At 35.6% G+C, this 102547-nt stretch overlaps 3 protein-coding genes and 1 non-coding gene across 4 annotated transcripts; 2 read left to right on the top strand and 2 right to left on the bottom strand.

Moving 5' to 3' along the window:
- Positions 1-222: 222 nt before the first annotated feature.
- Positions 223-76262, top strand: LOC111504133 (uncharacterized). The gene is made up of 7 exons (XM_023158628.2): positions 223-548; positions 32751-33762; positions 65701-65884; positions 69943-70137; positions 70935-71369; positions 71683-72127; positions 75833-76262. Exons 2-7 carry the CDS (start codon positions 32767-32769, stop codon positions 76182-76184), a joined length of 2607 nt encoding a protein of 868 aa, XP_023014396.2. The 5' UTR covers positions 223-548; positions 32751-32766; the 3' UTR covers positions 76185-76262.
- Positions 52499-54150, bottom strand: LOC111504134 (uncharacterized). The gene is made up of 3 exons (XM_074186640.1): positions 53617-54150; positions 53435-53558; positions 52499-53278 (listed from the first exon to the last, which is right to left on the bottom strand). The coding sequence occupies exons 1-3, from the start codon at positions 53785-53787 to the stop codon at positions 53163-53165; spliced, it is 411 nt and encodes a 136-aa protein (XP_074042741.1). The 5' UTR covers positions 53788-54150; the 3' UTR covers positions 52499-53162.
- Positions 61467-61538, top strand: TRNAT-UGU (transfer RNA threonine (anticodon UGU)). The gene has a single exon. It is a non-coding gene; the product is annotated as a tRNA-Thr (tRNA).
- A 6013-nt stretch (positions 76263-82275) lies between the features above and the next one.
- LOC111504132 (cytosolic 10-formyltetrahydrofolate dehydrogenase) lies at positions 82276-98828 on the bottom strand. Its single transcript, XM_023158627.2, has 15 exons — positions 98671-98828; positions 96201-96354; positions 93120-93354; positions 92342-92612; positions 92009-92276; positions 90489-90669; positions 90052-90328; positions 89656-89771; positions 86937-87158; positions 86639-86832; positions 84935-85128; positions 84263-84473; positions 84014-84173; positions 82519-82718; positions 82276-82429 (listed from the first exon to the last, which is right to left on the bottom strand). The coding sequence occupies exons 1-15, from the start codon at positions 98680-98682 to the stop codon at positions 82374-82376; spliced, it is 2751 nt and encodes a 916-aa protein (XP_023014395.2). The 5' UTR covers positions 98683-98828; the 3' UTR covers positions 82276-82373.
- Positions 98829-102547: the final 3719 nt, after the last annotated feature.

The raw sequence follows: 102547 nt of genomic DNA, 5'->3' as shown, positions 1-102547 counted from the left end.
AAACTCAAACTCCTTCTTTTTTACAAAAAGGCAAATTGTGTTAGTGAACTCATTATCACTAAATGATTTACAGAATTGCAGAAGCGCCACTGCGTTCAATTATTTAGAAACCATATCTGTGCTCAACACTTTCATCTTCTATTTCCATCACAATTCTTTTCGACGGACGCCTCTGCCAACAAGCTAGAAACCATCACTTCTGCGGCTTCGGCTTCTCTGAAACGTAACCTACATTTAGCAACAACATTCAGAGTGCACTGGATCGAGTATTGTTGAAAAACAATCGAGCGTGTTTCATTCGCGACTCACCGTTGTTGAGAGAGATAGGTGATGTGAGTCCGCTTTTGAAAATGTGATCGCGTTTTTCGAAAAGTGACTTTTTCGCTTTCCGCGGTGATGTGAATGTACTGAAGCGATTTTCCAACAGTTACCAATGACGATTTCCGAAATTAGTGGTCAATCTCTTGAAGGCGACCGTAATTAGTGAGAGTTGTGGTTTTGGAGGTTCGATGTTTTTTGGATTATTCTTATTTTTGCGAATTCCATAGGTAAGCAGCAATTTTATTGAATGTTTGATTCGATATCACATAATTTTTTCACGAATACAATGTTGAATCAGCAAGAGTCAGCTTTTTGAAAAATCAAATTATGGAGGGGATTCTTACAAAAATACAAATTTTTACAAAATTATACAGAAACGAATTTGAAAATTTGGGTCACTGACATATGTTCAAATTCAGCAATATCCCTGAAATGTCACACTTTGCAAATATTCATTATTTTCAGAAAATTATGCATGAACTGAAAAACATGTTCGAAATTCTGAAATTTCTAATTATTTATGATATGCAAAGTGGCTTCAATTTTTTTCCTCGAAAACGAAGGAAAGACAAGCAACGAAAAAGTTGTATTTTCAGTTGATTATGCTAAAAAATACTTTTTTCCAATATTGTTGTCTGTAATGCCCTCTGAGCAAAGTGGCTTTAATTTTTTTTCTTCGAAAACGAAACTAGATATGAAGGAAATACAAGCAACGCAAAAGTTGTATTTTCAGTTGATTATGCTAAAAAATACTTTTTTTTCAATATTTTTGGCTGTAATGCCCTCTGAGACACCACTGTACCTAATAATTTCACTATTGATAGGGCCAAATAAGCGTCTTATAACTGTAGCAAATTTCAGCCAGATCGGTGTTAGGATATTTATGATATTTTATGAACACTCTTTTTTTTTAAACTTGAATACCCTGTATCTCAGAAACGACGAAACTCCGGGCATATATTGAAAAGGATAGGTCCTGAGACTGTTTTCTGCGGTACTCCAATTTCAAATGATTCTGGATCATTCACTATGTCGTCTATGCAAATACATCAACATTTACAATTGTACATGTTTATATATAGAAAAAATTCAACACATCATCATCACGCACAAGCTGCACCCAATTCAGCTTCATATTTTATTTTTCATATTTCAAAACTCCTTTGACATCTGCCGAAGAAGTAAAGAAATAAATAATCAAAAAGGAATAACTGCCAATATTTTGAATTTTTTTTTCCATTTCTGAAGAGGAGGCAGATTTTGGAATCCGAAACTTTAAGATTGTGGAAGGTAACAAATACCGAAAAAATGTCAATAAAAAACTGATTTTCTTCCAAAAAAAATGACTTTCGTTGAATTACATATTGCTTTCTATTTTGGAGAGAACCCTTTCTTAGAGTATGAGTAGATCTACGAATCCCTAGATCAAGCAGAAACTGACAACTGTGTGACATTGTTGTTGACATTGTTTGAGGCATAACTTGGTTATTCAGCAAAGTGAAGTATCCCTTACTATTTTAAGTTAACTTTCAAAAATAATGGTCCTGTAACATGTTTTCCCAAAATTCCTTCCGAATCTTTCAGTTTTTGGAGCTATTGAAAGTGAATTTGGCGTGACATTTGAATCACTCTGTGGAAGGCGATTTTGACGATTTACTCGTCCATTTCTTCTTGTTCAACCTATTCTCAAATAGGGCAAGAAAAATCTTCCAAATAACTATAAACCAGTCGTTTTGCTAGCAGTGATATTAAAAATCATGGAAAAAGTCGTAAACCACCATATCCTCAAATATTTGGAAGGCTTCAACGTCTTGAGCGACCATCAATTTGGCTTCCGGAAACAAACATCAACAGGCGACCTTCTTCCGTATGTCACCCATATTTGGAATAAAGCTATAGAGAATCATGAAGAGTCAAGACCTGTTGCTGTTGATATTTCTAAGGCCTTTGACCGTGTGTGGCGTGAGGGTTGGCTGGCCAAACTTCGGTGGTGTGGCTTGCCGGATCATTTTTGTATATGATTCTCCAGCTTCCTGGAGGAAGGTTCCCTGCAACTAGCCGTCGATGGATATGTCTCGAATACTATCACCATCAACGCTGGTGTTCCCCAGGGATCCATATTGCCTCCAACCCTCTTTTAATTGTATATCAACGACTTATTGGAAAAAAACAAGAATCCAATATATTGCTTTGCTGACGACAGTATACTTGTCTCGTCATTCCATTTGGATTCCAGGACATCGGCGGAGGCACATCTTCACCGGCAGCAGGAGGTTGCATATCTTAATGAGGATCTAGAAGCTATTTAGAATTGGGGTGAAAGTAACCAGGTTCGATTCAATGCCACAAAAACTCAGACATCGGTTTTCTCCAGGAAGGTAGATGTCTCCAAACCGGATATAATGATGTCAGGTCAGACCATCTCGCTTTCTGCTTCAATAAGTTTATTGGGGGTTAAAATGGACACCAGTATGTCTTGACACAATCATGTTGCTGGAATTGCAAAGGCTGCTTCTCAAAAGCTTGGTACACTGATCCGAACCAGAAACCGGTACACACCTCAGCAACTTTTGATGCTTTATAAAGCTCAGATCAGACCTCATTTGAAGTATTGCTCTAATGTATGGAGCTCTGCCTCCATACATACCCTGAAGTTGCTGGATTCTATCCAGAAAAGAGCCATCCGCTTGATTGGAGACAGGAACATGACATGCAACCTTGATAGCCTGGAATATTGTCTCTCTTCTATAGATACTTTCACGGAAAGTGTTCAAGTGACTTGGCACATTTGATTCCACCAAGAGCGGTACATATCAGAAATTCGAAATTCGACTGTGGCTGCTCATCAGTTTAAGGTTCAACTCAGTACACCTCGAAGTTCACTGTTTGAGAACTCTTCCATCTGAAAAACTGTGTTTATGTGGAATAAACTTCCTGGAATCATTTTTCCAAATGGATTTAGTCTCCAGCGATTCAAATCCAATGTAAATCGGTACTTTCGCACAGGCACGGCTCTGAGGGTGCCTTAAGGATTTTCCTGTAGTGCTTGTGTTTTGTTTGAAAAAATATCTGTGTTAAAATCTGTTTTTCCGTAAATCAGCTGTCGCCCTCATACGAACGACAACTCTCAGACGTTGAGAAACTTGTACGAGCTAAGGACTAACGAGGTCTTACCTTTTAACGTGGGATACCTAACACGACCTTGAAAAAAAGATAAATTTATCCGAAAAACATGTTGTTACTTGATTACAGTTGATATATTCTAATCCATGATTCATTTTATTGTTGTTAACATTAAATTGTGTCGATGAAGAATCTGAAAAACGTTTGAACGACACATTCCCGAGGCTCTGGACAACTCAGTAAAAGACTGTGTATTTTCTATCCAAAATAATATGGCCTAGAAATGCAGCATTAATGCCTTTGTGAGTTCAAGCACTACGAAAATGAAAACTGAGCTGAGAGTGACTATTTCAAAATAATTTTTATATAAACATCAACTTCAGCAGTCACTTGCTGGTGCAATTCAAAACCATATTGAACATTTCAAATAGTGGAATTGTGTATTCTAGTTTTGAATTAGGTAAAAAATCAAAAGACAATTTTTTTAACATTGCTCATTATTGTAATTTCAAAAATGTTACAGAGCTGGATACAGAATTGAAAGACCTTTCGATTAAGGTGTCATTTGACCATTATTTCCGTTCAAAAATTTTTGACATGAGGGTCTTCGTGGTTGACAAAGGTTTGATTATTAAGTAGATGTGTGTCCTATTGAAATCTAGGGTTACTGTGTGTTTGAAAATTAGGTTTCAAAATCAAATGACTAATTCAGGGACGCTTATTTCAATTGAAATAAACAATGTATGCCACCGTTATTTCAAGAACAATAAAAGAATTAGATTTAGTTATTCAACGAAATCACCAGAATTTGTGAGTGAATTAAAATGATAGAAGAATGTAGGTATCTCTATTTCGAAATGTGACATTCCGAGAGGTCAAGGTCAAAGTGATTGAGAAATAATTGACAAGTTCAGATAATTGTTCTAACAGTACAGGTTTCAAACACTGAACAACGATGTTAGCACCACTTCTGTGTTGATTATCGAATGACAAATTTCAGTTTTGATTCTAACGTTATTATATCCGGATCGGAGACATTTATCTTTTTGTAGAAAACCGATACTTGGGTTTTCGTTGCATTGATTCAAACCTGGTTACTTTCACACCAATTGAAAGTCACCTCTAGATCCTCATTAAGATATGCAACCTCCTGCTGCCGTGAAGATGTGCCTCCTCAGCCGATGTCCTGGAATCCGAATGGTATGACGAGACAAGTGTGCTATCATCAGAAAAGCAAGATATTGGATTCTTGGTTTTTTCCAATAAGTCGTTGATATAAAATAAGAGGGTTGGAGACCATATGGATCTCTGTGAGGAACACCAGCGTTGACTTCGAAAGATATCCATTGACAGCCACTTGCAGGGAACGTTTTTTCAGGAAGCTGGAGAGCCATACACAAACATGATTCGACAAGTCATAGCATCAAAGTTTTGCCTAGCAAACGCTATGCTTTAGATATATCAAGCGCAACAGATCTTGACTCTCCATGTTTCTCGATTGCCGTATTCCAATTGTGGGTGACATACGATAGAAGGTCGCCTGTTGATCTTTGTTAACGAAAGCCATAATATTGATGATCACCCAAGATGTTAAAGCCTTCCAAATGATAAGGTGGTTTTGATATCATTTTGACATCATTTATCATGATTTTGATATCACTGATAGCAAAATGACTGGTCTGTTATTTGTTAGATTTTTTACAGCTGTTGCGTGCATTAACAAACCTAGTTCGGTTTTCGGCACTGCCGAAAACGAGACGAGATTTCTGGAGGTTCCAGCTTGCTCGCAATCTCTGTTAAATCAACGTTTGCCATTAGAAGTTCGTTTTATTGAAAAAGGAATATATACATCCATGGATGAAACTGTACAGAGAACTACCCATATTCCTTATTTAGCAATATGGCATTACCATATATCTTCGGATTGTTCTCATAGGATGATTGTTTGTTTCTTTAGTGATAAATTATTCAGTTTCATTGCCGAAAGTATTCAACGAAAATCAAATTATATTCAAGAACTACTAATTCAGCGTGACGTTCAACATAGCTAATCAAACGTTAATCATAAATCAAAGGTCCATGATCCATAGCTTGAATTACAGTTCATCCAAATTCCTACCCGTGGCAATTCAAACGTAACGTCGAATGTTACATCGTTAACTTAGCCCGATCGTCTTCAATCGACCAAGAAAAATCCTCAATCGAACGAATTTAATGGGATTAAATAGACGAAGATGATTCCGAGTTATGCCATTCTTTAGGTCAAAGACCTTTCACTAGATGTTGCCCGCAGTATTTGTGTAGGACCAAAATTAAATTCCATCAATTACCATTTATATGGAAATTTCATGACAGGTTATTTATAAGCGACCCAAATTTAGGTGCATAGATTAATATACAGTGTGGTCCAACGAAAACTTAACACCTCGAGTTTCCGGCGTTAACATGAAAATGTGGAAAATCGCTCGAACCCGTCAATTTCTGATTCGAGGGGGAACAACTGTTCCACTGTTTTCATCCCCGTGACTTCAACCCCCTAACGGGGGTGAGCACAACCCCTTGATTTTGAATAGGGATGAGGGGTGTTGAGATACCTCATTTTGAAGATCTTATCGTGTACTATCTGACCGTAAAATTTCGCTTCAAAATATCCATCGATAACGACATGACAGGTAAAAGAGTGGAAGAGTACGTACTTTTGTGATTACTTTATTAAATGTTCGAAATGGGCACCATCCACTTCCATGCAGTAATATAAGTTTTGCTGAAAACGTTCACGTACATTACTCAAGATGTCTGGTGTAATTTGACGGCATTCATTAATGATCCGAGTTCGCAAATCATCCAGTGACTCAGGCTGGGTAGCGTAAATCTTGGATTTCAGGTGACCCCATAGAAAAAAGTCCAGTGGAGCCAGATCCGGTGATCTGGGTGGCCACTCAATATGTCCCCTTCTTCCAATCCAGGCGTGAGGAAAATTGTCATCTAAAAACTGACGCACCGGTTGAACAAAGTGAGGTGGTGCGCCATCTTGTTGGAAAATGATCGTTTGATGGTCTTCTGCATTCTCCAATACTTGCACGAGGGCTGGATAAATAGCGTTCTCCAATAGATCGAGATAAAGTTGGCCTGTGAGATTACCGGGTAGAAAAAAAGGGCCGATTATGTGATTTCCATAAATACCCGCCCAAACATTTAATTTTTGGGGGCGCTGTGTATACACCTCACGAAATAATCGTGGATTTTCATCTGACCAATACCGACAGTTATGCCGGTTTACAATGCCGTTAAGGTAAAATGAACACTCGTCCGAAAAACAGATATCGAACATGTAGTTTTGATTGCAGTTAATTATTTCACTGATCACTTCACAGAACTGGAGTCGGCGATCGGGATCATCCTCATTCAGTTCCTGAACCAATCGTATCTTATACGGATGGAATTTATGTTGTTTCAGGATTCTCATGATTGTTGTGCGTGAAACACCAGATACCTCGGACAATTTCCTAGTACTAACGGTCGGATCCATTGCTATATGACCTAAGACAGCCACGTCCCTCGCTTCGTCTCTTTCATGCACCCTCTTTTTGTTTCCAACTGACCCAGTAGCGTCAAATTTGGCAACCAGTTGCACAACGTAAGCAGCGGATACATTTTTTCCAGGATGTCGTTCGTTAAATAAAGCCGCTGTTGTGCGCGCAGAGTCGTTATTTCGGAAAAATAATTTTATCATTTCCACCCTTTCTTCTACGGAATACACCATTTTAATTCCACTACAAATTTACAATCGCTTGTACACACTTGTACCGTTCTTAACAATTCACGATAGACTAAGGTACAAAAACAAGGTCCGTCTACTTTTTTGGACAAAAAATTAACCACTCAATACCTTTGAAATGCGTCGGATACGAATAATATTCTCGAGATAAATTCCATATTGCCTCTCTCACTATTTTCGCTGTTATTTCATTATCGATGGATATTTTGAAGTGAAATTTTACGGGCAGATAGTACACGATAAGATCTTCAAAATGAGGTATCTCAACACCCCTCATCCCTATTCAAAATCAAGGGGTTGTGCTCACCCCCGTTAGGGGGTTGAAGTCACGGGGATGAAAACAGCGGAAAAGTTGTTCCCCCTCGAATCAGCAATTGACGGGTTCGAGCGATTTTCCACATTTTCATGTTAACGCCGGAAAATCGAGGTGTTAAGTTTTCGTTGGACCACACTGTATAAGTGAAAGATTATGCGCTTGAGAAAAAATTAACCCAGAATTTGTTTTTTCAAGATATCGTAGCTCGCATAAAAACGGAATAGTTTCTGTTGATCAAATAAGTGGAATGTGGTGATGAAAGTGGTAGAAAATTACGGTTGAAATTTATATTTGAGGTCGCGACCGAAATTTCAGCTGAAAAATGTAAGAAAATACACAATTAAACCGCATAAAACTTTAAGAAACTGGAGGAATTTATAGTATATTGAAAATTGTGACGAAGAGTCTAATGAATACTAAAAAACATCATTAGCTCATTGTTGAAGAACCACAATAACGATTAAAGTATATCTCAAAGTTCGGTGTTAGGTGTTATCTTCTTTTAGTGTTTAGTTTATAGCTTGTTGTTCAGTAACTTTCACTAGAAACTCAATAAAAGAAAAAATAAATTCACTAGATATCAAGAAGGCAGCTAGTCTTGATGGTTACCCCTCATATACTGTGTGCAAATCATCTCTCAGTCTTTGTTATCAACTTTGCATCATATTCAACAGATCCAAGAGGACCGGAACTTTTCCAAACGACTGGAAAATTTCTCTTTGTCACCAATTCATGAAGAGACTAGAAAATTACCGGGGTATTAGAAAATTATCCGACTTTTAGCAAACTACCAGAAGTCTCAATATATGATATGTTATTTTCTATGTTTTTACCACTTTTATTTGTAACTAACGTTACTGCAGTTTCGTCCTATATGGACATTCTCAGACTTATACAATAAACTTATACAAAAATAAATAATGTCCATATAGGACGAAACTGCAGTAACGTTAGTTACAAATAAAAGTGGTAAAAAAATAGATATTTTCATTTCTGTTTTCATTATGATCCCCTACCACGTAGTAACAGCTTCATCCATCAATTTATTGATATGTTATTTCATTATCTCAGTTTATCAAAGTCCCAACACGATTTTTCCTCAAAACAAGATATTGAGATGAACCTAGTAATATATTCTGAAAACAACTGCACTGACTTGGATAACCAGTAGCATGAAGTTTCGGTTGTTCCACAGGGACAGCACCTGAGTCCGTTGTTGTTTTAGTTTCCATAAATGATTCGGAAAAAGCTGGTTTGAATATTCAAACACTTTTCAAAACATCCTTTTATATGCTGATGACCGAAAATCATCTAGATTCAATGCCATGATGAACTATTTGTTTACGGTGTTCTTAATATGACTTCAGCCAGTTCGAACTCCTGTTTCTGACACCAAAGCACAATGATGAATGATAATATTATTATTTCTATAAAAACAGCATAAATGTTCAAAAACGAGGTGGCAATAACAACCTTTGACATTTTGATTACCTAGTTTCACAAACGAAATAATCTTATGGGTGTGAAATTCTTATTAATGTAATTCATGGTCTCCTAATCGACAGATGAAATGCATGGAAAAAGATCTCGGATAGATCCATAGAAAAACTTCGTTTTCTCCGCAAGAAATATGAAATATTACTTGTAAACCACTCAGACCAAATTTGTCCTTAACCAATATTTTCACTCACCATAAAAAATTTAAATATTCATCAGCCTTCTCCATAGAACTGATAGATAATTGAAAATGTACTTTCTGTACGCAAGAGAAATAACAGCAGCTACTGTAACATTTTGTTATGTAATACTCACTGGGGTCACCTTTGCTGTATGTAATACGGAGGTCTTTGTCATTAGTTGTTTGATGTGTCTTGTTTTAAAACAGAGTGAAACGAGTCTGGGTTGAATAACATTCAAAACAATTTGAATTTGCCAAACAACAAAGTGCATTAACCATGACCTGAGTAGGCATGTGGCAACAGCCTTTCCAATGTCTTTTTCTGACGCCATTACAATGTGATTCATAAGGCGTGGTTTCTATCCCAATTAGGACGGACATTCAAAAAATAACTCTGGATCTATTTCAAATAAAATCATTTTCGAGTAGGTGAAGCTGTGAGTGCTTGGAAATCATTATTATTATTGTTAGGCATGAAGTATTTGATATTAAAAAGCAGGCGGAAGGAAACAATAAAAACACTCCGACTTGTTCAACTATCAGCAAGAAACTGCTTTATTAGAAAAGGAACGGGAATACAAAGTAACTGCTACATATGCTACTAGAGGGCGCGACAACTAACATCTTTTATTTTTAAGCTAATATCAACACCCCCACTAGGTTAAACAATAAAAATCATTCTATTCCAAGAGTCTTCAGAAACTTATAATGCTTAACAGAAGGTAAAGCCTTAGTCAAGATGTCAGCCACCATTTCATTTGTTTGAATGTACACAACATTTATAAATTTGTTAGTAACAACATCTCTGATGTAATGGTGTCGTACATCTATATGCTTTGTTCTTTTGTGATATACAGGATTATTACATAATTTAATTGCGCTTTGATTGTCACAGTATAGCTGAACACAATTAAATGAGCCTTTAATTTCACCTAACAAGTTCCTCAGATAAACGGCTTCTTTCGATGCCTCAGACAAGGCCATATATTCGGCTTCCGTCGTTGAGAGTGCTACAGTTTTTTGTTTGGTGCTTTCCCAGGAAATAACACACTCGGAATATTTAAAACAGAAACCAGTATAAGACCTCCTGTCAACTGTGCTGCTACCCCAGTCAGAGTCTACAAAACCCAGTAATTGACCAGAACCCTTTTTATACTTAAGACAAAAATTTCTGGTTTTCTGCAAATATTTTAAAACTCTTTTTGCGGATTTCCAATGACTAACATCAAAGCAACTATTGTACTGACTAAGATAGCTGACTGAGTAAGAAATATCAGGTCTCGTCATTACGGCGAGATACATTAATCCACCAATGAGCTGCCTATATGGTAACAATGAATTACAGTTTTTGTCACCCTTATTTAAGCTTAAACCATTTTCCATAGGAGTATCAATAGGTTTACAGTCAATCATGTTGAATCGAGTCAATAGTGAATCAATGTATTTACTTTGATCTAGGGTTATAACTTCGTTTTTCTTATCAATGCACACACTTACTCCCAAAATATGTTTGGCCTGACCTAAGTCTTTTAGTTTAAAATGGTCTGCCAATTTCTCTTTCAAATCCGTACTTTCGGCTATGTTGTTTGAGAAAATTAAAAAATCGTCAACGTATAGTGCAATCACAGTAAGAAAACTATTGACATGCTTTATAAAAACGCAAGGTTCAAGAGCTGATTCACTATAGCCTAGACACAACAATATATCCTCGACTTTTTTATACCAGACACGTGACGCTTGTTTTAAGCCATAAAGGGCACGTTTTAACCTTAAAACTTTGCCTTCATATCCTGATTTGATAAAACCCTCAGGTTGTCTCATATATACAACTTCGTCTAAGTGTCCGTGTAAAAAGGCCGTAGTTACATCTAAGTGACTTACGTCTAGACCTAAATCTACAGACAATGCCATTAGTAACCTAAGTGTAGAATACCTAACTACCGGTGAGAAGGTTTCACCATAGTCCACTCCTTCTCTTTGAGTAAAACCTTTCGCCACTAATCTAGCACGATAGCTTTTATTATTTTCAGTATCACATTTTATTTTATATACCCACTTGCACTCAACCAATGTACCGTTCGATGGTAGGTCGACAACTTCCCACGATTCATTTTCCACCAGGTTGTTCATCTCTTCCTGCATGGCCTTTTGCCACTCGTCTTTGTCGTTTCTACCCATAGCCTGTGAGTATGTGGTTGGGAACTCCTCAAAACAGATGTTGCTATCTGCAGCGCTCAGATAAGTAACATAATCCTCAAATTTCTTTTCTTTTCTTTCTCTTCCAGATCTTCTTACTTCTGTTCGAGTTTCAACATCATCAGCATTGTTTGGAATATAGTCTGGATCTAAATCGTCCAAGTCAGTGAACGAACTGCCTTCACTAATATTCTCAACAGCTGGATTGTAATCTAAATCCCCCACTGCTTCTGACATTCCAACAACTTCTTCATAGTTTACTACTTCTGATGTATTTTCAAATCTTTTACTTGTATAGTCTTCATAAACTATGACATCTCTACTGGTTGTTATGTCATCAATGTCTGGGTTATAGACTCTATAACCTTTGATATTCTCTGAATAGCCAACAAGTATGTGTCTTTTTGCCTTTTTTTCAAATTTTGTACGCTTGTCCTTAGGTATATGCACCATACAGGAACTTCCAAAAATTTTGAGCTTTGACAGGTCTGGTTTTTGTCCTACCCAAATTTCATATGGTGTTTTTCCATCAATACCACTTGCTACACAACGATTTCTTAGATAACTAGCAGTGTTGACTGCTTCTGCCCAGAAACGTTTTTCTAAGCCAGCATCAAACAGTAGGCATCTTGCTTTTTCTATAAGGGTTCGATTATGGCGCTCAGCAACCCCATTTTGTTCTGGCGTGTAGGCATTGGTCATTTGGTGTATTATTCCTTCGGTTTTTAAAAATGTCTTAAACTCATTTGAACAAAATTCACCACCTTGATCTGTGCGGAATACTTTTATTTTTTTGCTTTTCTGTTTTTCTGCCATAGCTTTAAATTCTTTAAACTTAGAAAAAGCTTGACTTTTAGACTTTAAGAAATACACAAATGACATGCGACTACAGTCATCGACTAAAAGTAGAAAATACCTAGAGCCGCCAATGGACACATTTTCCATGGGACCACAGATGTCACCATGTATTATGTCTAATAAGTTCAGACTAAGCTTACTTGTATTTGAAAAAGGTAATCTTGTTTGTTTGCCCTCACAGCAAACTATGCAGTTAGATTTATCTATGTTTACCTTCTCTTTTAGTGATAATCCATTCACACAATCCTTCATTTTGTACATATCTTGGCTGTTGATGTGAGCTAATCGTCTGTGCCACGTTTCAGGGGATATGGCCAATAAGCATTGTTCTATCTTCAAGTTTAGTTTATAAACGCCGTCTACTAAGCTTGCTGTAGCTATCTGTACACCAGAGCTATTAACAATCGAACATCCTTCGTGGGTGAATATAACTCTGTTACCTTTAGCAATAATCTCACTTACTGATATGAGGTTTGTGGTTAGTTTTGGTATGCACAAAACTTCTTCAACTTCTATTTCATGAGATTTTCCATTACAATCTGTGACAATATTCAAACTCCCAGAGAATTTTACTGGTAAAATTTCTTCGTTTGCCACTAAAATTTCTTTTACAGTTGCTTCTGAACAGTCATGCAGCCAACTTTCATTAGGAGTCATATGTTTACTGGCTCCGGAGTCTAGGTAAAAATCGTTTTTATTATATTTGCCACTAAGAAATACTGCACTAAAGGCATTTCTTTGTGATGAATTTGATTTTTCCGGACAATGAGACATGTAATGCCCAGTTTTCTTGCACTTAAAACAAATAATTTCGGTTAAATCCTTTTGTTTTTGTTTTTGATATTTGTCGTTTTGACTTTGACAACTGTCTGACGATTTTCTGTTAAATGTCTTTGCCTTGCCATCTCTTGGTTGTGTCGTAAAGTTTCGCTTAGCTACGAAAGCGTTTCCACTTTTGCCTCTGGTGGTGCCATCTGTGCACATGTCTAATAACTTTGTTTTAATTGAATCGGTAGTAATCTTCATACCTGAATGCTCCACTGCCATGATCATGGGTGCAAACCTTTCTGGGAGACCGGCCAAAAGCAGAGAACCGATCCATTCCTCGTCGATGTTGAAACCTGTCCTTTTCAATTTCTGAGACGTTTCAACGACTTGGTTGACGTAGCTTTCCATGTTTTCACAGCTTTCCAAACGAAGGGATATTAACGTACGCAGGAGCCCGATTTTTCTGACAAAACCAGTGTCTTCATAGAGGTTTTTAATTTTTAACCAGACGTCCTTTGCGGTAGCGGCATCTTTAACGTGCATATATAAAGAGGGATCAATGGTAAGGATGAGTTTTGCCTTCGCTTTCGCGATTAAAACTGTGTCCGTCTCGGTCCCATCAATACATTTGGTCAAGCCCTCCAAGACAAAGATGTTTTCCAGTGCAAAACTCCACTCGTCGAAGTTCTCGCGACCGAGTAGTTTTGGACAACTGTTTAAATAGTTGATCGACATTTCACTTTACTGAATGAACAAACTGCGGTAACACTTGTTTCAATGTTTTTATTTACACGTGGTGTTCTGGGCACATAACCTATTAAAAAGCAGGCGGAAGGAAACAATAAAAACACTCCGACTTGTTCAACTATCAGCAAGAAACTGCTTTATTAGAAAAGGAACGGGAATACAAAGTAACTGCTACATATGCTACTAGAGGGCGCGACAACTAACATCTTTTATTTTTAAGCTAATATCAACATTTGAGATGCCACAAGACTGAAACTGCTTGATTTTCAGTATAAACCATGTGAAGACAATCAATGAGATATAGTATTGCGGAGACCAAATAATGCAGATGCAGTTTTTGAGTCTAGTTTTTTCAAAAAAAGTGTAATATCTAAGTGAACTGTTGATTTTTTTTATGTAATAATAATAATTCATAAATAGCGAAAAGATACAGAAAGTCAATTGATACAAAATCAAATAAAACAAAAAAACTCAATAATATGATATAGCTTGATTATAAAAAAACAGTAGCCCAAAGTTGAAACAAAAATGGCTTGAGAAAACAGTCAACAAAATAACTTCTTTCAAGGTAGTAATACTAAATAGTAATATACAATAGCAAACATTTAATAAAAATCAAATTACTTTTCAAGATATTATAACAATAAGATTGGGAGTATTCAGGAAGATATACGAATTATCGTCGTTAGGCTTTACTTAATTAGTATCATAATATGTATTTTCTATATCAATTAATCGATGTGTGAAAATTCTTGATCTTGAAATCAGCCATAATTTCAGCTTCTTCTTGAACAGAGACAATGAATTCAGTGGTTTCAATTCAATTAGCAGATCGTTACATATATTTGGCCCAAGAAAAATGCTAGAACTCTTGGCTATAGTTTTAGTTATATGTGGAACCAATTTATAGTCATTAGTTTGAAATTGAGTCAGTCAATGATTGTTTCAAAGTCATTTTTTGCTTTAGTCCTGAGGGAGTTCCAACTTCCAGCTTCGTAGAAAACTGCTGTGTCGTCTGCATAGCTTATAATTGTCCTTTTAATGTGGATATCGAACAGGTTATTGAGATATACTGTGAAAAGAATTGGATCAAATATTGTGCCTTGAGGTACCCTGAACTTCATCATCTCATATATACTCAAACTGTCTTCATGAGAGTAGTTAGTATTTTATTGATGATCAGTGTTAGTGGCTCTTTAAGATATTCTTTAACATATTGAAACACTTCTACCGATGTATCATCTATTCCTGCTACTTTATGTTTTTTTAAGTGGTTAATGCTTTTTTCAACTTCACCTATATTTGCTTCAGTTGAATATATTCAACTTTGGTTAACATTTCTGAGCTCTTTATAATTTCGAGGAGTTTCTATTTTGAGTGTAGGTCCTCACCGATTTTAGTATAATGGTCAAAAAAAAATTTCGCAATCACTATAGGGTCAGTTGTGGTTTTGTTATCCCCATTTTCAATTTCTGTTACTTACGTTCTTTTGGATGGTTTAGAACAAGCAGCATTCACTGTTTTCCATAGTAGTTTTGCACTGTTTTTCTTTTCATCTATTTCTTTCTTATAATAACCAGCCTTAGATTTCTACAACAATGTATTCAATTCATTTCTATACGTTATGAATTGTCTCAAGAGAGAATGATTCTCTTTATCAAGTTTCCATTGATTAAATAACATATTCCTTCTGTTGACAAACTTTACTAGAGCTGAGGTTATCCAAGGTTTTCTCTTTTTTTGAATTTTATTCAGTACCCCTTTTGTAGAAGTATATTTCTTTTATTTTTTATGAATAAATCAGTTGCTGATTCCTCATCCTCGATTGCATGAAAATTTTCCCAATTTTTTGTTTTCTATTGTCAAGTGATTTGAATACTTCAAATTGTTTCTTACACTAATATTTATATACTAAAGGTAACCGTAATTGAGACTACCTTCAAAAAATTACCTGAACCTCTACCTAAGGTAGGTTCCTGGATTCGATTCCTAAATGTTATGCCAGTTTGACCAATATATACCTTAAGGCACGTTCCACACTTTAATTTATATACTCCTGCCCAATTTCTCAAATTTTGTTTGTTTTTTTATTATTTTTAACTGACTTTCCCAACGTATTACTTGTTCTATATGCAATTTTAATATCTCGACAATTGTTCATTTGGTTGTCCAAAAAACGTTATCTACCTTATCAATAGGAAAAACGTCTCGAATCGCTTTTGCGTAGACTTTTTTGGCAAGTATTTTGTTTATTTTAATTCGGCTTGAAAAGTATTTAATTGCCTCTTAGTACCTGTAAAACATACCAAAACGTCATCCACATATCTATGCCATTACAAGAACCTCTTAATCAATCAATCAGAAAATATAGGAAATGTTTCATGAATATGAGTCAAAATCATCTCGGAAATTCAAAACCATCATTAAAGAATATATCTCTGATTTCTATGTTTCTGTTCGGATATGAATCAAATATTTGTAATGAATCAACCTAACCAAGTTAGCATCATCAGGATATGATACTTATCAAGTTTTTCTGAAATGTTTGAGTGATTCCTGATAACGGCTCTGTTTCGTTTTTATTTGACCATCCTGTATATTGTTCCTGTTTTATTTCAAGAATACTCGACTAGAAATCCAGTTTTGAATACTATGTTATAAATATAAATGATTTGTAGGAAACCTGATGTAATATCTTCGACGTAGAAACATTTTTTCAGAATATCTGAATATTATTATAACAGATTGTGGCTTTGTCATGAAAAAAGATTGCAATAAAAATATATGTACTGTATGTAAGGTGAAAAAGATGTAGGTTAAACCAATACCAAGATAAATCCAAAAACTGGAAACATTTCAAAGTTACTAAATTACAACCATCAATCGGATACATCAAGCGTAAAATTGTTTACGTAAGCAATTGTCGAAGGTGCAACCAGAAATGGATGTTTTTTGCAAAGTATTTCTATCATTAAAACTGATCACGTCCACTGTTGAATTGTTATTGAAAACCACATAATGATCGATTATTGATTCCGGTAGCTGATAACTGGGTGGCAATACATTATAATTTTTGTGCAATCATCAGACAAAATACTGCAGATATTTTGAATACGAAAAATGTAATGACATTGGTAGCAATTAGTCAATTTTGGTAGGAGACGAAAAATTTGTTGATGATTTCAAGACTATTTCAGTTGTCTCTCCATTGTATAGAAGGGATTTGTATCTAATTCACATGTTGGCAACAGCGCCTATATCAAGTTGAAATAATTTATACGTACCTAGATATTCTACTTTAAAAAAGGAAAAGTATCTTTATAAATCAACAATTAAGGCAAAATATAAATTATAGTTCAATACCACCTCCACAAGCCACATAAACAACAGTTATTTTGTGTTTTATTTATATAGAGGAAGATATGTTAGGTGCACAAAATGTCATATGTCACAGAATGTCTCGGAACTCGGAACATAAGTAAACAGAACAGCACGCCTTTGAAATATGTCATCTTTGTTTGTCTCATACAGGTAACAGATTCATTGTCCTTTATTAGCTATAACCGATGTTGCTAAACGGTGAAATAGAAAGGAATCCCTTTAAACGTTGAATGCATTACCTATTTCATTCCTCTTTTTTAGGTATTCAAATATTTTTTAAAGAAAAAGGTTGGAATGATAAGTTTGAAATGCGTTGTTTTACAGCTCTTTTATGAAAACTACTTGATTTTTGTCAGGAGGAACATTCCACATTCACAAATGTAATTAATGCACCAGCTATACTGAAAATTAGCATTACTAGTTGAGTAAGAATCAGTTCAAATCATTTACCAGCATTTTATGATACTCAGTTGACGTTCGTTTTAACTTCAAAATTTCAATTTCCATCATGGAAAACTTGAAAAGGAATGACGAAACGTTCCTCATAGAAATATTTTACAGATCATGTAGTCATAAATTCCGCAACATATGAACCGGTTTTTATTGCGTAGGTATAGTATAATACTTATTAACCTTAGACCTCTCAAAGAGCTCAATATCGCCTGATCAGTGTTCCAGTGTTTGGGAACGAAATACCAAATTTTTAAAGAATTAGATATTTTTTTCCTGACATTTCGCCAGCCGTGGCTGCCCTCTTCATATATTTTGGGTGATATTAGCTGGATATGCCTTAATTATAGAACTCTTCTAATATTTATGTGGTTCAGAACATAAACCCCCAAAAATTTGTTAATCAATGGGAAAGATAATTTATGAATCTCTAACTAAATTTTCGAAATGAAGATTTTCAGTAGGTGTTCCAATTTTCCAAGATTTTTTGGAGCTCCACCATGACTATATCATGAAGCTGCCAAATTGCATTAAATCAAACAACGATTTTTTTGACCCAAGCTCATTTCTTGTAGTGCTTGTGTTCTGTTCTTGAAAAAATACTTGTGAAGAACATTTTTCTTTATAAAACGTCATTCTTGTGGAATTAAATTTCAGAAAGCTTTTTTCAGGTTCCGCTCTTGGAATGCTCATCATATCTCCAACCACTCCAATGCAAAAAATACTTCTACATTTTTTATCTCCGAGACAAGAAATAAGGTGAAGACGATATCAGATTGAGAGCTCATTGTTCACTGTAAACTCATTGTTCATTGTAAAAGCCAGATGAAATTCCAAATCTCTTGACATTAACTGAATCAAATCTGAAACAGAACTTCGAATACTGATAGTATCGAAAAAATTCCGCTTCAGTGAAAGTCGATAACCAAACTCTCTACATTTTTGATATCCTTCCGGTACTATAGAAAACAAACAACAATATCTAAATAATTGTGTTGACTTCGTCCACAGAAACAAAGAGAATGCAACGGTGATGATATAATCAGAGACAGGGGGAGGGACAGAAATACTTTTTTAGAAGTCACTATATTATTATTGAAATATCATGCGGAAATGAAATAGTGAAATGGAATCAAATCAGAAAAAAGACATTGTTTTATATCTGCTTTCTCAACTAATAACTTCTTCTTATGACTTTCTTGTCAGTTACATTGAAGCAGGAGAGTGCCCTGCTGGATTGTACTAAGTAGAGTCTTCTATTGTATCAATTATAATATTCTTTCAGAAGAGATTGTTGCACAATATGATCTTTCATGATAAATAGGATATAGAGTGTCACCGTCATGGAGAAATACGATCAGTCACTTCTGAAATTCAGGTTATTGAAACAGCCGTACCACAAGGCTCGGCTCTAGGACCTGTAGTCGTTTGATTGTATGTTGATGAACTGAAATCATCAACTTCTAGTGCACTTTTTTATTCACGCAGATGATAATTAATTCAGACAAATCAGAAATGTCCTAGAGGAAATATGAAATATCAGACCTCAGCAGATGGCTTCTACAAAATTAGCTTCACTTCAAATTATCAACAAGTTCAATGAGATGAGAACAATAAAATGTGTTGTGGTGATTTGAGTGTAGCTATCGATGAAAATTTCATCATTTCAATACCCGACGAGGTAGAAATTTCTATATATCATTCTCTCGATTAAAATATGGAAATGACTGTCCAGAATACTACAGATGCTGTCCAAAAAATATTTGAAGCAAGCATCTGATATATGAATTCCTGAATAGGTTAGGTTTTTTTCAACCTCGCAAATGGCGAGCGATCTATTTTGGCTCCGCTGACGGAGGTGGTTCTGCCAAACGCTGATACCTCCGGCGACAGGCCTAAATTACATTGTGAAGAATAATCCAACAAGGTTTTCATATGAATGGTCAGCTATACCTGGCGATACTGGTTTGGGTAAATCATCATTTGAGTTCAAGCTTTTGCTGTGTTTAGGTGAAGTTCGTTTCTTTCCCTGGTGCAGATTTGGCTTCTGCTACTCAATACTTTACTGCAAACAGGTTCATGTGATATCTACTCTTGAGGAGGCAACTTAGTCACTTCCTGGATCAAATGTTTAGGAACCGAGATGCTCATGTTATTGATCCGGGAGTTATTCAGTCGATGTCCATCTCCTCTGTAGACAGTGATTCAGATACTTGGTTACTTCATGAGCGATAACGGGCCCCAATTTATGGTGATAACGCTTTCTAGATGAGAGGAATTTCGAAAGTGTCGATAGTGTATGACTCAGGGACATACATCCTTTTTGGTACCACCCCCCATGCCCCCTCACGGGTTGAGTGCTCTGAGTTGAAATCTTCTCCACACGGTTACTGTGTGCAGAACATCCCATGCTGTCCATCCACCTCCGTCCATTCTCCGGAGCGGTCCTCTACTTATATACTGATAGGCACTTCAGCAAGATTGACATCTGACCTCTTTCAGTTGAATTTCAGCCTTTTGGTGCTTTTACTTTCCAGTCTAATGTTTCCTTTAATCATGGCTTTCTTAACTGAACTTTTGCATGGGGTCTCCAAAAACTAACCGGAGACGAGCGTCTTTATGTGGCGAGCAAGTTTTGTTTCTCAGTGAATCTGAAAATGAGATGAATTTCAAGTCTGGTTAAAAAAAAATTTATACTTACCGGAGCAGCCTGATAGCGACTCTCAGGGGTGGTCTCTGGTTCTGCTTCGTTGGTCTCCTGTGTTTGTCCCTCTCTCGAATTTTGGTACCCCTGCCATATAAATGTCTCCACGAGTGATATTTATATGGCAGGGGTATTCTAAAGCTCCCAGCTTCAGGACGTTCATTGAAACCTTCACTTTGCCTACGTTGGTGGTTCCATTAGAGGTTTATATTGAATCCATTACTTGTTATTTCGCTAATCGTTGAATAAAATATATTTCGAAGATAGTAATGTTGTATACATTATCGTACCCGACTGTAGGAAGAGTTTATTTTTTCGTTCCTTCAATATAAGAAATATCATAATGGTACTAAAAAACATGCTCATAGTAATAACCGTACATTTCATGAAATACTTTACAGATATATCTCCACCTTCCAATTTGAGAAAGTATATTGAATTTTAGATGACAGCTGTTGTCTAGTAATGAAAAAAGTGAAAATTTCAGTTGTTATAACATTGGTAGTAGTGAAAAATTGATTCATTTGAACAAAATACTTCATTTTATACACTGGTTCATAATACCAGACAAGTGTTTTCTTCAAAAAGTGTGTATCGAAAAAAAATTACATTGGAAGTAGAAATCATAAACCTTTCTTTCTAAAAACTCATCTTTTCGAATATACCATTTTCAATTTGAACAAGATTCACCTGAAGAAGTATTGCGTAGTGAAACACGTTGCGTGTAGTAAAAATCTCACAGTAAAACGTTATTTTAATATTTCGTGGATTTTCATGAATTATCTATTACTAATTGAAAACTTCCAAAAATCTATCGTCTCTCTTGTTGGTGATGTTTTGGTAATGGATTGTATATTCCAGAAATTTGAACTTTTCGACCGCTCTAAAAATTCACAGGATGAAGACGTAATCTTAAACAATAACGAATGTAGAACAGCCCTCCATCCTTCCCGAAGATCCGACCATGGATATTATTGTGGTTTAGTTATCGTTATTGTACTCTATCACACTCTACTGGTGTATGAATCCTGTTGGCAATTGTTTGGCTCTGCGGAACGAAGTCAAGTCAACCTTGAAATTATGCCAAATTTATTGGCAAGTACCGATTTCCGAATTGGCTATCGCAGCTGGTCCAGATGTTGGCGATGAGATGGTTCAGGATTTGAGAATAAGTTCGATTTATGTTGATGTTACGAGATTTTTTCAATAGATATTGGGTCAGATAACGATCTAGTGAGGCTCAAAAAAAAGGTGTAAGCTGGATTTACGGCGAGAAGTTAGTGAGATTCTGAAGATTCAACAAATAAATCAAATATACTGAATTTATTTTGAGTTTTTGGGAATTTCATCAATAATATATTCATCATATTTTTCTGAGCTGATTAACTATTGTTGAAAGTTCCACTTTGAGTAATGTTTATTCAAATTGGACACTTTTAAACGCAGCCAGTTTTAAATCTTAGATTTCCTTGAGGCTGTAGTTAAATTTTTTCTATTTTCCTGTAATGATACGGGACATTGTCTAATACAACAATACAATTATCATTAAGTTCCGGTGAAATGTTTCGAACCACTTTTCAAAAGACTTTCCATCCATTTCCTCTTGGTAATCTCCGGTTTTTTAGAGATTCTACAGCGCCTCTGGAACAAATCCTTCATAACTTTCAATGTGCGGCAAACTGTCAGCCTTTTTTCTTTCCCCGAAATCAAAAAACATTTTTTATGCTGTAGTACATACCCAGATGAATAAACTAGCTCAAGAAGGCACCCATCTTAATAATGCCGTGCAATGAAAAGCCTGAATATCAACCGTTTCAAATGTCCTGATACAATATACTCCCATTTAAGTAGTTTTTAAGTTATATTAAATCAGTTATATTAACACAGCCATAACCTTCCCGCGGATTTATCAAATCTGAATCAAATAAACTCCCACTTCACAAATATTATTTATCCTGCAAAATCTGATCATCATAATGGACCTAAAATGGACCTATAATGGACGTACTTTGAATTTTCGCAGAGTGACACGACTCCAGACTCAACAATACATCAGTGGTATGAAAAGTAACTGTGCTGGATCTGACAGCATTCTCTAATTATGTTGAAGTATATTGAAAATTATCTTATCAACCACATAACACACATATTCAATTCCTCTATAGAAACAAATCATTTTTCTTCTGCATGAAAACATGCAATTGTACTCCCTTTGCCAAAATGTGATAATCCAACTGAATTATCTCATTTGGGCGTTCGAGCGGAAAGATCAAATTGATTCTTTTGTATACAATAATAATTTAATGACAAATGTTCAATCTGGATTCCGTACATTCTGTAGTACCACCCACCACCGCTCTTGTCAACATCACCTAAGATTTATTCAAGCATTCGGTACATTAGACCACAATATTCTGTGTAGGAAAATGTAATTTCTCGGATTTAGTGAAATGACTGTTGATCTATTGAAAAGTTACCTCAGAAATCCGACTCAGTCAGTATGTCTGGATGGAAAGTGTTGTAGTGCTTTACCTGTTGACTATGGAGTACCTCAGGGTTCTATCCTTGGCCCCATTCTGTTCTCTTTATATATATCTAACTTTCATAAAGTAATTGATCATTGCATAGGTCATCATTATGTAGATGACACTCAGTTATATTATCGATTTCCTCCAAGTAACCGGCAGACGGCAATGGAAAAAATTACCGGCGATCTACAAAAGTTACTGGATCTATCTATAGCCCATAACCTGAAATTGAATTCAAAAAAATCTCACCTGATACTTTTTGGTCCAAAACACGAAAGGTGGGAAATTGAAGGAAAAATTTAAATGAAACTTGAACAAGACTTACTACAAATAATTACAGAAAGCGAGAACTTGGGTTTGAGGCTAGATGCTGATCTGAGATTTCACAAACATATAAATTCACTTTGTCGTAGCTCGTACAGTATCTTACGTCAACTAGTAGAGACGAACAAAGTAGAGATATTATGACTTCCAAATTGAAGTTGAAACTTTGTGAAACCCTCATATTGTCTAGATTAGCATATTGTGATATAATCTGCGAGCCTGCTTTGATACAAATTGACGTTCATTGCTTACAAAAAATATAAAACAATTGTATTCGTCTTTCTTATGGTGTGAGAAAATTCGACCATATATCCCCTAAGTTCGAGGAGTCAGGTTGGTTACCGATTACTGAAACCTGTCAGTTCCACCTACTCGTCAATATACATAAATTCCTCATTTACAAAAATCCAAATTATATTTATGAAAGATATTAAGCTTTCAAATCTTAGAATAATTCGAGGACACGAAACCGTTACACTCTTATTCACAATGTATAACCTTTGTTTTTTTCTTAGTTTTACAAAGATTCTGAACTACTCACTTACCAATGTATACTAGGTAATCATTTTTATATTTCTATATAATACATGCTATCCCCTAAGTTAAGTTGTAACACAGCCTCGGCTAAACTTCGTTCTTTCATTGATTTTTGAATAGATATCAAAATACATATAATGAAAGTAAATAAATTTTAATAATAAAACGATTATAATTTACCGGATGGCTTTTTTAATTCTGTTGAAAGTCAATAAAAAATGCTCATCTTGAGAAATTGACATAATAATCAACCGAAAATTTTGATTTGGTACATCTAGCATTAACCCAGGTCTCGTCTACAAAATGAATCTTTCTGTTTTCATTCCTGAAGGAATACATTTTTTATCACTCTTTTCTCCATAGCACAAGTTCGTTCTAAAGAAATATTGATGCACCAGTCTATAAAAATCATCCACCGAATCTAGGTACAAGTGAATGCGTTCTGTTGGTACCACTGTGAAGTCGTTTTGAATTTTTTCAAATTTGCCGCATATAGGATTATTTTATACAAAAATATAAATGAAAGTTTCTGTCAATTTATACTATTAAAATATATCGTACTAGCTGTAAGGATCGGTAATAATTTCACCCAAAGAGTATCTGTTCAAAAAAATCTGTTTTTCCGGTAATCAGCTGTCGCCCCCATACGAACGACAACTCTCAGAAGTTGAGAAACTTGTGCGAGCTAAGGACTAACGAGGTCTTACCTTTCAACGTGTGATTCCTAACACGGACCTATTATGAAATATATTCATTTAGATTACTGGATATAAAATCAAAACTAGGTTAATCTGTCTACAAAAGTTCAGTCAAATATAACGAGGCTTGTGTCTGAAAATGCATATGCGAATTCTTCAAATGTTTGGTAACCGGCCAGAAAAAATCGTATACGAGTTGCCTCTACTGCCAAATCTCAATTAACACATGGCAGTCGTGCTAAAACAAATGGGGTGAATCCCATTAAAATTTCTGTTATATCTCAATATATGTTTGGCAATGTTCAAAGATCTCTCAACGTTGATCGTTCTCTATATTATTTGTATTTTTTCGTATCTGTCAGTAGCGACAGTGACATACACAGATGATTTTTTTCTTCTCAAGTAATAAGTTGTTTTGAGGAAAAGTGAATTTGAAAAGTTTTACACTATATATTTATATGATGAATGAAAAAAGCATGTGTGCTTCAAGATCACACGACGGAATATATGAATATATTTTAATAGTAATATTTGTTTACAAAAAGGATCAAAAAGGATTCGAAGCTCTAATAACTTCTACTTTTTATATGCGAGCGCTTTCGATATCTGGCTGTACTATCATCTTCATGGCTCTACTCAAACTGAACGTTTTATCTTCTTGTTTGTTCTTTTATACGGTTAGAACGCCTTAATGCAGGTATTTGTCCTCTCCTTCCATCCGGATCTCTTCTTGAATTTGCTTGTACTTGGGTTACATCAGGTAATACCCTTTGTGTTGGTGTTTCTCTAGGTTCTCTGTTTCTAGGAATGTGTATTGTATTGTGTATAGCATTGAATATTAGGTGTTGTTGTGTTTTGATTTGTATTTGTTCCTCGATAAGTGAATTACAAAAAGATCATGTATTCCTAATTCTTCAGAGTCTACTCGGCCATAAATGTGAGCTCGCACCTCTCCCTCTTGCTCCTTCAGTAATATACAATTCGAAACTTTCTCTCTTTCTATCTACACTAACTTTTACCTCCCTCTTAACTTCCATTAGCCTCGCCCTATCACATTTTCCGTAACGCTCTCATCATGCATTCACCAGCTTACTCCCCAAGTCAAGCGCACGTAAAGAAGTTTTAGTTCAAAAACCACAGCCCTCATTAAATCCATAAGTACTTTTTACGAAACTTCAAACTACTACTTGAATATTACTGGAAATTTTTCCCAACACCAAACCGTTATTTTAACACCTCGACACATGTTTCGATCACCAAGTGATCATCTTCAAGAGGAAGATCAAACTGATTTTCAAGATCAAACTGATCCTCTTGAAGATCAGTTTGATCTTCCTCTTGAAGATGATTACTTAGTGATATGAACACGTGTAGAGGTGTTGAAATAACGGTTTGATGTTGGGAAGAAACTCCAGTAATATTCATTACTCCACCAAAAGTTCCAAACAATGTATCACAAGTACTACTTGAAGTTGATTGTATTTTGGTGCATAAAGGATGAACATGTTGAGTAACAATTTAGTAGGAGCAGCAATGAATATTCAGAAATGAATATTTCATTTCGTGAAGGTCATTACATTCCATCGAAATACAGTCCATCCGATTGTTTCGAACAGGCTCCTTCTTCCAGTGTCTGTCTGAAAGTTAGTTATTTGCATGACCTACACATTTTGGTAAAGAATTTCTTTCGAAAATAATTTCTTTCTTCCTTTATTTGGTACATTTTCACTTGAAATAACATCTAGAATCCACATGTTTCTAGAAATGATATGAAATCTAGAAAGGTTAATGTAGTCAAGCTGCTGGAAAATAATTCCATTAAAATCAAAAAATGAATAGATAAGTACTTTTTGATCATTCCCATATTGATTTCAATTTAAGAGCTACCGGTATACAGCTGTTTCAGCCTATTGGGCATCGTCAGTACCGGGCAGGCGGTTCTCGATTGAAGACAAAGTGAGAAAAACCAAGAAAGTACCTGATAAAAATAGCTGCGTAAACGCAAGCGAAACATAAGTGGAACCACCTATTGGTGTGACACCCAAGTCAACTTGCCAAGTTTTTATGTCAGTGTTGGTGGTTTGACCAATTTTGTCGGTCACACCTTTGACATAAGGTAGTGTCACAGATTGTCTGTCGTGTGAAGAGTCTTCTGTCGATCTAGTGGATGTTTTTTTGGTTCTTCTTTGTCTGTCGATGGCCTTTTGAATGATCTTTGGTCCGTAGCCATTTTGTCGCAGAACCTTTGTTGTCTCCCTCAATTCTGTTGTCCTGTTTGTTGGTTCTATTAGGCGGAAACTGCGGGATATTAACGTATTGGCTACGGATTGTAGCCAAGTTGCCAAGTTGGTTTTCGTGTTATAAGTAGGTCTAGGAAAGGTAGCTGCCTGTTCTCCTCTCTTTCGGTAGTGAACTGGATGCGGGGATGGATGTTGTTCAGGTAGGTTACAAACCGGTCTAGTTCTTGTTTTCCGTGGGGCCAGATGATGAATATGTCGTCTACATATCTTTTCCACAGGGCTGGTTTAAGGCGGGCGTTGTTAAGTGCTTCTTTCTCGAAGTGCATCATGAACAGGTTTGCGATCACGGCCGATAGGGAGGAACCCATCGGAACTCCCTCTACCTGTTTATAGATCTGGTTGTCAAATATGAAATAGGTGTTTTTAAGGCAGCCTAGACATAAAATCCCTCTACCCGGGGAATACCCATAAACGAAGCCCTAGCCACCATTAGAACTGTTCATAGCTTTCCGCAACATGTCACGGATCTAGCAGAGCACTGCCTGACTAAATTTTTGCATTAGGCAATGGAAACATAGTCGGACTCGCAGATGACACTGCTATCTTTTACAAAGCAGATAACTGGAATTCCTTGAAAATGAAAGTTGAATCAGAATTCTCACTCATAAAATATTGGCTATATAAGAAACTACTGACGGTGAATATTGACAAAACGCATTGCCTACTATTCTATTGTAATGCAGCTGGAGCACCCCCGTTCGACACACCAATTTGAAATGGAACCTCCATATTGAATATACCGTCAATAAATTGAGGACCATTCTATTCAAATTCAGGAAACTTAAAGAATACCTACCTCTAAAATATCTCAAAACTTTATACTACTCGCTTGTGGAAAGTCATGTCGGCTATGGAATAGTAATTTGGGGAGGAGCAATAAATAGTCATATTTCTCAAATTGAAATTATGCAAAGACGTTTTCCTAAGTTATTATTCTCTAAAAATGGTAGATATCCCTCTGTTAGATTATACATCGAAACTCGTCTGTTAGACATACAACAGTTGTATTTTTCATGCTCTAGCACCAAATATCATACAAATAGACACACGGCATCGCTTCCTTCACATCAGTATTACACCCGCCAAAGAGATCAGCATACCCTACCCCTAATGGTCAGGGTGTTACTCAAAGATCGTTTACTTACTTTGCGCCTAAACTCTACAACCGAATTCCTGAAAATATAAAATCTATCTCAAATATCAATCGCTTAACGAGTTTAAAGAGCATATTCTTCAAAGTCAGAGACTTGAACTTCTACGTCTATTTGAGTAGATGGGAAAAACCATACGTACCTTTGCTATATTGTCCAATTACAATTCTGTGATGCATAAGTATGTATATATGGGTACTATCGTTTCGTTAATATATATCACATCCATTTTCAACTACATCCATATCGATTTCAACATGTTTTTATATAATATTACTAGTACGCTTATTTTACAATTGTGATTTTATACTTAATTTCAATTTCAATTTAGTTTTATGTTTGTATTATTTTATATTTAAATATTATTATGTGTCAAAATTGACAACTTTTTATATTCATACTTATATTTGTGATTTTATATTATCTTATGTGTTTTTAATTTCATATATTAAGTAGTTTATTCTCATATGCATCATATATTCATTTTTACCTTTGGATCTCCTTTTTAACACATACAAGCAACATATGATGCTTCTGTGGTTTCTACGATGTTTATTCAACTGTATGTATTATTTTACTTATTTATTTTTGTAATTTGAATCTGAATAAACATTATTATCATATCGAGAATATTTAAAATAATAATCTTCAAACTCTGTTATTTTTGATCAATTGAAATGGACTTCCATTTTTGAGGTTTTGTCAACCAAACAAAATGTTTGTGTTGCGAAATATTCATTTGCATTTGACTTTTTCGGGGTCTCAGTGCATTTTAATGATATAAAAGTGAGATTATTCATTATCGAGATACTTCAACATAACTGGAATGTTATATTCATAGGAAAACATCTGTTTTGAACAAATATAACTGAAAGTTACCTACTTTTCATTAGATAGAAATCAGAGTATTTCTCTTTCAAGTTAAACAATATACAGATATTCGAAGCAGTTACAAAAAAACCTACTTGAAAATATGTGTCTACCATATGGAATCGTTCAGGTGAAATTGTCAGTTGTTGACATGATAAACGCTGAGTTGTCACATCATTGAATTTTCCATTTCATCAAAATATCAGTTAGTAGGGATACTTTCACCCAATATGGGAAGGTTTTACGTTATCGTTACTCCAGTAATCATAGCAATAAACTCATCTGCCAGTAATAATAATCAACAATGCATTCTGTCTAATACTCGTATACTACGCCGTGATTGTCTAGAATTATATGAAAGTGCAGCTCCTAATAGACTTAGCGTAATTATTTGCATCAATAATTATTTCACATCGATTATAATTGAAGAACGTAAATCTGAGGTCAATAACTAGTTGCTGATTCCAATTGTGGTTATGATAGTTGTTTGCATCAGACGAAAAGTGTGGAAATTTCCCATCGTAATTAGAACGATCTATGGGGAATAATGAATGCTTTGGATACGTTTCAGAGACGTTAATCACTAGAAAACAGCAAAACAAACAAAGAACTTCTGAAAAACTAACTGGAGGAATGAAACTAAATCAACTGAACAGAAAAAGAGATATCGGGTTGACAATATTTTCATGAAAAACATCAGTTTGTTGGGTCTGGTTGGGTTTTGTTCATACATTTGAACATCTCATCTCGACTCAAGGAGAAACTCATCTCTGGAGTGCATAACAATTCATTTGAATTCTAATGCAATTCGTTTATCAATGGTTTCAATTTCAAATATTCTGAATTTCCAAAATCTAAAAGGCCCTTCCAACATGTTTATAATCTCCATTTTAGAAAAAATTCGCCATTGTATATCATTGAAATAACAGTAATAAGTCAGTACGAGTAGTCTCAAAGAAAACCTACCAATTATAGTTCATGCATAAAGAAAATGATCCAAGAGAAACATCCTACCATCGAACTTTTACGTAGAAATATAAAAGTCACAATTAACCGTTGGGCAGATTTGATTGATTGGTAAACATTAATAATTTTCATGATGACTGGCAAATTGCTCTGGAAGCAGAGACAAAAAATCAAGAAGATGAAGAAGAAATAATTTCATTCCATCCAAACATGTTGAGAAAATTCTGTATGTTTTAAATCTAATTAAAAATGTGATGCACTTTAAAAAAACGTATTGCTGTTACCATTGAAATGATCTTTTCGGAAAAAAGCAACTGAGTGAGGCAAAAAATGCCAATATGTCCACAGTTCAAAATAGCAAACTTGATTGAGAAACAAAGAATACTCACCACATTTCTTCTAATTTTTTTGTTTTTGTTTTTTATCTTTTTGAATAAAAGACGATTTTTCGTTAACTTTGTCAAAAACTGATAGAATTCCTACAACTTAACTCACCTATTACTGCACATCTTTTATATTCAGGTGGACACGAAACCTGTTGGTACTGTTCCGTTCTCTCCCACTGCTTGAGATTCCCGTCTTCAATCATGATTTTTATTGAAAGATGACGAAAACTGGAATATACACAAGGTGTGATATATCAATCTATTCGCTCAGAAGTTTTCTATAAGACTATGACGTAATGTAAAAATAATAATTACTGATACGTTCCCAGTGAGCAGCATACTTAGGGTAGGTTTCTCAGTAAAGTATCAACAATTTTAGCTATGCAATAAGTCCAGCCCTTGACTCTGACGTTATCTTCTAGTTAAAGTTTAGCTGGTGATCTATTGCCAGCCCTCAATAAGATAACAGCTCGTTCAGAGATGAAACTCTTCTAAGTACTTCCATACCAGTCAACAACTAAAATTATTTCACTAGACTGCCCTCAGATATTTCTACCGTTCCTTCGTGAATGAAGTGACGTTATACATGACTTCCTGATTCCTCATCATGTCTAGCTCCAGTCGTGGCAGTACAGTACAGTACGGAAACAATCTTATGTCATTTGGAGAAATAGTCTGTTAAGTGACATCGGGTATACGTGTCCATTGTCAGTCGCGAAAAACTTTCCAAGCGTGTCTACTACAATTTTATCTAAGACGAATCTGAACCCATACAGTGTCGGTTTTTACTCTTTCCCTCATAACAGGACTTTATTTCTATTTACATAAATTGCATCGTTTGCATTTACATCTCTGTGCTGGTTGATACGGTAGTATCTCTTAAACAGTTATCAAGAGACTTTGGATGCCAATGGTTCTTCTGTTCGACTTCTCTCCAGAGTTGTTTCAGCACTTCTTTGACTTTTACTCTTGGTGAAAACAAATATGTACGCTGGGTTCTTCCACTTATAATACAATCAAGGTAGGCGTAAGGAATCCTTCTCAACCAAGTGATCCTTAACAGCTGCACTATGTGTTTAGTAACTTATTGGTCGATCTATATCCTTGAGCCAGCTTGTAACCAAATTAAAATCGATACAATTCACCATTTATCATATTCACATTGTTAAGAAAGAACAAAATCAGGGCTGGTAGGTGGTGGTCGAATGGAACTAGTAGTACCAAACGTTCGCCTGCTGCTGCGGCAAGACATCTCCAGTGGTATATGCGTTAGCTGCAAAGACGAAGAAACGACTGACTGATGAGCTCCATGTTCACTCTTATTCAAAATTTGAGGAGGTGCTACTTGGAGTTATGTTTCAGACCATTTTTGGTCTTCTTGAGTAATGGAGACCACGTTTCATTGACCCGCATACCTTCTTCTTTTCTGTTGAAATTGTTGGAATGCTTTTAGATCTCAATGGCCTTCCTATGAAGTCGTTAATGGTATGTATTAGAGTCAACAGCAGCGAATTTTCCGCGGATATAACGCGGCAGCTACGCTTGTCTTATCGTATCCTGGTGTTGATGTGTATGGTAGTTCCCACGTAAAATGTGCCACAGGAAGAGGGAATCCTGTAAACCCTAGCAAGTGACATAGGTTATCTTTTGTCCTTGGCCGATCTGATAGTGATGCATAGTTGACTTGTAAACGGTCTTAATGTTGTGACGTTTGAATAGTTATACAATGCGAAATTGTTTATGTGGGGTAAATACAACTGGCGACTGGATCGTAGCCAACCTTGAAGATTTTTTTTATGAATCCATTGACTAGTACAGCTTGGTTTGGATAAAGTTCCTCTTCAATAAAATGTAATTCTCAAGTCCTGGTGTTACGTTCAACAAGTGTTTTCATCATAGCCCTGGATGGTGTTTGAGTTCTCAATGAGATACCGATCATATTTGCGATGAGCTGTGTGACTTCATTTTCCATCAGTTTTCATATTGTACATCAAAAAATGTACATCCATAAATATGTCTTCAACTAGTGCGGTGTACTACATGAAAGTTGTACTACTTGAGTCATTCAGTCTCTCCCTTTCTTCTAATTCATCATCAACTGAAGAGGCAGTCTCAACAGTTATCACAATGAAAAAACGTACCAATGTTTTGGTGTGGAGTGTTCAGTTGAACATGTCTTCTTCTTCCTGTAGATAGGCTATAAATACAGGTGGCCTCTTTTTCAATTCACAAAATATTTGCTGGCATTCAGGACTCAAATCGAGATCACAATCAACGTGGTTCTGGAATATCCAACAGTATTTCAGTTCAGTTACAGCCGAACATTTTTAATTCTTGTGCATATTGCCTGAGATTTTTCAGGTGACAATCAAATATGTTTCCATTACGATTTTGTCATCCAGGAAGATGTGGCAGGTCTTCAACGAGAATCCCCTCACAACTAGTTCCATGAACCACTCGAAAGTGGCTGGAGCATTCAACACTCCAAAGAAAAAATGAAGCCTAATATTTTCCAGAGAAAAAACCTTGTTATTAGACAAATACTTGAATTACTCGTAATATAGAAATGAAGTTTCCACTTTCACTTCATAAAATATCATTTGCTGAGTTGCTTATTCTGTTTACTGCGGTAAATTATATCAGATTTCTAACTAGCTTCTTTTGTTTCAGGAACAAGGAACTTGAAATGATTCGATATTCCAACGAACAACTAGCGACAATAATAGCGTTACCAACAATCACAATTCTCCTCATATGGACAATCGCCATTTTCCACAAGAATAGAGAAAAATGGGGCCCTTACGACATCCCAATAGTTTCGGTCTTGGTTCTTTCCGTCCTCAGAAATATAACCGTCATTTCTTACCTGCTAATCAATACACTGGGAAACCCTGAGAGTTTCAGTTTAGAGTACTGCAGTGTGGTGGTGTGGGTTTTCAATTCGATTCACACCTTCCAGGCCAGCTCTCTAACAACAATTGCTGTCATAGGGTTGTTTTCCGTTAGATTGCACCGAAAACAACAGAATCTAAAGCATTTCCTCACCCCTACTCACATTATTTACCACTTATTTTGTTTGACCACTCTATGCGCTTGTGTAGGCGTGGCTGCTATTTTGGGCCAAAACGAGTCTGACATCGCTTTTGCAAATGTATCATCTTATTTCCAATGCAAGTTTATGCCGTTCAATTTGGACATAAAATTCAACGTCTTCATATTAGTTTTACACTTGTTCCTGGCTGTGATATCGTTTTCTAGCTTCTTAATTATCTGCTTCAATTTCTTCAAAGCGAAGAGAAGGAATTTTGAGTATCTCAAAAAGTCCAACTCTGACTTGAGCGATCTGAGCGTAGGCAATACTCTAAACAATGATCAGACTAAAAATTATTACGACACTTACACCATACAGCGTGTTAACCATAACATCGACAATAATTTCTATGATGCTAACCAACCCCAGCACCACACTCAAAATGGTTTTTGCCGCAATAGGGACATCAACTGGAATTCGGATCTGTCCAATTTGTCAACCACGGTGAGTTCTACCAATTCCAGGAGGCCGTGTTTGATACAGAATATACAAATGCAAGGAAAGGAGAAACCAGAAGAAAACAGAACTGGATTGGAGACCATACACCCGGTTCTCATTGTTTGCTATCTCTTCTACCATCTACCTTTGATCGTGAGTAAAGTTAATGTTGTTTTATAGGTACTTCAACCCTATGCTTCTGCTATTTACAATTTGATAGATAGATAGATAGTTTATTTGACTACGTATATGTATAAAACATTTGTAGCAAGTCAGGTGATAAATCAAACATTTGAAATTGAATAATACCTAAATAAAATAGAAACATTAACACTACAGTTCAACGAAAACACAAGGCACCCAAAAGTGGTACAATAATCTTTAAAATACATTATTACAAGCAGCACTGTATAACAAAATGAAATAAAATGTTTGAAAGATATTATTACACGCACTTTCGTTTAACAGATAAATCTGGGCATTATCAAGGAAGCAGCCATATATTCATCTATACTATAAATGCCTTCATCAACGAGAAATTTTTTATGCCCTTTTTAAAACGTGTCTGTAATGAGTTCTTGGCTGTAGTTGGCAAGATATTGTATAGGTTAACATCTAAGGCAGTGGTCGCCAACCTCTCAATCGCGAGCTACCGGTAGCTCGCGGAGGCAATTCTGGTAGCTCTTACAACGATTTTAATTTAAAAAATACAAACTGCAAAAATCAGAGAAGCTTCCGATTAATTCCACAAAAAATCTAATTGTCATAATATTAAACATAAACATCGGCAATGTTGCGGTGAGCAATCTGCCGCTGACGCCATCAAGCTAGAATCGGCTAGAACCGACCAGCCGGACCAGCGCGTTAGTGTTCGAGAACGATCTGGATTGCTTTGAACGGGATAAATACGCACGGTGCGGCGACATTGCGCTTAGTTTAAAACTGAACGCGTAACCAACGTCCAGCGGTTGGGTTAGTAGAGAACAACAAAAATAATATTATGGTAAGCAGTTGTAAGTTGTAAAGACATACCACTTTCATTCGGAATGGGAAGAACAATACTTTTTTACAGAAGTTAAAGATAAAAATGTGTGTTTGTTATGTAATACTTCGGTCTCCGTTGCTAAAAAAGGAAATATTGAGAGACATCATAAAACTGTTCATTCTAATTTTGAAAAATCATTCCCACTACATTCTGCCGCCAGAAAGGAGAAATTGAAACAGTTAAAGAAGCAGTTAATTGGACAACAATCAATATTTTTAAGAACAGTCGACAAAAATAAGGCTGCAACTGAAGCATCGTACCGTGTGTCCCAGATAATTGCACAAAAAAAGAAACCTTATGAAGACAGGGAAATGATAAAACAGGCATTTTTAGAAGCTGATGATTCGTTATTTGCCAACTTTAGAAATAAAGACGAGATAGTTTCAGCTATAAAATCTATGCAACTTTCTGCTAATACAGTGATGAGACGTGTAGAAGTAATGAGCAATGATATTTTTTACAGTTAAGAACTGATTTAGATAACTGTGTTTATTTTTCACTTCAACTGGATGAATCAACAGATGTCGTGGACACTGCCCAGATGGCCGTGTTCGTCAGGATGATTTTTAGTGATTTTACGATTAAAGAAGATCTTTTGAAGTGCATTCCACTGAAAGGACACACTACTGGACATGAGTTGTTTTCTCATTCAAAAAATATTATTTCTTCCGCGAAAATTCCAATATCGAAAATGGTAGGCTTGACAACCGATGGCGCTCCAACTATGGTGGGTTGTGATAAGGGTCTGGTGGCGTTATGTCGTAAATTTTCTGATTGATTCGGCCGTTACTTGATGAAGATCCATAGTAATTTCACAAACTACACTTAAACGATTTGATCTCCACTAACTTTATTGAAAATAATCATAACATGTTTCGCTAAAACATTAGCTTTTTCAAATGATTAATCAATTAATCAAATGATTAATCATTTGAAAAAGCTAATGTTTTAGCGAAACATGTTATGATTATTTTCAATAAAGTTAGTGGAGATCAAATCGTTTAAGTGTAGTTTGTGAAATTATGTCGTAAAGATGAAACTTTTCCGCAATTTCTCTGTTACCACAGCTTTATCCATCAGAAAGCATTATGTGGAAATTTCTTGAAACTAAACAACGTTATGAAACTGTTGGTAAAAATTGTGAACAAGATTAGAGTTCAAGCGTTACAAAGAAGATTATTCAGAACCTTGGCCGATGAAGTTGACTGTTAATACGGGGACCTACTCCATCAATCTGAAGTCCGATGGTTGAGTAGAGGACGGGTGCTGAAACGTTTTAATGATGTCCTATCTGGCATAGTTCAATTTTTCAAACAACGCGATGAGCGGACTCCGGAACTAGAAAATTCAATCTGGCTTAGAGATTTGGGTTTTCTCGTGGACATTACAGAGAAATCAAACGAACTTAATTTGCAGCTTCAGGGTAGAGACAAAGAACTAGCGGAAATGATTTCTGATATAAAAGCATTTATCAAAAAGCTGGAGTTTTGGGAACAAAACCTAATTAACAGCGATGCCAAGCATTTTCCTATTCTTTCAGAAAAAATATCTCAAAATCCATCAGAACCTTATGACAACAAATATCATGTTGAAATAATTTCTACCCTGAAGAATAACTTCAAAAATCGTTTTAAGGATTTCAATGAAATGGCTTTAGTAGCGCAGTTTGTTGTTTCACCCTTTATGGAAATTGATGTCCAACAGTTTGCAACTTGTGTTATGCAGAACTTTGGCGAAGACATCGCTGCAACAGAAATGGAAGTCATTGAGTTTGAAAATGATTTAGCCTTAAAATCGTTAGTCTCAAGTACTGAATGTATCTGACCTATTGTAAGTACAGACAAATATTCAGTTCTATGCCGTGGTGCCTTGAAAGTGAAAGCATTATTCAGTTCAACCTATTTGTGTGAATCTTCTTTTTCCAATATGGAGTTTATTAAGAACAAATATAGCAATCGACTTACAAATGAACATTTGGATAATTGTATTCGAATGGCTGCATCAAATTATACTGCAAACATTAAAAACATTATCGATGAGTCTGAGTGTCAGCCTTCTCATTGAGGGTGCTTTTTTATTTTTCAATGTTTATGTTCATGATAGTGCATTACTTTTTTGTTGTTATTATCAACTATTTTTAAATCATACGTGACATGCCGTTATGGCTGGATAAAAGTTTGTGTTTATTTTTCAAACACCTCCGTTTGATAGGTAGGAATGTAGCTATGAACAAGTACGTACTAGTAATATTAGTTATTTTGTTATTAGTTTATTATTAGTACCTATGTATTATTTATTACCAGTTAAATAGTAAAATAAATAAATATAATGATAAATTAACTGTGGATTATTTCATTTACGTTGCGTTACGTGGCTTCCGTGTGGGTAGCTCGCTGTTTATTCCAAAATTAACAAAGTAGCTCAACACATTGAAGAGGTTGGCGACCACTGATCTAAGAAATTCTTGGAAGATTTCTGTAGATTAAATTTAGTAGGTCGTATAAGATTAGCTACACGTGTTTCATAGTTATGAAAGTGGGAGTTAGTCAAAAGAGTGCCCTTAATTTTATTTACCTCCAGCAGTGACTGAAAAATGAAAATCGATGGAAGAGTCATGATTCCCAATTTTTTGAACAATGGACGACATGTGTCCCGATATTCCGCATTAGAAATTTTCCTTATTGCTTTTTTTTGTGTTACAAATATCTTTCCAGCAGAAGTAGAATTACCCCAAAGATGTGTCCCGTAGCTAATGAACGAGTGGAAAAAGGGAGCGAGAAGAGTGTCATTAGAAACAAATTTTCTGAATTGCCTCAATAGAAACAGATATTTGGATAATTTCGTATTTAAGTCATCAATATGACATGTCCAATTAAGGGAGTCATCCAAAGTTATACCAAGTAATTGGGCTGTTTTTCCTTCCAAAATCATATTATTGGGAGAAAATATCAGTCTCTGGGTTTTTCCCACATTAAGTTTGAGAAGATTCGCATTGAACCATTTTTCAGCTTGGATTTCAGCAAGTTCAGAGATTTTCAATAAATGTTTGCAATTTTTGTCTGAGCAGACAATAGATGTGTCATCTATTGTCTGCTCCACACATTTATGGGGCAGAACTTTGAAGAAAAGGTCATTTATAAATATTATAAATAGGAAAGGTCCCAGCACAGATCCTTGCGGAATACCGTTTACTATAGGCTCTAAAGTAGACGTACTATTGTCTCCTAGGTCGACATATTGCTTTCGATTTTGTAAATACGATGTGAGAAGGGAGAGAGCCACACCTCTAACCCCATATAAAATACAAGTATTTGCAGTTGAGAGCACATGAAGATCTTCACTTGTATCACGAGCCTAACATATACAGCGATTATTGTAATAACAACGGTGCAGAGTGCAACGTGTAAAGCTACACGAGCTGTAGTTACAATAAATAAAACTTGTGAATAAATGATAATTCGGGAGTTTGAATTTGAATAACTGTACAGTATTTTTTTTAATTACCATATTTTAATATTATAGGGGTCGATAAAGTTTTTTTTTGATTAATGGTGTAGTAACGGAGTCTAAGTATTGTTTCATTAATGAACTTTTCCAGAATTCTAAAGGGCTTTCTGCTGGGTGATTGCTTCGATGACATTGTTTCCCAACAATGGGCGGCATTAATGTGATGTCCTCCTTCAGTTCGACTTTTTCCACAGCACAGTGTTTCTTCTAGTCAATCCTAGAAATTTCACAGAGATGTTTCGGTTTATGTCTACATCGTCAAGTTTCAAAGATATTTGATTGTTTGTCGTCCTTTGTCTAGTATGAAAGATTACGTATTCTGTTTTTTCGGTCTTGAGATACAGTTTATTGGCAGAGAGCCATTCCCTAAGTTGCCCTAGTAACAGATTGCAGTCGTCCTCGTTAGTCAGAATGCCTTCGCGGGCTACTAGAAAAGCTTAATCATCTGCATACAACGTTATATTGTGTGAACAGTACTGGAGCTAGTACACTATCTTGGTGATCGCCTACTTCCAGCTTTACGGTTTCTGAACGATGCCTACTCACTGATCCTTCTGGCTCCTTTTGAGATATTTAAACAAATTGAGTTCTGTCCAACAAGTAGGATGAAATTAGTTTTGCAGCTGTGCCCCTTATTCCACCTAGCCAGAGCTTCTTGAGCCGTGCCTCATGGGGTACCCAATCAAAAGCTCTACTTAAATCGCAAAAAAGTCCTATGGATTATCGGCTATTGTCAATTCCTTCAAGGATATTATTGTAAAATCAAGTGAAGCTGTTATAGTAGATTTTCCTTTCCTGAAACCATGTTTTTCTTTTGGTATCAGGCAGAGAATAGCGATGTTTTAGCAGATTTTTTATTAATTGCGCTTTGTTTATTTTCCAGATTGTGGAAGGTTATATATCCAAAAACAGTAAGAAGTATTGAGTCCCCCACGAAAAAAGTTTTTCAAATTAAGTTTTGATCTATTAACTTCTTTCTAGGTGTGTTTCATCAACTTGTATTTCAATGATTCACCAATGACAAATATCTCTGACAGATATCTCTTTTTCTATTTTTTCAGCAGTGAGTTAGTCTCGATGTATGCCAATAATTATTATTTTAAAAGTGAGTGAAACAATTTTTTTTACGCTGATAATGGAATCCTGTTGCCAATTTACTAGACTATTTCTCATACATTTTCTTTTTTGTATCGTCTTGACTTTATTCAATTACGTGATTGAGGAAGAAGGATGTTCACAATTTGCACATGGCCTAGTAACTGTTGCCGTGCCGTAGAAAACGAGCTTACAAAGACGGTAAATTATTTTTCGTGTTTAACAGGTGGAAGGTTTTATCCGATACCAACTATCGATTCTTTCCCGAATCGAATTGGTTCAAGTAATTACAATATTGTTTAGCCTTGGCGCTTTTTCGTTAGATACGGTGACTATCACCGAGTAAATCCGGTATAGCAATAATAATAATATTTATTTTCTCACAAGACATATAAAATGTATAGGAATGGTCAGTATATAATGCAAGAGCACTAAAACAGAGTACAATTTTATCTTTCTCTTGAAGTTGATCACTTGGTGATCGAAACACGTGTCGAGGTGTAAAAATAACGAGTTGGTGTTGGGAAAAAACTCCAGTAATATTCATTCATATTTAGAATAAAGATATATAAAAGTCAACATACATACACTTACACTCATATACATATATGATATAACTGGCCATTAAAATATTCTTCCAAAGAGTAGAAACATTTTTCAGTCAGAAATTGTTTGAGGAAGCTACTGATTTTTTTTTAAATATTTGGCTTCTTTTATATTTTTAGATAAATGATTGAAAATAGACAGACCCATAATTGTAGGTGCATTCTCAGAGACCTTATATTTTGTGAATGGAATGTGGTAATTTTTTCTTTGGCGTATATTTACGGAGTGAAAATCTCCCGTCTATTTTTGAAAATATAGACGGATAATCTATAAATATAGACAGACATGAGGGTCAAAATTGTAAAATATTTAAAAAGATCCCTACAGGAATGTGTACTAGAACCTCTAGCTATTATTCTTACTATTCGTTTTTGTATAGAAAAAACATTTTTTGCCAAAGTGGAATTTCCCCACAAACCTAATTCGTGACACAACCTGTGCAAGGTAAAGAGCCACTAGCTGAGTTATTTCCAGTATATGTTGGAACATACAGAATTCAATCTTTTCATTAGGTTTGTACAGTGACCTTTCCAGCTCACATTTTCATCAACAAAGAGTCCAAAAAAATTCGTTTTATTTGTACTGTCAATAAATACATCAACACTCATCTTGATTTGGGTTTGATGAGCGTTCAAATTCACAAAATTTGTATTGCACCAGTTCTGCATCAGTTCTAGAGCTTTTTCTGTATCTTTTTGCATATTAAATTAGTTTTTTTATGAAATTATCAATGCCGTGTCGTCTGCATACATTGTTACATGAACGCCTTTCAACAATTTATACAGATCGTACAATGTGAATAAAATAGGTCTCAGGATCGTTCCTTGTGGTACACCAATATTAATGGCTTTACTCTTTGAATTGACGAAACCAACCCTTTTAGATTGGATATTTGGAATACATTGATGACATAGCCGTTACTATGTGGTAGGAAATAATAATGAAAAGAGATATGAAAATTTCTATGTTTTTTACCACTTTTAATAAAAGTGGTAAAAAACATAGATATTTTCATTTCTCTTTCCATCATCAAATTTGGAATACGACGACGGTGTTTCAAAAAAGAGGAATTCCATTCTAATGTTACACCTCGTAATCCGTAATTACACAATAATAAAAATAATGATGGACGAAACATTCAAGAAATATGCAAACCGCAGATACGTGTTTCTAGCTCATTACCCGTCATCAGTATGGTATACTTGGTTGCAGAAACAACAAAAATTTCACACAGGTAGCTAGAGCTGCCTCGTGGTGACTTTACTAATATCTCTAACCCGTGATGACCTGACCGAAACTACAAAGTGCGTTGATGACTACTTGCATTTGTGTTGTTTCTGCAACCAACCTTGCACTTGGCTATACTGTATTGATGACAGCTAATGAGCTAGATACACGTGTTTGCAGTTTGCATATTTTTTTAGTGTTTTGTCCACGAATATTTTCTGCTTTTGCTAGCTGAGTATACATTAAACTTATGGTTACTTATCTAGGTTAACTAAAATTGTTACAACTATTTGAACATTTTCTTTGCAATTATTCATTTTTACAGATTGTCAAAGGTGAAAATTCCCAATATAAACTAATTTCAATATAATCTTCCACTGACGTTTCACTTTGACAACACGAATCTTATTCATTTTCACTGATTGAACAATTTGGAAGAATCGAAGCTTTACTTCTTTCAAAAGCACTGTGAACTTAGATAAAGCTTTAAAAAATGAATCAAACTGGTGATCGGTGTTTAACATGTCGAATACTTCACCTCATCTATTCCAATCAGTATTAATTTTGTTGAGATACCATTTTGCCTGCCATTTTTTTATGATGGTGGAACTTAAAAACTGACAAGTATTAGGTGAGCTGAAAAGTTTGTAGGTTAACACACAGATGGCGCCACTAGCATCAAATCCATATATTTTACTTATTTCTAACCTTCAACAGACACGTGTGCAAATTTCACAGCTGTCGGACTATTAGTTTGTGAGATAGAACATTTACAGTGACCCAACTTCTGTCAGTTTGAAAGAAATGGATAAAAAGCAATTTCGTGTGTTATTGAAGCATTGCTTTTTGGCGTAAACAATACCAGTGAAGCCAAGGCTTGGCTTGATAAACATCATTTGGACTTCGCACCAACCGTTGAGAAATGGTTTGCTAAGTTTAAACGGGGTGAAATGAGCACCGATGACGATGTACGCAGTGCTGCAAGGAGGTTGTTACCGACGAAAACATCAAGAAAGTCCACAAAATAATTGTGGATGACCGTAAAGTAAAGTTGATCGAGATAACCGAGGCTCTAAAAATATCAAAGAAACGTGTTGGACACGTCGTGCATAAATGTTTGGGTGTGCAAAAGTTCTGTTCAGAGAGGGTGCCGCGCAAAATCACAATGGACCAAAAATAACAACGAATGGATTATTTTGAGCAGTGTTTGAAGCTGTTCCACCGCGAAAACCCCATTTTATGCGTCGATATTTGACAATGGATCATTTCACACCAGAATCAAAACGATCGTCATCTTAGTGAACCGATTTCAAAGCGTGCAGAGACACTGACAGTCGACTGGCAAGGTTATGATATCAGTATTTTGGGATGCTAAGAAACTCATCAGCAAATCTGAACACATTACTGATCAGTTCAGTACCTGGTGCCAAAGAAATAAGCTCATTCTAAATACTTCAACATCGATCAGTGTTAACTTAGCTGACCAATTAGTCAATGCTCTAGCTATAATATTCAAACTTCTGAAGAAATAACATTTTTAGGGACCTACTTAGACGCCAATCTGAATTGGGATAGGCAGGCGGACTATATATGTGCTGAGCTAAATAAAGCTTATTATGCCATAAAACAGCTGAAATCCTGTTTGGATGAAACTGGCTTACTCAGTATATATTATGCCATGGCCTACCCTCATATAAGTTTGAAAATCATGGCTTGGGGCAGAGCATGGGATTTTTCCAGAGTCGTTATAGCACGAAAACGCACAAAAAAATATTGACAGCCCCCTCAATCTAGGGAAAACCATAAATTATATGATATTTCTGCTTTAGAATACAGTCATAATACAAGAAATGACGATCTTCTAAAAATCCCACAGCATTTCATGACAAGCTATTAAAAATCCCCTCAGCATAATGCCATTACGTGCTTCAATAAGCTGCCAAATGTAGTTAAACAATCACAAGTGACAAAGTATTTCATGATTGTTTTAAAACTATGCTTTTAGAAAGATGCTATTACCGTTACCAAGATTTTTTAATTGACAATCTCACAATCAAATTCAGATTATTAATTTTATTTTAGGTTAAATTTTATTTAGATTAAATTGTGTGAATGGTGTAAAATGTTCACTAAATTTGTGGGCATATATGCTTATTTTTATATGTGTGTATATGTGTATGTGTATATATGTGTATATGTATATATATATATATATATATATATATATATATATATATAGATGTGAATCTGTGCTCAATCTCTTTTTCTCTTTAGTAGCTTATAGTACAACTGACATACCTTATATACCCAAGTGTATCAAAAATGGTGAATACACATTATTATTATCATTATTATTATAATATTCATGAACTATCTTGAAAAGAGAAAAACCATCAACAGCGAATAATACATAGACTTATTGGAGCGTTTAAATTACGAAATCGTGGAAAAACAGCCCCATTTGAAGAAAAAAGTGCAAGACATTGTATTGTGTCACAAATCAATGAAAAAGATGGTAAAATTGCATGAAGTGGGCTTCGAATCACCTTTGCATCCACCGTATTTTCCAGATCTGGTCCCCAACGACTTTTTTCTGTTCTCGGACCTCAAGAGAATGCTCGCTAGAAAGAAATTTAGCTTCGATATACTCACACTCCCTACTCTACAGAGCTTCGATGAAAAAGTAATCTTCGAAATTGTGGCATATTTTGAGGCTTAAGACAACCCGTATTATAAAAATAGTATCGAAAAAAAATTTATTACCGATATAATCGTTGTTACCACATTATCGTTATTATATTTTTTGCTGTTAATAAGTTCAACTTTGATTCCCCTGTATACGTACATGAAAGCTATACATAGATTGCAATTAATAATTACTAGTTTCCTTCTTCGACTCGCAATAATAATAATATTTTCCGTGAAATCGATACAGGCAACGCTAGATTAAAGATATAATTAAAAAATGAATCTTATTTCCGCATAAAAAGTGTTACACAACTGGTATGGATCCAATCCTTCGACTCGGATGGGTTTCTGTTATTTATGGCCCCGTTCTCCTCGTGTTCATGTTTTGCTCCAGATAATTCTATTGAAATCATAAGAACGCATACTTTTTTCTGTTTTTATACATATGCAACATAGTATTTGATATCGAGCATTTCAATGTGGCATTGTGAAATGTACAACAATGAAATGAATAAATTCCCTTCACTGAACTTGCATTTGGGATAAAGAGTCAGTGGCGGATGCAGCCAGGGGGCGAGGGGGCACGCACTCCCCGCCCCCCTTGTTCTACAATTGAGAAATATACAAGAACTGAATAATTCGAGTATTAATATGGATTTGCAAAGCGTGAAGAGAATTACCAGAATTGCCATATTAATAATTATTATTATTAATGATCGTTCGCATTTATTTTTCATAGATCATTCGTCTATCTTCCCAGCATAAGTTTATACAAATACTAGCAATTCGACCTGCATAGCCTGCCTACGTTTTTTTTTCTGTCAGTTTCACATCAGCTTGAAACTAATAATAATGGCCTAGCTAAAGAATGATCACTTATGGTGCAATTGCCAATTGCCATTCAAACAAATAGAAGACTTGTTTATGAAATGTGATGAATATTTAATTCAACATGATTGGGAACAAGATTCTGCTCTGCGTATCGACGTATGAATTTATTGTAGAACTTGTTCAGTTATTTTGAATGTACTTGATTATATACTTTTGCTACTTTGTCAAAAGTTTCGTTAACATATTAGTTTCTCTAAGAATGCAAAAGTGTATAATTAGAGAAACTATCTCACTCTCATCATTTGGCAAACTGCCCTTTTCAAAATACTGATATGCAAGTCACGAAGACCATCGATTCATTTTCATTCCGAAGCTTTCACTACGACATTTCAATTCAGAGTCGTAAATTTGTCACGATGTTAACAGTAACAAGAACAGTTTTCACGCCAACAAATTCCAAAAACGTATTTTTTTTCACCTGGTCAGAAGAAGTAAACTTCTGTGGGAAAATTATCACTTGGTGTAAGAAACAATTGTGAATAGGACTGCAACAGCTTTTAACTACTCTTTCACCGGAGCGTGATTATGAAAACAATGAAATTGTCTGCTTAGTTTCAAACGGTTTAATTAAACATCTCGCGTTGCCGTGAAAAATAAACTAATTTACACAATAACTGGCATTCCTAGAACATAGTGATGCGCATTGAGAACGTTGTAAATATCACCTTCAGCATTCTTTTGTATAAAGAAATCTGATTCTGAAATCTTTTTGCGAACGAATTTTAAGGGAGTTGCACTCTATCAATCAAAAAATATATAATTGATGAGAAAGGTTGATATTAGATCGAATGATTTGTATGGGCTGTTCTCAAAAAAATTTGAAGAGGCAAAGAAAGGAAGGAAGTAATTATTTTAAAGAATTTTCAGACATTCCATATATTTGAAATGGAATCCAATCAGATATCAATCTCAGGAGTCCTACACAATATAGTAAATGAAAGGAGTCAAATTCAACTTACATGGAACATTGTCATTCTCACTGGTAGACGTCCGATGTTTCGTCGTAAGACACTTGCCTTATCGACTCTTCAGTACCAAATACGGATAACATTATAAAAAAACACTCAATTCGTTCATAAAATTACGACTTTTTGTCACGGAATGAGTTGAATCCACCCATGTCATCGATGACAGTACGTAAATAACATTCATTCGCTTATTTGATTCAATCCCAGCCAAAGGAATCTACACATCTTTGTATAGAGTTGATTTTTGAAATTGATCGCTTCCCTCCTTTCTTTAGAAGATATCCACATTTTTTGGTATGAAGATGGAGCAGTAGAAAGCCAAAAACTTTCCCAAAAATTTCATTCAAAATTTTTCAGACCAGAGAACCTTGTTGGAACACTTATGATTTCAACACTTTCGTGAGTTTTCTTCTTCAACAACATCCAGTAACGATATCTATGTATCTATAGAGTAGGGAGGGTGAGTGTAGGCCCATAGCACTTAGGTCACATGTGACCCATTGCAATCTTCTCTAGGAGATGTCCTCTAAGGTCATCGTCCATCCTGTCCTTTCCATGGAGGTGAACAGGTCACTAAGAGGCATCTCCTTTATATCAACAGGTATAGGCCAAGACTCGCCGAACACACACTCTCTTATTGACGATCTTCCTGTTCCCACATCCTGCATAGAGGTGTGTGCACTAGCCCTATAATATGAAGGTGTATCCTTAGTTGACTGTGGCCAGTCAGACATCCTACTGTCAAGCGTAGGTTTTTCCTGGTCATCGCCAGATATTTCTTCGGCGCCAGCTTCCCACCGTCGCCCAGGGTGATCCTGGCAAGACTGCATCCTTTGATTCCATCCCATTTCTTTAGGGATTGAGCTTGGGTGTGACGTTTGGCTGGTTCCGCAATTATTGAAGACATCAGGCCGTAGGTGCCACTGGGCCATAAAATTCTTAGTCCAGTCGCTTCCTTGGCTAAAGAGTCGGGAATGCGATTACCTTTACTCCTGTCGTGCCCTTCAACCCACCTCAGAATAATTTTGTTATCTACCGAGGCTTTGGCTAAATCTTATTGGCACTCTAGTATTAGTCTTGAAGTAACACGTTGTCTGTTCAAGACTAATAGGGCTGGTCTATTATCAGTGCAGGTTTTTATGTTTTTTCCAGAAATTCCGTTCCTGGTTATTTTTTTTGTGGCGATAGGGATACCAGCAAGTTCTGTTTGTACCACGCTGGTATTTTTTCTCATTCCTCACCTAATCCTTAGGCTTTGTGATCTGGAGTAAACTCCACACCCTGAGCCGTCTTTGGTTTTGAGCCGTCTGTATATATGCTTATTGCATTTATAGCATCTGACTCTATGTTCTATTTTATTTGTATTTTGTAGGGTTTATCAAAAACGAACCTGGGTTCAATTGCATCACTGGCTGCCTGCAGCAGAGGTTACGCAGTAAGCGCTTTTCACTATAGGCCTAACCTCAATTGACCCATTCCTGCTTCGAGGTTTAAACCAGCCGTGCGCAATCGTAACATGGCCATTAACGCAACCTCCTTAACATACAGGTCCAGAGGGGACAGACCAGCAATCAATTCCATTTTCCCGAATGGTTTTGTCCTCATGGCTCCTGTGATGTTTAAACAAGCCAGTCGGTGTATTTGATATACTTTTTGGATGGCTGTTGCTTGTAGAACTTTCGGTTCCCATGCAATGGCTCCATACGTTAACATAGGTCTTATTATTGCAGTGTAGATTCAGGTGACCACACGGGGTGAAAGACCCCATGCGCATCTCACTGTTCTCCGACATTGCTCATAAGCCACATATGCTCTTTTTGCTCTACTCTGTAGGTGACAGTTCCATGTTAGCTTCCTGTTGAGGGTAGTACCAAGGTATTTCACCGCTTCAGAGAAGTTTAGTTTACTTTTGAAGATTTCGGGAGGTTTTAAGCCCGATAAACTTCTTTTCCTGGTGAAAAGGACGATCTCAGTCTTATTGGGACTGATCCTGTGCTCTACATACATTCTACTATATATCTCAGGTTAGGTGGGAACCATTTTTTGGGCCATAGATTTCCAGGACTACTCGAAGTAGAAAATGAAATGATATCTAAAATTTGATATGATCAAGAGTTTGTGCCTCTTCAATTTTCTGACTAAGAACGATAATAATCAATAATCTCTGTCAGAAACTTTTCCATTCATTTAGAACAGTCCAGTCATTCAATATTCGTCTCTAGATCATTCAGGTTAGCGTGTATAAAGGTCACAGGTCTGGAATTCATAATGTTTTCATATCCTGTATCTCCCTCACTTTTTGGTGAACTATACATATGAATCTAACCAAAAATGGGATAAGATAGCACTTCGTCTAGCACCTATTTGAAGAAAAGGTTTTTCTCGTTATCTTTCAAGTGACAACTCATTCAATCTTCCAACTAGTCTTATGAAAAATTCTGGAGCATAAAATCTACTTGAACCCGAGAATCCTTATTGATGATCATGATAGTTTTAGGAATTTGGAACTTCTATCTTATTTTCACTTCACCATCACCATCATCATCACCAGAAAATAGATTCAATATCTTCTGTCTGTACCATACAACAAACTCCAAATGTGAATAATTGAGATCACTTTATTAGCTAGATGAGAACTGAAAATATTTCAAAACAAGGAAGAGAAGAATGAATAACGGAAACGAAAACAAGACATTCGAGTGAGAAGTAGATTGACAGCAAAAACTGAAAGACTCATTACTATATACTAAGCTTCCGGAAAGCCCACAAAGCTCAAAGCAAAGTTCAAGAATCATGTGATGAAGTTTAGGATATTTGATTTGATAGAGTACACCTCCCATGAAGTTCGCAAAAAGATTTCAGAAACATATAAAGAGAATTATATAGATTGAATTACCAAATTTCACATTTCACATCAAAAAGTAGGGATACACAGGAAAGCCTCGAAGAAATTTTTTCAATCTTAGACATAACGTTTAACATGAGTTAAATGTACAGGTAAAAACATCAAAACCTCCAAGATGAAATAGATACTTCTTATTCTTCAGTCCATTTGTCAAACTTCGGATATCCTACAGAATATACACACATCGGAAAAGTCTAGGGATATTTTTAAAAATGGCAATATTTTTTTTTTAGATCGCTTTAGGGAAAAAAAAGTTGACGGGGGATTATTGAACGAATGTAACGTACAACAAAATTTATTAAATGGTCAAAAATACTGAGTGCGCATATAAGCAAAACTAAAAAAAATATGGCTCCTCTTTGGCACCCCGAAAAAAAATCATAATACAAAAAAAATTGGAATCAGTACAAAGTATGGCCTCCACGCTGGTTTATTACGGCCCTACATCTATCGTGCATCGACAAAATGAGATTGTCAATGTCTTGTTGAGGTACATTTGCTCATTCAGCGATTAAAAGCTCTCTCAATTGAAACGTTGTGTGAATGTTCCCCATATGCGGAGTAATTCTTCGTTGAAGCATGTCCCACACATGCTCGATGGGATTCAGATCCGGTGATTGTGCTGGCCATGACAATACATCAACTCCTTCGTTGGTGAGCCAGTCAGTCACTAGACGCGCGACATGTGGACGAGCATTATCGTACATTAGGTGGACGTTTTCACCAACAGCACCAGCAAACGGACGGACGATAGGTAGAAGAATGGTGTCGAGGTACTGTCGAGCTGTTAGGGAGCGATTTGAAAAAACGAGATCGGTTCTGCCGCCGATCATGATTCCGCCCCATAGCATTACTGTACCACCTCTGTATGTGTGGACTTCCTGGACGTGTCTCAAACGTTCATTATTTCCAGGTCGTCTCCACAGTCTTACTCGACGAGAATCTGGGTGAAATCCAAATCTGGATTCGTCTGTAAACAAAACTGTGGCCCAATCATTCGCATCCCAGTTTTGATGTTCTTGACACCACTATAATCTTCTACCGCGATTGCCTCTCGACAAAGGTGGACATCTAAGTGGCCTTCTGTTGTGGAGATCTGCTTCATGCAGTCGATTTCTGACAGTATCACGACAAATGGTTACCTGGTGCGTCTGCTGCAACACGTTAACCAACTCAGGTGCTGTGATAGTCGGTTGTCTTCTTGCGGTTAAGACCAAAAATCGGTCTTGAACTGCAGTTGTAGCGCGTCCTCGCCCTGGATGTTGTTCGGCTGGACTGCCAGTTTCACGGAAACGCTGCCACAATCGACTGATAACACTTTGGGAGACCCCCAAACGAAGAGCTACATCATTTTGTCGCATGCCACCTTGAAGAAGCCCTACAGCTCTATTCATCTCAGCCAATGGTAAGTGATGGCGTTCCATGTTAAAGCACAATATTTCCAGTTTAATTGCTGAGCAAGAACTGCATAGAATGTACAAACTCGACACTTTCAGATTATTCATTTTAGCCGAAAACCTACAGTTTGTAAAAAACTTGATAAAAGATTAGTTACCGTTTTTGCAGGCTTTGTTCAACCCATAGAAATCTACAGGGTGGTCGAGTGTACCAATTTAATCGAAATTAAACGACCTCATGCATTTATTTTTATGATATTTAGTATGTTATAAAAATATCCCTAGACTTTTCCGATGTGTGTATAATGGTATAAATGAGAATCCTAAATACTTTCAGAATCAGATATGGGCGGAAATCCTAAACAGGTCTACTCGAGTCAACTTGAGAACTAATTCCAATCATTAATATATTCATAACATGTAGAATCTCAAGTTATTGTGATCAATATTTTCAAGGTGACATGACAGATAAGGTTAGTTGTTTACAGGTTTTCTGCTGCTAATGGTTATTTTCAAAAAGTTCTATATTCTGAGATAAAGTGGAAAGAAATTTCAATATGGGGTAACAGTTACAGTAACGAATAACCAAATAAAATTAATTATAATATGTGTACAATATTGTTGCTATTTCTGAAATTTCTAATGTTTCGGGAAGCTTTCTCAAATTAAGAACATAGACACACATTTTCAACGCTATTTTCGAACAGGGACGACTTTTAGATCTTCTTAAGAATTTTTTTAAATTTCTCTTCTTCGATTGACGACTTGTTTATTTTGTGGAAATTCATGTTCACTGAGGATACACTACAAAAACACACTTTTGTCTATTTTCCACTATATTTCTTTATTGAAATATAGTGGAAATATAGTGGAAAATAGACAAAAGTGTGTTTTTGTAGTGTATCCTCAGATTTTTTTAAATACTTCACCAGAAGTCTTCAACTAGCAGGTCTAGAGTAATTTGAGTTTATGTAAAAAAGAAGTACTATCAGGTATCTATAATACAAATGATTCTGTGCCAAGTTTGTTTGAACTAAACTGACAGGACTATAGAAACTGTGGTTATCCGTGTGATCGACACCAGGAAAAACGACATACTGATTGTATTGTCTTCTGAATTAGGCATGAGGAGAATGTTTGAATTCTTCCGGGTTTGGAAAGGTATGGCACCGCTCATTCTACATTCTTTGATGAACTGCTTGAGTGAAACTGTGCGTTAATGTATATTTCATCGCGACCATCGTGTCTCTGATTTCGTTACAGAAATAACAGAATAGAACGGGAACTTGATACGTGAATTCAACAACGAAAGATTTTCCAGTAATAACTAATAGAAATAGATATTTTCACGACTCGTATAAATGCCTAAATCACAATTGAAAGTAATGGGAAACGTTTTACTTTCTTAATTACTGAAAACGGCATAAACCAGAAGTAGAACTTAATGAGATAACGGACGAAATGACTGATGTGAAAAAGAGAATGTTGTTGCAACATTTTCATTTTGGATATTATTCTTAATAATGTGAACTTTTACCAGCTTATTGCATAATTGATACGATTTTACATGAATTTCTACTTATTAACAGAAATGTTATAATAACGAGTGAATTTCTTTTTGTTACAGTGGTGAACGTTTAATTTCTCTTACGTAACAATAATAATATTGGCAAAATGGTGAAAAATAGAATTTGTGAAAACAAAATGACCACGAAACAATTCTCATGGTTACTTTTCAGGAAATTCCAACCATTATCTGTATATTTCCATTACTATATATCAATTCAAGGTTATGTGGGTAATGTATACATATTTATGATTATTATTAGAGAAGTATCTTTGAATATAAAGAGAAAATCGATTCAGAACTTCGAGACATTTTGATTCACTACCACTACCATGGATTACCTTTCAAAAAATTAATTTTCTGGAGAGCTGAAAAGCAATGAAGAAAAGTCAACTGTTTATTTTTCATTTGGAGAAACCATATTTATGATCGATTGGTATGATGTTTCCAAATATTTGACAGAATGTGAGACAGTTTTTTCAGTGATACCAATGATAGCAATTTCAACTCTTTTCTGATATAGGGTGAACTCATCAACTAAAATATCGAAACTATTATTTTTGTAGCGAATTAGGAAGCTCAACCCAATTGTACAATTGTGAAAAATTCATATGGCTAGAGCTTGTGGTTGATACCTATGAAATGAAGCATTCAATTATGTTGGAATCAAAATCATGAAAAAATGGCAGAAACTACATTGTTGAAAGCAGTAAAAATCCTTGATATTTCATTATATTTCCATATCCAAAATCAAATTTTCTGGTATACTTTCCACCGGTGTTATACATTGATGAAAAAACGATTATTAGAAATCACCAACTGATATAAATATGAATTACTGAATTTAATTTTCACATACGATGGATTTTTGCGATGATTTTGAATGTTTGTTAACTACGGGTCATGAGAATAACTTTCTCGTCAGTGGTTCACATTTTAAAAATCTACAGGAGATGTTGACTGTTACCAAAATAATTTTATTTCTGACCGGGATATTATAAGCTTATATCATCATAGTTACGCTATCAATAAAGAGGGTCATAACTCCCTTGGGACATTATAGATTTTATAATTCCCTCTACCTTTCACAAGTAAAAATAAATAGAAATGAAAACTGAACCATATTTTATTTATTCACGTCATTACAAATAATAAATGTACAATTTTGAAATGTTCCCTGAAAATAACTTCCGCCACTGGAAACAATTTCTTCTTTTGTATGGCTGGAGCTTCTGTTCACTACAGTCGAGGTACCTGCCTCTTCTGATGACAAAGTAGACAACATACGCGCCGTTTTATTTCTCAATTCGATGCTATCCTCCAAATACCCCTCCGCCACCGTGGAACTTTTCCAACCTCCGTGTCTTTTTAAGTTAGTCATAGTTGCTCCTGCATTGGCTAGAGCAGTAGCAGAAGTGCGACGAAGGCAATGTCCCGTATAGGAAGATGAGTTTGGCAATCCTAAATACATTGCGATTTTGCTGGGGATTTTCCCAAACATGTTTTTTCCAATTGGCTGAGATGTACATTTATTTTGTCGGAAGCTCAAAAAAAATCGTTCAATACCTTTAGGACGCAAAGAATATAAAGTCTTAATAAAGGCAAAGCGGAGAACTCTTTTTCATCCACAACTGTAAATTTCTTCGATACACAAGTTTTACTTTCCGGTACGTTCACTACCATAACGGAATCCCGGTCCTCTATATCCGATATCTTCATATTCAAAAGTTCCTGACTTCTGCATCCTCCAAAATAACCCATAATCAAAACAACCTATAACAAAAAAAAAGGAAATAAATACACACAAAAAGGAAGATAAGAAAAAAATTACCTTATGCAATAAATGAATATCATTAGGAGCGTCCTTTAGGAATCTGATAACATCTTTAGGAGATAAAACAGCAGACTTTTTCGGCTTATAACTCTAACTCTTCCGTTTCAAAAAAGCCTGTAGTTCATTGAACTTGGTGATATCTCGTTTCTCATGTATAGTCACCATCGATTTTAGCATTGACCATTTAGTCCATAAAGAATTCGGACTATACGTTTCTGACTGAAACGAATAAACACAATTACTACCAAATACTACCGAAAAACAGAAAATTCCTTACCAGTTCTTGAAAATATGCCAGAAATACAGTTTCAGTGACATCTTTTGGCATAACATTTTTCCGTGTCAGCCAGTCCAGATATATCTTGTATTCTTTTTGGTATACGGCTTCACTTTTCGATGGAATTAATGATTCTCTTGCTTGTTCAGCTTTTTTCAAAATATCCTCCATTATATTTGGGGTAGAAAACACGTTTTCACCGCAAACACAGCTTGATAACAAAGTTCTGTTTATAAACAAGTAACATAGCAACAACCTAGCAACAAGAAAACTCTACTATAATCAACGGTACCTGATTCAAATATACCGGGAAGGTAATGAATTGGTACATTTTTCCGTTTCAAAAATGAACAAAATTTTATTGAAATCGGTCAGAAATAAAATTATCTATGTACCACGGGAATTAATGAGCCTTAATAACCTCAGGCAATTGCTGTCCCTCGGGCCAGAGGCCCTCGGGACGCAAACTTTGCCATCGGTAATTTCCTTGATACATAAATAACTATTAAATTTAAAAAACCTACCCACATTGTAATCTAATCAGTTTGTCGAATTTATATGGCATCGGGTAGGAAAAATTAACATGTTTCATTGGCTTTGTGAATATTTATGAATGAGATCTCGTGTATGGACGATTGGTGAAGGCTTTACACACATACTGACATGACATTGAAATGAGATAATGAATGGTCATTCTAAAAAATATCATATAATAAAGATATAGGTGTGCCCCACTTAGATGTGAGTTCATTAATTAGTGTCGGCTAGTCAACTATGTAAGAAATCACCAACTTGGTTGGTAGAACGGGCTTTCTGGTGATTCTGAAAAAAGCTTCCCAATTGTCTCGGAAGATGCAGAGGAAAATAAACAAGTTCTGGAATTTGTCTCCCAAATTCGAAAAAACCACCATGAATATATCTGATTCAGTTTCAAGAAATTTAACTTCAAATTCCTCATTTCGTTGGTCCAATGATGGGAAGAAGCATTGCATCCGTGATTACTGGAAAGAAAACAGCGGTGGCGAACGTATCACCAACAGCTACAACAATTAGATCAGTGATACGTTCCTCAGTCAAAACCCTTGGGTTTAATGGGTTGAAAAACTTTGGCAATACCTGTTTCATGAACAGTGTAATCCAATGTTTATCCTATACGAGATGGTTACTGGAATATTTGAAAAAGGATGAGTACATGAAAGATATCAATACTAATATTTCTAGTACGGAGGATGCTTTAATCAAAGCTTTTGCAGAAGTTATCAAGAAATTGTGGTCAGAAGATTCATCTGAAAGAACAGTGAACACAGTCTCCTTAAAAAGTTAGATTCAGAGTTTTGCCCCTTTTAGAAGGTTTACATGATGACGTTAATAGAATTATTGAGAAACCCAAACCGACCTTGACCTCTTTTATGAAAAGGAGGAAACGAGTTCGCACCTTTGAGCGTTTTGTAAAGTTATTTTTGAACTGTTCATTTTAATTCTAGAAAAATATATTGATAGATTTGATCCAATCTGAAAAATATTTTTGGGAGCAAAAGGGCTTGTGTTTTTCAAAAATTACTCCATATCAATTTCTTCATCACCTTCCAATATCTCCAATCAGGCTCTTGATGGAAATAACGAAATATTACAGCAGTACAGATGGGGATATATGAAGTCGTTCATGCAGATGAGAAACAAGAAATTGCAACACATCAAGTAGGCCAAACAAGTCGACTCACACAATAGCAATGCAATGATATATTACACGTCATTGTAAATGCGATCATTACAATGTGTTTAAGATATAGACGCACAACGGAAGTGAAAACGAGGTGGGTAAATATTGAGGAAATGTCGACAGGCTTGAAATCGAATATAATTATAGAAATATAAAATGGGCAAGTAAGTATTAATAAAATTATTCCTCGTTTATAAATCATTTTATTTATAAATATTGTCAGAAACACGTGTACGTGGTTTTACTTTTCTTCTTGAGTGATATTTTTTCTTTGAACCCGGAAGTCACTTAGGTAGCTATAGCTGCCTACGTGGACATGTTTGATGATTCATGAGTGTTCTACATCTTCTGAATGAAACCACAAATGTGTGGTTGGCTCCTGTTAGAGACTCCTTGCATTATGATGTTCCTTATTTCACAGTTGCCCCAACAGAAAAGCTGATATCAAGCACCTCAAAGATCTATGCTTTTGTACTCGATATCGATTGAAGTTTTCATCGAATTAAAAAAATAAATAACCATTCTAGATTCTTCTCTAAGTTTATACTGTTGTTAGTAGTCGGTAAAAACCAACTCAACCTAAGGACTTTTTCACATGGGGAGCTTTACGTCTCTCGCTCCACATCGTAATCTGCCATGATAAATACTGTGAAGCATCAACAAAGGAGAGCCGTTTTCATTCCTCGTGGGGAAGCCCACACTCATCCTTTTGCATTTTGATGAGGAGACTCCCCGGCTCGACGTGCAGGAGACAGAGCACTCGTTGTAAAAAAATTGTCATAATAGTTAATTTGTTCTTATCTAGGTTCAACTGTTGGTAGCGGAGCTATCTCACTTTAGTTGAAGTTCCTCTCGGTAGTTGCCTCTCAGTTTGTGTTCCATGGTTAGAAGTCAGTTTAGCACAAAATAATTTGTCTGAATCCCATGTCACTTTTCACTGTCAAACTTCTAAATCCATAGTACAACATGGTTACCAAGCACGTGTTTTGTCTACCTGATGAATATTTGAATGGTTCACTTGTAACTTTTAATGTTGTCATGACATATTTTTGTGTGGTTTATATTCATAACATTCGTGATACGTCAAACCTCACTAGATGGTTCCACTTATATGTGTATTTTGATAAACACTCTTCACAAACCATAGCACTACGATTTATAAATGAGTAATGAAAAAAATAAAATCTATGTCGCCGGAGAGTCTTCGTGAACTTATTATTCACTAAAAGCTGAAACTGTCAACTGTCAAGATGAACCATTCAGATAAAATCTGAAAAGAAGTAGCAACGGATGGAGGAGCTGAAAAATAACCGGAGAGGAAAACTAATTCAAAAACACAATATGACGTAGAAGACACCACTTTTATAGATGGTGCTTCCTTTTTCGAAAGTTATTGTTATTCTGTCATATACATGATAATATGCACTAGCCGTGACGTCACTTTTACATATTATGCCACCTGGGGATCACACAATATTTTGGCCACTGCGCCACAGCACTTCGTGACAAATCAAATCCCAGAATGGAATGGAAATATGCAACACGTAAAACATATTCAGCATTTTTTAGTTGTTGGAGTCAGTGTACTCTTGACAATGGCCAGATTTTTCACCAAAACTTTGATTTTATTTTTCATTAAAAGGAATAACTACTTTCATGTCCATAAAAAATCAAAATTAATTTCAATGTTTTTCATACAGGATGTTCCATAATTCAGATAAATGTGAAGTTGATGAGTACCGCTTTCTTTTCGATTCAGTTATCAAAAAAGGCAAATATTTCATTACAAATCAATGTAAACGGTGTGCCTCAATAAAATTATTTGGAGGTGTTCAAAGTCTTACTACAGAGAAATTTGCAACGCTTTGTAGCCATGTTCGTTTCATTCAGTTTATGGAATAGCTTCCAGGAATGTAAAAACCAAGGTTGTTAGTTCAAAAACAATACTATCTCGCCAGATAACAATGTTGATGTCATGCGTGAGAATTTCGAAAACATTTTCATGTGAAAAACAATGCTAGGAAATGATTTCATTTTCACAAAAAGAATTCTCATGCCAATTATACTTAGGTACATCTGTATCTCGCTCATTAGTCATATTAATTTTTATTAGCCGGTTTAAATTCAGCAACTCCAATTTGGATGAAGGTCATCAGTTTATAGGTGTCTGTTCGCAATGTTTAAATAGACGGTGCCCGAGATAAATATATACGGTGTTCTCTTGATACCTACTGAATAAGAATAATTGTTTCAACAATTCGCTATATATATTTAAAATTTCATTAGAGTAACTTAGTTATTTTGAACTCTTTTTGAATATTAATGAACGATTGTGGGTTTTGTAAGAATCGGAAATGAAATATCATTTCAAGAGAAAACTGACTTGTTTGAAACAGTTCATGCTGACTCTGTTTCTAAGATAGCCCAATTGAGGCTATGAAATAGTTCTTTGGAAGGGAATAAGAAAGTGAGTTATTAAATGTTTTAAATTCCAGTTCTGATGATAACTAGGTTTTTATGAATGATGAAAGAATACGTAGTTTATAAACCCAAGAACAGTGGATCCCAACACAACACCAATACATCTACATAATATCCACCTCGTAACCGTTGTTGAGAGCAATTTGTTTGATGAAAATCAGTTCTATCCAAAAATTGATTTCTGAAAGTTAAATATTCAATAGTTTGTAAATCATACTATTGAATGCTGCTACTTACTGTTGGTATGGATGTATGTATGTTGATGTCCGTTTAAATGGTCTGTGGAAAAAAAAAGTCATGTTCATTATCAACTCTAGTGATCTCCATTTTGTGTATTTTAGAACTTGGGTTCTATATCTTCTCAATGTATGACCACTAAGAGGAATGAAATTAATTTGAACTGGCTAAACCAATAACCATTGAATGTTATCCGGATATATATATCCAGTGGGGTCCAATGACTAATGGACCCCACTGGATGTATATCCAAGTAACCTTCAATGGTTATTGGGTTAGCCAGTTCAAATTTCATTCCTCTTAGTCGTATGGGGGTGTGAGACAACTGATGGTCATACATTGAAATGGTATAGAACCCAAGTTGCGGTCAAATTACCGCAACTGAGGGACACGGCAAGGTTCCTCGATCCAATAGCAAAAGCTAAGCTTTTGTAAACCATGGTGACATGTGCGCTTCAGGCGTGTTATTCCTGAACTGCTGCTGGATCAAACCTAAGAAGAAGATTGGGTGTATACATCCAGTGGAAGGTCCATTAGTCATTGGACCCCACTGGATGTATATCCGGGTAATCTTCAATGGTTATTGAGTCAGCCAGTTCAAATTTCATTCCCCTCAGTCGTATGGGGGTGTGAGAGAACTGATGGTCATACATTGAGATGATATAGAACACAATTCTAGTGATGTTTCGGTTGGTTTCCGGGTTTTGCCGTGGTCTTCTTCGGTTTCAATCCACAAACGTTTGAACTGCAACTGCGGCAGTCATCTTCAGTGGCGTGATCGAAGTACTCTTCTTGACGTGTCAACTGAAACTGAAGCTCTCATTTCTGCCGAGTCATTCTAAGTGCTGATTTTTGGCACGCTGTAATGGCGGGTTCACGTGTAGGTACTTCCCGCGACATATGGGTGACTTGTCTTCCTTTTAGCGCCTTTCAATGCTGTGTGCCAGATGTGTCTAGCATATGTACCATATCTGGAAAGGATGGCAAGGATGCGGAATGCTACCCGATCTGAGCTTGACTGCTGTTTAATCGGTGACCCTCGAGACAGTTGATAGTTCGCACTCAGGCATTTTGTAGCGTACCTATTACATTAAACATTTGAGAGAAAATCACAAACCACTATTCAACAAATCTCACTGTAGAGAAATACCTAGTCAACAGTTTGACAATAATATTTATTCAAATGTAGTACCTAGTAGTAGCAACAGTGCGAATAATAACAATATAGAAATTAATGGTGCGAGAAGTGTTGATAGTGTAGTTCTAAATCAAAGCGTAACATCGAATCAGAGTTTCCAGAGTTTAGATGAAAGTGCATCTGATTTAGATGATTCAAATACCATCGAAGGTGAGCCTACAGAGACTAATTGTAAAATGACAACAAATTTACTAAATGCACGTCCTGAAATAAGTTGTAATGAACAAACCAATTATCCTGAAAATCTGATTCATTTTGAGACTTTGTCAACCAGAACATGATCAGGTAGAATGAACAAAACGCCAAAAGAATTCCATAATTACTACGGCTTCAAGTAATTTCAAAATGTATCAACTGTGTTATTTCGTCAACATATTCTACGTGATTTTCTACTTGTATTTTTATTTTGTGGTGAATTGTAAATTACTGTTAATTGTGCAAATGTATAAAATGTATAAGTATGTATTAATAAATACTGTTATTCTCATTACAGACATGAATATAATTTTTTTTAATGGGAAGATGTATTAAGTACGCTACAAAACGCCTAAATGCCAACTGTCAACTGTCTCGAGGGTCACCGATTAAAATTAAATAACAAAAGTAGTGTCACTGTCAGCACAATAACTCACATGAGTAGAAAATCATGAAATTTCAACATCTTTCTTTATAGGTTAGAACTAACTGAAAAAGCGTTGAATGCATTGAGACTAGCGCTATCTATGTGTTAGGCCCGAGACTTTCCAGCCCATGTAGTACTTTATATCCTGTATATGAGCTGAAGGTTCCGAGAGGATATGAAATCGAAGAATCGCAATACAAGGCGGAACGACATAGTAATAACATTATTGCATAACGATAAGCCTTGCGTGAACTAAACCGGCTGCAGTCGATTATACTTCTTTTGAAACAACGCTTGCCTATAGCACAAAGGTCAAATCAATTCAGGACATTTCACGTCGCACCTTTGGGCTTTAGGTCACGATGCACATCAATATCTTCATCACAAATATGGCACACCGAAACCGTGAATGGAGAGTGAGGTCTTGATTTTTCGATAGGGAGATAGTTGACCCACTAGATCATTTCTCGGGTCGCTTTTCTGTTTCACGGTATCGTTCGTGATTGATATTGACCCGGATTGTGACTGGGTACAGATAATGTGCGTATGAAATTAACGCGACTTTCAAATTTCAAGTAACTTAATAACATGCAAAATGGTTATTCTGTTAAATTAGTAGTCTACAGCGCTGCCAATATATGCGATTGAATTGAAAGTTACCAGTAAGTTCTTTGAGAATGAACTATTATTCAGTGGCAATAGAAAGTAATTCTGAATAAAATATACAGTGAATTCAGAAATTTATTTTACAAGTTTTCTTTAGTAAATAATATAAATCGTTTTACTTGTTAGAAGATCAGTTTCGTTTTGCCATGGTCTCAGCAGACTAACCAGATTTCAGGAACACTTGGGAGATCGCAAATACCCACCATTGTACGGAGTTCCAAATAGAGTCTAACTCTGAAAGCCAAAAACTTCATTTCTCACTTTAGTTCACCTTACCCTGCGTATTTTTTTTGTGTAATTCAATAATGTTCATATGAAATTAGTTGGAAAGAATTCATTATGAAACTAATCGTCTTCTTCCTTTCTTTGAAATATTTCCACACTTTATTCTATAAAGAAGAAGAATGCCAAAACCTTTTTGTCATAAAAATATATCTACCCCTTTCAATTCATACACTAACGTGATTTTTGTATTGATGGGACTGCATGAACGAGTATATTGTGAATTCTCATTATTTTTCGTTTCAATATTTTTTTGTTCATCAGTCATTCAATAAAAAAATATAACAAACAACTGTAATCGAAAATAAAATTTTCATAATGACTATAAAAAGTGTGGTAATTTTATTTTTGTTATTTATATATCAATATTAATAATAGTATGTTGTTTTCTGATAAGTCTGGAATAACTCATTAAGAAAACAAATTCGACTGGTTACCTCTTGCGTTACTTTTTCTTGCAGAGGTTACCTTACCTTACATTTTTTCTAAAATACCAATGTGTTTTTTCTCCCAGTTTGAAGTATGAATTCAATTAAAAACAGAAATTTTCAAGAAACAATAATATGTTACAAACTTACAATGGTAAAGTTCTGACCTGCATATAATTACGTTATATACAACACAACAGATTTGTAAAACATGTAGCCTCTTTAGCTCAGTGGCAGAGCACTGGTCTTGTAAACCAGGGGTCGTGAGTTCAATCCTCACAGGAGGCATCCTAGCGGAAAAACTTTTTTTTCGTTGTTTAGCGGAAAAAATATACTGAAAAATACTATACGATATGAATACGATATGAAATTTTCCAGGAAATCAGAATTTAGTGTTCTCTGCACTGATGATAATTATATCAATTGGTCCGATAAATTATTACAGCTTGGCAAATCTAGCTCTGCCTCTGAGATGCGAGAATGATAAAGAAAGATGGCAGCTGTCCAATACCAACTTAATCAGGATAAGTACAATGGGGAGAAGAATTTTGGCTTAAATTAATTCGGCAAGAGTTGACAACTACTCATATACCAATAGGGAAGAGTAACACCAACTCTTCCTTTCGTACAGGTAGAAAATAATTGAAAGATAATGAGTGATATGTACCTAATTGCAAATGATAGATACTTACATTCTCATTAGAGACAATGGAATTAGGATAAACTTACAACCGATATTTGATAGATATTATTTGAATGCATAGTTACCAGAAATGACTATCAAACGTATCAGATAGATAATCTACAAAACATTTATGGCAATAATAATAACATACCACCATATACATAAATACAATTCGCACCCCTACGAACAACAACCCTCAGAAGTCGAAAGTTGTGCGAGCTAAGGATTAACGAAGTCTTGCCTTTTAACGTGTGATTCCCAACACGAGTTGGACAATAGCAAATGAAAATCGATCATTCAGACTAGGGCTTGAACCACCGACCAACAATTGTCAATTGTCAATTCGAGTGAGTGAACAAAGCATCCACGTCGAACCGCTTAGCTACAATTTATCATCTACTGTGGATACCTGGTTTTCCTCTGAAACGTCATCTCCATATTCCTATTCCAATCATATAAATCGATAATCAGATCATCCAAAGATATTTCCATTGTTCGGAAGAAAACTGTTCAAAAAAATCATCGCAATATTGCGTGACATCGTTGAAATTGAAAGTAACAGTTGTATTTGCCACATAATCTTTCAGTCTGGCCTGAACTAACTCAATTGTATTCAAATCCGGGTGATATGACGGTAATCGTAAAACGTTGTGATGTGCTGTTAGAAAGAGCTCAGTTATTTCATACCACTTGAGTTTTGACTTTTAGTTGTTCATGAGGACATGTTTCAGCATGTTTCTTCGAAATAGAATATTCCTCTCGGATACCACGATTGCATATAGGCTTTTTTAGTCGATGTCGTTGGCATTTCCTCGATTTGTTAGTTATAATATGGTGCATTATCGATCACCACAACGATTCTCAACGGCAATACCGGAATCAACAGTTCCGAAACCCTATTCTGACTATTATCAATATTCATATCGTTGTAATAATCACCTATATACATACAGCTGTGAAAAATCTTCTGATATTTTTTTTATCATATCATACAACAACATTGAATGTTTTGAATGAATAGGTACTACATTTTTCACTTTTTAACCGACTCAAAATATGTCTTTGAACAGGTACCTGAAAATGATTTATTATTTCGCTGCTTGAGAAAATAGACTATACAAATTATATAGTCTATGTTTCCCTGTACTGGTATATTTTCAATTTCACTTGCTATGTGATTTTTCCGGTGCCTCTCCCACGTATATTTCCACGTGCATTGCATAGTGAGCAATGTACTCGTATTTGACACAGATTCTGTCCCAGAACAAGACAATGAAACAGACTAGCGTTTTCTATCAACAACAAATGAAAGTTTCGATCTCCATATCTTAAATTTTGAAGAAAGCATTGACATCATTGACATTTTTCAAATTGCTCTTCCCATTTTCTACATAACTGGGAAGATATTTTCCCCACTCCGAGTAATTAATTGTCAACTTAACTACTTGTAGGGTGCATTGCTACTATGTATTGGGTTGATGTCATCGACATTTTATACATTTTCTCATGTTAACAGCCTACTCTTACCTAAATGTGCACCAAATTCCTGGACATGAATTATATAACTCAATAGAATTATAATTAGAATAATAAACGAGTCGAAAATTGAAACAGTATGTGGGTAGCATATAAATTAACAACTTCATGAATACAATCTATTATATTCATAGCTTATGTTTTCGAGTTATGATTGATTTGACATTGAAAAAAAATTCTCCAGAACAAAGCCAATTTTGGTGTTGGTTTTCATCTAGAAATACCTTGACTAATGAAAGTTGGATGACTGAAGTTCTGTGTACGAATTGGTTGAATGAACGAAAATTTTATCACTGTATATTGTTGAAAATACTTATAGAATTTATAGAATCATGCATTGAATGTTTTTCTAGAAGATGCTCAGATGTGGAATCTGAAAGTAGCAAATGATAGAATTGAATGAGGAAGTCAGAAAATTTAGTAAAAAAAATTCATGAGCGGAGATGTTGCTTATTCTCGTAAGGTCAAATAATATGAATTATGAAAAGTTAGAACCACCGGGATTGCCAGCGATTTATTCACATTCTCTGAATAAGCAACTCTTTACTTTCCTTTATTCTTATTTTCCACGAGAATTTTACCCGATATTTTTAGCGTTAGCATTCATAAACTACTAATACTCAAGATAGGTAGACGCTACAGTTTTGTATGTACAGTTGTACAGTTTTATACAGTTGGTACGCCAAAAAAATAGCTTATCAAGAAGGGTGCTAATCATATTACTTTATTTTTGAGATCTCACATAATAATGAAAATTATGATAATAATAATGATTTTTGGAGTACTTGGTGGAATGATGTCCTCTCTACTTTTGAATCTCGAAATCATTCCAGCTTGCCGCACTGAAGCAGAAATCTTAGCCGGACATATATGCAGAAGGCTGTCATTCTTGGCTCACTGCGCTTGCTCGGGGCACATGATTCTCGGACCCAATGATCACTCATGGTCGTTGGTTGATAATGCTGGCGCGCCCTCCCGAATACATCGGGGCTTCAAAGGATAGGACCTGGCCAGTGCAAACATCGGTGAAAAAATAATGATAATAATGAAAGTCTTCTAATTTTCAGTTTTATTCATATATATAAACTAAATATGTTCTTTCACCTAATCCGATACAGACCACTAAATGTCAAGTCAGAACAAACACAAACAAAATTTATTATTGATAAATGAACTTACGTTACAAGGAATATAAACATTGCTATCACTAAATTAATAAATCTCATATCAAATTAGAGGTAAAGACTAGTCAAGGAAGATTTTTTCAACATAGTTAATGCTGAATTAATAATTCACAGATCGTACTGGAGATGAAGAGGTAGATTTTTTTTATTTTCAGAAAAAAATTAACAATAAAACTCATAAATAAAATTAGAACTTACTATCTATCGAGAAATATAATGATACGCGTCCGGAAAGTCGATAACAAGAGTTCTTTCAATTCTGGTGGTAATTTTATTCATACATTTGACAATGTGATAAGATTGTGATCTTCTGCAAAATTTTGTGTGAAACATTAGAGGAGTAAACAAACTGTTTTGTCGTTAGTATGTACATTAGAGCGAAATGTTATCTTATTGTACAAATAGAAAGGGTTTTGGTATTTTAAAACTTTGTGAAAGAAGCAAGCAGAATGGAGGAACCTCTCATCATAGCATAGCTACCAGAATTAATTGAAAACACTTCTCCAACACCAGAACAAAAATGACGGTCTCTCAACGCGCGTTTCGCTAACCAAGTGAACGTCCTTAGGAGATCATCATTATCATTATGATCGAGAGACCGTAATTTTTGTTCTGGTATTGGGAAAGTGTTTTTCAATAGATTAATTTCACGCCAGAGGTTACAGTACGAACTATCATAGCTACCAGAATCGAAATTAAATCGGAACTGAGTGATTAGTCTCTTATGTGTTGTATAAATTCAAATTATTTCTTGTGGTGCACTGTTTGGAACCTTTGGTGTAGTAATGAATATTACTGGAGGTTTTTCCGACACCAAACCGTCATTTTAACACCTCGACGCGTGTTTCGATCACTATGTGATCATCTTCAAGAGGCAGATCAAACCAAGTTTGAAAAAACTCCAGTAATATTCAAATCATTCAATTTCATCATGGAAAATAATCTTATGCACCTCCCTCGACCTACTACAAAAAAATGTATCATATAGATTTGTCAAGTAGTCAATAAATCTATCTATGTATCTAAATGATAAACCGTTTTTCAGGTTCTCTGCATCTACCCCTACCTGATTCACCCGTGGCCTGTGTCTGGTATAGCTTTATGGTTAGGACTGATACAAGACCTCTTGATTCCTATAGGCTTGGGAATAGTTGACTCTAGATTTTGCAAATGGGTTTCCAGTGTATACAGATGTTCGGGGAATAGTGTCGAAGAAAAACTACCACATGGTAAGACAGGATAAAACCACATCACTTCATTCGTGATGGAATATTTTTCTAGTACCCCCTGTATAGTTTGAAACAATAAATGATGATTTGACTAATAGAGACAAATCACTCGGAATACCTATAAACTAATCAGAAACGGTATCATTTCCATATTTTGACAATTTTATTTTGATATTAACGATACTTTCTCAATAGTTTTTTCTATACAGGGATAATTTCAGATGGTTATGATTTGACTTATTCTATGAAAAAAAGTGTGTCCTGATTTGCTTCTTTTATTAATAATTCACAATTAATTTCGCCGATTTTGAATAAACTGCGTGTTTTTGTTATAAGTAATAAGAGGCTTATTTTCATGGAATTACATTTGGAATTTTAGTTCGAGTGGCGCCGCAGAGCGTTACTTAATTTATATTTATTGTAAAAATCATTGTGCGCTACTGTTTCCGCTGAGATTGATATTATTTGAAATAGTCTGGTTCACATGTACTCGATTTAGTTTTTTTTTGTGACATTTTTCAGCCCTGTCCTGAAATTACGACCAAAGTGTCATTCGATTCGTATTTTTGCCTAGAAAGTTTAACAAAAGTTATAAACAATCAAGTGAAAAAAAATGGGGCTTTAGTTTTTTCTTAATATATCGGAAAATTTTCAAAATTTTGGAAATTTGAAGAAAGATTTGAAAAGATCAATGAATTTGCGTAAAAAATGTCCCGACTCCCGAAACTGTATCTCGATTATTTATAATTTTCACAGAGCCCTGAAAATAGAGCCAAAAGCGGGTAGTCTGGCTTCCGTGCCCCTTTCGTCACTCTGACATAGAAACAAAAAAAATTATTTAAACATATTAAATGTAAATATTAAGGAATGAAAAAATTCATGTAATGTTGGGATACATCAATAAACAATAATCCGCAGTCAAAAAATTTTTATCACAATTTCAACGGTAATTATACATTTGTTAATTAATAACTTTTTCTGATTTGAAAGTTAATATAAAAATCCCTATAATTATTAAACTAAAACCCTGGCATTTTTTTCCTTCGGTGAAGTTATCCTTAATAGGATAAGTTATCCTCAATTTCGTTGCCGAAATAAAAAAATTGTCATTTTCTATTTTTTTATTAACAATTGAAAATTATAATTTTATAAAAAATACATTACAATTTATTTTTTATTGATCCAATGTCTCATTGCTAAAAACTAATTGATAATATTTTTTTATTTTTACAGCTATTGTTAATAAATTTATTATTAACAAATACATTGTTTATAAGCAATTCGAAAATTTTTTTTTGCATTATGTTAATTGAAAAAAATCATGATTTTTAGAATAAAAATGGTTTCTTAAAAAAATTTCTTTGTTGCCAAAAAATGCGTTTGTTAATTAACAATCGTTTTTTGCAACTGAATATTGAAATTAAGGAACTGTTTTTTTTAATCATAAATTCTATTGTTCTTTGAGGTATTGAAAAAACTGTTTTTCATTCTTTTTTTAATTGTTTATTGAAAAAAAATTGTTAATAACAAATTTTTTTTATTTATTTTTTTTCAATACTTTGTTCTATAATAAAAGTAACTGTTTTTTTCTTATTTATTCTATTTTTTATAAAACTTTTAATATTGTGATACCTTGATACTTGTCTTTTTCATTCGCTCCTTCGCTTTCATAATTATATAGATAAAAGACGTATTCGAACAGCTAGTTAATGTACAAATTAATGTCATTTCGATAATAATGTCAGAAGTTATTTCTACCTTGCTGGGTTTGACAGAGGATTAAATGAAAAGTAAATAATTTGTAGCCCTTATTTCAATACATATTCAATTTTTACTTGGAGAAGCTTTTATCAACTTCGCGAGGTTTAGTGACCAATACGTTTTTTTAACATGGATAAAGTAATGTTTGGTAACTCCACCTATTTTTTTCTTTCTTTACAAAATATGGGATTAGTAAAAACTATATTTGTTTGAAGGTGATTGACAATGTTTCATAATAAATTTATCTAGATTGGACTTCCATTGTTTAATATATAAAATGATTTGAAATCCTTGAAACAACTAAAAAAGAAGAATTAAAAATAAATAGCTATAAATAACAATTATATTAAGCAAAAAAACCTGAAATGAAATAATAATGAAATAAAATATAAGTAAAAATAAAACAATTTAACAAAAAATTATACAAAATGAAACTAAAGAAAGTCAAGAGATTTCAAGCCAAGTAAGTTCACGACGTTTCGATTGTTAGTATCCTTCGGGTGATGACTGGACTGATTCCTCCGAGAGATGACTACTTTCACTTATCCCCGCTTTCCATTTTTTCCGCTTCACTGGTTCAGTGGGAGATGACTGTTTGGCGGGAGTTGGCCATTTTTCGGTTGATGATGGGTTTCCATATGTTGCATATTTCTACGCTGGCTTGGCTAAATATGTTGTTGGGCAACATGTATGCGGCTTACTTGAATTTTCTCCTAAACCAATTTTCCTCTCTTTGTAAGATCTCAGCTGAAAGAGAGAACGAATCTACCTATAGAAGTAATTATGGAATTACTAGGATGCTGTGTACGAAACTGTTATTTCCAACTGAAGGACGAATTCTTTACACAAGATGAGGGACTGCCAATGGGATCGCCACTTTCACCAGACATAGCCAACATATATATATGGAGTGGTTTGAAACTCTGGCCATTGAAGAAGCCCACAAGAAACCTCGAGTCTGGTTGAGATATGTTGACGACACCTTCATAATATGGAACCATGGAAATAATGAACTAGCCGCCTTCCTGAAACACATCAAAATCGTGAGACCTTCCATCACTTTCATAATGGAGAAGGAAATCCACAACGAATTGCCAACTTCCGCCAAACGGTCATCTCCCACTGAACCAGTGAAGCGGATAAAATGGAAAGCGGGGATAAGTGAAAGTACTCGGACGACCCATAAATAGTCATCTCTCGGAGGAATCAGTCCAGTCATCACCTGAAGACGATTGTGGATACTAACTATCGAAACGTCGTGAACTAACTTGGCTTGAAATCTCTCAACTTTTCATTTTTATCTTTAATTTCATTTTGTATCTCTGTATTTTTATTTTTTTGTTCAATTGTTTTGTTTTTACTTGTATTTCATTCTTATTCTTCTTTTTTAGTTGTTTCAGGGATTACAAATCATTTTATATATTAGACAATGTCCGAACTAGTGAAAAACTATATTGATTTGCAATATGTATTGGCATGTATACTGCTTCCTTATGAAATTATTTATCATAGAACCTGATGATGAATTTAATAAAGTCCGAAACGATGGCAAAAACAAAATTGTTCATCTAAGAAGAATTTTGATCCCTTTCCTAACTAATAAGCCCTTGAAAAAGAATCTTTTATACAAATGTACTAAAAAACAAAAACTAATTTCTTTCATTGTTTTATCTAGGATTCTCTGTGAGTAAAAGGCTTGCCGTGGATACAAAATAGGTGATCTTAAACAGAAAGATTTTGAATATGTAACAGAATAACCTAGATCAAACAATTAAAGAAATTATTTTTTCAGTTTGGTGCATTCGTGTAAAAGCTTGTCTTCAAATACGTTTTTATTCCATCATTCGTTCAATCCGATGAAAATATTAAACTTGAAGAAAAGTAGTGACGAACAATGATGTTTACTATAAATATCAATTAAGCAACCGTTTGTGACGCCACTGGAATTACTATCCGTAATCTAATTTCATGGAACGAAGCCGCTTGTTTTCTGCCAACAAACACACTTAGTTTTTTGAAATCGGCTTAAAGACTCTTGAGTTATTGATAAAAGAACAATATTGTTAGTAAAACAAATTTTACACCCTGTTACTCGGAAACAAAGCTAGTAAGGACATACGTTCGTGTGAACTTTTTTCTAAAATATGACACGTAGTCATCAACTGAAATCAATTATTATCGTAAATTTTTGTTCATCATCAGAGAAGTGACAAAACATATTTTTCGTTTATGTTGTCGTCTAATGCAATTTATAATAGCTAAAAGGAAAGAAAATATTTTCATATTTTTGTTTCAAGTTGGTCTGGATGGTAAATTCAGACCCTTTGGTACATCAAGCCAGCCACAAAGTTTGGATACTACGGATTCTGACAGAAATAGAGTATTTCAAGCGGTCGAACATAGATTTCCAATAACCAATGGTTCACTTTATACTAGCATCGATGGAAGATTGCCTGTGATACACAATTACAGAAGAAATAGAGACAACAAAGGTAATATTTTTCGTTAGCGTAATCGTAAATTTTTTATTCAGATAATTTTTTTCATTTGAAAACTGATTCCATTTTTAATAATTATTCAATGTCGAATCTGATTAAACCGAACGAAGGTAAATTATTTTAATGATCATTTTATCGAAAATGGTCATGAAAATCTCAAAATTTCATGAATAAATTGTCATTCGTCAAAAAACATTGTCAACTACATCACAACTACAGTGACTTTGAAACAGTGGAATTTGGAGTCCCATAAGGTACAATACTGGGCCCTATTTTATTCAACATATACCTAAATAATTCATGCAATGTTGATACAGAAGGCCACATAATCAGCTCCGTGGATGACACGCAATCTTCTATTATGGTGAAAATTGGCAACAATTGTTTGTTAGAGTCGAGAAATATTTTCTCAAGATAAAACAATGGTTCGACTCCAAATTACTCACGATTAATTTCGATACTACAAAATGTCTTTCGTTTTCAATCATCAAAACCAATTTTCCGGATATTTGACATCTATCAATCACCGACAATAATAACACCCACATGAAATGGGGCACATTTATATTTCATGTCATGATATAATGCTGTAAATTATGTACAAAAATATCATCAAAATCATTTACCTACCTGTTTAAATTATTATGTATTATATAATTAACTCTGTCATTTGTTTTAGTGAATAAATATATTATCATTACTACATTGAAACATGCGTTTAACACTGACTATGTTAGAATATTCAAAAACTTGATCAACAAACCTCCTAGCTTTAATAACTCTTCTTCTAGGTACTAAACAAACCGACAAACAGTCCCCCACCGTCGCCTTCCTGTCTCCTCATCTGGCCCGCCAAGACTATAATGATCCCTCCGGTAAATTTCCGTCATGCAGCAACTGCGAAGCTGACTTATGTCCCAGCCACTCCAACCTTCACCATCTAAGCCCGCAGTACATCAACAAACAACTGAATCTCCTGCAGCACAGCCACAACCTGATGCTGACCAAAAGATCCACGCCGGAAATGAGGATGGCTCACAGTCAGGAATCGTTGAATTTCATTCCGGAGTTGCAGAATAGGCAATTGTTTTGCAGGAATTCAGATTTGGGTTTGAATTCTGGAAACAATCTGGTCATGAAGAGTTCGAGGAATTTGCTAAGACTGAACAAGATGAGGCTGAGTCGGAGCGAGGACAGTTTGAATGAACTGCAAGTGAGGGAGTTGGGTAAGTTTGTTTATCCTTGAATTGTCAAGGAGAAATGACCTTATCAGCTCTGCAAAAAAATTTCACCGTCACCTTATAGGTTTGAATAAAGCTTCATACCCATACTGTTCATTAAATACAAAATACTGCTCTTCTTCAACAAAATTTATCTTTGAAATCATCTGCTGACGAAGGACCGTGCTCAAGCCGCGAACCGAACTAGCCAAGCAGTAACGTCAATCTATCGAATCCCTCTTGAAACTGAGATGGCCATCTCTCCTCTACGGCCTTCCTTTTCTAGCTTCACCCTACTATCATATTTTCAAATCCACAGGCAACATCATCCACCTCAGCCGACAGAAGACTTCTGAATCAAACAGGCTAACCCCACAGCATCAACAGTCCAATAAAACCTTCACAAGAGTTGAAGTAAACACTCGTAACGAATACTCAAGCTCCGACGACGATTACCTGACCGATATCAACGACACCAACAACAACAACGATCGACTCGACTCCATGAGCCTTCAGAGTTGCTGTTCCATCACCACAGAAGCCAACTGCGACTTTGAGTTTTACCAGAACAACCAGCAGCGGTCTGGCGATATTCCTCGAATCGATACCTGCAACTCGGCCGACAACAGCAACGAGTTTTTCGTTATTCACAACGTGAACAACAGGCCGGTGATGACATCGTTCAAGCCTGTACCTCCACCTAGGATGAGCTCGCAAACTGAATTGGACAGAAACTTTCGGATAACGAGGTCTAATTCGAAAAGGTAAGGTATTGTATTGGTAAAAGCGAACAAAACAAATATATTTCCTCTGTTCTAGTTTATATAGGTCCCTTGCTGCATGTACGTCATATTGTTCTGGACATAATTTTTCTCAGTCCCTTTGTTGCGTTACCTGCAGTTTAGGTCACCATTGTATATCGCTATTTTGTTCAGGTTTCCTCTCAATGGACAAAGTCCAGTACGTCACCCTGTAATCATTTTGAGCGGATCCCTGCTTTGTTGAAGCAGTTCTTCTTTTCTTTTTTCGGCCGGTCCCTTTATGAAGGTATGTTTCTTATAGATCTACTTTCCAATGTTGTTTCGTTCCAAAGACTCTGGTACCCCCGCAGCTGGTTCAGGGGCTATATATGGAGTTGATGATCCGTGTCTGGCACACTCGTCAGCTCTTTTGTTATCTGCGATGCCTGAATATCCTGGCATCCAATATCTAATATTACTGGAGTTTTTTCCCAACACCAAACTGTTATTTTAACACCTCGACACGTGTTTCGATCACTAAGTGATCATCTTTAAGAGGAAATCAAACAAATCAGTTTGATCTTCCTCAAGAAGATGATCGAATGGATAACTGGAATTAAGATTTTTCTCCGCAGACTAAATTCCAGCTCCCGTTCTATGTTTGGTTTTCGAATGATCTGTATACCAGATGTTTCTGTCAAGCACGTTCTAAGGATGACTGTTCATTCTCCACTCTTCACGGTTCAGGAATTTAACCGCGAAGTTTCTGTCGAACGTGTATTTCAGTGTCATGTGGTACGAAAACATTACTGATGTGTAGAGCCAGTATATCATGACCGCTATGTCTTTCCGTAGACTAGCAACAGTGCTACCTTTAGCGTTCTTTTAACTCTCTACAGCCATTCTGTAGAATTGAATATCAAGAATGTAAGTTTGAGCAAGTTCTTCATTTAGTATCAATTTTGAGGGACGAGCTGATGGAGGAAGGATGGAAAGAAAGATCCGCTTGCCTGTTTGTATCTGAAAAATTATCTCAAGGTTCTACAAATTTAATCTAACAAAAAATGACTTGTATACACAACCGTTCTGTGAGACTACCTATCAAGAACGTAAGTTTGATCACACTCTGTTTTGAGTATCATTTTTGAGGGACGATTTGAAAAAATATCTCAAGGATCGCCAATGAAAGGAATGTGTTGGGAACAGAGTTCTACCAGTAAAGCAGTATTCAAGAAAACTTTCAATATGTGCCTAATGAATCATCATGAGCTGTTATGGAATGAAATAACTTATTTCTCATTCTATGACCTTCGCACATTCAGATGATTGCTTTTCTTTGCCTCGCTAAGATCAGTTCAAAACAAACGGAGCAGTGTGATACGCCAGCATGACTAATGAGTATATTATTAACCCATCAAAGAAAACTCGCGAGATCAGCCACAACAACCAGAAACTCGAAAGGAACCTGGAAAATAAATAATCTTTCTTCTTGGAAAAACTTTTGAGGAAGGACATGCTTAGTCACCATCATGATAGAATACCCATCCACCTTCATATATTCCTTCATGGAGCTCCACCAATGTGATAGAAATTTATTGTACTCTAGAAAGTTCATAATAAGTTTCAAGTTGTCTTGAACCGACACTGGATGAGGTAACAACTCTTTGACAAAATTAGACCCATATCGCAGCCAAGAAAAGAATCCAAGATTTATTCAAAACGTATTGGCATCATGTTTTCCTTATCCGAGATATGAAAGCTGGTACTACAATGAATTGAGAACAACAATCTGCTTAATAACTGCCACAATCCTGACCCGATGGTGAAAGCTGTCTTTTCCCGATCTTCTGGGGCCAGTTCAACTTGGCAATATCGACTCTTCAAATCCAAAGTCGAGAAAACTGTGGAGCCGGCTAGCGTGTCTAGGTTGTCGTCAATTAGTGGGAAAGGGTAGCTGTCTTTCTTTGTCACGTGATTTAGTTGGCGATAATCTAAGCAGAACCTTGTCGAACCGTCCTTCTTCATCACTAATACGACTGGAGAAGACCAAGGGCTGTCAGAAGGTTCGATGACTCCTTCTTTTCCCATATCGTTGACTATCTTGTCTGCCTCTTCTTTTTTGGCAAAATGGAGTCTTCTAGCTGATTGTTGGATTGGTCGGTCATTCCCAGTGTCGATTCTGTGCTGAACCACATTCGTTTTGCCGCCTTTTCCTTCTCCAATATCGAAAATTTCCTGGTACTTCTTAACTAACTCCCACAATTTGTATCGATGAGTTGGTGGTATGTCCTTGGAAGAAATGTTAATCAACTTCTCCAACTCTTTAGGCAAGTTGTTGGCTTGGCTAACCGAACTGCGCACACTCCGTATCACAGAAGAAATGAACGAACAGTGCCCCAGCATTGTTCCTTTCTCCAAGGTCACGGGAAAGTAGTTGACATTCATGACCCTGATCGGCACAACTTCATCAACACGCAACAGGGTCTTCCCAAGTGCGATTCGTCGTCCAATTTTCTCATCAGCTTATCTTGGGTTCGAACATTACGACCTTTCCGCTGCTCGTACTTTCGTCCAAGAGAGCCTCCAGGATGATTTCAGCCCTCTCAGGTACGCACACGTCTTCAGCCAGCAGGACCCTGATCATCTCTTCGCTTCTTCCATGAAGCACCAGCTCTTCTCCGCCGACACGTAGGACGCCGTCATGAAAATTCAGCACGACCCCTCTGGAATTCATTATGTCGATTCCAATAATCTCATCGTCCTCGATGTCCGTCACCAATGCACGATGGTTCAATTTAGTGCTGCCCAACACCAACTCAATTGGTAGTTCTCGAAGTACAGTGGCTGGCTCCCCTGTTGCGATGCGTAGCTTCCAACTTGGCGGTTCAATTCTTGCCGGTGTTTTGGCAAAGATTGGCCCAAGAATGGTTCTCGTCGCACCTGTATCTAGCAGCATGGTGCAACAGCGGAATCTTCTCAGGAACCTTGCATTCAATATCTGAAATCATCATAGCATTCACCCTTTTTTTTGGTAGACCTGAATTCGTAACTAATTCACCCGGAAAAATCGAAAGGCAACAGATTTTCTCATAAATCGGGCTTCTCGATGATCAAGAAAGTCATTTAGAAGTACTTATCATCACAGTCATAGACTCAAAGGCTCACAAGAAGTAATAAATGCACAAGTAATTGTTGGAAAGTGTCTAAAATCTTATCTAAGTCCTGCTTCTGATGGTCATGAATCATACAAAGAACTTTGGAATCCAGAATTAATCTGTTGCGTAAGACACCCCCAAAGTGAAAGGTTCCCAACCTCTTTGCTGAAGAAGCAATTATAAACGATTTAGGATATTAGCTTTTATGGCAGTGCATCACATTTCGTTGGTAAATCGGGTTGATTCATCTTTTCTCGGTTCCAATAACTCATCAGATTTTGAGCCAATGATTGATTTGAAGATTATTGTTCTTTCTTAAGTAAATATATTACCATTCGTCATTCAGATGGTGATGCCAGTATTTGTATATGCCTCTCAAGTATATTGGAAGTCGGAACAGTCTCTTCGGGATGCCAAACCGGTAGCATGAAAGAAGTGTTGTAATTTTTCTTCGAAAAGTTTCCTGTCAGCTCATTTTTCGTCAGGCAATTACCATCCACCAACAACCAGGGGTTGGTTGAACTAACTTCTCGTAACTAGATGTATTTTAATCTGAGTGTCTTATTATTTCTAGGTCTCTAGAGAACTTCCAGGCATTCATCGAGGTTGAACATAAAAATCTCGACAACAATTTGAAGAGGTCGAATTCGTTCATGACCTTGGAAGATAGGTACAAGAGCAGTAGCAACGAGAAGAATATCATGGCAAGCCCGAAAATAACAGATTCTTCCCGCCATTTCAACAATTTTCGACCGAAAATTAAATCCGTTGAGTACTTACCGGACTCTAACACAAGTACTGTTTTCATCGAAGACGCGAATAGTAATAACATATATTTCAGAGAGGAAGTGCTCCGAAAAAGTAACGATAAGTGTGTTAGCAGTGTTCCGGATTTGCAAAGAGTTTTTGTATCTGAATATATCTGAAACGCTGTTTTTGGCGTAAACCATAATTGTATATATAGAATGAAGGATACTTTATATATTAAAGTTGTTTGTACACCCCGATGTGCTTCACTTCAAACCAGATGTTGAACCTTAAGTTTGTGATCATCATGTTGGAAATGAAAAAAATGTCGTTACACATGAATGTACATGTACTCATGTAGGATTATATAATGACCTACAAATAGTTTCAAATAAGAGTCTCGGACATAGCCCAAAATCAATAGGGTCAATGCAGTCTACATCAAAAACACTTTTTCTCATCTGTTCTGTTTAAAATCTGTTTTTTCGTTAACCAGCTGTCGCACCCCTACAGAATACAATCCTTATAATATTGTCAATTAATACACTTCATGAAACGAAATATAAATCACAATTTTCTTCAATTTAAACACGGAACTTGAAGCTGAAGAGTCTTGGGCCTAACAAATAGATGGTGCTTTTTCAGTTAGTACTAACCTTAAAAAGAAAGCTGTTGAAATTTCATAATATTCTACTCATAAGTTTGTGAGTTATTGTGCTAAGAGTGACACTACTTTTATTATTTTTGAAACAGTGGATCATGAACAATTTTGTGTTTAATTTCACACAGCTTCTTAATGGAAAAAATACCGTTCCAGCAAAGCAATGGCTTGAAAAGTGTTAACAAGGACTCCGATCCATAGAAAATAACAATAATTAAACGTTGGTTGGCTGACTTAAAACGTTGTCGTAGCGACACCGATAATGCAGTGGACGTCCAAATGAGGCAGTAACACCAGAGAACAAAAAAAATCCACATAATCGTTTTGAATGATCAAAAAGTGTAGTTGCGTGAGTTCGCTGTCAGTGTAAAGATATAAAACAAACTTGTTGGCTTTATATTGCATGAGTATTCGACTATGAGAAAGCTATGTTCAAAGGCGGTGCTGCGCTAGCTCACTGTTGACCAAAACCAATAATAATAATAATATCGTCTTTATTATCTTCTAATATAGTTGAAGCTAATCAATCAGGTACAGTTTATTTATTACATGAAGATAAAAGGCGAAGTTCAATTCACATTCACAAGTCATCATTCAATTGCTCTTTCACTTAACCTCAAAAATGTCGCCTAGTACGCAAAGGAATAAACAAAAAGGATTTCAATTATCATTCCAATTATGTATAGATTTGTAATAGGTAGGTAGCTATTGGGTCATTAATAGTTTGAAGATAATAAGAATCGTTTCAAACTGGTATTAAAATGATTGAAGTCATCTCGTTTCATGAGCTCGAGAATGTCATTATAAATTGCGCAGATCTGGTAGCTGAAACTCCTTCTAAAGAACTCTGTGCGAAAGGATGGCGGAGTTAGTCGCCCTTTATACCTCACATTAATATGATGCACATTAGTTCTAACAGTAGTTTTCTGGTGTACCTCAGTAAGACGGCATTTTATTATTAATTATTTTGTGAAACAAAAGTTGCAGCATGTAACACTCTCCTATCGTTCATATTTAACCAGCCGGCATCCCTCAGTTTATGTGATATTCTTTCTCTTCTAGTACCAAAAATTAACCGTAAGCAAGAATTCTAAACTTTTTGTATCTTTTTTTTTATTGGTTGGTTAAACATGGACCATACAAAACATCAGTATAATTGAATATAGATAAAACTAGCGATTCACAGAAATTCGCCTTCACCTTCATGAGTAGGAAATTTCGGTGTCCATATATAATTTTAAGCAAATAATATGCACGCCTAATAAACTGATTAACCTGACTTTCAAGTTTCAAGTCATTATCTGAAATGATGCACAGGCTTTTTGCTTCTGTACCCCAAGTACATGATCATTTACTACTACTACTTTCACAGATTTGCAAATATTTCTAGGGCCTTTTGGTCCGAAAATAATAACATTGGATTTACTACAAATTATATTTAAGCAGTGATCAGAAGCATTTTTCATAAATAATTTTAAGTGACAATTGATTTGAGTACACGCAATATCTATCATTTTAGGTGAGAAGCTTTAATACAACTGAGTATCGTCTGGATACAAATGTATTTACAAAATTTCAAACATTTTGCAAGTTGAGATGTGTAGATAGCAAACAAAAGAGGTCCCAAAATAGAGCCCTGTGACACTCCACATATCAGCTTCAAATATTGTGAGCTGTTTCTTTCTATGGTAACCTTTTGTTGACGGTTGGTGAGGTACGATCTGATTAGTGATATAGCATTTTTAGAGAGTCATATATAGCCAAGAATTAATAACATTAAATCGAAGTTAATAGTATCGAACGCTCTTATAATATCGTCCACTATATGCAACAACAGTTGTACAACTATATTCTTTACGAAATCCGGATTGATTTATTGGAAGTATAGAGAAATTGTCGATGTGTTCTTTCAACTTTTGATGAAGTTGGTAATAAACTAATGGCGCGTAGGTCTTTGTACTCTGATGGATTCTTTTTTTTTTTGTAACAACGTTCACAATTGGTTTCTTCCATACCGTGGGAAGAATATTATCATTCAAACAAAAATTCACGATATGTGTTACATATGGAATTATACAGGGTGTTCCTTAAACACATGCTAATATTTAAGGAGGTAATTTTTAGACCCATTTTAAGGAAAAAATGTCCTATGGACGTATGTCCTAAACGCCTTAACTTTTGAGATACAGGGTGGCAAAGTTTTCAACAATAATCAGTTTTTTAATAATAACTGAGATAATTTTGTAGACATCTTTGGCATATTTGGTACATATGTTCCATGCCTCAAGGCGCATTTTCTGATGTACAATTTTCTTAATTGTATCTGCCAGTGGCGTACGTACGAGTTTTGAAATGTATATTTATGACGAACAAAATACTACGCCACTGCTTTATCTTGAATTAAAAATTATTTTTAAAATCTCCATACATTTTTGAGCACATTTGATTTATTGGGTTTTCTTTGTCCGATGCATGGTTTTCGCTCAAAAAATTAAAAATCGCTTTACTTAAGGATAAATTCCTTAAAAATCTGATGCGGTATCGTGCATCGACTGAAAGCAAACTAAGGGATCAGATTTGTTGCAAAATAATTGAGGATCAAAAAGGTATTTGTTTGTTGTCAGATGCACTGTTCTCAATTAAAATTACGTCATAACGCAGCACCGCTTAATAATTTTTTAAAACACAAATTTAGTTATCCTGGAATAAATGACGTGTAGCAGAATTTATTTACTGCACCTCTTGGAAATATGGAGTTTGTCGATATGTAATTTCTTTTAAAGATTAAAAGCAGAAAAAACAGCGTACCCACCATAGCGATAAAAAACGAATTCTCTGTATGTACAAACGTCAGTAGCTAATATTGATGTTGGTTTAAAGTAAGGTGTTGGTGTTAAAAACTGTCACAGCGTGTTTTGATTGATTTTGAAGTGTTATTGAAGTTATTTTGGTAGTCCGCTGTTTTTCTGAATATCAGTAAATATGGTAAATTATACGAATGCGGAAATGGCGCAAATGCATTACGTATATGGCCTTGCCGAGGGTAATGCAACAGAAGCCAGGCGCATTTATCAGGAAAGATATCCTAATCGTGTCTTACCAGATAGCCGAACCTTTTCAAATATTTCATCGTCGACTTGGGGAAACTAGTAGTTTCAAGAAAGGGACTCCGGAAGGTAGACCTCGTGTAGTAAGAACTCCTGAAATTGAGGAAGCGGTGCTGCAAGAAATTGAGCAACATCCTGAGACGAGTACGAGGAAGATCGCTAGAACTCTGGATATTTGTCATCAAATTGTTTGGCGTATTTTGGTTGATTTTTTGTTATACCCATAGCATATTTCAAGAGTGCAGTTTTGGTATTATTACTAATTAACAAATTTGTGCTATTCGTTTAGACTTACTGTCACAAAATAAAATAAAACTCGTTTTTGAGAAAAATTTATTTTTTTGCAGATTATGTTTTCAAATATTATTAGGGAATTGGTAATGCCTTATGAAGCAATTTTCAGATTCTCATTCATTTTAGAATTGATCTAATTTCTTAATTTGCTTTCTGTCGATTTTTATTTTTTTGGGTGAAAATCATGCGTCGGACAAAGAAATACCAGGAGATCAAATTTTCTCAAAAATAAATGAGGATTTCAAAAATGATTTTATTTTGAAAAGAAAGCATTGGCGTAGTACTTTTTCCCCAAAAATATTCAATGCGAAACCCGTAGTGATGCCACTGTTTGAAAAAATACAAATTTGTGTACATCAGAAAATGCGCCTTGAGGCATGGAACATATGTACCAAATATGCCAAAGATGTCTACAAAATTATCTCAGTTATTATTAAAAAACTGATTATTTTTGAAAACTTTGCCACCCTGTATCTCAAAAGTTAAGGCGTTTAGGGCATACGTCCATAGGAAGTTTTTTTCTTAAAATGTGTCTAAGAATTACCTCCTTAAATATTAGCATGTGTTCAAGGAACACCCTGTATGTGGACAGCACATCGCATTGCATTTGTTTTTAGCTTAGAATAACGTCTTGATGATTTTGAGCAATGTTTTGTCATGTTTATTTATAAAAAACCGGAATTTTCGCGTCGATATGTGACAATGAATGAAACATGGATCCATTACTTCACTCCGCAATCAAAACGATGGTCATCTGAGTGGAGAGTAACTGGTAAACCTCGGCCAAAGCGCCCGAAAGCATCTCAATCGGCTGCAAAGGTTATGGCCTCAGTATTTTGGGATGTGCGAGTTGTAATATTCATCGACAATATTGAGAAGGAAAATACCAACGTTATTGGAGCGTTTGAAGGCCGAAATTGCAAAGAAACGACCGCATATGGCAAAGAAAAAAAAGATGTTTCATCAGGATAACGCGCCGTGTCATAATTCAATCAAAGCAATGGTAAAACTACAAGAATTGAACTTCGAGTTGCTCGCACATCCACCGTATTCGCCAGATTTGGCTCCCAGCAACTGCCGTCTGTTCGCAGATCTCAAAGAAATGCTCACCGGTTAGAAATTTCCCTCAAATTAAGAGGTTATTGCTGAGGTTATTGGTGGAATGATTGTGTTGCTCTTGTGATGACCAAATTGACCTAATTGCAAACAAAAATAGTCTCCCCTCCTCCTAATTTCTGAACGGGGCGAACTATCAGAGTCTGACAAAATTTTTGTAAAAAGGAACCATGTTCAGTACTTTTTGATCAAAGAAGCCAGTAGTGTGATATCACTTGCCACCGAAAGGCCGTATCAACTATTTTTGCAAATGTCAAAAGGGTCTTGTGATAGTTAATATGAAAGTTATTGCCATTCTTCATAAAATGATCTTCTTTTTTTTAAATTTTAATAACCGGCTGCAAAGTTATTGAAGTTTGAATTAGGGACTAATAATTTCGCCACTCTATGTAATATTTTCTGAAGTGAATATCCATTGGATAGATATATGAATTAGTAATATTTTTTGCGATCGATAAATATTAATTTCAAGGTCAAGAAATGATAATATTTCATTATAATCTCGTCATTATTCATCTGATATTCATACATTAATAATCATTTTACCGAATATTCACACTGTTCTACTTGAGCCTCCTGATAGTGAATCAGTCTATTTCCGAACTCATTCCTAACATTTTTCTAAATTTTTCTGGGATAATGGTAGTAGAAGTTTCGGTAATTCTGTACCCGAGTTCCTCAATGTAACAGGTTGCATAACATAAACTTTCAATTTGGTATGGCCCCCAAAGGAAAAAATCGAGAGGGGTCAAGTCCGGTGAACGAGCACGACAATCCGCCGGTAAGCGCTCACCGATCCACATGCCTAGGTATATGTCTGATTTAAACAATCTCTTACTGACTTGAAAGATGTGGGAGCGCATTGAATTTGGTGTAATTCAATGTTCATATAAAAGTAGTGGTTCAGAAATGGTTTTTCCATTTGTAAGTATGATCTACACAAATCCATAGAGTGGTTTAACTGAAATTATTTTATTTTTTTCTTTGCGAGCTTTCCACGTTTTTTGTTCAATGAGGGTGAAGTAGAGGACAATACTTTCCAAATCTTGTTTTACATTTTTCAAATATTTCATGAAAAAAAAAATCAGCAGATGCATATCACATTGAATTTTATTATAAAAATAATATTTAACTTCATAACAATTATGCTAACACTTAATCTCACTATTTACATACATTACATATTTAACCTAATATTCGACTGTCACACACTTGGTTTTCAGGTATTCATTAAGCGCTTCTTGGCCTGAAAAAAAAGTTCAGATGAGATTCTAAATTCTAGTATATTCTCTTTGAGAACTTTGAAAATATCTACGTATGATCTGTTGTTCCTACCTAAGTCTTTTCCGAATCCAGATTGTTTGAACCCTCCGAATGGGGCAGCGACATCTGTTTTGTTGTAGGTATTGATGAAGACAGTTCCAGCGTCTACTCTCTCGGCAAACCTCAGAGCTTTAGAAATATCCTTCGTGAATACTCCAGACGCGAGTCCATATTCTGTTGCGTTAGCCCTTTTCAATACCCCATCTAGGTCTCTGAAATATATACGGATGTAGAGAATGGAACAAAAATAAATTGTATAGAAAAGTTCAGTTAACTGTCGGGCAATAATAATTATTACAGCATTGTATCGCTTCGAATTTTCAATTATGGAATTAGTGCGATTGAAATACAGAGGTCTATTCAGTGGTGTGAGGCTAAATCACAAATGAATTACTGGACTTAACTATCCTTGAAGAACAAGCCTGGGAAACCAAGGGCGACGACATCTAACGCCACGAAGACGCCATCTCTGGAATTGACGTAGAACTGAATCCTCGATAAATCCTCAATCCTCAAAGATAAACAAGTCACTTTACGGCGGTCAGTTGCTGAGCCAAGCCGAGACATCGATCGCCGAAAAGATTCGTCCTCTGTCTCGCCGGTCGTCGACGAGATTCGTTCTCTGTCTTGTCGACCGTCATTGAGGTTCGTCCTCTGTCTTGTTGACCGCCGACAAGATTCGTCCTCTGTGTTGTTGGTCGACAACGAGATTCTTCCTCTGTCTTGTCGACCGTAATTGAGGTTCGTCCTCTGTCTTGTCGGCCGCCGACAAGATTCGGCCTCTGTCTTGTCGGTCCCAACGTTATTTGTCCTCTGATTCATCGGTCGCCTACGAGAATCGTCCTCTCTCTTGTCAACTATCGTTGACATTCACCCCCTGTCTTGTCGACCACCGACGAGATTCTTTCTCTGGATTGTCGGTCGCCGAAAGATTCATCCTCTGTCTGGTCGGTCGCCGACGAGATTCGTTCTCTGTCTTGTCAACCGTCGTTGAAATTCTACCTCTGTCTTGTTGACCGCCGGCGAGATTCGTCCTCTGTGTTATCGGTCGCCGACTAGATTCGTTCTCTGTCTTGTCGACCGACGATAAGATTTATTCTCTGTCTTGTCGACCGCCAATAAGATTCGTCCTCTCTCTTGTCGGTCGCCGACGAGATTCGTCCTCTGTCTTGTCAACCGACGCGACGTTGAGATTCGTCCTCTGTCTTGTCGACCAACGTTGAGATTCGTCCTCTGTCTTTCACTGAACCTTTCACTACAAATGCATTACGTTTGGGATCTGTATTTCCACCAGTTGCATTACAAAGAAAGCTGTAGGGAGGGACAGGGGTAAAATTCGGTCGGTGGTCGATGTCTCGCACCTTGGCTTTGCAACTGACGTCTTGGGGAGCCACGTTAATTTTTGATATTCGAGGATTGAGTTCTCTGTCGATTCGATAGATGCCGTCACCTTTGGGTGAACTAAACTAGTAACAGGGCAACAAATAGGGAGTGTGATTTAACTTACCCATTGCTGAATCTGCTCACTACCATAATTGGTCCGAAAGATTCTTCTTTCGCGACGAACATATTGTCTTCAACGTTACTGAGAATCGTTGGTTCAAAGAAGAAACCGGGTCTGTTGAGTCTTTTACCTCCATATTCAAGTTTTGCTCCTTCTTTCACACCTGAAAAACGATTATTATTTATTATTATCATCTTCATCTTATCAGTTGCTCAGCTGTTAATCAAAGATGATCATAAATGTGTATATTACCTATTTCGACATATTCAAGAAGTTTCTTCATATGAGCCAGATGATTCTGAGGTCCATGAGCAGTCGATCTATTCAAAGGATCCCCAATTTGGATTTTTTTCGTTTCTTGAACTACTCTCCGAATGAATTCATCATGTACGCTGTCTTCCACGAATATACGTCCAGCAGCTATACAGTTCTCTCCTTTATTGAAGAAAACACTTTGCATACCCTAATTGAAAATGAATAATTTATTCAATAACCAGTGTCAGTACTTCAGTTAATTCATTTGATGTTGCTGAGAATATTGTCATTCGTTTTTTACATTTTCAATTTATTTTATAGTTACTGAATATATAAAAATGCAGTAATTAATTGTTCGTCTTAACTCATTACCTTGGAATCCTGTTAGGTGGAGTTTGAAATTCAAGTCAAACTTAATACTGAATGTCAAAAACTATGGCATTTATACTGGTATGTAATTTTCACGCCAACATTTTTTCTAGGTACTTACTGTTCAAACGCATGAAACCTACTACACTGAATCATTAATTTTTTCTTTGAGTGCCTATCGATGACAATATTCTCTCATCATACATTTCAACTTGTTACAACTTGAACTGACTAGATAATGGCTGCTACATCGTAAACCATCCTCTCTTCTGGCTGTAAAATATTCAATTATATACTTACCAATCTCACAGCTTTGTCCAGATCACAATCAGAGAAAATGACTAACGGAGATTTTCCACCGAGTTCCAAAGAAACTTTTTTCAAATTTGACTCAGCACAACTCTTCATAATCACTTGTCCTATTTCTGTACTCCCTGTGAAGCCCAATTTTCTTACATGAGGATGGTTGGCTAATGCTTGACCAGTTACGGATCCTGTTGGAGAGAGTAAATTTCATTTCTGTGCTCTTAATTTTTTTCTAGATAGTGGAATCATATGTCTGTCTGAATCTCTTTGGAATCGCCGCCTCCTTACTGACGGCAACCCTCAGATATTTGAACTCTCAGGGCATTGAAGTAGCATATTTAATGATAATATAATATCTATTTTGTGCATGTAACATCTGGAAGTTAGGATCAGAAAAATAAACTGTTTCAGCAGAGTGGTTGATAATATAATTTTAAAATTTAGTTTCATGCTTGCAATATTTTCTCATTTTATGACTGAGAACTATACAAATCATTCAGTTAGAGAAAGTGGAAGCGATATTCTGACACTTGAGTATGCAAACCCTGTTACGAATGTAAATTTGTTTGGAACTATTTTCAATAACAATAGTTTTGTCAGTGTCTAGTCGTCTACAATCTGACGACTTGACCAATTGTAGTGTGTTACCACTTAGGCTACCACTTGTGGTATCATACAGTGTAACTCATTTTTAATGGAAACACCCCCCTAAAATTTGAAGTTGTAAATCGATTTCAATAATTTTTTTTGAAATGTCAAGTACTAAAATTTGAAATATTTATTGAAGTAGTATTAAGCATATAGTATTAGCATACTACGATATTATTTTATCAGCGATTTTTTTATTGAAAAAATGACTACGCCACTGGATTCAGAGTGCCTCTAAACAGGTGTGACCAAAATTTCATGAAAAAATATTCATTATTAACAAAGTTATGACAACTCAAAAATTCGAAAACTCACACAGCTAAGTCACAAAAAACACCCAATATCAACAGATATAGCCATAAGAATATTACAAATTCAAATTTTAGGGGGGTGTTACCATTAAAAAGACGGTAATTAAAAGACGGTAATTATTATCATTTTTATTATGCCTACTACTTTTCTTTCTGTGAATAACGGTAAACAACAAAAAAGCTCAATAGAAACTGTCGACTAGAGCAATCATAAAAGTTTTGAGTGACTTGGAAATCTAGCTCCACCCAACTCATACATAAAAGTCAAAAATTGGAGATAATTCACAATCCTTTGCTAGCTCTCCTAATGAAAAAATGAATGAGAAATGAAAAAAAAATGTTTTTGGCAAGTTCAGATGATACAATCAATAGATGCCAACTAATCATGTTTGGGAATCCTTCGAAAAATACCACTTGAAATAATGATATAATTATTGATTCAGGGTTCAATTCTTCCAATGGATTTTTTCAAGAAAAAAATGTAAGGTGAATTGTTTTCTGGAAGTGAAGCCCTCCCAAAACAACTACTTTCATATAAACACTGATTCACATCGAAGAAAAATTCTTTGAAATCAAATACTTTTATATATGAACACTGATACAAAAAAAAACGCTTTCTCCTGTTCAGCAGTAACTTCCACGCATGTGGTGTATGATATGGTTAGTTAAGAATACATTTCATAATTTTGATAAACTGAGTTTTATGATGAATACATAAATTAGATATTTTCAATTTTACCTGTTCCTGTCACAACGTTAATGACGCCAGGGGGGAATCCAGCTTTAACCGACAACTCAGCGAACTTAAGCGCTGTCAACGGACACACCTGGGCTGGTTTAATGACGACTGTATTTCCAGCTGCGAGACAAGCTGCCATTTTCCACGACAACATCATCAACGGATAATTCCACGGAGTAATTAGTCCACATACACTGAAACATAAACACAATCATCATTGTATATTTCAATAATGCTGTTAGTAAAGCCAAAATTCAACAAATTTTCACATTGGAAAGTGATTATCTATGAATCTTACCCAATAGGTTCTTTTTTGGTGAACGACAAATTCCTGTTAGGTCTGGCATGTGAAACAGGCAAAGTTGAGCCCTGAATTTTGTCTGCCCAGCCTGCAAAGTATCTCCATGTTTCGATACTCATACCAACGTGAGTTTTCAAGGCCAACGTGTACACTGCTCCGGAATCAATGGATTCAATTGTTGCTAACTCTTCTTTATGTTGCTGCATCAAATCTGCCAGTCTGTATGATAAAAAAACATTAATGATGAATACATTCATTGAAGATGAAGACATTTATGGTATCTTTATATTGGAATTGTCTGCAACACAATCAGTGACTGTATCATGATATAAAGGTTGTTTCAAAAGTTTCGTATGTTTAGTGTCATGTGTTTTTGTAGAGCTCTATATCTCTATAGGTTCTGAAGATCCTGGTGGGCGTCAGTTCCCATGCGGTTTTTGATGGTTCAAAACGTATTGGAAAGTTCAAAAAGCTCAAAAAGTGGGTGTTCCACAATTTGAAGAAACGACAGAAATTGATACGTTTCAAGGTTTATTCTTCTTAGCTTCTGCGCAACCAAAACGATCTTTTTTGGATTGTATCGTTGAGTGTGATGAAAAGTGAATCCTCTGCGACAACAGAAAACGTTCAGGACAGTGGTTGGACACCGATGAGCCATCCAGGCAACTTACCAAAGGCGAAAACCCATCAAAAATGACTATGGTTACTGTATGATGGTCAGCGACTGGTGTGACTCACGATAACTTTCTGCAACCAGGCTAAACCATCACAGCAGAGTCTTATTGTGAGGAAATCGATGAAACAACCTGGGTTGTTTCTCATGGAGCGAGGTCCTTATAAAACTTTCCAAGCCATTGTTTCGCTTAAACCCAGTTACCCAGTTATTTCGAATGAGCCACAGTGTTGGTATAGAGAGCCACAATAATCATGAAATTCTCAAATATTCACCTTCAATAAGTTCGTAAATGAAAAACAGTTGATTTGCCTCGCTACCTTTGTTGAGAGTCAGTAGGTTTGAAGATTTGAGTCTCATTAATGCTATAACTTCTTTTTCAAAATCATTATAATCATTTTACGAGATTCTAGTTTCATTTAAGAAATAATATAGTTTTTAAACAGTACCATCTGTAAGCTTTCCTGCAGGCGCAGCTGGTTCCTTGCCTTTATTCAAGGCAGAGCTCTTGATCTCCGCCGCAGGAAGTGCCCTTGCTGTTGGAGGTGGAGTGAGGGAGAAGGAGGGTTTTTAAACAGTACCTACCATTCAATATTAATTATCAAATTATTCATGAAAAAAAGGCATTCTGCATTCTGATTTATTGAAGACCTTTCGACGCTCTGACCGAAAATGTTAAATTGCATTTTAATGCACTTAAACTATATTGCATATATTCCAATTCTTCAAAGTACTTCATTTGTATAAATCGGTGAAATTCTTCAAGTAGTACAAATCAACTTGTAAAACAACTTCTACTTCAGAATACGTTCTCTATACTATTTCAACAGTGCTCTTCAAAAGCATTTAGGAAAATATACCGTCGATACAGAAGTTATGTATTCCTTCTGAAAATGTTCCTTATCGACTTCAGAAAACGATACATAATTCCCAATGATCCCAATTGAACTCTTTACATTTGGGTGGAAGGGTCGATAATTTAAACAAACCGGGTTATTTATGATAAGTGAGGAATTGGAAAAATACCAACGTAGGCCAAACAGAACTGGCTGGTATTTCAATCGCCACAAAAGAAATAATCAGGAAAGGAATTTCTGGCAAAAACAAAACAATCTGCACTAACAGCAGACAAGCTCTATTAGCCTTGAACAGACAACTTGTAACCTCAGGGCTAGTACTAGAGTGTGACCAAGATTTAGCCAAAGCCTCGGCAGATAGATAACATTATCCTGAGGTGGGTTGAAGGGCAGGACAGGAGTAAAGGTAATCGCATTACCGACTTGTTAGCCAAGAAAACAGTTGGACTAAGAATTCTAGGACCCAGTGGCACCTACGGCCTGATGACTTCGACAATTGCATTAGTGACCAAATGTTACACCCATGCTCAATCCCTTAAGAGATGGGATGGAATCAAAGTATGCAATCTTGCCAGGCTCACCTTGGGCTACCCTGGGAAGCTGGTGCCGAAGAAATATCTGGCGATAACCAGGAAAAATCTACGCTTAACAGTAGGATTTCTGGCTGGTCACTGTCAACTAAGGAAACACTTCCAAAATATGGGGCAGGATATGTGAATAGGAAGATGAGACTATCAGGCATGTCCTATGCGAGTGCTATGAGTTATCGCCAATAAGAGAGTGTGTTTTCGGCGAGACTTGGCCTACACCTACTGATATAAAGGAGATGTCTCTCAGTGACCTGTCCACCTTCCTGGAAAGGACAGGATGGACGATGACCTAGAAGGACAACTCCTCGGGAGGATGTACAATGGGTCACATGTGGCCTAAGTGCTGTGGGCTTACACTCCCCCTCCCTAGTCTACAGATACAGATTTATGATAATTGGCATTTTTTATTTGATTCATTTTCAGTTTCGATCCAGAAATAAAAATAAATTCCTTTGCAGTTGATGATTTTATGATGAACTTTACTTTGAGAATAACATCATCAGTATGGTAGTATCACATTAAAAATAAAACTGGAGTAACTGGTTTGAGAGAAAAAGATGTACCTAGCTATTCACCTAATTTAATTTCACACTCACCTATACAGAAGTTGTCCTCTTTCTCTTGGGCTGATTTTACTCCATTCCCCGCTTTCGAATGCCTTTTTAGCTGCAGCCACTGCTTTGTCTACATCATTTTTAGAGGCACATTGAACCTGAAAATTCATTTTACTGAATAATAATAACTCAAATCAAAGAAACTATATGAAAACAAGCACACCACAGCAACTGAAACCACTTAGACCATTGCCGCATCGCTTTCGACGATATCTGCCGCAGTCCGAGACGAAACGTTAGTCCTTAAGACCTGATGACTACGGCTAATGATGTAATGTAATAATGGTTTTTTATATGAAAAAAGAGACTAATGAATCTTGAAAATCATTTCACTTCACAAATCATAATCTAGTATTCAGCTCAAAACTCGTGTCTCACCTCGCATATAACTTTCTCCGTAGAAGGATCAATAGTGGGGGTGGTTTTCCCGTTCTCGGCATCCACAAATTCCCCGTTAATGAACAATTGACATGGGAATCGCAAGTCCATTTTGTTCGCTTTAATTTCGATGGCCCTGTATACGACTTCGGTTTGTCCGCTGCCTCCTCGACTCTTTAGAACCACGTTCATACAGAATTCGGAAAATGTAGGGGCCATGAACACATCCTCGTTCTCCAATTCTGTTTTGAAGACATCTTTAACTTCTTCGACGAGTCTACAAAAAATAAATGAAATAAAGTATAGGGTCTGTTTGGTGTGGATTTCGGGGTGGCGGCATCATCAGTCCATATTTTTTTGCCAGGCTATCGCTGCCTTCAAGGAGGGCTCAATTTTAATAATGATAATGAATTACGAAGAGTTCCTTTTCTATTTACCTCACAACATCCATTGAACCTCCTCCACTTGCAAAGAAATCTGTACCATCATCAATATCAACACTCAAAATAGCTTCCCATATATCTCTCACGGATTCAATCAGACCTTTTTCTTCTGGTGTATACTCCACCGTCACCTGTTTGGTGACTTGATCCAAAGTTGCAGCATTTTTCATTCGACCTGTAAAATGAATATTTGAAAAATTCAATACTTTCTAGATTTTCATTATGTCATTATAAATAATCAGCCTAACTAATATCAATATAATTGGAAGTGAAAAGGAGGAAACAAAAAAATATCGACCAACCCAACGAGCTTCGTAAGTTCCTGATGAAAACTTTAATAGATCAAAAACAACCACACTGCAATTTGCTGGTGCACCACCGTACATAAACCACATTTCATTCATTTATTTTCAGAGGAACACAAACAAGACGAATCAAAAAACTGTTTTCACAATTAATACTATCAAGTATACATCTACACAGTGATGCATTTCTTAATGCCAACGGTACATCTCTCAGAACCTGGGGTAGCATCCAGTCACACAGGAGTCCTATCCATCCCCAAGTATCTCATTTGGATTTTTTTCGGTTCCAATACGGTTATTGCATTTCTTGAGAAGTTTGCTTCATCATTAAACAGATTTAGCATTAGTAGTTGAGGTATTTGAACCACCGTGAACGAAAGCCACTGACAGAATACAACACGTGGAGGAAAATCAGCAGGAAGAAGTGCCTAAACGCGTTAAATGTGGTATGTGAACAATAAATTATCCCTCAACCTTTTCCACTCACATGACTTCCATTCAAAGTATTTGCAGCTACTTGTAGCTAAATTCACTAATTAATACCATATAAAACCTTCCAAATAAAAATAATGATTGGACCTCCTATGAATACCTTGCCGCCCATGCCATACAAAGAAACTGCCGACGTTCGGTACCTATTCAGTATTTATACCATTCGAAATAACTTGGTATATGAATCTGGCGCCCAACGTGGGGCGCCAGATGCATATACCAAGGCAATGGATCTCGTTATCTCAGGGTTTTTCGGGGTTGTAGGAGCAAATGAAACAGCTGTGGATCCGGTCGACTTGGCCAATTCATATAGCTCTGTCAAACTCTCGTACTCTCGTTGATATCATATTTGATATCATATCTGATAACACTTTTGACTACTCAAATAAATTGGCCAAGTCGACCGGATCCACAGCTGTTTCATTTGCTCCTACAATCCCGAAAAACCCTGAGATAACGAGATCCATTGCATACCCGAATACATTTATTGAGAGAAAAATATCGAAATTGGTTATGATACCCCGTAGCTCCGAAATATAGAGGTTTTTCAGAATCATCAAAGGCTACACTAGTCCAGGAAGTACCCGCATATTCAATGAACCCCTGTATATTTACTTCAACCTTAAAATTACTTCATATATTTCTGCAGCCATATAACCAATTCGGAAAATAGTAAAATTGTTGACAATCACAAAGGATCTGAAATAAGCTATTCACCATTGATTTTAACCATTTTCACGTTGACGTATTCTCCATCGGATCCGGTCAGCAATAAGCCCTCCTCATGAATTATTCCGGCTCTAGCTCCTAGGATTTCAATCTCCTTTCCAATAGGAGCTGCTGATTTCCATAACGATGATCCAAAGAGCAAAGCTTCTTGGAACTCCTCGGTATTGGGAATTTTAATGAGGCAACTGGCGCCAGGAACAGAATCCATACCACGGATGAAGTTGTGGAGATCTTTTCCCGACTTTGTCCAATCGATCTGCAGAATAAAAGAACATCAATATATATTTTTTTATCATTTCGAGTGACCTTCCCGGTGTGTACCTTTTGCAACTCTGGTTTATTGAGCATTGGATCATATGTAGCTCCTTTTTCGCTTTGAGCCAGTTTGGGAGCCGTCCCATCTGCAACCATATCGACAGCCCTTGCAACTGCTGTTACACCAACTGGATAAAGGAATCTCTTGTAAAGTGTGTCGACCGTATCATTCTCCTCAACATCGCATTCTTCTTGAAGTAGAATCGGACCAGTATCTAGACCATCATCAGCCCAGAATATAGATAAACCAGCTCTTTTATCGCCACAAATCAGGGTCCTGAAACAGAAATAAATATGTGAAAGCAACGAGGATGGTATATAAATGGTATGAAAATCTATCTGCTTCTATATTCGTAATTTCTGAATTGGAACTGCCATTCAAGTTACTTCTTAGAGACACTCTGGTATTTGACTCTGGCCTGTGTTCCTTTGAGAACAGTTGCCAGTCTTTATTTATGTTCATTGTCTCTTCTCTTCTATGTGTTTTTGAATGTCTATTGCCTCTCTATATAATAATTTTGAGTTTTATCGAGTATCCCTGTATCTTTGTTGAGAACAGGTTTGGCTACAGACAATTTTTCTTGTGTTCAGAGAAACGAATACCTAAACTTCTTTTCGGAGTTCCAATACAGATCGACCAGCAGCTACAAGGAATTCGGTATACCCCGATACACCGTGTGTTGCTAAAAATTCTCTGAGGTCCTGAACTAACCTTAGACTTTGTCTGACAGTTTTTGTTGGCTTAAATATTGGTTTATAATTTTTTTGTCTGTGACATACTTACCAATTGATAGAACTAGCTCCTCTGTGTCTCGGCAATATGGAAGGATGGTAACATATACTTTTTAATCGTGGGTAATTTATAACTTCCATTGGAATGAACTGTGAACAATAGGGAAGGACATTCAAATCGGCATTAACGCTATGATATAAGTCCAAAATTTCTGGCAACGGTTTTCCGGCTCTTCTCCATGCCTTGATCTTAAATACCGGTATATCTTCTGCATTTGCGGCCTTGGCTGAAAAAGTTACATCAAACACATCATTGTCTCGACAAAATGCTTCAAAGTTGAGGAAGTCAAACAGGGAAAGTCAAAATATTTCCTTTCCCTTTTGTTTGACCAGGAACGGTGTTTGTAGATTCGATTTGTGATAATTGTGGTACCGACTTTTGACTAAAATCACGCTACATTGCATGTTGGATGAGTACGTTTCTTGGTAATGCAAACTAGATGTACTGGAGGTAATTGTATATAATTTTGTATGTAATCAAATGAGTAAAAATAATGGCTTATAGTTTACATCAGCTTTTTCCATTCTCAGTGCCAAGTTAATTTCAATAACGTTTCATGTTATGACTTACATAGAGTCAATAACAAGTATCATCCATTTTTCACGAGGTTAAAGTGTATCTAACTGGAAACAGCAGATACATAAACGCATTTATTACATAACTTTTCGCAGAATTCATATCTGTCTGGCAATCAATGTATGTCACAATATTGAATTATTATTTAGTCGAAATGAAATACGATAAAGAACATGGTCTTCCAATTTGGTAAACTATCTTGAATATCTGTAGATTGGTGTTAAAATAATCATAATTGGTGTTTTTTTTATTGAAAGTAGACTTGTTTTATAAGGATTTTTTTAGAGGAAGTTCTCAGAATTTCAATAATGTTTCATAGTTGTTACTATCTGATATAAACTAATATACAATGCGACATTTCGTTCATTAGATTTCATTGTCAACTAATTATTTTTAAATACGGACCTCTAGTTTTTTTTATCGATTATTATCGCCACTGTAATAACAAGTTGAGCTATGTATTGAAATATATGGGTTTCTCGACGTTTGTTTCCGAAAAACATCATCAATATTTCTGTTATCACAAAAAGGTAGAGGCATCTTGATGGGGAGAATTTTTGTCGGAGACTCTAGGTGAATTGTTGGAAGATTTGCCTTCGAATTTTCTGAGAAAATATCACTATGGTAAAACGATGAAGCTCCGCCACATCGCAGAACTAATAACAGAGATTTCCTCAACAAAACTATTTCAAGACGATGGATAGGAAACAGTGGTCCTATTAAATGGCGACCACGTTCACCTGACCTGACCCTTCTTGACTTCTTATTGTGAGGCTTCATTGAAGACAAGGTATTCAGCTCAACTTTTGGCAATATTGACGAATTAAAAGAAACAATAAGAAGGACTTGCATGACTACTCCACAAGTTCTGGAAAATTGGCATGAGAGTACTATTGCATGAGTAAATTATGTGTTTAAGGATCGATATACAGCAATTTAAACATTCAATGAGATATCGTGAACGACGTAGATGGTTTGGAGAATTTTGTCGGTTTTTTTTCTGTTTGTTACTTGGTTATATTACATGTTCTTCCGATTTGTGGAGTTTATGTATCAGAATGATGAATAATTTGAAATATAATCAATCGTATAGATATGTTTTCAACAATAATTGGAGAATGATGATATACACCATTTATATATATGAATGATTAATGTTTCTATTAAAAATAGACATATGTTCTTTAACAAAATTAATCAACACTCCTATAGTAGATGAAGAAATTATTTTGTGCTCCCTATATACAGGTTAACTATAACTGAAAAAACTCCTCATCACATGTCAATGAAGCTGTATGATAAAAATCTAAGAAAGAAAAAACGTTATTAGATTCAGAATCATATCGTGTATATGTATATAGAAATGTATATAGTTACGAGTGTAGATTCAAATACATTGTGTTTTTTGACGTCATTTCATTCTATGTTGTTTTGTGTATAAGCTGTAATAGTCGGCATATTTTTCAAATAAAAATTATTATTATAAATAATGGATTTTCATTAAGTATAGACTAGTTACATGTCATAAATCCTCAACAATTCCCCTAGTGATCTTCCGGAAAGCAAGATTTGTAATACTTGTTTTCCTTGAGGTCCACCATCACTGATTTAGACAACATTTTATGTTCAATATGACATCCTTCTTCCCAATTAGGCACAAAACGATACAAATACATTTAGCTTATATAGACTTCATGCGTTATTTTCACATTGAAATAATTACACAAGGTGAAATAAGACTATTGCAACCAAAGGAAATCAACAATTATACAATGTTGGTGACTAACAGACAAAAAGTTCATACCAACAGAAAATATCTCAACAAAAAAGTAAAAACCATAATCTGTCAATCTCTTGTATTATCCAGATTCAATTATAGAAGCGCAGTCTATGGGCCATGCATTAATTATGATGAGGAACGAAGAACTCAACTAACAACTAACTGATCATTCCACCAAGGACTCCAATAATCAGAACAACCATCTTGACAGAGTGGCCTGGATAGAGTCTGCGGAGTTCTAAAAGAAAATCTCGATATTTTATCCGTTTTTCCTCCTCTTTTCGGACGATATTCCTCTCGCCAAGAGCTGAAAATTCAACTACAAATATCGTCTTACTCTGGTGGTCGAGAAGGACTACATCAGGCTCATTAGCTTGTATTATTATTACTATTATTATCATTATTATTATATATGAAAAAATAGCAGAACAAATTTTCGAAGAATATTCTTGAGCTGTAATATGACTGATTCGTTCTTCCTTAATGTTCCATTCTTTTCTAGAGAAATTGTAGAAACTTAAAAAGACTACTAAAGTGAGAAATCTAGTTCAATGGAAAGCTGATGTAACGTGTCAGACAATCAGTTAAAAGGGTGTTTTCATGAGTTACGTTCAGCAAGTGACCAGAAAGTAGTACCACTTATTTTGTAATTTTCAAAACCATTTTTAGAATTGCATGTATTATGGGAATCTTCATATCACTTTTGATAATCTTACCCAAAGGATCTTCTCTTTTTCCTTTATCCGCTATTGTGAAAACGCCTACGATGGTATGACCATGTTGTCTAAGTTTTTGCATAACATCAACAGCAAAGGGACTCTGACCAATAATAGCAATACGGAGAGGTTGTCCAGAAAAAACATTCTTTTGCTGAAAAACAGATTGTTCACATCAGACTGACGTACATGTTATATCAATGTTATTTGTGTGTTTGAAAGTGGCTGACAATGTTTCATGTTGAATTGTATCAATTCGGACTTCAAAATTGAACAATTACAACTGAAATTAGAAAAGTTCAAAAAGGTTGCAAAGCAAATTATTTCACGACGTTTCGATTGTTAGTATCCAGTATCGTCTTCGGGCTTTATTTTGGTCTAAAACTGTACAACATACATCTAGTTCAATTGTAAACAACCAAATAAATTAATGAATTAAAATATGCCCTCAAGCGATTTGTAATCGAAAACTCAAAATAATTTTACGTATGATGATTTCCTACCAGGCAGTAACGGCTACATTCATCAATTTAATTTTAGCTATACTGAAAAGAAAAATGAATTTTCTACATTGAATAACAGTTTCAATGTCATCTGTATATTTTCTTACACAAGCATATACTTAACTTATATCTCCTTCAGTTTTGTTTCCTCTATGAGTTCAAAATTTTATTTTTGGTAATTATGCTTTTATAGTTTATTGTCTTGTCATATTGTCATTTTGTTTCCATGAAATGTACATGATATAAAACTCTTATCTGAATGAGTAATATAACACAATATCTACAGGCTTTCTAATGCCTATAGGTGGAAGTTACTCAGTCAAGATAAATGAATTATGATCACTATGTTATAAGACAAATTGTATATAATTAAATGAAATTGAATTGCCTGCCCCAGCGGAGCAGGCACAATGTCTGTGCTCTGCTGTTTCATCATTCTCCAAACAGAGGTGACACACACTGTCTTCCGACAATGACCTGTGAGAAGGCCTGTTAGACATCGTACTGTAGTCCAACAACTGTTTGGTATCAAACTTCGAAAAGTGAATAAACGCCTTGGAAAGAGCCAATCCTGGAAGATTCTGCCAGAAGTCCATAAATTTTCTTGCCATCCAGATGTTCAATGTTTGTTTGGCAAAGCCTAAAGCCAATGACAGATTCTGGTCTGATAAAATACAGTATCTCTGTCCTGGGTCTGCAACTGAAAACTTCTGCACCAGAACCGGAAGGTGTTTTTGATCCATTTGTGAACCAACAACTATCTGTTCTCAATATTTCCTTCTCCCTACCTACTTACTCATCTTTAGATTGCTACACATCACATACAAAAAATCACGAAATGATAAATAAAGAGAAAGAATTGTTGTTTCTTATAATAATTTGCATGTGTAATATTTTCAATACAGAACTCAAGATTTTCGAGTAAAAAAATCTCCAAAGATTCTGCATATTGTGTAAAATGATACATTGAGTGAAATTGTTTTTAATTATTTTTTTGAAACGGTAGTTTCAACTGTCCTTCGCCGGTTCAAAGTTAAAAACGTCCGATATTGGATACCTAAATTCCAAAAATTTCGCTTCAGGCAAAAACTTTTGGGTATAATTAACTCAACTCAATGACTCAAGTCATTTGCTTAGCAAAATTTCAAAAATTGTGGATTTACACACTTGGGGAATCTTTGAATGTATTACTCTTATTTATTCAAATAATTCTAATTAAAACATGGCAGAATTTATGATGAAGGCAGTAACGAAAAATTCAATAGGTCTGTATAATAATTCTGCAAGGTATCACAATAACAATAAACTAAAGTTAACACATAATTGAATTTATTTGAAAAGAGTGAAACCAATATAAACATTTTGGTTCACTTTAGTATCATTATATTATCAATTATCAACGAATTTGAATAAATTTTTCATGATCATTGTGATGCTATTCAATAGTTGATATTCATTCAAATCATTCAATAACTTTACTATGAAATAATGGTTAAAAAATTGTAAAAAAAAAATAATATTTTTTTAGTAAAAATAGGATCCAACAATTAGGAATGCAAAACTGACTTGTTTTGAAAAACTGAAAAATTCTGCGACAGATGCAGAGTGACGTGTATTAAAGTTCAATGAAAAAGTGTTCAAATCAATAATTCAATTGGTGGAAATTGTTGAAAATGAAAATTTGAGCAATTCAAAAACAAATAGAAAAATTTTTGAAACAAAAATTCCTGTCCACTTTAATATGAATGAAGTTGAATGGGATTCTCAATGAATTTGAATTGAATTTTGAATGATATTCATTTTATATAACTATTCTTTGAAATAATGGTTGAGAAACTGATGAAATAAATATTCTACCAAAGAAAATATTCGTTCAAATGAGTAATGACAATACTGAAAATTGTTGAAATGATCATTTTTAAAAACAAAAAATCGCCAGAAAATAGAATCAGAGGAACTTCACTCACATTTGGAGGCATCTTTCTACTCAAATCCACTGAAATATCTATGTCCAATTGAATATAAACACTTCCGAGTAGTACTGTAACTGAAAACAAACTGAAGAGACCTTTCTTCAATTGCTTCACTTGGGCAACTGGTTAGTCACTGCCGAGTGCAACTGATTTTATATGGTCACTGGATTCTTATCTCACAATGAACGAACTAAAATCATCAAGATTGATTCCTTTCGCTTTTGTTGCCAGTGTACAGAATGGATACAAATAATAGTTACCTCGTTAACTTTCAGTAAGTATGAAATGTACCTGTGGTTGGCACATGATTCTCGGACCCAATAATCACTTATCCCACGGTGTGGGGAGTGGTCATTGGTTGATAATGCTAGCACGCCCTCCCGAATGTATCGGGGCTTCGGGGGATAGGGCCTGACCAGCGCACACTACGGTGGAAAAATAATAATAATAATAATAACTTTATTCACAACGTATACAGATTAGAGTACAATTAAAACAAAATATGTGAACAAAGTGGTTTGGGGATAAGAGCACAGCTCTTGTTTCGCAAGAAGTTATAAAGAATATGTAAGTACATAAATATTTGTATGAAAGTAAGTATGGCCTTCATGGAGTAGAAACTACAAAACATTTTATTAAATTTATGTGGAGTAAACTTCCTGAGAACGTATTTCCAAATGGATTAATCTCCAGCGATTCAAATCCAATGTGAATCGCTACTTTCACACAGACACCGCTCTTAAATCGCCTTAAGGAGTTTCCTGTAGTGCTTGTGTTTCGTCCTAAAAAAAGTTCGACCTCCGAAAATCACCTATGTGGTGGAATAATCCAGATTTACTGTTGAACTGTTGTTGAACAACACACAATTTTATTTAAACCAACCTACAATACACACTCGAAATATCTGTACAGCTGGACCACAATAATGAAAACAAAAGTGTGGCATAATTCGTCGCCAAGAGGGCACTCCCTAGTTTTTATGGGGAGAGGGTCCTAATAGGTATTTCAATTATCTCTCCAACACTGATCCACAACAAATACTGCTTTCAAACACCATATAAATGATATTTAATGGGGTGTCCCTCAAGGAACAGTTCTGGGACCAATTATTTTTCTTATATATTCTAATGAATTGGCGACCATCCAAATTCAACCCAATTTCACATACTTTGCTGATGATAGTACCTTCTTTTGCTAAGGAGAATATGTTAATGAAATAATAAGTATCATCATCAGGGATTTGAAAAATGTATACAGTGGTGTGACAAACTAATCATGTTTCAGTACCCAAAAAAATTAGGTTTACTCACCTTCAGCAATTATTGTGAAAGTTTGAGCCTGATTCGGTATATTTCAGAAAACAAAAACCATTCAAAGTATCTAGATACCTATTACAATTGAAAACAACTTGAAATCCGACCAGTAAATTGATGAGCTGACAAAAAAATTGCCTTCGGGATGCTATACATTAAGAGCCGTTACAAATGGACTAGTGACGCCACATTATGGTTGTTTTCATCAGTAAGAACTAACCATAATGTGTTTTCATGTGATTTTGATGTTGAATTATTTTTATGAGGTAAGCAATTTTAGAGTCTTTTCAACGATACAACACAAATGAATATTTTGGATCAAAATGGTGCCATAGAAACCATTTCCTCCAAATTGAATATGGCGACCATGACTTTCTGTATCTGTAGAATAGGGAGGATGAATTTAGGCCCAAAGCACTTTGGCACATGTGACCCATTGTATATCCTCCCGAGGAGTTGTCCTCCTAGGTCATCGTCCATCCTGTCCTTTTCAGGAAGGTGGACAGGTCACTAAGAGACATCTCCTTTATATCGGCAGGTGAAGACAAAGACTCGCCAAACAGAAACAATTGAATGGCTATGGAAAATGATTTCGTTGCCACCCGGTATACATCTAAACGTCTAAGATACATGCAATCTAACATTTATTTTCATAAAACGGGCACCAGGTCAGCATAAAAACATCTGAAACTGGATATAACCAGTTCGAGAAACTCATTTACAAGTTATTATCGATTATTTCCGTGGCGATATCTATTTTTATTCGGTTATAAAACTATTTCACCAGCTGTCAGAAAATGTTACTTGTTCAATAAATAAATACTCTAAATAAATACTACTCTCGTAGTAGATCATGTAAATTTTCAAAGTATAAAAAATGAAATAAACGAAATAGAACTCCTCTTCAATGATCAAAACATAGATATACTCTGTATATCTGAACACTGGGTTCAAAGTTCTGATATGGCTCAACTATCATTTCCGAACCTACAGGTGGCTTCTTATTTTGCTCGACAAGTTCCATATGGAGGAACTCTTATTTTAACTAGTGAACAGGTAATATGCAGGTCAATAAAATATATTGAAAATATCTCGGTACAGTCGCATATTGAAATAAGTGCAGTCACTTTAGTGGATAGTTTTAAATATAAAACAGCTATCCTCCTTTGGGTGATTTTGATATATTCATTGAAAAATTGGAGCAGACTTGTATTTACTTGCAGGAAAATGTTAATTATTTCATTGTCTGCGGTGGTCTAAACGTGAACAGTCTTGATATCACTAATAGCAAAACGAAACTATTGAATGATTGCTTAGAATATTTTCATCTTATCAAAACAACAAATAAGCCAACACATATCCTAAAAAAATAAACATAACCATGTGAATGCAACAGCAATTGACTACCTTGTCACAAATATTTCAAAAGAAAACTTCAGTGTATTCTTATATGAAACTTCATTAGCCAAACATCTTGCCCATATTTTCTCATACAATCTTACCAACTCTTTAGCAAATGATTCTCTGGCTACAACTACCAATAGAACATTTACAGATGAGAACTTACAAGAACTTAGAACACGACTAAGTAATATTGATTGGACTGGTGTAAGTGGACTTACTACAAATAATGCATTTGAGGCCTTTATGAAGGAATTGACTTGGTGTCTTGACGTGTCATGTCCTAAAAATAGGATAAATGTAAAACAAAAACAGAAAGTAAAAAAAAGTTGGGTAACGAGACAAGTTGAGAATGAAACAGTCAGTTAAGAGAATTGCATAAAAGAATGATAGATGGAGAAGTGAGTGACGAGATTTACAGAAGGGAAAAAAAGAATATACAAATAGATTAAAGAAGTCAAAAACAGGATATTACTCAAATCAAATAGAAACAGCTGGAAACAAACAGAAAGCTACATGGGATATTGTAAATAGTTTGAGAGAGAAAACCAATATTGACAATGAAAGGGAGATCATCTTGAAGCAAATGGTATCCGGATCAATGATGGAACAGAAGTTGCCAATAATTTTGCTTGCCACTTTGCCAAAGCAGCCTCGGTAGCACATACGGTCTCGGAATTTAACGAAAACTCAATGTTTTTTGAAGGAGTGCTAGAACCTGAACTAGTTTCAACAGTGACCGAACTAAAAAATAAAAAATCGAGTGGCCTAGACGATATAACATTAAAAGTTCTAACATATGTCATTCCATCTATATCTGAAATTCTATTGAATCTTATGAATCACGCTATAATGGAAGGCGTATTTCCGAGTGTCTTCAAAACAGCCAAAGTTATTCCTATTCATAAAAAGGGTTCACATGAAGATATAGATAACTATCGCCAAATATCATTACTGAGTATTCCATCTAAACTTATCGAAAAAATAGTAGCAAATAGAGTTATTGCGTTTCTTGAAAAATACAAGATTGTAACCGATCATCAACATGGTTTTAGAAAAGCTAGATCAGTTGAGACTGCTATTGCTAGAAAATTCGAGTTTATTTACAATGAAATCGATAAAAGAAAGTATGTAGTTTCAATATTATTCGACTTGGC

Source organism: Leptinotarsa decemlineata, unplaced genomic scaffold, assembly GCF_025532065.1.
Source record: "Leptinotarsa decemlineata unplaced genomic scaffold, Ldec_3_MD MMD2_P_RNA_scaffold_1, whole genome shotgun sequence".
Classification (NCBI taxonomy): domain Eukaryota; kingdom Metazoa; phylum Arthropoda; class Insecta; order Coleoptera; family Chrysomelidae; genus Leptinotarsa; species Leptinotarsa decemlineata.
Note: the sequence above shows the minus strand (reverse complement) of the source record. Positions and strands in the feature narration are given on the sequence as shown.

Excerpts from the sequence above, each read along its gene's own strand:
- LOC111504133 (XM_023158628.2), top strand. The coding sequence starts at position 32,767 with ATGATTCGATATTCCAACGAACAACTAGCGACAATAATAGCGTTACCA. Across the intron at positions 33,763-65,700 it reads TCTACCATCTACCTTTGATC|GTTCTCTGCATCTACCCCTA; the intron begins GTGAGTAAAGTT and ends ACCGTTTTTCAG. Across the intron at positions 72,128-75,832 it reads ACGAGGTCTAATTCGAAAAG|GTCTCTAGAGAACTTCCAGG; the intron begins GTAAGGTATTGT and ends TATTATTTCTAG.
- LOC111504134 (XM_074186640.1), bottom strand. The coding sequence starts at position 53,787 with ATGGAGGATATTTTGAAAAAAGCTGAACAAGCAAGAGAATCATTAATT. Across the intron at positions 53,559-53,616 it reads TGGCATATTTTCAAGAACTG|TCAGAAACGTATAGTCCGAA; the intron begins GTAAGGAATTTT and ends TATTCGTTTCAG. Across the intron at positions 53,279-53,434 it reads GGCTTTTTTGAAACGGAAGA|GTTGTTTTGATTATGGGTTA; the intron begins GTTAGAGTTATA and ends TTTTTGTTATAG.
- LOC111504132 (XM_023158627.2), bottom strand. Across the intron at positions 90,329-90,488 it reads GGTTCAATGGATGTTGTGAG|ACTCGTCGAAGAAGTTAAAG; the intron begins GTAAATAGAAAA and ends TATTTTTTGTAG. Across the intron at positions 85,129-86,638 it reads TAACGTTGTGACAGGAACAG|GATCCGTAACTGGTCAAGCA; the intron begins GTAAAATTGAAA and ends TCTCTCCAACAG.